At 40.2% G+C, this 107,637-nt stretch overlaps 2 protein-coding genes across 2 annotated transcripts; both read right to left on the bottom strand.

Annotated features, from left to right (window-relative positions):
• Positions 1–7,658: 7,658 nt before the first annotated feature.
• CER1 (cerberus 1, DAN family BMP antagonist) lies at positions 7,659–9,890 on the bottom strand. Its single transcript, XM_037372733.1, has 2 exons — positions 9,363–9,890; positions 7,659–7,952 (listed from the first exon to the last, which is right to left on the bottom strand). The coding sequence occupies exons 1-2, from the start codon at positions 9,888–9,890 to the stop codon at positions 7,659–7,661; spliced, it is 822 nt and encodes a 273-aa protein (XP_037228630.1).
• Positions 9,891–14,845: 4,955 nt separating this feature from the next.
• FREM1 (FRAS1 related extracellular matrix 1) lies at positions 14,846–89,526 on the bottom strand. The gene is made up of 37 exons (XM_037374317.1): positions 89,330–89,526; positions 77,392–77,895; positions 72,476–72,570; positions 71,620–71,921; positions 70,910–71,106; positions 69,928–70,251; positions 68,717–68,825; positions 67,605–67,736; positions 64,604–64,948; positions 63,785–63,927; positions 63,021–63,217; positions 61,737–61,827; positions 60,516–60,683; positions 59,768–59,976; positions 58,846–58,939; positions 58,117–58,369; positions 56,089–56,286; positions 54,696–54,881; positions 53,547–53,743; positions 52,537–52,765; positions 50,799–50,943; positions 47,350–47,491; positions 45,772–45,967; positions 44,750–45,014; positions 39,114–39,528; positions 37,627–37,828; positions 37,037–37,181; positions 34,687–34,816; positions 33,917–33,989; positions 30,774–30,923; positions 29,330–29,568; positions 28,590–28,637; positions 28,146–28,328; positions 27,752–27,877; positions 27,208–27,323; positions 20,538–20,623; positions 14,846–19,167 (listed from the first exon to the last, which is right to left on the bottom strand). The coding sequence occupies exons 2-37, from the start codon at positions 77,620–77,622 to the stop codon at positions 18,968–18,970; spliced, it is 6,561 nt and encodes a 2,186-aa protein (XP_037230214.1). The 5' UTR covers positions 77,623–77,895; positions 89,330–89,526; the 3' UTR covers positions 14,846–18,967.
• Positions 89,527–107,637: the final 18,111 nt, after the last annotated feature.

Below are 107,637 nucleotides of genomic sequence, written 5' to 3'. Positions count from 1 at the left end.
GCCTCTGCGCAGGCGGGGGGCGCCACGCTGGAGGAGTTCCTGCCCGGCGGGCGGCTGTCGGGGCCCCGGTGGCCCGACCCGCCTTGAGGCGTGCAGCCGCTTCTGCCGTGCGAGAGGTCGCTGGCGCAAGCCCCGGCTGGGGCCCAGGCGGGGTGGGCCCTTCTCTCTCCTTTGTCTCTGCGGTGTCCCTTTGCAATTCCTGACAAAACGCAAACGCTGCAGAAGGCCGCTGCCTCGGTCTCCAGGCTCCTGTTAGGAGAATCTCATTCCCTAACTATCGGACCAGTTAGTCTTTACAGTATGAAATCGTATCAACCTTATTAGTGTAAAATGGTATTTGCTTTCTTAAGTCTTGATACTTACTTTACCTTGTATACTGCATAACCATGGTTAAGTCAGCATAACTGAAGGGCTCCACGTCACTGCAGGGAGGAGGAGAAGAACCTTTTGTTTCTTGGCATCTTAAAGCCATCCATAAGGAAAGGATACCCTTGCACTACCACGGTAATGCCAGCATCCCAACCTCTCCCAACACCTCTGTGGAAACCCTCCCATTATCTGTCACCATCGATAAGTAATTGTAGAAAGACCAGCACCAGGGACACCTAGATCAAGAAAGAAGCATCAGGTGGATGGTAGCACCATGAAATTATAGTTGCTTTCCAAAATAGCAGTTATGTGTGTGTTAAGTAGCAAGTGGTCAGAACACTTGAAAGACATGAGAACCATGTGTAAAACATCATTTGGTACGCCCCAATTCGAATGGGACACCTCATGCACATGAATAAAGGAATACTGTCATAACTCTATACTTTGCACCCTAGCCTCTCCTCTTTGTCAGCACGGGCCAGTTGTGACATTTCTGTGACACTCAGGTCCCCTGCTGTGCTATGCCCCTTGCTCACAAAGGGCCCTTGCACTGCCGCAAAAGCCAATCTTTGTTTTTAAAAGATAATTCTGGCAGATAATCTTGTGAGGGATTAGCAGTGGCTAAGAGCCACAGACAGCTTGTAACGGACAGCATTTTCAGTGTTCCCAGCTGGGAATCGTGCCTTGAGCACCCATTGCTGATGCACATACATGATCTTTTGGCTACCTAATGGTATCCCCATCTGTCTGAGTGGCATGGTTCCCACTGTAAATTGATGGGCTCTTGCCCTGGAGCATTTTTCCTACATAATGATGGATGAAATGAGTGAAGAGTAATATGGTGATCACCACCAATACAGAAAACTCTTCCTTATTACTGGTAACATTCTTCCTAAAACTTGATCATAATATGATTATTCTAAAAAGAGAAGACCCAAAATTTCAGTTCAGACTTTAGGTGAATTTCAAGGTCGGTTGAGACTTTTGGAGCTTGTCCTGATTTATTTTTTGGTATCTACAGTCCTTTGTTATCCAGGGCAATTCTTAACATTTCAAGCTAAAGTTACTTTGACCTGAAAATACATATTCTTAGCAGGAACTGGAGGAGAATGAAGCCTGGAAGGAGAATGAAGCATATTCCAGGTAAGCCAGAAGACAGCACTTCCTCAAGAACAACATACATGTGCTGTTAGGAACAGGTAATGCTGAAAATAATAGACATATTAATCAAACTATTAAAAATCATGGGGAAAAGAATCACTGGAAAGGTTGTTGCAATAAAAAACAACCTCTGCCTCTATTCCATGAGAAATTTCACATATGAATTTATGCCTATATGTAAAAGACCTAATCAGCTGTGAAAACTTTTCACTGATTTGAAGAATAACAACAAATAAACAGATCAAACAAAAAAAAAACAAAACAAAACACAGCCAAGGAGTGGAAAGGAAACCAAGGACCTGGGAAATGAAAGATAAACAGAGGGATAGTAGGATCAGTGGAGGTGTCTCATGGAATTAAAAAGAATCAGTTAATAATGTCATCTTCTAGTCAAATACCAGGTGTTTGTGTTTCTATAGTAGTACACTGGTAATGGCCAGTCATTAGATCTTGTCAGACAGATTGTATTTTACTCTTTTCTGCTCATGGAAGTTCAGAGTAAACACAGGTTGTGAAACAAGGGCGGTAGTCTATTCTGGCTCAGTCGTCAGCACAGCAGTTCCCATTTGTTAATATTTCTTTTGAGAAGCACAATGCAGGAAGAAAAGCAGGAAATCATATGCTGGACTTCCCAACTGGACTTGCAAAGGCTCAGACTTTAGAAATTATGCAGCAATTTTGCCAGAGTATCATATCCAGATAGACAATGAGTCTTTGCGATGAACTCCATTCTGAAGGAAAAAAAAAAACCCAGGTGAACTACTAACTTTGCATAACACAGACCTTACTTAAAGCACAATATGAATTTATTACACAAAGATTATTAAAAGTCTGCAAAATTATAAAAATACCGGCATTCTTTAGTGCTGAATATTGCACAATAGCGTAGAATTCCTCTTGGAGTTTCTGATGTCTCTATTGTGGTGTTGTTGCTGTTTATAAATTACCACAGGAGCCACCAGCTGTCATCATATAAATTTTATTGGCACTCTGTAAATATTAAATCAGCATGCTAAAATCAAGCCATGTGCAGTAACAGCTGATGCTCTGTTATGGAGCGCACATGCAAGAGAGAGGTACGCACTGTGACTCCCCTGATTCTTACTGCTTACAAGACCCTTGCTTCATTAGACTGTTTTCAGGATTCATTCTGAGCCCAGTTATGCCCCTTGATTGATGTGCAGAAGGGATGCTGCCCCCAGTTGAGAAACCAACCTTCTCACAGTACTCATCTTCCTGGGTCTGTCTAAATTGTGCAGTTACTGCCATTTCTCTTCTGCAGCACCATTGCATTGCGCCTTTGCTTGTAAATTTTGCCAATACATAGGAGACACTTTTTAACTCTAGAATGGGAGGAAAGTCCTTCATGTTATGGAGATCTGTATCATGAAGACGGAAGTCTATGTTAGTGACATACTGTGCTGAAACAAAACTTGTCACCCGGAAGTTTTGTCAGTCATGATGTCACATACTCGGGATGAGACAATAAGATGGTGAAGGAAAATGTCTCTGCTTTCACTCTGACCTAATCACTAGAAGAATCAATGGCAACAATGTTTTCCAGTCTGTCTGCCTCAGTAGCTTAGTAAGGCATGGTGAAATCTACTGATCCCCCAGACCAGGCAAGTTACATGGGGACCGAGTGAGACCAGGCAGTAGTCCAATAGGGAGTTGATTTTCATCCAAGGCACTTCAATGGTGTGAGGAGCTCTCCTCAGATAATGTCCAGCTGCAGATGTCCTAGCATTAGCTCTTCTAACACTTCTCTTGCTCCAGGAGTTGCTCTCTCAAGTCCAGGCAGGCCAACAGACTGTTCAGTGCTTCCATGCCTGTTGCATGGTGAGGTGAACATGAACCAGCCTCAGCAGAGGGTTGAGCTGAGCCTTGTTCAGAAAGGAACTTGGGTACATGCCTTCTCTGTTTGAACACTGACTGCAGGCTACAGCCACCAGCAGAGTATCAGACTAAATGGCTGGTAATAGCAGTACCCTACATCAGCAAAACAAAAATGCCTCAAAAAAAGCCTTAGAGAAACATAAGGCTAGCCCTGCCTGATTATTGTTGTTGTTACTAGCTTTTGATCCATTTTTTGGGTTTTTTTAGGTTGAAGTTTACTGGTGCCATAGAGCATGAGGCACTGTAAAAAGGTCAACTTTGTTCTTAGTGTGGACAATTAACATTCTTATAATTGCTCTTGCAGCAGACCAACTACAGGGTCTTCTCATTCCCATTCTTTCTCATCTGAGCAGTGAGAGTGTGCACAAGTTGTCAGAGAGAGATTTCAGGGGAGCTGAAGTTGGTGGCTTCATAGTGGATATTCAAGGAGTTAGATTTAGCAAAACAGCAAATGCAAAATATTTATAATTCATCATCAGTGTTTCCAGTTTCCACTGGCAAGCTGCCTGATGAAGGACCTGGAGTAACCTCAACACCTCTTCAAATGCATCACCCTGCACAGCACATGCTGCCAGATGTCTCCCAGACGTGATGTGATTATGCAGCTGTACAGACTAGCAGGGAGCTTCTGTCTTGAGTAGGGAATCTCTTCATCTTGCTACTGCAACAAGGAGCTAGTGCGTTTAGGAGAAAGTAGCACAAGAGATTTCACCACCTGTCAGTAAAAGAGGCTTGTTAGCTGGCAGCCATGAGGTTAGCTGTGAATATTTCATAAATGGTGAACAAAGTACCAAGCACAGCATGGTGTACTGAGTGCAACTTCAGAGCCTTTTCCCTGGAATATATCATTGCGCGGAATTTGATAAGAGCTTGATGTAACTCTAGTGTTTGATGTAATTACAGGCATTGAAGCCAGTTACATACAACTCTTATTTAAGAGAATAGCCTGTACTGAAGATTTATTTTGCTTAAGCAATTAGAATAAACAGCACTTCAATTATTTTCAAGCTGAACCATACCCATTTGAAAAAGAGGCAGTAGGTCAAATAAGTACCTAGTGCAAACTCCACTCAGGATTGAGCTGGATTTTCAGAGGTCTCCAACTACGAGTTAATCTTGTTCTGTAAGATTGGCTTGCACAAGGAGTGCTCTGAAATAAAAGAGATCACATTAACATTTACATTGTAAGCATAGTTACACTGGAAAAGCTTTCATTACAGAAACACACAACCTCTGAGGGAACACAGGTAAATGGAAGTTATGCAGGTTTGCTGCTATAATGGCATTACAACTGGAAGCATCCCTATCATGATATGGACCTCACCTTTCTGACCCACATCATTATTCTAGTAGAGGCCATCATAGCTGTAGTCAGAAAACAAAATCCTGTTGGTCCCTGGGTACAACACATTCCTAATACAGAATTTTTAAAGGCTGAGAAATTTGATCCAATTAACACATTCTTGATTTTGCAGAATACTGTGCTAATTACATGCAACCAGTCATTGCTGGGTTAATTAAACATTCATCTAAAAAACCTGCAGCACTAATCTAATTAGCAATTACTACAGCTGTCATTACCTCTTTTCACCTACTTTTAAGCTGGGCAAATTCACACTAAGAATCTGGTCCTGCAGGCTCCTTATATGAACAGCTCTCTCTGACTGCAATAATGCTTCAGCACACAGAAGGAGCTTTAAAAAAAGTAGTCTGACTACTTCACGGTCCTCAACATAGTCTCAGTTCTGCCATCCTTATGTGCAAAAGTCACAGTTCAGCAGTCAGTCATGTCAAAATTACAAGAGCGGAAAACTTTTTTTAATCAACTTGTGATCTTACTGGGAATTAATGTAGGTCCTACTTTCAAGTGGCTCCATGTGAGTATCAAACTTAAACATGCTTGCATTTCAGAAAAAAAAAATGCAGACAAACATTCTTATGTATTCACACAGCTTTCAAATGTCAGTAGTTAGATGCCTCAGAATTAGTTTTTTTTCAGACTAAAAAATGAAGTTGGGAATAGTGAGGAAAAAGGTTGGGAACTTTGATGCTTTGTGTGCTTTTCTTCCTTGGGCTTGGTTAAAAATGAACACTAATAATGACACACAGTAATTCACAAAGGTTTGATAAGGTGCTGAGGTTTGAACCTTATGGTAAGGCAGGGAGGTGTTTCATAGGTTTTCCACTTGCACACAGCATACTTTAACAAAGGACCAGTTGTTAGGGCTGACTGTGCAACTAGACATGCCCAGTGAGGAGGAATCTCTTCTGGAAAAAAACGTACGTCATAAAGAGTTGCTTTCTTCCCTGAAACTATGGTTGCTAGTGAAGTGCTATTTTGCCTGTTTGAAAAGTTTGGTTTTTTGTTTTTTTTTTGTCATAACCTAAGCCCATTAATGCTCAATGCAACCTAACATTTGAAGGGAAATTTCTGAATTTGGGTAGTAGTTCTTTGCACTAGTATCCTGAGAATATTAATCAGCATCATAAAGCTAGAATAAAGATGAAGTTAAAATAAGTATTTCTTTTATTGCATTCAATACAGGGATGGTAAGACCTTGACAGCTTGTTACTTGGAATGATATCATATATCATGCCATAGCACATGAACAGCCATTCACAGTTTGCACATCTGTCCTTAGCATAAAAGGATAGAGAGAAGACTTTGTTCAGTTTTGGGATACAATTTTTATTATTTAAAAACAGGTTTATATATAGTGAAGAATAACTGTGTATTGATCTTCAGTTCAGTCACTGCAAGTGACCTGCAGAAGCAAACATCTATTGCAGCAGTTCCGATCCCATATGAGAATATAATTCGGATGCAATTTCCAGTAAATATTAAACATGTGCCTTGCACACCAAAGCCACACTGAACATAAGTTTTTCACAGGATATTAAAACACTTCTGATCACAGTGTGTTTCAAATACAAGGAATCATCTACTCAACCCCTGAATTGGCCAGCTATATCAATACTGATTGCCAATGTCTCTAAAAAGAGCTGTGGATAGTTTAACAACAGGAGCCCAGGTGTGAGAGTTTGGCAGTAGCAGTGGAGCAGATTCCTAGGGGACTGAAGGAGCTGGGTTAGAAATAGGCTGAAGGCTAGTTGCTGGAAGCTGATCACTGTCTGGTGTGCCAGGTCTGTAAGACAAATCCAGGAAGATGCAGCCAGAAAGAGCAGAGAAACCAGCAATTCGGTTAACAGTCACTAGTGCTGTGTTGGCTGGCACTAGAATCAGACCTCTCCTAGCAGAGAGTTTTCTTGGCTGTTACTATAAAGCTCTACAGGTATTGCTATGCAGATGAAATCCTTCTGCAGATTTTCTATCACACAAATGCCTTTTCTGCTTTAGTTTAGGTGTTGAGAACTTTTCTTAAACTTTACCTTGGAGTCACTGACAGCACTAAAATTCGTCAGACTGGAAAACATGCATTGTCTTTCCACAGTGAATTTAAATAATAATAATAACAATACACTCATTTATGATGTTTTTGGTGGGAGTATACATTTTTTTAAATATTTTTTTTCTCCTGCTATGTAACACTTTTCAGTTTAAAAAAAGTGCAGAGCAAATTCAGACATGTACAAGGAGAGTAAGTGGTTTTTATGGCAAAATATCCTTTGCACCCACTATCTTAGGTGTGTAAATTGTGAGGTATATAAATTTTCCCCGGGAACTGGACTCCAGCGGGGAGCAGTCAGACTGGCCTTAACCAGTCACAGCTTTCTATCTGACTTATGTCCATTTATATTTCACACTCTCCAGCCACTACCTTAATGTAAAAGTAGACCTGTTTTTGCAAGGAAGAGACTAAAGCCTCATCTGTCTTGCCAATACAGCTACATTGGCAACCCCTGCAAGCAAAGGCAATGTAAACCAGCCAATACATTAGGTTTTTGCACATGTAAATCACACTACTTCTTCAGCAATTGTTTACTAGCATTCTAGAAAAAGTGATAGGAGGGGTAGAAAAAGTTTTAAAGGTTTCCCTTGTTAAAGTAAGCACTCAATATATAAACGCAGTCAACTCATCTGCATTTCTTTAACAGCTTCAAGGAAATATCTGTTACATTATAGGTAAAGTTATTGTTGAAGCAAAGCAGTTCAAGCAGGAAGTCTGTGTCTTTAATAGTTTTGTGTACCAGTGTGATGAAAGCTTTAATTTCAGGGGGTTTTTTCATTTGCAGATTCTTATGATCAAGGATTAAGAGGTACTTTGCACAGGTTAATTGTGCTCGTGTACATTTGCATGTATGTCTGATAGTAGAGATCCAGTCGCAGGGTCTTTAATCTTCTGGGTCTCACATTTACACTCTTCTACAATCATGACTTCTTTGACCACTGGGACAGAACTGGTACAGTTGAGATCCAGGCGCTTCATGGAGAACTTGCTGGGCAAGCAATGAGAACAAAAGGTATAAAGATGATCTTCTGGACCAGGAACGTGAAAGGAGCTACATTTTCCAAAACACAGATTATTCTGTACCATTACCTTCTCACAGCTGTCGTGACTAATGCCCTGAAACAGAAAGCACTTTGAAGTTTCTGGTACATGAATGACTCATGGAATTTGCTAGAAGGCCTGAAGGCGACACCCCCACCCCCACCCAAATACTGTATTTTCTCAGAACATTTACTTAAAGTATGTTTATTTTCTATGTCAAATAAGCAATAAAATATAAGAAATTTTAAAATAAAAATTTAGTGCTCCTATAGACAATTCTTAGAATGAACAACAAAGGTAAAATTTGCTTCAGTCAGAGCCTTTGCGATCTGATGGGGAAAAATACAGTAGGTGGGTTTGTCATATTTACTTTTTAATGGCTCTTTGAGTAACCATTTCTGACATGGTTAAAGCAGTCTTAACTACTCAGCAGGACCTAAAGCATCATTCTGACCCAATGTTCTTGTATATAAACCTCAAACTAGACTCAACTGTAATCTTGAAGATTTGTGTCTATGTGGAAGAGACATAATGTTCTTTAGCAGGTATTTTTAATGAAAATCTCAAAAGTACAATGGAAGTTCTGTAATCTCTTGGTTTGCTAGAGTAACAACTACCTGTATTAAGAAAGCCTAAGTCAGCTCCCAAGCCATAAAAAGCTAGACTGAAGTTAGCACTTTTATATTGGCATAACTGCAACCATCCTGGAGAAAGCTTGCCATATTACATGGCACAAATAGTGAAACAGTACAAGTTTCTAGGCCGTATCTATTCACCTGTGTCTGCCAATGAAATTAATTTATTGAGGGATGTGAAATAACATGTTCCTTGATGGACTGTGATTGTAGAAACACTGAGAACACATGTTGCCTTATGAGGAATACAGCACTTTTATCTATACTGTCTGCTTGTCTTGATGTTACAATATTACAGAACGGCTTCATCTGTGCATGGGACAATTTACCAGTTCTCCAACATTCTTAGCACAGAATTAGATATACGCATCAGTTTTCCAATTAATACAGCAGAAAGGAATCCTTGCTTAGCTGCAAGAAAACATCCAGCTTCTCCTGTAAATACTTGCCCCATGACTCTGTATATACACATATGTGAATATGTATGTCTATACATATACATAGGTAATTCATGTATACAAACTGTTTAGATGTATATTCCTTGGCTAGATAATTACTTGCCGCTGCCCTGCTTGCTCAGGCAAGGTCAGAACATTGTTTGCATAAAAAAGAATAAATAACTCCCTGAAAATGAAATGTGTGACTTTCCAGTAGTATAGTTTAGCATTTTGCCTCATCACCTAAGGCATTTTCAGCCATTTTCACCAGTGTTTTTCAGCAGCTTATCACATGAGGGTGTTCTGAAGTAGCCCTGTGACTTTGCAAACAAAATAACCTGTGTGTCTTTAGTTGGTGATTGCCGGAGGCAGGGGAAAGGACACACTTACTGATCTTTGACACCTGTTCTTACCTGGGAAAAAGGCAGGGTTCTACAGTTTTCTTGGTGCATTTCATTGCTCTTGATTGGCAGGACAACCTCTTCAGAAGCTGAATTTTTCTTTAACATGAAGTGGTCCCAAAATTTCTTGGCATCTTTTCTATAGGGAGGTTCAGCTTCTCTCTTGCTTGAATAGTGGGATGGAGAGACGTTTTCCACAGGAGAGCTCTCTCTGGGTGCTGCCTGGATTCTCAGGTTTTGGTCTGCATGGAGTTGTGCATTGGGAAGGATGAATCTGGACATTTTTTTCTCCTCTTGCTTCCCACTTTCAGATGCCATCTGGGGAATTGCTACAAAAAAGCTTGGCTCTCCCAGGGTTTCCTCAACACCTCCCGGGTTTTGCCCTACCAGCTCACGGAAGCTCTGATTTTCATGCAGATTTTTGTCCAGGTAGAAGAGGTGCTGAAATGGCCTTCCTCTTTTCCTTTGCAATGAATCTCCCTGTGGCTCTGTGGCTCCAAGACATGAGAGCACCAACAGCTGAAGGAGAAACAACAACATGATCATGTGAAGTGCAACCCTGTAGACTTGCTGCTATTGCAGTGTATGTATGTGCCAGCTTTATATCAGAGCCTGTTGTCAGCTTATGGCTGCTGCCTGTGTGCAGAGGAGGGGAGGGCTCATGGGAGACCCTGGTGTGTTTAATTGCATTCATTTACTGTAGATTACAATTATGATAGGGGGGTTTGTGCTAATGAAACTCTGCCTTCAATCTTGATTATGTGTATTAGAAGTTCCTATCTAAAATCTAGTAACCCAGGATGATGTGGGGGTCAGAAGGAGTCAACAGGAGGAAGTGTTTGGATAAGCTGTCTAGGTTAGGCCTAGGAATTAAGGAAACATTTGCGGTTGTGTATTAGCATGTTCAATGTGGGCTTCATTGTTTATTGTGACTTTCCATTTCACAAAGCCACAGACTGTCAAAACAGGGAGTGTTATTTCATCACTACAGGCAAAGGCAAGCTGATTAAAGTTTGTAAAAACATGAAACTGGATCTGGAGACATTGAATCAACCCATGTTTTCAAAAGTTGCATCTAATTTTGATCTTTCAGATTTGGGATATGACATGAGGCCTGCAGCAGCACCACTGCAAACTGGCAGACTGGTGCTCACACACCTCCTTCATAGCAGGTTTGCAGCTGCTGGAGTGCAGACATGCCACTAGCCCAGAATAAAAGTTCCCACCCTGCCCTCCAGATTCTCAAATATTAACTAACACTGCTATATCCTGTTCAGACACCAAAGCCACTACAGGCATCCTAAAAAGTTGGTAAGCAAAATGAGGATTTAAACAAAACATGTTAGAACTGACGTATTTTATGATTCTAGACATCAGTGTCTCATCTAAATAAAGACTACTAGACCCTAAACTGGAGGCGTCTTTTACAAAATGATCATATTATACAACATCTAAAAAAAACCCCAAACCTCTGGTAGAACAGACAGAGGAAAGTTTTGGGAGAAGGAGAAGGTATTTTCAATAAACATTACAAACACTGATCCCGATCTGAAAATACTGAAAGGAAATTCTGCTTCAGATAATTTGCCATCTAGGTACTCTAATCTCTACACACTCCTTTCTACCAGAAAGATTCTGTCAATAGACTCTTAAGTTTGTAGCTTATCTGTTAATTGTTCTTGAAAATTTAGGTGGTCTGTAGTATAGATATGGAGTTATTTGACTTTCCAGGGAATTAGTTTATTGCCTGATAATTGTAGTAAACTAATTGCCTAGCAACGTCCTTGTAACGCACTGACTTATAAATTTAGGACAAAGTTAGTGAAGATCTAGAGCTTTTCTGTAATGCATAATTCACTTGAGTTAATTTTTTTTCTAATCTTCTGGTCCGTCCTGAGACAGAGGTGCATGGAGGTTCAGCAAGAACTGGGTTTACACTCCAACACTAGAGAGTATTTGTGCCTTGACCTCAGTGGGGTGATCTCATTAAGGAAAGCACAGCTGTCAAGAAAAAAGCTTTATTGCCAATTTCAGCCAAAAGCAAATTAATTCTGCCACTGGTTTGGTGTCTTCCTGAAGTTTCAACTGTGCCCTGGGAGGGCAGATTCTCCCACAACTACCAGGAGTGAAATCATAGAAAGTACTGACATCTGCAACAATACTGGCTGTGAGGTGTACATGCAAAAAGTCCTTGCATCACATTTACAGAAGCATGTGTAGCATTAGGGTGGAGCAACGAGTCAAGAGGATTAATTAGATGGAAGACAATTAAGTAGCCTAGAAGTGCAACTTGTATCTTCACATCCTGTCTTTGTTGGCCAACAAAATGAACGAAAGCAGTTGACCTTTGGAACTAAAATTCCATGTATCTGGTGCATGTTGGTAGTAGTTGTTCAAAATTATTCAGCAAAGATAAGGACATTACATGTTGATTTTTCCTTCTTCTTTTCGTCTCTATTTTAGTTGCTCCGAGTTACAAGACTGCACTGATACTCAGACCTATGTATTATATTGTATCATCTTGACTCAGAAGGGTCTGACACCTGTGGAAATGTCTATCAAACACAAGTGAAGCAACTTATACTTTTGCAGCTCTTTGCTTCAGTATTTAGAAATGCAAAGCTAACTAAAACAATTTAAGGATGATTTTGTCTTGATTGTAGCAACACAATGGAATTGTTCCTTCTATTTACTTTTATGTCTTTCAGCTACTTTTCACTTCCTTTGCCAGGAAGTGCCTTTTCTCTTAAGTCTAGACCAGTGGTATACTAGCTCTTACTATTTAGAAGTTCCAGCTGTGATCTTGATCCTATAATGTCTGTATTTAACTTTGTCCATATAAGCAAATTTGCATTCGATTACTCACATATATGTTTACAGAATTGAAAACTAAGTGCCTGAAAGGTCTAATTTACCTTGCTTCAAAGCCTGATTTAAAAAATCCCACCACCTTCAAGGTGAAAGAAAACAGGCTTTTAAGCCTCAGTTAAATTTTACCCCAGTCTACTGTGAAAGAAAAAAAACATATTTGTATGTGTGCAGGTGTATTCTGCCCTTCTTATCTGTTGTGGCTGAGGTGTGGTTTGGTACCCATGTAGTATCTTAGTTTCTGTCGGAGGGTTCTCTTCTTTGTAGCAAGAATATGAGCAAAATCACTTTATTACTGCTGTTTACAAAGGGTTCTTTCTGCAGTTCTTCACAAACAATAAATCATGTTGGAAGTTTCAAATGATTTAAGGATGCCTCTGTCAATGCATAGATAAAAAGTAATGGTAGTATTGGAATGATTGGTCTGCCTAGACTAAACTAAACTGGTCGGGCGGATTGGTGCAGTGCAAATATTAACAAAATGCATAAAAACCTCAGTACTGGCATATATGTATAGATGTTAAACTGCTAGTGGTATATTTGCAGTGCAATGGCACTGGAAAAAACCTGTTCAAGATCAGAATCCATTCATGGTATGTACCATTCTATGCTGTATCATACAGCAAGAAAGAAAAAAGGCCTGCCTTAGAGGGCTTCATATGTAAAAGCACAAAATACTCTTTACTGAAGGCTATGAAAGAAGGCTGAAGCAAATCGGTGTCAGCAAGGCACTCCACAACCCAAAGGCAGAAAACAGAGCTCTCTTCTCTAGGTCAAGCCTGTTCTACTTCCTGGGTTTTCCTGGATGGTTTTACCTAAGACCTGCTGAGACCCAAAAGCAGCATGCCATCTCTGATTCTACCAGGTCAGTCTAACACTGTTGCTTCATGCCCATGTAAGCCGTGGTTGCTTTCCAAGTGATAAAATTTGTAAGGAATGGGACCTGTTGACATATTGTCTGAATCTGTTTTGGAGTCAGCTGCCTGTAGAACTGTGCACAGCTAGCAGATCTATCCTCAGCCTCTCAGCTCAGCCAGGAGCCTGCCTGCATTACAGTAAGGCATCCCAGCTCAGACTCCAAACTCAGCAAGTTTGGAGAATTGTTCTGAAGTTAAAAATAGTAAGTATTTTTAAGTCTTTTTGTGGTGACATCAACAGCATAGACTAATAATTGGCAACAGAGATTGGACTGGGCACATAATCATTATGTTCCAAATACAGCTAATCTCAGATTCCTACAAAAAGCAATGCTGCATCTTTTATAAAAACTTGTTTTCCTGCCTAATTACCCTTTCATATAAGCATAGCACTTGTTTTCACTGTGTTTTGGTTGTTAAATCTTGTGGCTGAATGCAGCGGTGTCTTTCAAGCAGGCTTTGATTTGCCTTCATAGTAGCCATTTATTCAGGACATTCTCTTTTCACTAGAAATAGTTACCATGAATGTTTGCCCACCTTTTAAAACTGTCAGGTCTATAGATGACAAGTGCTGTGCAAATGCAAAGTAGTATTATTTATTTGTTTCAGAGCCAGAGTTTATTCAGTCATTATGGACATAAACTGAATAATTAGTTACACTGCCAGTTGATGCCTAAAAATAATTCTTAGGCAGTGCTTGAATTACTTGCCTTCTGTTGAGCTAAATAGTCTCATCATAGCATGATTGATTAAATCATTAAAATGGATTTCATATATTACAGCCCAATTCAATATCCTATCATTTTAAAAACACATCCTATGTAGACAAACTTGAATCCAGATATATCTTTTACAGAACCCATATGAAAACCTCAGAACTAATGAATTTGCACCGTGCAGTTTATTCTCTAATTATTGTACTCATTTATCAAAGAAAGCCATCTGTGGTCTTTGTTTTACTGAGTTTCAGGAAAACAGATTACATACAGGCCTCATGGGAAAGTTATAATTATGATACCAAAAGGCTTTTTACAAGGTATGATATGAAAGAACAGACAATAAACCTCTTTGGTTTTGTACCTTCAGCCTTAGATACATGAGTTCCCCCCTTTGCTATTCAGTTTCAAGTCCTCTGTTGCATTCTTTCTTCACTCCTTTACACCTTCCTGTTCACATTTCTCTGTTTCTTTTCTCTGTGCTGTAGCAACAGAAATGAGAACAGTATTGAGTTTCAGACTGCTGCCAAAATGTAGATGCTCACACTTGAAAATGCTCGCATGTGTGTCCAGCAGGGCTAGGGTAAGTGTCCTTTCATGTGTGTTGGCCCATGTTCTCATGGCTGTAGGTATGCACACATGATGCAAGGGATGGTTTTCTCTCTATTATAATTCTCACACTGGTGGATTTTGGACAAGTGTCTGCCTCCTGAAGCACCTCCTGAATGGTACTGGCACATATGTACTGTTTAACTGAGAGTGTACCCAATTCTAAACCCAGTGTGAGGAGCTATGTTAGGAATTTGTTTGATTGCTTCAGTTGTTAAGCTGTGGGACAGTGAGACAGGGGAGAAAGAGTCTGGGCAAAGAGACATTTCAGGCTTCAGGAAGTCACATCTACCTTAGATTACCGTGAATAATTTGAGAACAGTGGCGATTCACTGAAGTTTGACAACACCAAGGAAATGTTTGTAACATAATCCAAGAAAGATGATGCAGATAAGGTTTCTTTTATTAAAGTAAAAATATATTTAGACTTATCTGAAAATTTCATCTGTATGAATAAAATTGTATTCTTTGGCTTACCGTGCTTATATCCAGTACTTATATACCGTATACCTAATCATTAGGACTACTTCTGACTGAAAACAATACATTATCTCAATGCTATAAAAATAAACAAACCAACCCTATTGTGTTCGTGTCTTCTAACCTTATACAGTTTGTGTAGAGGATAGTAGTTAAGCAATGGAGTTGGAGTAGCAGAGTTCTCCATGTTACAAGCAGCATAGCTTTTTAAAGGGTAATGAGAAGAGAACTAACATCTGCATCTCTTCCATGAAGATGAGTGAGGTTACTGAGGGAAAATGACCTCATTTTCATGTTCTTCTTTAAATCAAGAATCATATTAAAATGCAATTTTATGGACTAACAGTCTTCCTTTAATCATCTTGCATTATTTGCTTGCAGATCTGTAATTTTTCTTAAATTTAACTTCCAACATAAACAGCATTTTTTCTTTTAAAAAAGGTGTGCTCATCACACAAATGCCCTTATAGTATTAACTCAGTAACAGGCTCATACAGGAGAAACAAAATTCAGAAACCGCACAGAGTAAACAGTAGGTATATTATGCTTAACTATAAGTGCATTTCTACTACACCCAACACTATAGTTTTTATCACTAGGAAAAAAGCTTTTACGAGATTATGAAACTGAAGAAGTACCTATTCACCAAAATATGTTTCAGTTTTGTATTAACACACATTACAAAATTAAACAGCACAATAAATATAGTGTTCTGAATACAAGAATTCTAACAGCACCAGTCTTGTGATGTAAATAATGTAGAGTCACAGTATTCACTGAATTGTATATATCATTCTCTCAAAGCTAGTTTTATAATTGTAGAATGAGTGAATAAAGACTTGAAGGCATTCAGTAAATTCCGGAGTGTACAAAAGAGATCTGGAAAAGTTTTATAATATTTTTCAGATTAAAAATTCTGTGAGGTTAATAATAACACAAATTTTTTTAAGAGTATTTTGGTTTGGAAGAAGTGCTCATGTGGCCAGTTGCCTATCCATTTTTTTCGTAACCATTGCCTTTGAGTCAACTGCTTCTCTGTCAAATTTGTTTGAAATTGGCCAACAGATTTAAAAGGTACTTGACAGGGAGAGAAGGTGGTTTAAAGTGACAGGCACACAAAGGACTCATGTTGCCCATCCGTTTATAGAAATATAGGCTAACCACTGGTTTCTTTTCAGTAAGCTGTTGTGTCTTGGTTCTGTTGCTCCTAAAAGTTCTGGTGAAATAAATCCTTTGTTTAACCAGAAAGTGTGGCGTCTGTGGGCGGACACCTGAATTTACATGCTCCTTGTGCTTACTTTCAGCATCTTGAAATTCGCCTGCTGATGCTCATCCTCAGAATACTGATTTTCCCCTGAGTTTACTCAGAGTGTATTCAAAAGTAGTGAAGATTGGAAAAATTCCCAATAACTTCCCAGGATTTTAGGCTCTTCCTTGACTAAACCTCTTAGAGACAACAACTTCCTATGGCAACAGAAAAACTGATTTATTTGTGCTTTCCCTGACTTGAGTATGTTGTATTCTTTGAACTCAAATATTCTAATAAAAGCTGTAGAAATCTGTGAAAAATACTTGGTTTTTAAGGACAGAAAATGGAAGATTTATGAATAAGTGTTTGGAACAGTTCATTGTATTGCAAAACAATTCAGCAGTCTTTCAGGGCAGAAATATCCTTGCACTGCAATATAAGAATTTTAGCTTCATTAGTGTATTGTATTAGATCTAATGAAACCAGTAAACACGTACAGTTTGCACAACTAGCAGTCTGTTGTGTACTGAGATCCTCATAGTTTTCACTCACTTTAAAGCAGTTAAAACAAAATGTAGAAAAGGGAAGATCTCCTTTCTCACAAAAGAAAACCTCTGAGATCACTGTTGTCTCAGACTAGACACGAGTCATTTATTAGTTACTGGTCAAGTAACAAGCACCTTGGTCAAAATTCCCTCTCTGTTGATGGCATTCATTTACTAAATAATTAGGAGAGGTATTTAAATAGTCTCAACAGGCTTTATCAAGGTAGCACAAATAAACTCAGCAGTTTTTATAAAAAGAAGGCCCTAAAGAAATAAAAGTTTATGTCTAAGTAAGCTCTCTTCGTCAACTTTCCCTGGAATTCCAGAACGTAACAGCAGGAGATCCCAAGAGTGCTTTTTTAGATGCTAATTCTTTTTGCAGTGAAAAATACTGGTTTGGGGAATTCTTGAAAAAATTAGCCTATCTGTGTTGATCTAGAAAACTCCTTAAGCAAAACTGTTAGTGTCTAGCAGAGTGTCTATAAGCTCAGGGCAAAAAAAAGAAATCTTAAAACTGTTTTTGTCTATGTCTGTTGACACCAACAATAAGGGTGAGAAGGTTCTGTCCACAGTATTTTTTTCCTCTACAATTCTACAATTCACTGATGCTTATCTGCAACAGTCCTTTCAGAAAGCTACACGCATGCATGTTCATTTAACGTGCTACAGGCAAGGAGGAAGGCTAAATAACCCACGCATGCCAAAGGCAAGGAAGAGGGATAATTAATCCTTAAGACAAGTGTCCCTCAGCCCAGAGAGGAGAGATGTTTCTGCTGCACCTGTCCCTCTCACGGCTGAGAAATTGCTGTGAGGAACCCCAGAAGGCGAGTTTGGTCCTCTGGTGCAAACACTGTACAGATGCAATTGATCCAGAGGCTGGCCGAATAGTCAAGCTGATAGGAGGGAGGCAAGGGGAGAATCAGCTGCTGGTGGCAGGCAGGCAGATTGAGAGGGATAAGAGTTCATAAAATACAGGGCAAATTCACCCTACTCAGTGCCACACCAACTGTGACACACTCATCGTGGGCAGAGGGAGGGCTTGAGAGGAGCTGTAATTTTATTTTAGTTTTTTTAGGAAGCTTATGACTTTTTTAAAGGCTGGCAGTAAGAATGTCCTAAAGGATGATTTTTGACAGGTTGAATATAAATTTGCTGTAATGTTATGAAATGGTAATATTGCAACTGCATACATTTAAAATAAGTAAAAATTAAGTTACAGGCAGCTGGTTTTCGCTATTAAATGCTGGTTTTTAAGCATTTCTCAGAACTAAGTCTGGATTTTTAATTATTATTTTTAAAAACCTCAAATGCCTAATAAAGACTTACATTAATACTTTTCAAAAGCCATATCTGCTTTAGTAAAAAATATGTCTCACAATTACATTGGTTTATAGACACATATAAATCCTATTGATGTTCATGTATCACTGAATATGCCAAGATAATATTAGATTTACAGAGGTGCCGTTACTTAATTACACTAAAAATTACAGCACCATCCTGCAACTCCAAAAAAAATTGAATTATTTTGGCTAGGAATGTGAAACAATATGTAGCTCTGTGTGAGCAGATCCATTAGGATCTGAGGCTGGCCTTGGGAGGTAGAAAAAGAAAGGCTTTGCTCCTGTTGGTGCTCTGTCACTAAGTTCTCATTGTTATTTTCATAAGATGTTATACCAGGGCAACCACTGAAAAAGCCCCAGTCTCCTGACATCATATGTTCCCCCCCTTCATCTACCAAGAGGACCTGTTTTTAGCCAGCAGAGTCTGCTCTTACTTCCACTCCAAGCAGTCTTCCTTTTTTTTGTGACTGCAGGGTAGAACTGCAGTTTTAATTACAAACAAATTAAAGCAACAGCCAATGCACAACCCCTCCCTAAGAACAAAGCAAATCAACTGATGCGCTACTTTCTTTTTTTTAAAAAAAAAAAAAGAAAAAGTATTTTTACATAGAAATGTGATGAAAGCCTTCAGGCCTAGGTTTTTGGTTTAAAAATACATAGGACTAAGTGACAGATCGAAGTCTTTGGGGAGAGTTAACCTGGACTTAATCTTTGCAACTGACCTCTATTCCTTGATTAAAGTTCAATGCATCTGCACCTCTGGCAGCATGTAAAATAAACCTTGCTGACAATTAGGACAGTTTTCTAACTGCACACCCTTACGTGTCTACAGATAAATAGAACTGAAACAACATGAATGTCCGCATGCTTTCACAGGGATCCTCCTCTCTTTACAGTCTTCTTGAACATATATAGCTGTTCCGTTTGACCTTCCCACAGTCGGTTGCTTGCCATTTTCCTCGCTTCTGCACCAATACACAATTTCTTCCTCTCTTTGGAAAGTGGTAGGACCCTCTTCTCCAGTTGATGTAGGTTACAGGTTCTCCTCCATTCCACTCCCAATGTCCAGGATTGACTTGGTCATTCAAGCCTGTGTGAAATCAGTAAGACCAAATCAGTGATGTTTATTTTTTATTGTTCCTGGAGCCTGATGCCAACAGAAGCATGCTGTTCTGTCCCTTTGTTGAAAAATGCATACAATATTGTGCTAAAAGAAAAAAAAAAACATCTGGAAGAATACAAGTAAATGTAATTTAATATTTCATAAGGCCATCTGAATCACAAGTAGTACCATCTGAATTAGGGAAAATACACTTTTCTGCATTATTGCCTATCTAAAATGTTTTCTCTCTTTCCATCTGTTGCATGTCTATCATCTCCCAGGTTTCTCTTTTGATGCTTAAGATGCCAAGCAGAATATCGTATTCAAGTCTGGGCAGCCTTAGATGCCTTCAGATTCCTTCTGAAAATAAAATCCTGAGATCTTTGTAGACCTTGTTTACACTGTTGAAATTAGCAGTTGTAAAATTAGATTATGTTCATTAATACAACCTAAAACACGTCTTTTCACTTAGCCTCTGAGTTACTAAGACCAGCGTGGGTGGCGTATTTTCAGACATGACCTGTCTTCTTAGCTAGAAGAGACCAAGATCAGAAAATTGACACAACGGTCTTGTAGTCTTTATTCTTATCACAGGAGTTTCCCTCAGGTTTACAGAATCATTATACCATTAAACATGATCCCAAACTAACTGTAATTTTTAAAGTTAATTTAGTATAACTAATAAATCCATCTCAAAATATTACTAAGAGCTGAAAATTGCAGTTCACAATTGGAAAAACCTAAAACATGGACAATGTAGCAGAAACAAGAAGGGTTAGAAGAAAGCAATAACACTAGTCCATGAGCTAAGGCCATCATTCACAGAAAGGGATCAGGAGCTACAGAGAAGGTCCATCTGAGTTCTTTCCATTTCTCATTTAATGTAAGGTGCATAATAAGAAATAGCTAAATCTGAAATAATGTTATGAACCATTCTTTAGCTGATCATCTAATTAATTCACAAGATTTCTGATACAAGAAGACATCATTAAATTAGCAGTAATATAAATATTTGTTTAATGTAAAGTTGAAAAAAGATAAATCAGAGATAAATAAAGTCACAGTAAAAAGAACGATGAGGGAGCTCCACCAGGACTTATTTTACCAGCCAGTGTTAAAATAAGAAACAATCCAGCAATAGGCAACACGATGAACTCCTCTTTTTGATAAAGACTTATAAAATTAGCCAGGTAAATTACAGCATTCAGTTTATGCCTTGCTCTGGAGTAATAAAAGCAGCAGAAAGTTGAGGCCAATGCAATGTTTGGAAACTGTGCTGAGCTGCTGCAGCAGTCTCTGCTTTCCAAGGTGCGCAGGAACTGTAATACGCAGAGAGGACAGGCAGCTGAGATACTTGCCTATCCAAAAGGGCTTCCTCCCACTGAAGTCCCATAGCCACTGCATGTGTTGTTCATTAGCCACGCTTGCTAGACTCCCCAGGTATCTAGGCTCAAGGAGAGAGGACAGAGTGATTAGCATTCCACAGAGTGACAGACAGCTCCCATCGACTTATCAACAAGGGGCACAGATCCTAGTATGAAGCATATAAATAACATTTCACAGGAAGACCACTACTTATTGGCATGAAAGAATAATTACATGAAGATAAACTCTTAAAATTCTGGATTACTTGGACAGGAACCTAGTCTGATTTTTTAACCAAAAAATTAAATCAGCTGGGCAACTGAAAGAACTGTGTACAGGAAATGCGTACTTAATACTCACAAACTGTGTTTTAAACTGTTGACACAATCATGGATAGGTTCTTTTCTTTAAAATAGTAATCTGCCCACAATAGAATCTAAGCCACTGAAAGATACAGCTTCACCCATTTGGTAGTAGAGCTGGCTATGTATTTTTAAAATTGTTTTGTGACAAAACTAAAACTTTGAATAACACAGTTAAGACCTGGGCCATGCTTCAAAACAGAACCAAGTGCATGTAATTTAGAGGTCTGGCTTAGAGTGGTAGCGTGGTTCTAAGAGGTGGTGTTGGGTTGTCTGCAATGAATGTGCATTTAGTTCAGATGGAGAGCAGTTGCAGTGTGTATTAACCAACTATTTCAGACTGAAGCCAGTGCATAAGCTCTGCTCTGTGTTTGTATTTAAAGTATGCCATCCCCAGAGGAAGACATTCGAACCCTAGCCACTGAGCAGCCTTGACACTGTGAAGTCTTCCAACTAGTACTAAGCATGCAAGCATGAGCAGGCTGCTCTTAAGCCATTTAGAAATCTGATGAGGCTAAATCTTGAAGTCTTAAGATACAAATGACGTCCTTCACATTTGCCAGGAGCCGCCAGCCATCAGTGGTTCCACTTCCTTTTTTATCCATCTTTTTGCCTGCCTTGATATCACATCTCCTTTTTACATGCCACGTCTGCTGTTGTCTTCCATTCAATACTGAGCCTCTGTTGTCCCATGTTTCTGACTGCCAGTCAATCTAACAATGATGCCAACCCCTTCAGCCTCCCAGAATATCCTGGGTGATGCTTGATAGGGCCCAGGCAAACAACACTGCTCATCACGACGTTTTAAGTGAGTTTAAAACTTTTCTGGCAGCAGAATAAGTCAGTGGCATTGTTTTGCAAATTTTATGATTGTTGCCAGATAACAGAGGCAGAAGGTCAGTATTTCTCCAAAGGAGGTACAGACTGTCTTCTTTAAGAGCTGGGACCACAACCAGACCCCAAGAGTGGTATGCCAGACTTGAGTCCACTATGGAGACCATGAACAGATCTTGAAGTGCAAGTCCACCACCAAGCCTGCTGCCCAGTTAGAAACCCATGCCTGGAGCTCTGTAACTGCCTTGTATCTCTTTTAACACTGACCCCGTGGATGTCATAAAACACCACACAAAACAGGGAAGCAGTCAACTTTTACATCAGGAGGAATTCAAGGTAGTCCCTACTGGAGAAAATCTGGACTGTTCCTTAATCTGGGCACGCCGCGGTATGATATGGAGCAAATTCATTGTAATGCTGATGTGATTGCTCCTGCTGCAAAGACCTCCCCCATTATCCCTGCAGTCAAGCAAAGCAGCAGGGGATTTGCCCTCTGCTCTTCTTTGCATGGTGGGTCTGCCAAGGCCTGCAGGACAGCTGAGTATTAGCTCACACAGTCTGTGTAATCGTGGCTGCCCTAGACCAAGCACCGCAAAGCAACACGGGTCCCATCAAGGGCCCCCTAAGTTCAGGGGCTGCCAGAGAACAAAATGTAAGGGATCTCGCTGACATCTGTGCTCAGTTAGTTGTGCAGCAGGATGGCCTCAGAAACATTGATCATGACTTCACAAACAGCAGACCATCCCAGCACAAAGTAGTTAGCAACTGTCTGGTAACGGTCAGGATTGTGCACCTCCGTATGGTACAGGCTCCTAAAACTTCACCCCGAGAAGCTCCCAGCAAAGGCTTTGACTTGTGCTTCTCACCGTGGCAAAGTTTTGTGGACAATTTCACCTGCATGTCCCAAGGGTGACATGCTTCCGCACTTCTGGGCCCGTCTACCAGGCACCGAATCTGCAGCGAACCAAGAACTGTTACACTGACAGAAGCTCTTGGGAAGTTTTGTACTCCATCTTCTTCCTCAGACAAAAAGGTCCAGGAAAGCAGGCTCAGTTAATTCAGGGTGACTTCCCAGAGTAACTGATGCAGCAGCAGGATGCCATTCCCCTCACAGTGGCTGTGGCTGGCCACTGCCCAAACTTGGGGGCTAAGGAGAGGTTTGGCCAGAAGTCTCTGTGGTATCACTACTGCCTGAGCCAGAACTGAAATAGGGCATTTTATCTGGCTTCTGCTTAAGGAAAAACAAAGCCATGGAGCTAAGTCACTTAAGCAAGCATAGCTTACTTCTGATGTTTCAATTGTTTTAAAAAATGTGAAAACAAAAAGCATCAGTATTAGTAATGGCTGTATCGCTTATGACATACAGGGGTGGTCTGAGAAGTAACAGTTTCAGACTTCCACCTCAATCCAAGTACCAGGGAGAGACTTCAGCAGTGTTAGAGGAAAGCACTGCAATAATTATAACATTATCTAATCTTTTCTCCATAGGAGTGCTTTCTAAATACAGCCTGAGAAACACACATGACTGAAGAGAGAACGACTATTCTGTTATACCTAGCCAGGGGTTTTGATGTAATGTAGGGAAATAAGAACAGTCCTGAAGGAACATACCACTTAAGATAATATTACTAACTGTACCTCTAGGCAGAGTGCCAGACACAGGAAATAACCAGATAATGTTATGGAGTTATGTAAATCTAACACTTCCTAACTTAAATGACTCTAAAGGAGGGGTCATAAGGTCAAGAGCATCCATCATCTTAGACCAGTTGCCCAAATTAAGGAAAGGTTTAAGTAGACATTGATCTTGAAGTATTATATGCAAAACACTTATCACAAAGACTGTTGATTTTACATTTAATTATTAAATACATTTGAAGGAGGTTTGCACCATTCTGATAAATTTCACTTCAGCAAAAGCACATTTGACTAACTAGGAAAGTTTCTGTAGCACAGGAAGACATTTAATTTGAACTGCTGTAGTAAATCCACATACTATATTGATGATGAAGTGGGCAAGAGTGACTGAGAGGCTCTGCTTATCCCAGGCTTTTGTTTGACCGCCTAGGGAGTAATCCTGTGCCTTGAAATAGGTGTCTAGTGTTGTTTACAACACCTTGTGGTATTCAAAACATTCAGATGAGGCTGACAGACATGATGCAGAGCTTACAGGAGCCCTGTGCCTCCAGAATGGCAGTTGCAAATCAGACGAGCTGCACTGGGCCTTTAAAATGTCTCTAGGTACCAGAATCCCTGTGCTGGAGTCACTAGCAATAATGTAAGTTAAACCAGTCACTTACAGAACTAGCACAGCATTAGGAGAGGAGGGCAGCAAGGTCCAGCCTGCTTTGCACTAGGCAACAATGAGCCATCGTGAAGGATCTAACCTATAATTTTAGAGGGGGTTCTGCCCATGATTCCCAGGGACTGAGATCACATGTACGAACACTAAACAAAATAATAGACCCTGCCTCACAAAGCTGGAAGTGAAGAATCTGAAATCTGACCATATTTAAGCTCTAACTAAATGTTGATGAAAGTATAATCTGACTGACAAAGCAAAAGAGGCAACTGTGGGTTCTGTCTATCCAGTGGAGTCCCTTCGGTGGCAGCAGTGAAACCATCTCACATGTGAGTGAGCCCTGCTGCACTGACCCTTGGGGAGGACATTTTCCTATGGGATAAACAAGAACTGGAACATAAATCACCAAAATTGCTGCTAAATCAGGCTGCTGTGGGGTCACTCAGCCGTAATATCCCCCAGATGCTTCTCTTCATGTTGCCAAGGGCCTCTTCATGCATACTAAACAAAGCCAGAGAAATGAGTTCTTAAACCACCTTTCTTTCAATGTTTTGGAGAAGGGTTAGAAATGGTGCAAGACTTTCACAGCAATTAGCTGAGATTTTTTCCACCCGTACTATCACCATGGCATACAGCAACTTCTCTCAAGAGGAGCACGTTTTTGTGTCTGTTTCTATTGCTACACATGGAAATTGAAGAAAAGGTTGATATGCCACCTGTGACAAATGGATGCAATGTATGTCAAAGCTCATTAGCAGCCCAAACAGGTTTGCATAAGCCCATGTACATACAGTAATGTCCAGACAACAGTTGCTTCCACAATAAGTTGATAGCATTGCTTTGATGGAATAGAACCATATAGTCATAGAATACCAGGTTGGAAGGTACCTCAAGGATCATCTGGTCCAACCTTTCCTGCAAAAGCAGAGTCTAGACAAGATGGCCCAGCACCCTGTCCAGCCAAATCTTAAATGTCCAATGTTGGGGAATCCACCACTTCCCTGGGGAGATCATTTCAACGGCTGATTGTTTTCACTGCAAAAAATTTTCCTCTTGTGTCCAATTGGAATCTCCCCAGGAATAATTGCTGCCCGTTACCCCTCATCTTTTCCATGTGACTCCTTGTAAAAAGGGAGTTGCCATCTTCTTTGTGGCCACCCTTTAAATACTGGAACATGGTGATAAGGGCTCCCCTAAGCCTTCTTTTCTCAAGGCTGGACAAACCCAGTTCTCTTGGCCTTTCCTCGTATGCCAGGGTTCCTAGTCCTTTGATCATGTTTTTGGCCCTTCTCTGGACCCTCACCAGCCTGTCCACATCTTTTTTTGTATAGCTTGGTCTCAAGTCCATCATCTCAGGATAACTGTTTTCTCTACAAGGTTAGGAGGTTGGTTAGTTGGAGATTGTTACTGAAACAACTTTAACAATGCTTGTGCTTTTTTTCCTGTTCTTTATAATAGAAAAAGTCTAGAAAGAAAATTATTTAAGATAATGCCATTTTTGTAATAATAAAAATCATTCTTATTTCTCAGTGAAATTGCCTGATTTACTGCAAGTCAATTCTAATCTTTTCATTTAACGTCTAATGTTTGTTTGATATATTTAAAAACTGCAGATTGACATCCATACTGATTTTATTTCCTTGTTGAAAATATCAGCTATTTAAATGCCAACTTGTGATTAATAGAATGATTAATAACTTGCCAGGGATGAGCTGGGCAAAAGCACAAAATAAAACTCATTGTTATCTTCTTGTACCACATCTAAGTGTGTGCCTGTGGTTGTACTTCTGTAATCAGTTCCAGATGGAGGTCAGCAGAACTCCATTTACTAGGATAAAGCTTCTTCAGTCTGTGGCAGTCTGACATTAATTGAATCATCACTGCCCTAGGATTCATTTGGTTTTGGATTCAGTGACGTACCTTGTTTTTTGTGTAGGTCTTTAACACTGTCATTAATTTACTGTTACACAGCTTACAGTTATTCAATTTAACATCTATATTGCACTTTACAGCTTTGGCAAGAAGTTGCTGCCTACAAATAATACAGGTCAGCAGGGGCACACTTCTAGGAAATTGAGAACACCTCCCAGCAGAGTGATATGTGCTCCCAAGGGATCAACTGAATGTTGAAGCCTTCAGAAAGAAAATATTAGAATATTCAGAACTTAGAGCTTTGTTTGGATAAGTAACAAAATAAAAACAGGTGATAGAAAACCATTTCAGGACCTGAAATTCTGAATAAACAAATTAACAATGTGAAATTTGTAGTGATCTCACAAAAGAAGGTAGCATCTACATTTTAATGAATAACTTCCATCAGCAGGGAGGTATTAGAATGAAGACTTTCCTTTTGTGTGTTACCAAGACAACATAATCTGGCATAACTGAGTGGAAGAAATCAAGGTTTGTTATGCCCGCTTGTCCATGTTTCCTGCATGTCCTTCAACCACTAAGCATGGTTGTATTAATGTAATGGAGTGTATTCTGTTTCGTTCATCTCCAGTTCTTCCCTGTTTCAAATTTAATTTCATGGAGTAATGGAAAGGCCTGTTAAAGCCCCTCCTGTTGTTCAGCTTGGTCTTCAACCCAGTGCTCACAGCTCAACACAAGGTACAGAATATGCATGCTCCCAGGGCAAACTCCATGTTACCATGGCCTGCATTTCTTCCAGTCCTAAGCTACCACTCCTAAGACCAAAACCACAAAGCAGGCCTCCAAAGAGCAAGACTGGCAGATTTTCAATTTCTCTCCTACTTTGATACAACTGTTATTATGGTGAGGCATGCAGGAGCTGGCAACATTTTGCTGTTGCTATATCAAGTGAAGGTAGAGCAAAGGAAGTGGTGGGTCAGAAAGGATGAAATACTGAGTCTTTGCTCTCTATTTCCTTTCTCCCAAACTATTCTCCCATTAGAAAAGCATCCTCACTACACGTGGACAGCTTTGGGAATTCATGTTGTGAACAGGGTAGCATCGCTACCGTTACGACACTAATAATATCTATCTGCCACTGGGTCTGAATCCCAGGTCTTGTTCTGGTTTTTTGGGGAGGTGTGCATCACAACCAAAATGGAGCTTATGTGCATAAACTCTGCCTTGACAGCAGCATTCAGCTGAGGGCAACAGCAGTCACAGCAAACACATTGGGTCTGAGAAGTCTCTTACTGTTCTCTGCAAGCACGAGCAGCAGTGTTCCAGGTGACCTTGTGATTCACCACCAGGAAGTAGCAGCTGCCCTCATGATGACTCCATCCAGAGGGACATTTCTTCAGGCTTACCTCCTAAAATAAAAGACAAAACAGACTCCTGCCCACAGTGAACTACGTCAGTGTGTTAATAATCAGGCTGAAGGCTGGAGGTGCTGCTTATGGCTTATGACCTCGCCAGAATTAAATTGAACATGAATTTTGGTATGTAACAATGAAGTTATAGCATTGCTTAAAAAATATAAAGAAATAAATGCCTGCTAGAGGAGCCCACATGAGTAGGCTTTAAATGTGACACATATGAGTAGCTTTAAAGGTGGCACCAGGTTTCAGTTCCAAAAATCCTCTTACAAGATCACATTACTTTGGACACCGTTTTCTGTCTCCTGTGGTCTGTGTGCAACAAGTCAGTAGTTGTGACAGGAAGGTCCTTTGCTTGAGATTCTCGCTCATTCTAGACCTCATGCTCTGATTTAGATGCATACTTATGGTGACATTTTTACCTTGCCTTGGGAATTCCAGAATTTCCATATTATCCCATCACACTGAAATAACTTTTGAGTGCTTTCTTCATAATGCAAGAGCCCCTTTAAATCTGGTGTACAGGCCTTTGGAAAAACATAAAAGTCCTGGAAAGTGAAATGTCATTTAAACATTTGAAGGAAAATAATTACACAAAACAAAGCAGCTACATGAAACTTTAAATAGGCCTTATATTAAAACTTTATGCCATGAAAACTCTTTAAGGGCTGTTGTTAATTTATCTGTGTATTGGTTACACTCAGCTTTGGAGTAGGAAGGGTTAGGCTTTAGATCTCAGAGGTGTTAAATCATTTTGGAAAACAGCATGACTGAAAACAGATGGTGAAAACGCCTATGAGACAAAAGGTTTCATACCTGATGTCTTGAGTTTGGTTCAGATGCCGGTTCTACCTTATCAGCTTGTGGGACTTCCGTCTTCCTAGAGGAGACGACATTTATCTGTGGCTGTGCTTGGTTAATTACTGACACTTGAGCTTTCTTGTTTGCTTTAGCTGATGAGGTGTCATCCTCTATTTTGAGTGATATCATACTGTGATACTTTGTTTTATAGCGTTAGACACACAAGGACAACAGGAGAGGGAAAAGAGAGGGTTAGCACATACAAGCAACTCTTAAATAAACTCAAGAAAATAAAAAAAATACAAAGTGTTGCAAATCAAGGGAAAGTGACACCAAAGAAAGATACTTAGAAAAATGAAATATTGATCATAATGAATTATTAAGAGTGATAAAGCCTGGAAAGAACAGAATCAGAAAGAAATCATACAAATGTCTGAGCATTACTCATAATACTCTTACTTGGAAAACCACATCAGTTCCATTTCTGAATACAGATGAAGGATGAACCTGAAAAAGGTAGAATAGCAGAATAAGGTGGGCATATTCATGAATTATAGAAACAAAAACACTTTATGCAAGATTTACTATGAGATCTAGATTACAAAACTTGTAGAACATATCTTGGGTTTAGTTCTTTCAGAATGGAAAATGATCACCTCTGAAAACAACCATTAAAATTCACATTACAAGTGTGTTTATAAACAGATTCCATTAATTTTTAAGATCACAGTAGCAGACTGTTACTAAACCACCTAGCTAAACCAGTATAGCTTAAGCAGGAAAATCAATGGGCAAATTTTAAGTAACTGTTCCATGTTTAAGCTAACGGTATTTTCAGCTTTAAAACTTCGGCACCAGATGCACAGATTGTATATATTTGCCTGGCTCCAGTGACTTCTTTCTTCCAGCTGACCCATAATTTAGACAAGATTAGAAGCTGCATAATTGCTGAAGTTGCTTGATGCATGTTTCCTCCCCCAGCTCTACTTTTCTTCCTCTCCTGCACATATGGATCTTCAGAATCTGGACTTTATTTTTTTTTTCCTTGCAATATTTTTAAATAGTTCTCAAACCTGACTCAAAGCAAACTCAGGTAATTTATGGTTATTGCATGATCAAGTAGAATCACTACAGAAATATGATAACTAAATAAAGATATCACATCCCAATAAATTCACTGCACCACAGAAGCGTCTTACTATTCTGCCATTTCCAGTAACTCTCAGCCTGGTCCTGGACCAATTCGCCAAGCTGTGTCCCTGCCACAGGTCCCCTCCATGCTCTTTCATCCCTTTGGAGGGAGACGGTGGGATCCCTTCCAAGGGAGCATTGCCAGGCCTGGAAGGTGATGAGGAGCCTGAGGAAAGTGGAAACAGCATGCCTCTCCTCCAGAAGTCGTGCTTGCTTTGGCCAGAAGAATGGGAATAGCTGCACTGACCTGAAAGCATAAAAAATGGCAGATGGTCAGTTCTAACTGCATGAGCAGAAAACTGGTCACGCTGACATGGGCATATAAACAGCTTGTCATTAAGTTGGATGATTCTTTCACTTGATGTGGTTGATTTGCTGTTCGTTCAGTCATTCTCATTTGTGGGGTTTGCTGTGACTATGACTGCAGCTACTACCTGTACATCTTATGTTTTTATACATAAGTTTTTCATATGCACCTGTCTACCCACAGATCAGAATTTCAGCAAAAATGTCTGCCAAAAATACCTGTTTTCATGTATAGACTGGGGTTTGGAGTGCTGGTTTTGGTCATGGATAGACAGGTATCTTTAACTAACATTGGCAATACTTCCATCACGCCCAGACAATTTTCTCTTCAGAAATCCAGGACACTATTGTTTCTACAAACACTTTATGTCAATTTACTGCTGATTTACATATTGAATGTTAAAGGGAAAACAGATGTGCAATTTTAAAAGGATTTTTTTGTAAAATGAAGCCTAATTCATATAATTTAAATACAAGTATTTAAAATATTGTTTCATTAAGCACCAGAAGTAAAAAAAACCCACTCTTCTGCTTTCAGAGGACACAGCTGGTTTGCTAGTTATTTCTGTTTTTCTACAGTTGCTTCTTTTTTGGTGTGATTTTAGGCACACCCCATCTGATCACTGAAAAACACAATAATAATGCAGACGTAAAAGCCTCAACACTGTAATGATCACTGCTGCCTGCTGTAATGCTGTGGACTCTGTCAAGCATTAGAAGATGTATTGCTAAGAGCTGGATTTAGTTGTTAGGTTTCTATCTTGAGCGGAAAATAAATCTTTTTCAGTGATGTATAACAACTGTTAAACAATAACTGGGGAAAAAATGCTAATGGACCTAAACCCATTTTTTTTCCTACTTTAATAAACAAGAACTGAACTAGTGCTGTTATGAAAAGTGGTTTATTTCCTTGAAACCTTCTTATTTTGTACTTGTTGCTTTCTCCATGCTGTGTTTCCTAAGAGGATGCATATGGTTGTGTGAGAGAATAAAGGGTCTGCAACAGACAAGCCCGTTTTCTCTGAAGTGAAATTAAGCATTTTGATCTGAAGATGAGTGTTAGGAACAACTTGTGGTTGAAAATAAGTAGCTACTCAGCCAAGATTGTCCCACCTTCTTAATGATGCAGATCAAAAGAGAAAATACCTCCTTTTGAGTCCAAAATTTTCACTACAGTTTTTGTCCGGGTGCCAAGAATAGCATTCACAGGGGAGTTCAGAATTACTTCAAAGACTTCATCATCTTCCTCTAATCCGTCATAGGTAATTGCTATATTCCATGTCTTGGTTGACATTCCTAACAGAAATAAACATTTTAATTACTCTTTAAGTGCTATTTCAATCAATCAGGGTGTCAAAGAAATATATTAATTAACATGTCTGCCACTAGAATGGAGTAGCTGGTGTATGCTATTGTACTCCTACCAACTGACTAGACTCCTGCTGTTCTCCCAAATAACATCATGTTTGAATCTGTTCCTAGGCAGTGATTCAGTTCAAGTGCACACACTGTAACAAAAAGCTGCTGTAGATGTGCAAGATGACACTACAAAATACATGGATTTAGGACTTCCATTGCAATTTTCAAGAGAAAATGTATCATACGCTTTTTATCTTGAAAACTTAATTTTAGAGATGGACCAGTTACTTAAAATACCTGCAAATGGATCAAAGACTATGTTAGATTGAAGTACAATCTTTTAGGCAAATTTTATACTTGATTACAAAATTTTTTACTTGGTTGCTTGTCTTTACTGGATAAGTTCAGGCTTGCATTATGGGAATGAGAAACGATCATTCCAGGATAAAGGACTGGGCTCATTATTACCTGAAAGACTATAAAATTTGTTCAGGAAAAGTCAGAGGCAGCAGGGCAGAAGCAGATCTCAACATACACATTGCTGTCAACAAAACATCTTGGGAGCTGTTTCTGCATCATGAAGTCGGTGTAAATATCCAAAATAAGTATTAAAGGGACATGTGCAACAACGTCAGAAAAAATCTCTACATCCTTATGACACTGCATTTTCTCCATTTTCTTTGCTCTATTTTCTATTTTCTTGCTCCTTTCCAGTACGAATCCTCTAGCTAAGAGAAGCTGTCAGTACAAACAGACCCAAAACTTGAATAGGGTCATCTTCTGCTCCTTTCCATTATAATTTTTGGATTGCAGCCTAAGGTACTAATCAGTCCAGTCAATTAGCATAGCTGAGGTTTGTTTTTAAAACAGACCTATCAGCCTTACTAAATAATTAATAAATACTTCTAATTAATAAATACCAAATGTCTTGAATTAAAAACTAAGAAGCTGGTGCCTTGAATGTAATAGTTCAGGGGGTCCTTCTCTAAGACTAAGCCTAACCAAAGGCCTTTTGAAGAGAGCCACCCAAAAAAGACTGTGTGAAGGAGCTCAGCTGGCTTAACTGAGAAGCTGCCCAGAAAAGGGGAACAGTGTGCATGTCTCCTATCTACGTTCACAGTTAATTTGCCTGTGACTTTACACCACATTCAGAAAGACAACAACAGCAACTCCAAACTGTCCCATGCTTGAAAAATCTCCATGGACCAGCAGAAAAGGAAAATTATATCAAAGGTCCTTGCACTAAAAATGTCTTTACAGTGATCTTCAGCTATTTCACTCCAGAGGCTGATAAGCTTGACTGTATGGTACATTAGAGGAAAGAGAGCTGGAATCCTGGGTCAGCACAGTATGAAGGGCTTTTTACACTGATCCCTCAGATCTTCCATCTTCTAATTTCAAACTAAAAACCCCACCGCTATTGCTAGTTAAAGGGTCTCAGAGAGTGGATCATTGGTTTCAGATGTTTCATAAACATGTGTTCTGAAATGTATGTTCCAGAAACACTGGAAATTAAGGTGAATTTCCACCTTTCTGCCCAGGTGGGTTTTTTTACTGCTGTCTGCTGGATGTCCTCCTTCACCCACCTCTGAAAATTAACCAGCAGTTGCTGATTCCACACCTTCACACAAAATTTGCCTTTCTCAAGGTGGACTGTAGTGGCAAATTTCCCAAATAATCAGATTTGTAACTCTGAACTTAAAGCTACAATTTTTCCTATGGGACAGCCAAGCAAAGCTGATGTATATATGAATCCATCCATAGGATGCAGTGTTACAAAATCTCTGTGGCATACAATGCCTTTTTTTCAAAGTAAAAAGCTTAAGTCCTAAAGTAAAAATCTCCAGGCTTTGGCTGGAACTGACGTTGTATTCCCCATATCTGTTTTTCAAACACATTTTTACCATCAAATACATACTATTTATTTCAGCCACTCACAGATAATGTATTTTGTATCCTCTGTAGTCACCGTGACTTTCTGCCATTGAAACCTTACTGGTGACAGTCTTGGGATAACCTCTGCCAGTGTTGCAGGTGACATCCTGGGAGGCCTGTGTGGACCTCCATTTTCTAAACTCAAATATGTTCTGGCCTATGCCAACAGGATGTGTTCCAAAAAAACTTGGTCTTGCATATTCAAAGGAAGTGATTATGATAGCAAATGGGTTTTCATTCCCAGATGAAATTCCCCTTTTATCTGAGTAAAAGCAAGTTTTTCAGGTGAAGCTGAATTTCTGAATGGTAAATTGTGAAACTCTGACCTGGACTGAAACTCTCTAAACCCAGGTAGAAAACCAAAGCATAACAATAATAAATTGTGCAGAACAGAGGAAGCTTACTTTCAGCATCTTCACATTTGTATTCATTTTTACTATTGATTCTCCTCCAGCAAAAAAAGTCAAGCTACTTTTGATAATACAGTTACCATTTCTTGCTATTTACAGCCTCAGCCAAGGTCAGGCTGCTGTTATGGTTACAGTGCAAACGGAGATGAGGTTTGACAATTTTCAGGTTCTTTTGCACCCTTCTTGTCTCGGATATCTTGCATAACTTAAGCTGTACTCAGTTATGCCTAAATTTGACCACCATCCTGGGCTTTAAATATTATGCCTGAGATCTTTAAAGCATCTCACAGCTCAGGATGAGTCCTTCTCAGCCTAGGTGCAGGGAGATTAGGAGAAATCATTTCAGCACCTCTGATATTTTAACTGATGTAAAGGGACCGTATTCCATCTCATCCATTAGTATCTCAAGGATATTAATTCACAAAGGAAGTCCACTGTGCTTCTAGAAAATAAGCCCAAATGTCTTTAATCCTATTCAGCTCCTATAGCTACAGATACGTAATAGGTTTCACTCTCCAAAATGAAAGTTTAAACTTTCAAAATCGGTGAGTTAATTTTAAAATTATTCGGTGTGCTGGTTCATACCTGGATCAAACTGAACAAGCTTGGAGGGATTCACTGTAAAGTCTTTTCCCACCACAGCAGATACTCCATTGACCTGAGAAGAAATCAAACAGTAAATGCCAAGCTGTGACCTGTTTCATCAAACCACTGCATTCTGCTGTGTGCTAAAGCTACTGTGTGCCTCTCCATGGAGCTTCAAAAAAGACATGCCAACCCTTACAAGGAAGGCTAAAATTTGTGAAGGCAAATTGTACAAAACCTGTTTTAAAAAATTAGAACGATACATTTTTATGTAAGACAGAGGCCATTACTGAAGATATAGAGGGTTCCTTTTGGCTTTTTTCTGGGTTGATGGCAGTGCAGAGAGAAATGAGGGAAGCTGCCATGACTGTGGAGTTGAAGCTTCCATAGCTCCTGGGCTTTTCCAGCCTGAGTAGGGAGAGAAGTCTCAAGGCCCCAGGTTGCCAAAAGCCTGGATTTCAAAGTGGCAAATTCCGGAAACTCACTTCTGAGCATAGCACCAGAGGAAACTGCCTGCTCTGTCACAGAAGGTCATCAAAACTGAAATACTACTCCAAAATATTCCAGGTTTGGTTCATCAGCATTTCTACTTAAAACTCTGAAAGTCTTGCCAGCAATTTTTCAACCATCTGTACTAGCAAGGACAGTGTCCTGGCGAGTCTGGTTTGAATTGTATGGCCTTTTTGCTGATTACTGAAATGCCTTTAAAGTCTGAGGCAGAAATTAATGGGCTCCAAGTTTCCAGTTAGGAGCTTGGCTTTTAGCTTTACCTCCACAGCTATAAAGGCAGACTCTGCAGAATGTCCCGCTCTGGTGATTTTCAGAGACACCACTCCCACACTCTCACACACTTCATATTCAGTCTGTTGCATTTCAATCCGAGACCATCGCAGCTCCAGCCTGTGTGGGGGAGAGGAAGGAAAGCCCGTGTGAAGCAAAGCCACTTCCCCTGCTACCCCCAGCCCATGCTGTTCCGGGGTTCAGTGAGGAGCTATCTTTCCCCTGCCTGCTGATTTAGCCAATACACATACCAAGTCTGTGTTTCCAGATCAACACTTTGGTGTGATTTGGCTGATTAGGAAGAGGGGGAGGTGGTTAATAAATCTTCCAGTCAAGCCCTGGTCTAACCCAAACCAAGCCTGAACCTTGTTGCAGAACCAGAGGGGGTCTGCAGCAGCTTTGAGATTTGAGATGAGCAGGATTTGTCCATAACACCAAACAGGCCGAGACAAGCTATCACTGTTTCTTCCTTGTTCTCTTTAATGCTACAGTTTTATTTTAACTTTCACTCCCCAGTATTTTTCTGCAATATCCTCCTTTTCTCCCACCTTCTTTCATCTGCCCTCTAACCCTCCTCCTACAGTGCGTAGGACACACTCAGGACTTCTCTGTCTCTATGCGAGTGCCCTCCCCATTCCCCTTACTTTAATACTCTGTATTTCACTCTTCAGCCATAGAAGTGGCTGAGTCTGAGTGTCTCGTACACTGGATTTTAGAATTGTTTATAAGGGGTGTGAATGAACCCTGGAGGACTGCACAGAGTAGCCAATAAAGATCTCACCCTTTTAAAAGCTGTGATAAAAATTAGTGAAAGTCAGAGAGGAATGAAAGAGAGCAGAAAGAAGGAAAATGAGCTGTGCTGCCTACAAAACAATGTGAATGCTTCTAAAACAAACTTGTAAACCTATCAGGGCTGACTAGCTCAAACACCAGTGGAAGTTTCTTCCTGTCCTCCTATATCATGTAACAATGACTTTGTGGGCAACCCATTTAGATTTGCTTTATTTTTGCTTAAGAGGATGCATGTGCCAGATGTAGTCCAGCAGCATTCAGGTAAAAGCTGGGATTCAATTTTAATAATATCAACATGCAAATCAGACTCGTACTTTGAACCAGTGACCATTAGGTGATACACTGTTTTTTAAAAAAATAATGTCTCACAGGCTGTTAAATGCAATATTAAAAGAATTATTTTTTCCTTAAAAGCCAAGTCCCACTTCATTCTGAGGTTCAGTGCGAGTAACAGACAATTTCTACTCCCTAGAAACTCCCATTTTCCATAGAAAAAGTGCCTTCTCTTTGTTCTCTTCATACAGCTATGTTACACATTGCTATTTATATACAAGAAGCCACACTTCCCCACGAGGAGTGGTGGCTTTATAATGGTGCTTTTAATATCTGTGCATCTGTGAGCTGGCCCAGTGCAGCTGGGAATTGCTCGGGCTGGCTGTATTCAGGTGTGTTTGTGTATGGGGACATCTTTTGGCACAGCGCATAACTGCTGAAACGCTGTCTCCAGCTCCGCTGTGTCCCCATCCCCTCTCCCCTGTGCAGGGACGCCCTCCCCCGCCATCAGTCCCGGTTTGTGAGTAGCCAGTTTAGCACAGGAAAATAGCCTAAATAGCCTTAGTTATTTTTCTCAGTTGCTTCTGATTGAATAAATTGGTTGAACATTCAGTCTTATTTTCAGATACAAAGAAAAACATTGCCCTTGCTATAGAGCTGCTCCCACTTTTGGCCTTTATTGTTAAAGCAGTTTGAAGGATACGCCAGCCTCTAATTTTTGTGTGTGAGGCTTATCATATTTCACAAGGAAATTTTGATAATATGCCTAATACAAATTTTGGATGACAGAGAAGATGCTGTGTGCCCTTCAGCTTCTTTCAGTGCTCTTTCCTGGAAGTATGGCTCTCATAGCTTTTACTCCTTGAGAGTATCTCTTCCATCGTGATCTCAAGCTTGTGAAAAAAGTGTTGCTGTCAGTACACGGCACGAATGACCTCCAGGTGCAGAACTACGTACATGAAGCAAGTCCTGTCCCTCAGCACTCAGCTATCTCAGATCTCAAAATGTCCAGCTGCCATTTAGAGTGAACTCCATTATACTGTCCTGCAAGACCCCCAAGGCCCTTGAGAACTGAGCCTCAGCCTAACCTGGAGCTAGCCCTTTGTATTTCACCTCCGTGAGCGGAAGAAACCTTCTCTACTCTTCAACAAAGGAAAAGGCAGTTTGAGTCATAGCTATATTTGCGTATACACAGCTTCAAGCCTGGCACATGTTCCTTCGCCCAGGGGGTGGGGGGAGTGGCGCACCCAGTGCACCACCCAGGGTCGGAACTACCTCTGGGGCACCGCGGAGTTTCCACTGGCATCTGTGACTTGAAACTCCAAGCTGTCTGAATTCACTTCCTGTGATGTATTGATGACATAAAGTATGATTTTGCTGTTTAAATCCTTTTGGCTAAACCTTTCCTGAATAAGACCACCTGAGGAAGAAAAGAAACATTCAGGTCAATTAAAAGCCTGTTAATAAAAGCCATGTAGCTCAAACAGTCTGTTTTCAACTTTTCTTTTTGTTGAACACTTAGAAAATTTGAACTTTCAGAAACCTGATTTTATAGCTAAACAGCTACGTCCCAGCTCGTTATAAGCCCCAGCTGATTTCTCCCCATGTGATTTGTTCATCAAAAGGCTAAGTTCAATATTAATCTATATTTTCTTGACACAAACAAAAAATAGTTTCTCAACAGAAGCTCTTGACTATAGTCTCAAACTCTTTGAGGATTCATGATGAATTTGAAACTCAGATTTCATTTCAAAAGCTTTCTTGCTACATTAAAACCTTGCCCAGTTTGCTAAGAAATTTTGATTTCCTTTATCAAGCAAACGTTAATGTATGTCCCAAAATACAGAGATTATAGAAGACAGCACCTGTTGTTACATTTTCCAGGTAGCCATAATAAGGACCTTGTAAAATCTTAAAAATTATTTTGTCATCTTCTGTATTGGGGTCAGATGCCTTCAGGGACCTGGCAGTAATATAGATCCCGTAATTGCCATTCTTCAGCATTTCCACATCAGAAAAGCAATGGAGATGAATAATTTTTGGTGCCATTTTGTCCAAATGATCCACCTAAATGAAAGTTAGACAAATGTATATTCATTTTACAGCATCAAATTATTCTCTGTCTTATTTTTGCTAAAAGCACAGCAGCCTGCTCAGGGTAGCAATAGCTACTTTGACTCACAGCCTGCTCCAGAAGAAGTCTGATCTCCAGCTACCTACTCTTCCCATGCAAGGTTTCCAAGCCCAGATTGCCCAGTCACTTGCTGCATGCGGTGGGATAAAGCATGTGCTGGGGAGGGCAACACAAATTCTGTGTACTTCTGCCGTGATGTCCCACACTCCCCGTAGTCCTCCTTTTTGATGTAAATTTCTTCATAGCAAATGAAAACTCCAGCAAAGGTTTCTTACCTCTGTTTTACAATAACAATCATGGACACCCAAGGATTATCATAAATACAATCATAGACCTGGCCAATATGTCTCCACAAATCTGTGGTACTTTTCACAACTTTGATGAATATTCTAGCACTCCACAATATTTGGTGCTGTTTCCGTGTCTTGTCTTCTGCTAAAATGGCACTCCTCGCTCATCATATAACTTCAGACTTTGTCATCAGAAGTTAGGAGCCTCTTCATTAGTATCAGTGTTTTGAAACATACAGAATTTTGACATATAGTGCAACCAGGCCTGCTTTATATACTGAAACATGCCAGATAAATACGTACAAGAAGTCATAGCAAAGACACCTGAGCCTATGTCACAGTGGGAAGAACTTGAAAATGAGGGAAATGGGAAGTGAACCGAAACATCCTAGTAAAGGAAGTAAAAATCAGAGCAGGCATCTTAGAAAGACTCCCAGAAGGAAGACAGACTGTCCTGTTGTGGAAGCAAGGTGGCTGTAATTCAAGATTCCCATGGCTTAAAGATCTACAGTCACCCTAGTATCCCTCTAATGCAAATCAGTGGGTCAGGTACCAAGTGGGAAAGCAGAGCAGGAGGAATTTCATTCCTCTTCATAGCTGGGCTCAACTTTAGGGTTGAGATTTCTGTGTAAAATAGTTTAGCAGGTATATGCTTGCTTATATTTATATAAACAGGATGTCTTTCTTCTCTTAAATACCATCTATCTCTTTGCACTCTATAAAATTCTCTGAGTAATGCATTGTGGCAAGTACTTAATTCTCCAGGTTAATTATTCATGGAACACAGAAAGCAAACATTTTAGCTGATAAATGCCTCAGTTAAACTACAGACTGCATCAAGTTCTTATCAAATTTACTACATTTCCCACCTTATATCTGCATATATGTGCTATATATCTCTTTTAAGTAGGCCTGTGTTCATACTCACCTGAATGGTGAATGCCACTGGCTCACTCTGCACCCTCCCATTCACGATGAAGCCTTGATTAGTTTTATCTGTTGCAACAAACGTAAATCTGTCAATCTGAGATTGCCCACCTCGGTGCCTGTATGCAACATCCCCGTTGTCCACATCTTGCTGGGTGAAGTTGTACTCCAGTAGCACAGCCCCTCGATAGTAGAGATGACCATACTGGGGGAGCTGAGCCAAAAGGAAGGTAAGGTTTTCTTTGGCAGTGTCTGGGTCTGAAAGCTGCAGGACATCGGGAGAAAGGAGTGCCACAGTGCCTTCCACTAATCTTAACCCCATGTTCCTAGACAGTGTGGGCAAAGCTTGGTCGGCTGCCTCCAGGGAGATCATGAATGTCCCATGCTTAGTCCTCAGTCCGTTGCTGATGACGAATCTAGCAAAGAGAGGCAAGGTAGTCTTCAGCATGTGTTCTTGATTCACCATGTACTGAAATGAAATGATAATACACACCTTTACTACAGGACTTGCCTGTGTTGATACTGCAAAAGTAGTAGAGCTGGTCCGAGCTTAGACCCAGACTGTGGGTAAGGTGGATGAAAAACATGAAAGCTGATGGCCAGGTATATGGCAAGAGTTGTAGTGCTTCTGCAGGAATCTGGGTAGGTGCCAGAGGAATGGCTTTGAGGATGTATCCATCAGTCTCAGCAGTAATAACAGAGCTGATCTAACCTTTTAGCTCAGATACAGATGGAGATCTAAAATGGTGGGCTGGCTGGGGGCATTACTGCACCCTCTGGCATGCATACATACATACATAAATACATTATCTTCACTTGGTTACGTGGCAGTGGCAACTGCCAGTGAAAATGCTGGCCTTGCCCATAACTTACAGAAAGAGATGTGTGAAGTGCATGATCTTCCTGGACAATACTTTTTTTTCTGTTCACTGTTACAAGCCTTTTGTAGCCAATAGCCCCAAAACTGAAGAAACAAGCTGGAAAAAGATCCATCCTCATTTCACTTTACATGTTTTTTAGGCACTAACTGTGTCTGTAAATTTCTGTGTACTCAGGGGAACTGGCTCATGTTTCTCAAGTAAAGTTTCACTGAAATACTAAGATTCTGTGGGAGATATTGGGCAGAACTATACAAGTTGCTAGGGTAATTTCTGAAATGTAGATGTATGTACCCTGTATTTATCAAAAGCTCAGACCTGCAAAGTTCTTATTCCATGCTGGGAATTCGTATATACTAGCAGCATAGTTTCTTATATTCCTCTCTCAGACAGTAACGTTTCTTTAAATATACTCATGATAAATATAATCATGATTTGATTATGCTCTATAGTTAATTTTCCTTTCCTAAACAAGAGAAAGAAAAGGGTGCCCATGGCTGAAGAGAAAATCTGTTGGAAGCTGTGCTGGTTGTGGCTGGGGTAGAGTTAATTTTCTTCACAGTAGCTAGTATGAGGCTATGCTTTGGATTTGTGCTGAAAACAGCGCTGACAATGCAGAGATGTTGCCACTGTCACTGAGCAGGGCTTACCCAGTGCCCAGGCCTTTACCGCACCCCACCAGTGAGGAGGCTGGGGGGCACAAGGAGCTGGGAGGGGACACAGCCAGGACAGCTGGCCCCCACTGACCAAAGGGACATTCCATACTGTACTGTGCCATGCTCAGCATATAAATCTGGGGGAAGAAGAAGGAAGGGGGAGATGTTCAGAGTTACAGTGTTTGTCTTCCCAAGTAACCATTACGCGTGATGGAGCCCGGCTTTCCTGGCATGGCTGAGCACCTGCCTGCCCATGGGGAGTGTGAATGAATTCCTCGTTTTGCTTTGCCAGTATGCACAGCTTTTACTTTACATATTAAACTGTCTTTATCTCAGCCCATGAGTTTTCTTACTTGTATTCTTCTGATTCTCTCCCCATCCCACTGGGGAGGAGTAAGCAAGTGAAGGAGTGGTGCTTAGCTGCTGGCTAGGGTTAAACCATAACAGAACCCTGCCAGCTGAGTATGGGCCTTTGCCATACGAGTGACAGTATGGTCTGCAGAAATTTATTATCAGATAGAGAAAACCAATCTTTTAGTCTTCAAAATTCATTCTACTTTCATTGTCAAGATTATTACTTCAGTATTTTTTCTGAAAGCTCTTACATCGCACATTATGCCTGTAACAAAGACTTTTGAGAGTATATCAAAGTAAAAATTCCTTTGAAAACGTCTCTTGAGCCTTTATGTCCCATCACCATACAGTACTCAGGAGTTACCTCTCTTTCTAAGGAAGTTTCTGTGGTTATGCTGCATAGTACATTCAAAAGCATCTTCAAGGGTGGTTTCCACCCAGGTTTGTTCTGCCTGAGTCAGAACAGGGTCTGCTTTGCAAAGAAATTTGCTTGTGGTAGACTGTTCACATTCCCTGACTTTCCTTTTTCCCCCACCCTCCAAATCCCAGCACTTTAGATGTACATACAGTTACAGTTATTTAGTTGATTTTGTATGGAACAGTATCATGGGTCAGTTGTTTCAGACAATATGAGGGCCAGCCTAGCTGGCTGCTTTCCATCTAGCATGCTGCTGCCACGCATAAGTGAAATGGGACTGGTTGACATTTAGATTTCCTGTCTCCTTTCGCTCTCTTGACTGCAGACCTCAAAGAAGTATTTAAATAATTACAGTGTCAGGACCTGGCATACCGTTGTGTGCCTGGAATATGAGTGACCTTCAGTAGGTCATGGAGTAGTTTACTGTGTCACACAGACTGCCCATCCAAAGCTCCTCACTGCCTTCACCAGTGCTGGATGATTAGGGCTTGATCAACTTGTAAACTGGCAGTATGCCATGAAACAGATGGGAATGAGTGTAGGCAAACCAGGGACTATATAGCTGTTAAAAATATGTTTACTGAGGATGGTATTCCCAGCTGGGAACCTAGAGACATCTGTCTGCACTGACCTAATGCTATTGTACCAATGGTAAAAGAGTTGTGCTATTAGTAATCTAGCTGAAATCAAATACAGAACTAGAATAATGATGATCAATACTATGCTAAGGAAAAAAAGGGCAAAAGATGTTCAGGCAAGACCTTAACCATCTCAAAATGTGTGGAGGATTGCAGTGGAAGTGAGTTTCCTCTGGTTCTTTTGATGGCTGTAAAATCATTTGGATGATGTCTCAAACAATATTTAAGTGAAAGTATTAGATAATTCAGTTCATAAACTGAAGATTCATTCAGTCTTTACAGAATACCAGATAGGAGCAAACCTCGTGGTTATTTACATCAGACTGAAATTTACAATGCAAATGTGGTATGCCACTTGATTTCACAGGTGATGAAGCTGCCTGTGTCCAACATGTCCTTTTTTCTGCACCTTGGGAGATTTTGGTTGTTTGTTTCTGGTTTATGGCTGCTTCATCTTTTCCTCAGAAATGGAGAACAGCCAGTATTCTCCTCACTCTGATGAAATTTAGGGGACAACTCTCAGGCACAGTTAGGAGGACATGTTGCATGGTTTGATTTCACCATTACCAACATTTCATGCTTTCTGCAGTTTGATGGCAACAGAGTTGGCTGTAGGACCTACCATCTGTCATGGCATTTAAAAGATAAAAATGGAATCATAAATAGTGCCAGCTCATTACAAAATCGAGCCAGCGTGTCAAAATGGAGGACATTAGCATGTTCTTTTAGTATCCTGCTGCCAGCATCTGATGTCAGGTTGCTAATCACTTGAAGTCATCTGTCCAAATAAGCACTGCCAAATCTTTCTTCCAGGCCAGCAGCACCAAACAATACAGGCAAATTTATGTCTGAAGGAAGTACTTCAGTGGAAAGTAAAAATCTGATCAGTTAACTCCCCCCATAATTACCCATATAATTAATGTAACCATTCCTTGTTTTAATAAGAATAATATCCTGCCACAATATTTATATGCCTAAACAAAATAAAATTCTTTTCCAAATGATAACATCAAGGAACGTCAATTATTGTGACTAAAATAGTTATTGAATATCAGTATTTATTAAAGCATCGTAACCTTACTTTTATAAGGCTGACTTCCTAGTTTGGTTCTTAGCCATTGGTCTAAACAGAAGATATTGGGTTTATCTACATGTACAGTTTCCTCAGAATTGTTTGGCCTGCTTTAATTAGCGTGGGACAGAAATCATAGTGATGCAAGCCACTCCTACGCTGCCTGACCTAGGGCTGGCATTACTGCAACATTACTTGTCTAAGCTAATTCTAGTTTTGGTCATATTGTTTCACAATCAAGAAACACAAAGCCAGAGATTATTTGTTCACTTTTTCTGCTATGACCAGAAGTGGATTAGAGAAATCTCCTAACTAGAATTTCCACCACATTTAGTTTATTGGAAGGAATAGTTTAAAATGTTTCAACTGAGGAAAGTCACAAAATTACTTTTGCCTTAAGTCTAGATAATGTCACCTGAGCTGCCCTGGTGTTACAGGGAAGTTTATTGGATGTCTTCATGCCCCACTTGCTTGACTTCCCTGCAAAAAAGCTCTCAAACTGGATGACACAACATGTTCTTGAATCTTCATCATGCATCATGGAAAATGCCATTCAGATCAGGAATCTATTCAAAAAAGAGTGTAAAAAGGAGTCTTTTCTGAATGGCAACTCTTAGGAGATGAATCTTTCATTTTTCTTAATCACAAATGAAAAAAACAATATGTTTTTAATTTTGTGTGGAAGATTTGAATTTTATAGAAAGTCCGTTTTGTGTCAAAAACTGTTTTCAGGGGGGTTTGCCAATGCTAGCAAGAAGTAAGCATTCCTCCTTTAGAAACTTCTTATTTCTGAGCTTTTTTTTTCCCCTGAATTTGATCTTTTACAAAAATGTCCCCGAGACTTGAACAATAAAACCTCTACTCTGACTTTACCTGATTATAGCTCATTACATCATTCCACTCTGTAACTAAGGAAGGTTCATTTAAGAACAAAACAAGGAAATACTCGCTTTAGGAGTGCAGCTAGTCTAAGCTGGTGTAAGGGGAAGGTGCAGAAACAGATGAAACTAAACCTAGTGATATTTATCACTAGGCTGCTGAACTGGGCTTATAGGTAACCAGGTCTACCCCAAAAATCTAATTGTCTACATGAATTTCTGAGCCATTGTGATGCCAGAATAGATAAGTGGAATGGTTTTCAGTATGTTGAAGAACTACTTATGGATTCAAAAAGCCTGGAATCGAATGAATATGATAAATAAGAATAAAAAAGAAAGCAGTTATTTAATACCTGTATGGGCCACTTTTACCACATCCAGTTGCAGCAAGAAACCACAGGAAAATTCCATAAAGCATGTTCTCAGTCCTTCTCCCCCTCTTAAATCTTAACAGCTGTGTATATTTGGGTGCTATAATAATATTGAAGCTAGTGTTATTGAGTGAATGTGGTTCTGGCTACAGTTTCAGCATCCATTAGAAAATGCATTTTTTACCAAAGCAGTCACAACTATGTGTAGAAATATCTTTGCTATATAAATATTGAGAATACCCACAGAGCTTTCACCTCTTTTTAATAATTTGTCTGGGTTTCAGTTTTGTTTCTGTTGTATTGTGGGTTTTTTTAAATATCAAAAAGAACATTCAAGGGGAAAAGTTTAGGGAGTGGGGTGTTATGCCTTACCTGAATGTATCTTCAGAAACAGCTGCCTTTGTGTTGTGAACATAGCAGACTATCTGTCTTGCTACATCCATTTGACTGAAGCTTGTAATGGGGATACCCGGATAGCTGATGTATTCTATTTGTCCATACTGGGGTGGGGAAGTTATCACACAGAGGAGCTCCTCTGGTTTGTCAGTACCATCCAGTGCAAGGAGGACATCAGTTGTAATGTAGCCCCGATCCCCTTTTGGCACTCTAAGAGGTTTTAAGAAAACAGCAATGTCTCCTGCAGGGTAGATAAAACAACACTGAAATAGTCATGGTGAATTGTAAATTGATCTCTTATGCATTATTTAGCCACACACAAGCCATCACCAGTAGAGAAATCATAGGACTGTAGGATTACAGGGAAATTCAGGCTGGAAGGGACTTCAGGATATCTCTAGTCCAACCTTCTGCTCAAAGCAGGGTGAATCATGAGATCAGCCATAACCAGATCGCTCAGGGCTTTATCCAATCAGGGAATACTGTCAAGGATGGAGACAGCACAACTCTCTGACCCTTGCTTCTATCTTAGCAGTGTAGGTTAACTTGGTATAATTTCGGTTTCTGGTAGGGATGCAATAAAAGGAGAGAGATAGTGAGACTAAGAGCATAAACCTGGGAGACAGAGCTGTTCTTGAACAATATTTTGCCTACCTTATTGCATCCTTGATGTTTTTCTGTGCTTTGATTTAGTCAGACATAAAACTAGTTTAAGAAGGATATTTGCAACTCCATTTGGAAGTAGCTGGGAGTCCTGGGAGGCAAGGTGCAAGGCATTGCTGCAGGCAGAGCCTTTTAAAATCCCAGGACCCCTTCTTCACCAATGGGAATATCAGGGCTCTGGTCAGCAGTGAAATCCAAGCAGACAGACTTTTGGGATCTGCGAGGAGACTTGCCAAGGGCTTATGTAGTTCTCAGGGAAGGATCAGGACATGCACTCAGATCATCTTTATTTCAGAAACTGACACTGTAAAACATCAGGTCTGGCAGATCTTTACCCTTTTCCGTGTCCTTGATATTTATGTAGAAGTCCACAGCTGGGGATCTGTTGTACCCATCCCACAGATAAAACTTGAAGCTGTCTTGGTTCTTGGACCCTGTAGCTCCTGTATGGACATATCTCACAAGGTTCATATCCAGTTCTTCCTGAGTGCACTTCATTCCAGTTTGGAGAGTCATCCATCCTTGGTCTAACTGGAAAGAGCAGGCATGCTTCATTAAACAGATAGTCTCCCATGAATCCTCCCGTTAACTGTGTTTCTTAGCAGGTTATGCAGACTGTTAGTGGCAGCTACCTGACTTCCCTTCTGAGCTATAGACCCTTTCCTTCATGTTTTGAAGGGAAGAAAATAGCTGGAGTTGTTTCCAAACAGCTCTAAGGGTGGAGAAGATACAGTGATCATAAATAAAATGGAGTAAGTGGAATGTAGCCATTTTTACTCCAGGAAATAAATTTCTGCACACTTCTCAATGAGACACCAACAAGGTGAAAATTAGATAGTTCCTGACCCAGATTATGTTTTCTACTTCTTAATTTCACAAAGCTGCTCTTGGTTCTAACAAAAAAAAAAATACCTAAAGGGATATCAGGAATGAACCCACAGGGAATTTCAGGGAAGCTCAGAAATTTAAAGCCCCAGAAGTCCTCTCATGCAAGATGTGAATTGCCCAATATAATTTCCTGCTTTTCTGAAGATAACATAGTACTCTGTATTGGAGATCTGTGTGTTTGACATTTAGCCTGCAGTAACAGTGTCAGTAGCTTTGGAGCAAAGGTTATCAAGAACAGAGAGCTCAAATACATGCAGGCACCCTACATGTTCAAACAACTCCAGACTCCAACACTTCCTCACCCCGGTGTGTGAGACACCTTTAATTCACAAGTCCCCTCGGGTGATCCACAGATCCTTGGAGGGATCCCACATCAAAATACTTTCCAGACTCACATGTCTCAGAAACTGGATTTTTTTTCTGTTATATATGCATGCCATTAAAAAGAGGCATTTTTTCTATGCTTGTTCCTGTGGCTTACCTTTGGTTAACAGATGGCCATCTTTCCTTCCATTCCTAATCTTATTTCTGCCTTTCCTTTTGCTATGTCCTTTACATGTTCTTCCTTTTTTCCCTTCCTTCCCCACATAATTTTCTTCTAACTAATGATTTATTGCTCACTTTTTCACACTCTCTCCATTCCTTCTGAACCCTGAAATAATTGCAATGGCTCACTAGTCACTTTTTTTGATTAAGGACCTTCCCCCCAACCCATCCCAGCTTCAACACTTGGCTGTCCCCCTGCATGGGCTGACTCTCTGAGCATATCTCTCCATTATCACCTGAGGTATCTGCCATGCTTCTCACCCTCCCTCTCCTCCATCTGAGGATCTGGCCTTTACTGTCAAAGTCTCTAGGACAGCATCATTGTTTGGTTCAAACGTTCTTCCAACAATCGAACTGGCCACAGCTGTCTACTTCAAAACATGACAGACATTTGGGAGAAAAGGAAGATGAACTTCATTCTACCCTAAAATAACAGAGTTCTTTGCATGCCTGCTTTTTGTTGAAGTACAAAGACTAACCTTGAGCTGAAGCTGACCGTTTTCTGGAAGTGTTTCAAATAAGTAGTAAATTCTTTCCCTAGGGGTATCTTTATCTTCTGCTGACAGAACAGCACCAGAAATTATTCGAGTTTCACCCATGTTCACGTCTATATCATCCTTCCTGCAAAAATTAGAGTCATGTATTTATGCAATAAAAGAAAAGTAACCTTTCCAACATGTAATTACTCTGCCAGGAATATGGATTACCCAGATGCTGACAGAAATTACAACTGCAGAAAGAATGAAAGGAGAGTGCCTATTTCAGTTCAAAAGACCAAAAAAAAAAAAAAAAAGCAAACAGGGTAGGCCAGCTTCTTCTTACAATGGTGAAAAACAACAAAGTAGATACCTACAACCTGAGATTTACCACATCTGCCTTCTTTCCCTGGGCCCTATTCCACTTACCCTCATACAATTTATAAGAGGACAATGTAAACAAACAGGCTGTATTGTATGTTACTACTACTATAAACCATAGCGTAGCAATACTGGCTCTAATGAATTCATTGTTTATTAGAGAAAAGACAGTCTCTCAAATAGTCTGTCCCTGCTCACTTTGATCTTTAAGAGACACTACAAAGACCTATCTGACTTCTCTGTGCTCCCCACTGCAGAATTCTCCTGGGTTCTTGATTCAAAAAGTAGGTTAAAGCCACCTATTCTTTGGCAGAAATGGCATCACTAGCAAGAAATAAAATTTGCTGCAGCTCTTAGGGAAAAAATCCCACATAGTCTGAAATTCATGCAGTTTTTCTCCAGGATGATTCTTGGATCATACCTGCTCTGTTTCTGTTCTCAGCGAGCAGCCATCCTCCAGTTTGCTTCTGCACCCTGCTTTATTGTTTTGCTATTGGCTATTTTACATTTTTGCAATGTAGCACCCTAACAGTATTATTAGACTATACAAAAGGTTCAAGGAGGTTGGAGGGGATTCAGCATATTCAGTCACCACAGGGATGGGACCTCCTCAAGCTAATCTGCCCAGGGGCCATGGGGCAGGTTGGAGAAGGACAGACTCCTTAGGCATTTGGGCAGCTAAGCTCTGGCTGGACACAACTAAGCATGTGCAAGCCGTGCTATTTCAAAGGCCAAATAAAGATCAATTTTCACAAGAATTCTAAAGACACATTCTTCATATAACTGCTCCTTCCTTTGCCAAGCTGCAACTGGCTGCTCCAAAGCAGAGTGGCAGCTGAGGTTTCCAGAGAAGGAGTTGTCAGAGTTACTTAGTGATTTTGGAATACATTTATTATTCTCAGAAAGAGCAGAGGGTTTTTTGCTGAAGATTCATATTCAAACTGATGTGGATATGAGGCATAGAAATGTCCTGTTTGGCAAAATGAGAAGCAACGAAAATGGACTGATATGACAAAGTATATGAAGTCATATTAATGAAGATCAAGCAGCTTTAATGATTTGTTCATACCAGCAATAAACATGCTGGGACTATGCAAACAGAAAGACCAGGTGTCTGACCCAAAGACTGTATGAGCGAGGAAGAGAAGATTAAAAAAAAAAAAGTGAAGATAAACATGTTTAGCTACACCCTGAATGCTGTCTAATCCCAACTCATTTTTCTGCATAGCAGTTAGTTGATTAAGTCCTTGTAGCACTCACAAGTCTCATCTTGAGAAGAAGCTTTCAAGGGGAATGTAGTACCCCCTGGAAGTACCCTCATGAGGCCTACATTCCCCTAGGGCACCCCTTGCTACAGGATGCAATCCAAGAGGTGACAGATTGAGGTTTTGGCAATCACTGTGAATAAAAGCCACTGTTTGCCAGCCAAAAATGTCCCATCCCAGATTCATCAGTCTGTTGACCATAGCTAACAGAGATGAGAGCTGAAATTCCCTGGGGTGGAAAGGTGCCCCTAGATCAAAAGATGAGAAAAAGCTTACAGGTATTGTCAAATGTTCATCTGTAAAACACCACAGTATCATAAAGGAGTTCCTACTCCACAGCAAAGATGTGGTGACTGTGGCAGCTAAACCACTTCAATGCCAAACAGAACATGTTTCCTTAGAGCACCACTGCTTAACCACTGGGAGCATACTGCATGTCAGTGGAAGAGTAGCAGGCAAGAAGGAGTAACTTCTTACAATGAAACAGCTGTTTTGCAAGTAGATGCCTCACTATGTGCTACCGTTCACCACAGGAATGGCAAATGCTGAGATCTAACATCACCAGACAAAGCAGCAAGTTTCTGGACAGAGCTGGGCAAAGCTAAAAACACTTGGCTTCTTGAAGTCCATCACTTTTCTTCACAAAGAAAGGGTGGAAAACAACATATCAATCTTTACCATGTGAGGAAAAAAAAGGTAATTATCAGTACATGATATGAATACAAACACTATAACCTTTATTCTAGCAAGATATGGACTTTCTTGTTAGCATTATGTGGTCCTCGATAAACTTTCAACTATTAAAACTAACATTTATTAATGCAGGAAGCTCTATATGGTATAAAAAACATTCAGCATTCTTCGCCATGGGAAATGGAGGTCTGATCAGAAGGCAGGCCAAATATCCCAAGGGATCAGAAATTCACACTTTAGTGGCAGCCTGCTTAACAGGCTGCAAGTCATTTCTGAAATGCCAGCTTTAGAGGTTCAGAGCTATACCCCCAAAGCCTTCAGGTCCTGAGCTCCCCATCTGCCTGTCCAGGGCTGGAAAGCAGCCAGGAGGACAGAAGCCCTGGTAATCCATGTGGCAGGTCATCAGCTAAAAAACGGGGATCCCAAGGGATCAGCCCTTTGTTAAAATGTCCCAGAGGTTTGGCTCTCTTGCAGCCAGCTAGCTATCTGCAAATGGTCAGCCAGCCAATTTCTGACCCTTTAATTCATTTATGAGTCCTAGTTTTGAACTGGAAAGGAAGTTATCATGTACCTTTTTAGAAGCTGAATTATGGGTGAAAAATAGAGTTTTGTAATAGAAAAGAAGAGAATCATTAAACTGACAGGCTTTCCCTCATGGTGCAAGGAGGCATCAGCTTTGTGGATTCTCTTATGCCAAAATTCAGAGCTGCTTTCAGAGACATGTTTAGACAGGCGGTTGCCCCAGGGAAGGGGAAAGTTGAGTAGCTGCAGTCCATACCATCATGGTCAGTGGCCAGCAGAGATGTGCAAAGATCAGGACTCTCTGGCAAACATCTTAAAGTTAGTTGCAAAAGACAAAACAAGCATGCTACCCTGCTTTTTTTTTTTTTCCTCTATTCTTTTAATATTGAGCAGTATTAAAGTATGTCCTTCTTTCACTAAATTCTTTATTCGTTAAACTGGCTGATAGAGACCCACATGGAAACATCTGCATTGACAGTCTGTGACTAGTTATGGCATCATCCCCATCAGTCACTGACTTACTGTTTTATCACTTTTGTATCATTTTGTCTGAACTCATCCCTCTGTCAGAGACAGGAACATGTGTCTTACTTGCTCAGCACTGGTTTCTCATCATTAACCGGGATGACCTTTACTGAAATGGTTCTGAGGACTTCATGTTTCCCATCTGATAGCTGGATTTTAAAGCTGTCAGTGAGGTTTTCCGAATTGTCATGCAAGTACATCAGCTTCATTCCTATGCAGGGTGAGCAGGGAGAAGAGGAAGAGAGAGAGGGAGGGAGGGAGGAAGACAAATGGAAAGAACAAATAAATCTGACTCCTGCAAAAATCTCTCACATCGTTTCACTCTGCTTCCACCACCCTCCTTCCTTAACCCCTCTACATATGCCCTGGTCACAGCATACCAGAAGATGAGCTTGGCAAGCCACTGCTGTTCATTAATCTAACAACATACTATTGACTCAAAGACACCAGACTGGCCTGATTAAGTCACTTCACAAAAGAGTTTCTCAGCCTGAAAAAGCCACTTTGTTTCTCCTCCCCTCATTCCAATCCATTTTAACAGGGACCACAGAAAGGGTGAGACTATCAGGCAACACTCTTCTGTGTCTTAAATAATCCTCAGGGAGCTTTAAACAAGCCCTGGGGAGAGTAGCTGGCCTTGTGACTGTGACAATGGACAATCGGAAGATCTGGGCTGTAGGTGGCTTGGTCACCATTGTTGACAGGAAAAGAGAAAAGCCAAACAATTGCAAAAGAGTCAAAAATAAGACTTGGGAAGGCTCAGGAATTTGGGGTGGGGACATTTCTGAATATTTCTGTGATATTTCTGAAGGTTTGTATTAGACAGGCAGAGAGAAGAAATCTTTCCTCAGGTTTTGAGGGCTGAACTGTAACCTGAGTGGAAGGATTAAATACGTGTCCCTCTTTATAATGATACATCCCATGTTTCATTAAATGGCCACAGTCTGAAAGAATCCACCATATTCTTTGCACTGTTAAATACACTTTTTGATTACAGATACTTGGAAGAGCTTTGTTGTTTCAAAGCTAGTTAACTGGTCATGCTAAGCTATATAGCCCCAGTTCATACCTTTACCTCTAGGTATGTGGAGTTATGACGAAGGTATATACTGCAGCCTTTCAATATATAAAGGAGCCTTATAGGAAAGATAGAGAGAGACTTTTTACCAAAGCCTGTAGTGACAGTAAGAGGGGCAAGGGTTTTAAACTGAGAGGGGGTAGGTTTAGACTGGACATAAGGAAAATATGTTTTATAACAAGGGTGGTGAGACACAGAGAAGCTGTGGATGCCTCATCCCTGGAAGTGTTCAAGGCCAGGTTGGATGGGGCTTTGAGCAACCTGATGTAGAGAAAGGTGCCCCTGCCCATGGCAGGAGGGTTGGACTAGATGATCCAACCCAAACTGTTCTATAATTCTATGATTCTGTAATCATTTAGAGCAATATTTAATCCCGTGATCAGTTAATGTGTTTTTAAATCACTCTGTCTCTGTTCTAGGTGCTGTCAAACATTTTGAGACCTGTTTGCTGATAAGTCATAATATTTCCTTTATTTCTTCAGGGCAGATGGCCTCCCTAGTCATATTACTACACTTTCTAACATGTAGGACTCTCACGGTGATTTTATTGACAGTTCCTAAAATCAACAGACAACATTAGCATTAATTAGGTTAACTTCTGTTCCTAAACACTGTCTTGGAAATACATACAAGGCAGGTGAATAAATAAGTGGTGAAGATTCCTTACTGTGCCACCTTGCCCCTTCAAAGGAAAGAAAGACCAGTGTCAGAAGAATGCGCACATACCGTTCTTCAGTAGCTCCATGGAAAAGTCATGAACAAGCAACACATGGCTGTGGTGGTCATGGTTAATTAACTGTTTATAGTGCAGAATATCATTGCCATGAACTCCATTAATAAGGAACCCATACAAGGGCCTCTGCACAACCTCAAATACCAAACGGTCTTGAGGAACATCCAGATCAACCGCATTGATAACGGAGAGATCCAACTCTTTCATATCCCCCTCTCGGACCTGAACATGAAAGAAAAGATGTCCAATTCTTTTACATAAAAATAAGATACAAAATTTTAACATGATTTCTTAAGTAGGTACTTTTGTGTATTAGTTTATCTCTTTGTTTGCTCCACCCCCCTCCTAGTAGGTATTGAACCAGCTACTGATTTCAAACAGTTTAAGAGACAGAGTAGTAAATGGTTACAGTGATGAAATGAGAAGGTGAGATAAGGGGTTCATACCTGCCCTAATTAATAGAAAAGCTGTTGGGTAAGTAAACTTCTTAGTAAGTATGAGGGAATGCACAGAGCAGAAAGCCTTTAAATACATAAATATATATAAAAATCTGATGTATATAGATTTTTACACTTATATGCACTTTACGGTAAGATTAGCTTACACTGCCCTAGCATGGTGGTCACAGAATTATTGTCTACGTTAAAAGCAGTCTTCAGAGAGGGGAGAGGCTATGCCAGAAACATAAGAAAACTCTACAAAAAATTATAAAAGCTTTTGATTGTTATCTTGAAAGCATAAAGATCCTTCTACTTTCTAGATTACTTTTTTCTTTTTTACTTAACTGCAAGTTACCAGAGCTGTGCACTGCACTGGTCCAGCTGAAGCTCTGCCTTACAGGTTTACATGGATTTTAACTTGGCTGTTTCCTGAACTAGGCTGGACTAATAAAGTAAGGGAAAGGTGCAGAGGAACAGGTGACAGAACAATGTTCTTGTTCATATTAAAAAGTGTTTTCTGATATAAAATAATTCTATGACAGGCATTTTGATTCTCTCCTTACGGTAATATTCCTTGCTATGAAATCTGGGACTTCATCGTTGGTTGGGTTGATCCACACGAAAAATGGAGTCTCTGCTGAGTGATGCAGCCCATCAGTGACATAAAGTACAAAGTGGTCTGCTGTTGGCTCCATTCGCATGTGCCTGGCTTGTACATAGTTTATGTTCAGAGCTTTCAGGTGCTTCAGCTGAAACGAAGCTGGAGATTTTAAAGAGATGATGAGTTAGCACAATCTTTTCCTGCTTTCTTGTCTTATGTATCATTTAAAAAATCTGAAACTGTGTCTTTCTTCAAAGAACAAATAACTTGGATTTTAAAAGTTCTCAGTCATTTTTTGGCTGAAAGATTTACACTGCATATGTTACCACAGGACACATGCCCTTCCCCTGAAACAAAAATACATCCTTCTGCTTCTTGCAGGACTGTGCAACTTCATACTTTTCATTTCAGTTTGCAGAACAGAGCCCAAATAAAAAGGTGCAAAGAACAAGTAGGAAAAGATCTGAGATCTAAATAACTACATGGTTTGTTATTTGACTGACAGGCCAGGAAAATGGAGACCAAAATGCTCAGTGATTCCAGGTGTCCAGCTGGAGACACTGGTAAAAAAAGCTGGTAGCATTACAGAGCAGGCCACAATCTGTTCTGCTAAGGATAAAGCTGCTTTACAGTGTTTGAAGGTGGACAAGGGAAGAGACCCAAGTCAACCACCTCCTCCATCACTTTTGCAACTTTGCCTTAGAAACTAACATGGGACCCAGGCTTTTCAGATTCACAGCTACCACATTTAATTGACAGAAGTTTAGTTAAGCAAAGTGCAGGAGCCTTGCATGGGGGAGTGAAGGAGGAGGCAGAGAGAGCAGATTAATGTCTCGTATTAGCGCTTCTAATAGATTGCAGCTGGAATGCATAAAACAAGGATTGGCTTGTTTACTCCAAGTGCTTCAATTCTTCACATTTGCAGAGCTGCAGTCTCCCTTTGAACTCCTCCCACACAGTCCCACTGCTCTTAATTTGCCAGCATCTGCCTTCCTCAGTAAGTCCATATTAATGCACACACCTGCAGCTGTTTCACCAGAGCCCGCCACACAGCCCTCAACAAGCCCTCTGTATTTCATCTGTTTGATTACCATACATCATTAAAACTTACCTATACTTATACCAGTGTTGCTCTTCTCAAACCCAGGAGAAGGCAGTATGTTTTCAATGTAACCAAACTGGGGAGGGGAAACCAAGACAAACTCTAAGTCATCTGCAGTGGTGTCAGGGTCAATGGCAAACAAATGGTTGGTGGTAAGGGCTGCTGAGGAGCCCTCCTCCACCACAAACCTTGCACCTGCGCACAAACAATATGATAAGCATTAGTGCTTATTTACCTCATTCTACTATTGTTTTTGTTAACCAGAATGGGAAAGATAGCTATGGGGGAAAACCAACAAATACTGCATTACTGAGGAGGTTCTGGTTCAGGCTTTTTTTCTCTGCTCGTGCTATCAGCTCTACTTTTGCCATCATGTAAGTAGAGAAGAATGAGATCATGAAATTATTTTACTGCTAAGTTATTAGGTATAGTTTATGTCCTGCTTAAAATCAGTTTGTTACTTCTGTTTGTCAGAGCATTGATTATATGAGAGGTGTTACGAATTGCTCGTAATGAACAATTCTTCATGCATCTGTGCTTAATTTCCCTGCTGGGACAATGCTTCGTTTCTAGAACGTTACTTGGGTAAAAGCCTGCAAATTACAAAACTACTTATACATATGCTTAAATATTCTCTGAGATAAGTAACTTATATGTGATGCTTACAAACAAATGACATTCAAAAAGATGAGCATAAAGAAAGCATACCTTTTAATATGAATACTATATACTTCATCAAAAGGGCAGGAGGTCCATGGAATGGGCGGTTATTGGACTAAATATACAATACCAACATTATTTCCATTTTAACTGTTTTACATCCTGAAGAGTATTAGTGAAAACATGGCTTCACATCTCTTAATTTGATCTGTTATATATATCGCCTAGATTTGTCTTTATTCACTAACAGAATTAAATATAGGTAATAAAAGATTCTCTCCCTTCATGTGAGGACCAGAATCTAGATTTCTGTAGTATATTTTACATGCAAAGGTAGATGGATATTTATGTTTATGTTTTTGCATTGTATAAACCTGACAATTGTCCGGACCTCAGTTCTCTTCAGGGACAAGATATCAATCACTTTTACTCAGCCATAGTTTACATATGCAGCAATGGGCATGGAGGAGAGCAGATCTGAGCGCTTTCATCTCTAAGCACATGATTCAAACATGCAACTTAAGAGCCACAAGCAGTTACTCATATTTGCACCTGCAGCTGAATTTGGTGATTGCACTAAACTAGGGAAAGAAAAAACAAATATTGATAGAAATTCTGATCCAAAACTTTTGTATGCTCATCTCAGCTGACTTTTTCGGATGCTAACAAAAACCCTGAGTCTTTAGCTATTGCAGTACTTCATAGCCCACATTATAATGCTATAGTGCAAGGAAGCTTTCACCAGTTGCAATTGATGGAGGCTGGTTGTCTACTGGAAGTACAGTGACGTTGAGGTCATATACTGGAAATGCATCATGACGCGGCACTGGAGAAGGAAGAGGTCCATTGTAACAGCAGTCTTTCACATCTAGGCCAGCCACAACATCAGAGACAGCAAAGGTTAAGATCTCAATGCGAGGAGTCAGGCCAATCTCCCCACCTGGAAAAAATGTTGCAATTCAGAAGAAATGTTTTACCAAAACTTCATGAAGAATGATTTTGTATCCTGCAAGGGCAGTCTGCAGTATTCAAAGTCGAAGAAAACGGCAGCAAAATTACTAGTTTTCTTAATTCTGGCTGGTGGGGGTGCTATTTGGTTAGGGATTTTGTTTGCTGTTTATAATTAATTTTAACCTACTTCTAGAGCAAAAGAGTGTAGAAAAGTGTATAACTAAGTTAGTATTACTAATTATTTAAATAATAATATTGCAACATTATAATATTATATTGAAATTGTAATAAAATTGCTAGTAGACCTCATGATTCTTTCTGCAGTAAGGCATGTTCAAAATGTACATTTGTGCAGGAACAGAGGTTTTTCTTATACTCAGAGAATGTAGGAAAAGATCTTTCTTTATGTATATACTCTCTTTATGACAAGTGGTAATATCCATGCTCTTCCAGAAGAAAACATTTTTGCATACCTACCAACAAATGCGTGTACTTCTATGTGCCTCTTATCCCTACAAAATGGACTATCACAAAGACTGTGCTTTGTAACTGTACTGTATATTATGCCTATATGTAATCATGTTCAAAATGTAGGCTGATACAGCACGGGACTGGGAACTGTCACCCCTTGCAAGAAGCATCTGTAGCTGAGTGCATTCCAGTTCTCAGCACTTCTGGCAGCCTGTGTCTTGTATTGCTGCGAGATATTACTAATAAGCTGTCTGCAAGAGAAAGGCAACAACTCCCACCCTTTCTTGCAGTATCAACTGGCAGCACATTTGACATGGAGAAATCTGGGAATGAAAAACACTGGCACTGCATGCATCCTTGAAGGTCTGCCCTTCACTGCCTTTGCAAAACAATGCCATTGAAATAATGTTCCTGATATCTTAAGTATGCTGAAGAAAAGTTTGTTATGGGTGGCCATAGTCAAGTACTTCCTTCTCTTCTCAAATACCAGCTGTTCATTTTAGACAGTGCCAAGCCTGAAAATATCATGTATATGCTCCATGCTAGCACAAAATTACAGACTAATTACACAGAAAAACAGAGCCTTTGAGAAAAAAAATAGACTAAAGCTGTCATCAGAGACGTAGAAAAGAGAATCCTTTTAATGCTAATGAAAAGAAGAAATTAAGTAGGAAAGGGAGTTAACCATCCCTTGATTTATGTGGGTAATTTAAAAAAAAAAAAAAGTATTTTTGGATTTTAATGACAAAACCACAAAAGGACATATTTTTAGCACTGTGGTTCTCTTGAAGAAAATCCAAACATCACTTATCTTGTGGTACAGAAAGACTATAAACTGTCCAAAAGTTGATATCGATCTAGATTGGAGTGGCAAGTAAAAAGTACCTGAAGTTGTTAAATAGTTTTCTATTAAAACTCTGCACATTCATCTACAGCATTACACTATTTTATCTAAAAACAACTATGGGAAAAGGTTGAAGTTTTTTTTAATGTCATGAAACAAATAAACCCCCCCAATTTTATACCTAATTTAAGAATGATTTTTCCAAAAGAGCCCAAGATATTTTGTCAGCAACAGTAAAATCCTCCAGGATTATGATGCTTTCATGTGCTTGTTCTAATAAAATTTTCAGTTCAGGCAGGGATTTGGAGAACACATTAAAACACTTGGTAGTTGTGTATTATCAGCCCTCTTTGGAAGCCAGCTTACTTTTTCCCCTAGTCACAACACATGTGGCGTCTCAGCAATTCCTGCTGAGCTTCTGCAAAGATTACAAGGATGCAGGTTAAGATTTTTTTGCCAAAAACTCTCTGATTTCCAGTCTAATGCTGTCCTTAACTCACTTACTAGTGTGCTTATATGTGATTAAACCAGAGATGACATCAGCTTGGGAGAAACGATCCACGGCAATGCCAGCTTTCCTCACTACCCCATGGTAGGGCTGGTGAGCCAGCATAAACATCAGTTTCATGTCATCGCTGTCTGCATCTGTGGCATAAATGTACTCTGAGGAGAGGACCACTTCTTCACCCTCCAGGCAGTGGAGCACAGGAACAAGGTCTGTTTGCATAACAGGTAACTCGTCATTCACAGGCGATACCTAACCAGAAAAATAATTTAGCGTCTTTTATTTTCCATTTCAGTGGAAACCTGTTGTTTTAATACATTGATTTCTAGCCCAAACCAGCAGTATGATGTCAGTGTCAGAGGACATTGAGGTTTCTCTATGAACAAAATGAAACCAGCTGAATTAAGGTCACTCTTCAAATACAAAGACAAAATAAACCAAACTAGATAATTATAACTTGAGAAAGAAAACTCACTCCCCATATTTAAGTACAGAGAGAATAATTCCAGACAGAAGAACCCAAGCTAGAGCAAGCACAAACACCTTTCAGCTAATACAACCCAAATCTCCTCTCAGATTTGCCACATAAACCTGAAAGCTGAGGTTAAAATGGAAGCCTAGCATATCCGTTATTTTCTAATTTCCAAGGGAATGTGAAGGCTTTCACAAGTCAAGCTTTGCATTCTTCTACAAAGGCAAGTGCTCTCAGAAATATGCAATATACTGACCTTGACTTGCAGGATGAAGTCTACAAAATGAATGCCATCTGTGGCTACAAAGAGGATATCATCAGTGAGAGTCTCAGAGCCATCATGCCGATACCTGTGGGGGGAAAAAAAGGCTATGCAGATTTCACACAAAGAAGCTGCACTTTCTGGTCATGCCAGACAATGTGGATCCCTCCCAATGTAAAAAGCTAATCGCTGTGCAAGGGTGTCCATCTAAGACTGCTTATTCTGAATCAATGTCTTTAGGGGGTTTGTGGGGTCTCCTACAAGAAGAAAACCCTCAAAATATACCAGACATCAGCTGGGAAAAAGGCTTCACTGAGGCTCTGTCATCTGTGTCCTGGCTGCTTATAAGGAGGAGTCTACCAAACATGTACGTCCTCTCTGTGGTAGGTGCCTTCTTTAACTAGCAGATGGAAACAGAGACAGGGACCTCTAATTCTGCATGCATGTAGAAAGCTGAGTCTTGTTCTTGTCACAAACACAGCAGAAAGAATTTCATCTGTAGGTTAATTGGTGCTAATACAAATTTTCTTGTAAACTAACCAAGTTTAATAAATATACAACTTCTTTAAAAGAAAAAAGCTGGCAACCATTGCTTTCTTCACAGGAATGGCATGGCTGAATATAGAATTTGCCTCCTCATCTGCCTGGGGCAGTGCTTTATAGAGAAACCTTCTACATCAGACATGGTCACTAGCTCCTGCTTCCTGGTCACACAGCAGCTCAGTTTGCACAGGGACTGTTGCGGCCCCAAGGCTCAGCCAGCAATCTTGGCCTTGAGCAGCTCTGCCAGGTCTGTGCTATGGCAAGCATGGCTAGCTGTACCCTCTGCACCTCACCCCACTTCGCTGCAGGGCTTTCACTCATCTGACTGAGAGACACAGCCACCGCCAGAGGAAAAGATGACCACTCTTCCAACCTGACTGCCAGTGTATGCAGGTCCCCACAGGAAAGCCTGTCTCCTTCATTCATGGAAATGCCATCCAGCTCCACCACCCCATGCTGAGGCTGCCTCTGCAGGAAGAGAAGGAGATGGTCCCGTTTTGTGTCCACATCAGAGATGAGAATGTGTTCCTCTGTGACAGGGCTCAGGCCACCCTCTTCCACTCTCAAATGGCTTGTAAAAACCTGCATGGAGGAGAAAGGCTGAACTCTCTTTTCTACTGCACCTCCAAACACACACCAAATAGAGCAATTTCAGTTTGCTCTGGTATAAGGACCTGTGACACCTTAAAAACGAAAATGCCAAAGGCTGTACTCTTTCATGCTGTGTTAGGAAAACCTAACGAATTTACTAACAGTAGGCCCTGATAGTGCAACCCAATCCTGATCCCATTCACTGATGGTCCTGGCCTTCACAGGCAAAAGGCAACACAAAGAGAAGGGATGCAGTTTGGGTAACCAGGATGTGATATATGTGTTTTCATACAGCCACTCAGATGCTGAAGGTAGCCTTCAGTTTATTTAGCACAAAAAATCACCTTGCACACTTACTGGACTTTACCTTCCACTTCAGTCCCAATGCAGGCTACATGCAAGAAGCTGAAACCCTGATCCCATGGAAGTTTTATTTTTTATTTCAGTCAGATCAAGACATCTCTCTGCACTTCTGTTTCTACTCAAAGCCATTTCCAAGTCCTTTCCTTTCACCTTCACCACCACCCTACCTCTGGAGCTTGATTGTCCACGGGAAGAATCGTAATATTGAAGCAGATCCCATGCAAAGTGCCACCATGCTGATTGCTGACAGAAAAAATAAACTGGGCTTGCTGAGGTTCAGGCCCAATATCCTGCAGCGGTGGCATATAGGCAACTTTCATATAGTTTACAGCATGCTGCAAAAGGAGAAGAGAGGTGCATGTAAGAAGAGATAATGGGAGCAGCCATAATTCAGGACAATAGGGATCTTTCTCATCCCCTGATTAGATGTTATCCAAACTGTCAAAAATAATTCCCAGAAACTTTACACTTACTCTTTAGCCACTGGCAATGCCTGGATTAAATGCATGTTTAGCTACAAATCAGGTGAGTACAGGTTCAAATACTCAAACCTGTAGCAAAAAGTACAAACACAGTTTCTAAGTGATAACAGAGGCAATGGACCTATCTCCTTGATGGAGCCCTTTAAGAATGCTGGTCCCAGGGCCTTTACTAACTGTGACTTTAAAATAAACAATTCATCAACACATAACTTTTAATGTAATGTCGCCCATAGCAGCTGAATTTGCCCTCACCAGTATGAATGAAATGTGCATCCTGTCTCCTCAGGTGAGGGCAGGCCAGTGAAAAAGGCTAAAATAATCACCAAAGGCTTGCATCCAGACACACATATTAGGCACTTGATCAAGGACTTGTAGCCTCAGAGCTTTCATTATAGTACTGCAATAATCACTGTTATGCAATCTTAACCATACAGCAGGATATAAACCAGGGTACTTCACTGGTATTTGTAAAATATATATCACAACACAGAAGCATGAAAACTGAACAAAAAAATCCTGAAAAAAGACCTGTTCCAGCCTGTATTGTATCTATCAGTGGAAAAACTGAGAAGAAGCAGGAAACTGTCAAGGCCTTATTTCCACGTTTTGTGTATTTTTTCCTTCCTCTTAATGTCATGCTGAAGCCAAATTCAGGCTGCTCTAGGCAACTGCAGCCCCTGCTGGTTTCAGAAGAATACTGTTTATGTATTGCAGGACTGAAGCATGATGGAAATTTGTTTTAAAAGCTGGAATTGAATTAGCAAAGTTTTGAGCTTCTTAAGCAGAGCTTGTAATAGTACTGCTCCTCACTCTTCACCTCTTGTTTTCCCGTCAAAAAGAAGCTGTACACTTGTAACTTTTTATATTTGTTTAGAACTGGTTGTGGTATCAGGTATCATAACAAACCTGAGTAAATGACTGCAGTGCAAGAGCAGCAGGATCCTTGACCAGCCTGGGGATGGTGTCCACCATAAACAGCTTCCCAGCATCTGAATGGCTGCACAAAAATATGTATGTCACATCCTGGTTAGCAATACTGAAGAATGGCAAAAACAACAGTCACGTAGCTCAATCTTGCATTTATTAACATCCCACACCCAACTGGATTGAGATGAAAAGCATTTTTCTCTCTTCTATCCTTGTTATTAATGCAAACATTATCACAGCAAACTGAACGCAAGAAATATTTTTCAGGATGGTCATGAAAAATCATTGCATACCTTTTAAGCAAACTCAGCTTGCTACAAGTGTGTCTCTGCACAAGCCAGATACCATTTACACCATGTGCAAGTCTAGTCCGTCACAATCTGATTACTTACACACCCTATTTATCTTTATGTAGAAACATAAATTATTTCTGGGGTTTGTGCATCTTATAAACTTGTGAAACGAACCAGTTCCCAGCAAGTCAGCTTCCCAACAGCAGTAACCAGTGAACTGGATTTGACTGAATAGGGGAACAGCCTAAACATCCCTCTGCCCCAGCTGCATAATGATTCCCTGTTGTTTACGGTTAAAACTCAGAGTGTGGCTCTTCAAACAACTTGGCAAATTGTTGCTGGTGCTCTCACAAATTTACCAAATGGTGAAACAGTATCAGTGACATGTAAACTGCTACCACACCCATCTATCCCATATCCCCATTGCCCCCATAACTTGTTCTGCCTGCATCCTGCTCCACATGTTCCTGGTCCTGGATCAGGAGTCCTTCACAGTGCCACAGTGATAATACATAACCTAGAAGAAGCTGGAGCACCTCATCTTAGCCTGGGGCAGGCCCAGTTCAGCTCCACTTTGTTAGCAGAGGTGCTGTGACTTAAGTTCAAGGCTTTACAGGATCCCACAGGCCAGTGTAAAATGCAAGCCCAACAAAAGGAAAGCAAAGATTTCAGGTGCTTTCCTCCTTATTTTTTGCTAGATTATACTTTCTTTCCTTTGGGGTTGGGTTGGGTTTGTTGTTTGGGTTTTTTTGGTTGGTTGTTTTTTGTTACTCTGTGTATTACTCTGTTGCTTTCAGCTCTAGCTCACCCTTACTCATCAACAGTAGAGCTGCACCTAGCTGTTGGCACCTGTGCTTTAAGCAAACAGATGAAGAACCTGAGACACAAGCATGCTAGTGCCACTGAGACTGCTCCTCTTACATGGGTCATTGCCCTGTCCCACCTGAAAGGTATGGCAGATCACACCTACCCAGGCATGCAAGAGAAAAATGGGGAAGTGGTTATGGTGTATGTGAGTTCCCTGTCTTGCTCTTCCACATCCATGAAGTGGAGATGTTTCTTTGTTAGGTGAGCAATCTCAGTCTCCTTAACAACCAGGTGACGGGTTGTTCCTGGGGCTTCTCTGGGTAGCTGATCGTCCACAGGGACAATGTGTACCATCATCACCTGAAATCAGGAAGACAGTAAAATCAGCAGCTGTTCCACTCAGTAAGAGAGTGTCCAGACAGCTGCTTACAAACATGCACACACAGAACTAAGTGGATGACTGGAATATGAGATGCAGGATGTGGCTGTCATGACATATCATGAATACATAAGTAATGGAGATATAAAACAATTCAATACAAAGCCTATGAATGTTAGAAGTTTCCTTTTAAATTAAAAACAAAGTCAAATTCAGTATGTTGGACTCCTGGGTGAAAGAAGTAGCCTTTTCTCAGCTGACTTCAGGAGGGCTGTTTAGTTTGTTTATACCATCTCCAAATCTAATTTGTTTTCAACATTTCATTTTACGATGTGGTAAAAAGTCTTTGCAATGGACTCAACTCTCTGCAGCCAGGCAGAGAGAATTGCCCCATGAAAAGCAAGAACAAGAGATAGATCTGGATAACATTACTTGTGATAGTGATTGTGGTGATGGTAAACAGAAAAGATCTATATCAGAATCTGTAAAATCATCAGCCTTTTGAAGGAAAAATGCTGTACTCTGTCAAAGATGCTTCAGTTTCATACCTGTGGCTCTGAGAGATTGGGAGGGTCATGGCTATCACACAGCACAAACTCAAGGGAATCTTCAAATACTTCTCCTCCCAAATGGCGATAATAAATTATTCCATTAAATAGATCCCTCTGAAGAAAACTGCTGACAGAGTACCCTGTTGAATTGAAAAATATATCTTCTATTGAACAGTGCATAATTTTAATAATTCATAAAAATTATCCATTACCTTTGCAAGTAACCAGTGAAGCATAATGTCCTTTCTTTCACCCTAACTAGAATAAACCCTTTGAAATGTTATCTCATTGTCTTCCATGTTTCCTGAAGATCATCAAATTCTTTTTTATGTCCCTTAAAGATCATTCAAAAAATGAAGCAACACAGCAAATGGGCCTAAAACCCTGTTAGGGGGCAAAAGAATCTGCAGGACTAGCAGTGTCTGCAGCTTAGCACAGGAGTTTTTGAGTTCAGTTACATGGAAGGAGAGCTTTTTTCCTCTTTTAGCACCATTAGTGTCACCTGATAGCTTTGAACTTGCCAGGGATCCTTGTGGATAAAGTTAACTGACCAGCCCAACTTTTCTGGAGGAGAAAAACACAGTAGGGAAATAGTCTCAGAATGGAAGAATTATAGGATAAATTGTGTTCACAGGCATAGTTATGCTGGTGCAGAAATCAACAGTAATTAATGGTGGGGATTTACACTATAATGAAAAAAGTCCAAATTTGCCATGATTTGTCCTGAGGCAAGATAAGTTCCCTAATTGTAACATTTGATGTGGTTTAAAAGGAGAGGACAAAGAATAGCTTGCTATTGTGGACATGTTTTATTACCTGTCAAGTTTGGTCCTGGTTTCTTCATGATTTCTCCAGCCCGTGGTGGATTGGTAATATTGAATAGTATGTAATCATCACTGGAATCCATGTCAGAAGCATGAAGCATGGAGCCCTGAATCAGAATCGTCTGTCCCTCGTGAACTTCAACGACCACATTGCTGATAAGAAATGGAGGGCTGTCATCTTTAGGGAGGATATTGATTGGAAATTTATGGCGAATACTGTGGTGGCCATCAAAAATCCTAAACACCACAAAGTCCTTAGTAGAATCACTGTCATCATGATGGTAGTGAACAACTCCAGCCTGAATGTCAGAGACTGTGAACATGAATCCTTTCCCTCCTGTCAAAACAGTGGAAGAAAATGCATCAAAAACATGCAGTTCAGCCCAGAGAATCCTTCCACCAATATGAATGTTATTAAGGGAGAAAGAAGGAGAATGCATTTTTAGAAAAATCAAACAAAACTTCACCTACTGGAAGCAAGTTTGTAGAAGGTAGAATAGTTAATGCAGAATTTTCAACTGTGGTAGCAAAGAAAATGTCCATTGCAATTAAAATAACTGGCAATATCAAGGACTTGTAACTGTAATTGTTTCCACTTTTATTTCAACCTCTACTTTCTTATCAGAGCATTTTGTATGTATTTTAAGCATTGAAGAGAATATGCTTTTATAATTACTGCTCAGCATTTCATTGCAAGTAAAAAATAATGTTTCTGAGTCTTGTTTTTTCTGCATGGTGAAGTTAGTGTCTATACTAAGGCAATTTTACACCACTGCTTCACTAGACATGTTACGTACCCACACATGCAATATTCAGACAGGTTAAAGGTTTTGAGAACTGCAAACTGGTGCTGGAAGCAGGGCCTCCAAAGGTAACATTTTTTTGCCCTCCATGTTGTGTAATATCAGCAGAGACACCCACACACTCCTTTTGCCTCCTTACTTGAAAAGAATTATGGGTAAACTTTAGGATGGAGAAATAACTGCTTCATCACTGTACAAAAGTCTGTTAAAGGTGGCAGAAGACAGGCAACACCACCATACATACCTCTTTCTTTCAGGGGTTTCCTTCAGCTGGCATTACCAAACCTAACAACAGAGACTTCAAGACATTGGGCTGATTCACTGTTTTCCACAGTTAATGGGAATCCCTCCACTGATTCAGTGGGCGGTGGCTCAGACCATTTGCCAGCAGCATTATAGTGCAGCTGGAGGACTAAACCTGAGCTTTGTTTCAAAGTTTGAACATCAGTTGGTGCTTGCTAGACAAAAAAGGCAATTGCCAAAAATTGTGGTGATGGTTTACTTTGCAGGTGCCTATGCAGACACATAAAAGAGAGTAAGGCACAGTCACTGGAGAAGAAATATCCACCCCTGGCTGGCCCATGGGAGGCTGAGAAACCCTGGGGGGTGTATGCAAAGATGAGACTATCACCATGAGATAGTCCCTGCAGGTGCAGCTGGTCTGCTGCTCTACAGCCTGCAGCCCGCTCCCTGGCTGGCCGCACAGCCCGCCATGACAGCATATCTGGGGCTTAGCCTATCTAACAATTCTGACACCACAGAGTTTCTGTTTGTGGCATTACAGGAGGATGGTTATGCAGACACTGAACTCCTTGGCAATAATTTCCTGAGATGAAACATACTTCTGAATAGTTTATCTTTCCACTAAATTCCAAATATCACCTTTTCTTTTTCTTTAAATACTTGCTTTTTATGTCTTCAGGCTATGCATTTTAATGAATATGTTTAACTACCAAAAAATCCAGCACTGACAGTGGCAGCATCTTTCCACCCTGCCAACAGCAGAGTAACTTTTTTTATGCAACCATTTTCCCCGAGAGAGCAGAGCAGCACTGTGCTGACTCATGAGACTGCAAAGCAAAATTATCAACATTGACATTGCAGAAGGCTAACAAATTATAAGTCTAATTTAATTGCCACTTTTCGAAATAAATCTTAAAGCTGCCAGTAAATAGCAACCATATCCAAGTACTGTCTGTATTTGCCAGCAAGTCAAGATCACTTGGCATTCCTCAGCACCTTCAAGCAAAAATGTAAGAGTGAAAATATAGTCACTGCATTTTGCCTAGGTTGTGCCTGCGTGATGAAAGCATAGCTGATTCCTTTAAAATTTCAGCTTTGGGATGTAGATGTATGTTAAGAAAATAACTTATAAATACTGAATTTTTCAACACTTTTGTTTTAGTCCCTGTGTCTAGTGTGGTTGTAGCAAGCAAAGCCAAACAGCAGAGAGAGCAGCCTCCCAGTGCACCACCAGCATGTCTACTTGCCTTTGGCTGGGGAAGCCAGGGCAGGATGGCAGAGCCAGACTGGCCAGCAGCAGCTTCCCACTAGTGTGTGGCTGTGCCCACCTCTCTCCATGCGGGTCTTGCCTTTTGCTCCAGAGGGGAAACCTGCATACAATGTGTTCTCATGCCCTGGGTTTTCTTGTTTCATGTGAGAAACACTAAGCCATGAATGCGTATGCTAGTGTTTCTCTTGTTGTGCAGTGGCATCACAGCACTCTCTCCTGGGGAGTTACCCATCCTTATTTCGCCTTGGTGGGACAGGGCCACACCAGACCTGCTGCATGCTGCTACTAGCTACATTAGCTCACTTGGGCTGGATTCACCTCAAGTGAAGAAACTAAGAACCAGTTTCAGTTTCAAACGGAAGTGATGTGTAGGCAAAATGCCAGACTTAAAGTATCTCAAATTTAAGGATGTGGATAGCATAAATACACTATTTGCAAATGCGTCAAAGCTATGCAACTGACTTGCTGTATGAGCTTGTGAATTTTTGAATCTCTTACTCTGCATCCAGATATTTCCATCCTCACCCTCATTCTCTTGTAAATCCTGCTCATGCTGGCAGCCCTCAGCAGGGAGGGAAATACGACAGGCTCTATCCATGTCTTACTGACCGCCACATTATCATAGTGAGTTGTCACTAGAGAACATGTTTCCAGGCCCTCAAGTGGAAGTGATTTACCTCTCACCGTGAGCCGACCGTGCTGTAAGCCATCAACTGTGACCAAGCAAACATTTTGGATGTCATCGTTGTCCACAATTTGGAAGTGTTTCCATGTAATAGGCCGGGATTGCCCTTCCAAGAGGCTGAGGCCTGCGAAGAGAGGACTGTTAATTCACCAAAGTGTCTGCAACTTTAAAAGCTGTCAGCATCTAACCTTTCTAAAGTTTTTTGCAGTCAAGAAAAAAAGATGTTACTTGCCTTAGTCAACTGTCTTTAAAGACTTTTTTACAGAGAAATAATATATTCTGGTTCCAAATTACCTGATAGACTAGCTAGGCAGATTTCTGGACTTGTGCACAAACTGAAGCATTGCACTTGAAATATCACAACATCTGAAACTGGGTACTCAGCTTCCTTATTGAGTCTGCATTTAAAAATGTATGTTGATCTTCATGGTGGAGGACAGTATCTCTTCTTTTTATTCTGAGAGTCATTTTGGGTGAAGTTTCTCTGGGAGACATAAAAGCCTGTTCCTCTCAGCTCCTTCCCTTCTCTACTGTGAAGAGACTGCACTTTCCCTGGCGTTAACTTAAAGACTTGCTTGACCTTACACCTTTGCCTTCTGTTGATTAAATATCAATGCACATTTCACTCTAGATGGGAGGGCCTGCCCCATCTCCAATGTAGGCATTATAAATCTGTTTGAATAAGCCTTAACCCTGGAAGGTTTCCAGGCTTGAAATGACTGGTGGTATGTCATGCCTTTTTTTTCTACCTGTTCATTTTTGCAGACTTCCACTTTAACAATACCAACGAGCCTTGGTCTTTACTATTTATACTCTCTTACGTTCAGCTCGTTCTTGAAGAACATGCTATATACAGGAATCCTGGTTTTCCTGTAAGGCCTTTTTTTCTTTATTTTCCATTCCAGTTAAAACTTAAGATTTTTTCAAGTTGTAGCAATTTGTGTCCCCCAAGATGGATAAAGGAAAAAAAAACAGATTTACACTCCCTTCATTTAATAATCCTTAAACTCCAGGTGTAAAACTAAATCTTAGAGATTTGTCAACTGTCTCTGTCAAAACATTATAAATTCTGTAGCAAAATAAACTGAAGAAAAGAGATTTCACCTGTATTCCATGAAACCCTAGGAGCATTCGTATCTGCTGTTCTGATAGAAAGATGCACAGTGATTGGTAAACTCCTTTCAAAGTAGAAATCATGAACCTCAAACTCCACCTGTTGTGAAAACAGACAAGCTATTTATTGGGAAAAAAAACCACCCTGAAAACCAGCTGTACCTCAAAACACATATAGTGTGTTTTTTCCTGAGAGATCTTAAAGGCTTCTGATAATACGTTAACAAATTAAACTTGACCTAGTTTCTGAAAAGAACTTTTGAGGTTCTGCATTAAATTACGTATCTTCCTTCTATGCATTTCACAGTGAATGCTGGAAAAGTTAGTTTGCAATGTGTTGAATTTAATGGGAAAGATAAGCATTTTCACTGATGTTTGGGGTACAATTAACTCAGTAATTAACTTAAGGCTTTTTAAATAGTAATAATTAAAGGTGGGAGGGGCTTTCCTACTCTTTTAACATATGTAGGACCAAAAAAAGTATGAAACAAAAGATACAGACCTGCACAGAAAAAACCCAAACAAAAACAAAACAAACAAACAAAAATTTCAGACTCCTGAATTATCAAATTCTTGAACCTGCAGTCAAGCAATGCTGAAAGCAGAACAGAGAAGAAGCCCTTAAGGAGCAGGAGATGTGGTAGACTGATCCTCATACTAAGGAAACAGAAAGGAGGTTCCTGTGACAGCCAAGGTTAAAAAAAGATGCATTGTCATCATCACGTGCCAAAGTTACTGTGTTCCTCTGCTTTCCAGTTCACCCTTTCTGCAGCTTACCTTGCTCTGATTTTCTGTTTCTTCAGTTTCATCACTTTAATACCAAACATTTTGTTTTGTTTAGTTTATTGCTTGTAACTGTCTTATTAGATAGTTATTTTATAACTCTCAGCATATTTAAATGCTCCTTTACCTCATTTATCTTCCTGTTACATCTCCTTTTTAAACCTGTTGTTTATTTCTCAGACTGCTGGCATGCTACTGAGTTACACAAAATACCTAGCAGCACTGGTTAATGAAAAAATAAAGCAACTCTGTACCCAAAGTAGGAGACATTCACCACCAGCAGCACTCTGTGGCAGATCTGGAGAGAGACATTTATTTTTTTTTCTGAAAAATATCCTGATGTATGAATGCATTTATTTACAGCTAACTGAATCCTAAGGATATGAAAAATAGCAAATGCTTATACATTTCACTGTTACCTCATAATTCCTTCTCTCTGTGTGGCTCCTATTTGGAGGCTGATAAGCAATGAGCATGTCACTGAGATCTTTCCACGTGAAGGAACCAACAGGTTTTGTGTGGTCAGATAGATGAGTGATGAAGCCCTGTGGAGGTGGCTTGGTAATGTTGAAGACAAGCAGGGACTTTGGAGTTTCGTTGTCTTCAGCATCAACAGTTGTGGTTGTAATGGGGGTTAAAATAAATTGATCTACTTCCAGGATGAACTTTGCCATCGGGGCAGCTTTGGGTATCTGATTGGGACTGGCACCTTTAATATGAACAGGGAGCCACGCATACTCAGTCTATAACAGGAAAAAAATAGGACAACTGAAAGACAAAGTGAAGCAAACAAAATAAATTCAATTTCCATCACCTTCACATAGCTAATTGAGGTACATGTCAAAACAATAATTATTTTGAAAAGAAAAATAGAAACATTTTAATGAGAAAATGCCTAAAGTAAATACTCAGACCTCATGAAAAGGTCTTCCAGGTTCACTAGTCTTATTTGTGTCCTTAATTTTGGACTGAAACAACTTGCTTAATTTGATCTAAGTTTAATGAATAACTTTACCTGACAGAAACCAGCACGAGCCATTAATTATTATTAACTGAATATGTTCACACAGCTCTTAACTTATTAATTACTACATATGTTGAAGCCAGTGCAGATCGTACTTTACCAAAAGGACAGAATCATGCCAGAATTCATTGTGCTGTCAGGCTAAACTACTTCTGTCTGCCAGTAAACAGCCAGGGGTGTTTCTCTGTAGCGATAATGGTCTAATCATAGAGGTATGGAGATAAAGCATTTCATTTGCCCAGTTGGCAATGTTGTAAAAATGTAACAAACTTCCAGGCTCACTCTCTCTCTTCAAAAGGGAAAAGAAGCAACAAATTTACATTTTCTTTAAAACCAGGAAGACAATCAAGATATTGTAAGGTTACATAACAATCTACCTTGTGCAGAGTTTTACTTCTGCTGTCTGTGAGATCCAACCTCACAGGAATATAATCGGTGTCAGGAGAGGGAGGATCAAGGTGCCGATATCGAATCCCCATCCTCAGAAATTCATCGCAGCTCATTTTTGTGCTGTGAATGACTCCCAGCCCCAGCATGCAGCTTCCATTTCTGCACTGCTGGCCCAGGGTGTGCTCTGTAACCCAACAAAAGCAATAGAAAGCAGTTACTGGAGCAGAAAACAGCATGGGAACCTGTTCATATAGCTAAACTAACCCTGATAAAAACAGTGTAATGAGAATTAGGACTCCTTTCCTGACTTTTAACTTCCCCTACAGGATTCTGTTTTCAACAGCCATCTTCCAGCTCCAGCCTCCCTTGGTCTCTCGGGTAGATGCTGCCTCCGCTGTCTGCCTGTGCTGTTTCTACTGAGTCTTGGCACTCCCAAAGCTGTCATATTGGTCCACATGTCTAGGAATCTAGGAGCCAAAACCAGATTCCAGTCAGGGGTTACTGACCCAGATCTGTGATCTGTGCTGTGCCCCACACCAGCTTCATGTCCCTTTCAGTTCCCATGATAGCTCAAGCTGTTCATTAAACTTCAAATGACCCACCCTTACGCAGCACATCTGAAGCAACCCACTGCTGCAGGTCTAATCTGCTGGGTCTCTTTGACCCTGCTAATACAAACAACTAAAGCACATCTTACTAGGGCCAGAGAAGAAGTGCTGTAGCTGGTCTCCACGAAGCTGCTCTTGCTGCACGTCCCTGGTGATGAGCTGTCCATGAGCAGGCAGGTGGGTTTCCGAAGAGGCTATGGAAATGGTGCAATCCAGATTTATCTTCCTGTCATAGTCAAAAGTGAGGACATTCTTGTCAATTGCTCTGGAGAGACCATAGTACTCAGGGACCTCCAGGGCACCGGGGCGCATTTTGATGATGTTGCAGTCTGGCTCAAGCAACTGCACATGGAGCGTGAATGTTTCAACAAATGTTTCAGTTTCTGTAAATCTGCAGTGATAGAAGACAAATTAGTTATGCTTCACCCTGTCTTTTGTCACTCTGTGGGTCTGGCTTTGGCCTCACCTTCTAAACTGAATTACCTGAACCCCTTTCTTTCATGTGCCCTCAAACCCCAGACCGACAGAGACCATGAGGTGCCAGCCCCTGCTGCCCACTGGCTCATACTTGTAAAGAGGGTATCTGTGCTAGGGAAGAGGTTACTTGCCATCTGTATGCAAGGATCTGTGTCCCTAACAGCATACAGTGCTCTGAAAGTACTGTTGTCACTTTCAATAATAAAAAGAAAAATCACTGGTTTCTATAATAAGCAAGTAATACATAATATGTATTAATACTGACAAACACTTTATTTGAGCATAGATGAAATACACTGTGAGAAATATGTCTGTAAACAGATGGTCATTTGTTGACTGCTGCTGGATCTAAGTAGTTATGACATGTACAGCAGAACATGCTTTTGCCATGAAAAATGGACTGTTTGCTCTTCCTGAGGGCAGCTGTGCTTCTGGTAACAATGAAGTATGACATCCCTCTGTCCTTACCTGTACAGCCTAAGCATGATTGTGTCTTCATCTAAAATCGGACAGCCATTGTGGGTATATTTTACTTCATTAGGAAGGAAGTGACAGTCAAAAACCTATGAAGGAGAAAGAATATACTAGTAGAGCTCTCAAAGATATTAATTTCATGGCTTCCCTTTCGCTTCTCTCTGGCAGGAATGCATTAGACTAAGGAAATACTTAATCTGTAGCTTACTTCTATGAATAGGTATTCACTTGTTCTGTGGTATTGCAGTGAGAATCAGAGCAACCGCTTCAATGTGGGGCTGCTGGTACTCTATAGTTAGAAAGGGAATGGGCATATAAATGTGATTGTTGCTGGTCGCCGAGTCCTTCCCTCAGTGCAACAAATAATTCTAGCGCACACTTCTCTACCACCAAAGCCTGTGGACTTACAGATCCAGTTGTATTCAGTGGGACAACTGCAGTGGATCTGAAAAGCAAGCAGTTCCTGCAGTATAATGTTAGATTTAATAGCTTTTAAAGTTTCTAGTGGCAGTAGCTTGATTATACAGTAAATCCTGCTTTATGGCCACTACCACTGGACTACAAAAACATGACCCAGTGAAACTTCTCTGCTGGAAACTTTGCTAGCTCAGATTTGTTACATAGTGGAATACTGATGTTGTACCAGCAGCCTTTTACCAGATCATGTATCATCTCTGTGCCATACCAACACCCAGCCCCAATGTCAGTGTAATCCCACAGCATAAAAGCAAGCAGAATTTCTATATTGTGTCCACCAACTAATTAAAAAAAACCCTAACTCTTATGACATACCTGATACAGGTCACATTTGCAAAGCTGGGTGGCCACAATTTAACCATCTAAGGCAGACATTGGTTTCAGACTGGTTGTATTATTCAATGATTTGTTGACTTGCAAAAGTAAGGCAATGAGGAAAAAATGCCTGACCGAAATGGAGAAAAGATGGCTTTGGAGAGTTCTGACACACCCATTCTTTAGAGAACGGATTGAATTCTTATGTCCTCGCTTAAGCCAGTTTGCAAGTCTGGCAAATTACAATTCCATGTAGCTATATTTCTTTATAGAGTTTAACAGCTAAAAGCCCCTAGTAAATAAAACCATGCCTATGTTATCCTTGTGATGACAGGGAACCTCTACACAGCCCAGGCACAGATGGAGGATACTCACGTTTCATAACTGCAGAGAGACAGGACATACTCTTGTCAGCAAGAAGGCAAAACCTACTCACTCCATTTCCTGAGTGTCTCACTGTGAGACTAAATGTGGGTTTGATTGAGTTTTTATGGGCAGTATTCATTCAAACATGATTCTATGGACTCCTACAGACTAAAGTAAAATCTGTTCAGCATTCACTAATAAACCTAATGAAGCCATAGTTAATCAGGATTAATATACATATACAGCTGATTGACAAACCACATCTTTTTGCAGAAAGGTCATTTCTTACTGCCAGTCATTTCTTAAAATACACCAAAAGATGAACTGGCTTGCTTGAATTACCTACATCTCTCCAACCCTTTTGGAGGACAGTGAAATGGAAAGGGGATTTTAGTGAGGCTCTTAAATGTTGACGGGAAATGCATTGCATAGAGAAAGTCTTTGGATACATTTTCAATGTAAAAATAAAGTAATACTTTAATTTCTAAATTACTTGTTAATGCATAGTTAACCAAAGTGCATCAAGACTACTTCATGTGTTTACAGTAAAGGATGTAAGAACTAGGTTTGTTTCTTTCTGACCATTACACAGAATTATATCTTGCATCTTTCTATACTGGAAAGAAAATTAGATTTTACCGGCTTTCATGATTACTGTCAGTGTCCACTTCCACTGAAGCTATTCTCAGATGCTCAAGCTATGTGATAATTGTTCTGTATTCCCGGTGATTTTAAAATGTGTTGTCTGCTTTTAACTTTCATCATGAAGCACATTGTACAAAGTCCTTTTTTACTTTTTTTAAGTGACGAGTTAGTTGATAATCAGATACATATACATGAATTTACCACTTTTCCTAAAATAATCTTGGAATAATCTGTAATATATGGTGCTATGGAAAGTACAATTTATTTTATTTGTTGGGACTGCTTAGAAAGGAAAAACAAGAACAGTTTGTGAAAAATGGAATTTCTCTTATATGATGGTTTTGACTGTGTTGTGGCTCTTCTGTTGTGTATTGTTCCCAAATGTCACAGTTCTATGTGATTTTTTATTTTTCAGTGTTTAGCAAAACAAAACAAGTGTCTTGTTTTTATTTAATGGCTTTTCTTTCTTAGTACAAGCTAACATAAAGGAAGATGATAGTTAAGTTATTAATTGGATAGTCCTAAGTGATATCCTACCAAAAACAAAAAAATCAAGGGCGGTAGTTAGACAGTGTGTTACCTTAAAGAAAAAAAAAAGAAGTATATTATATACAAAAGCCACTTATAGCTTCCAGTAGTTTAATGTTGTACACTGAAGATGAGATTTTTCACTGACGTAAATCATATAGAGCTGTCAAAGTCAGTAGGGGTTTTGGTCACATATAGACCTGGTGTGCACCTGATAATGAGATACTGCTTAGATGACGCATCCCTGTTCATATCAGAGGGGACTGCCCACACCAGAGGAGATGATTTATCATATCAAAGAATTAATTTATTTCTAAGACATCATTAGTTCCACCTTTTAGCTGACAACAATGGGACAGAAAATGAAGGACCTTTCCACAAAGGTCTTTACCACTGACTGACAGTCATTTTGTATGTATATAAGACACAATCTGCTTTGCAAAAAGAAACATCTGTTTTATGTTTCCTAATATGTTTTCCTTTTATATGAACAGGCAACTCTAATTGTCTATAAATTTGCTGGGTAAGATAAAGGAGATCTAAATCTTTTCCTAATTACTGTCGAGCTTTGGTTTTTTCCACTTCAACTGCTTTTCAATTACAATTTGTAATTAAATTGTCATACATTCCTAGGACATTACTCACTTTAATGGCAATAAAACAGATCAGACCAGAGACATTATCTGGCTGCAGAACTTCCTGGTAGAAAGAGTGTGAGTGGCACTGGGAGAGCCAGACTCTGGCACCTTTTTTCAGGAATGGTGGCAGCTCAAGCAGCACTTTTCAGTGTCTGGATGAGGATTTTGTCATTTAAAACAGAAGCCTTCAACTCACAAATGCCATCTAGTGCTCTCCGGGCAGAGAAATATGACTTGAGATAACCAGACTGCCTATCTCACTGGCAGTCACCCTGGGGGTCCCCGCAAGGTGGTAAGCCTCTGGCACTCCCACTTCTCTACTGAGGAGAGGAGGGGAAGGCACCTTTCCTAACATAACAGCACTCAGGCCAGGAGCCGTCCAGGGGAGGTATCCCAGGCTCTACCAGCAGGCACAGCCCCTCTCTGTCCTGGTACCCCAGGGCCTCCCACCCAGCTGACGCCCCCCCAGACAGGTGTGCCTGCAGCCTCCAAGGGCCAGGCCGCGCTGCCCGGGCTCTGTCCAGGCCCAGGAAGGACAGGCGCCTGACAGCAGTGGGGTTGGGAGTGCGGGAAGCCAAGGACACTAGGGGTTTTTGGAAAATAAGGTATGGTAAATACACATTGCCTGGCATCTCTGGAAAGCTGCTGCTGACCCTGTGCTTAAAGCATGTCAGGTTACAAAGGACAAAGTGGCTTTTTCAAAATACCGGGGTCCTACTGCATGGACTGCATGGACAAGGATAATGGAGGCTGAGACAGAAATTGAAAGCAAAGTCACTTCCTTGGCCAGCCAGCTTGCCTACAGAAGAGGTCTGCCAGCAATGAGACATTAATTCTCTCTTTTTTCTTCATGGGCCAAACTAGCCTGGGGAAGTGGAAAGGGTGGACTACAGTCAGAGCGCCTGTGCTGGCAGAGAGCAAGCCCTGTGGCAGTCTCAGCAGAGGCACTGCACTTGGGGACAGTCTCTAGAGAAGATCATACATTGCCCTGCTCATTGCCTCCTGTTTTCCCTGATGTGCCTCTGCTCCTTCCAAGTGCTGGTTCAGCTGAAATACTCATCAGGGGTCTGCAAAAATAATGGTGACGACCAAGCTAGAAGTTTTGAAAAATCACTGAGACTGGTGCTCCTGCATCAGCCTTTGCAGAGACCACCAGAAAATTCAGAGCAGATGTTTAAAACAATAGACATATACAAACAGATAGAAGTGTATGGTACAATAAACAAAAATTTTTGAAAACAGACAAAAACTGTTCGGTTGTGGTTCATTAAAACCATTCATCTTCTACCTCTACCATTACATCTTCATGTCAATTACTTTCAACTCCTTCCTATGGCTTAGGTGAGGAGATTTGTAAGGTGGATGAGTAGCAGAACAGTGATATGTGAAATACATTTCATTATTCCTACAAGCTTGAAATTTTAACAGAAAACATGATTTTTTTTAATGTATTTGCCATCTGCTAGCAATTTAGCTGTTGTAGAGCAGAGCAAACAATGGTGTACACAATGAGCTTATTGTATGTGATTTTTTTCTTAATTGCTCCTTAAGTAGTGGCTGCGTGACTAAAATACAAAATGCTCCAGAGGGCTATGCATTACCCGCGGGACGCTGATTACTGTCATGGTACAAAAGCAAACAGTTGAGAGACTGGAGGATATCTGCTTACCAAAATTTTTGACCTAGTCATTCTCTGCTTGTGAAAACAGACTGACTGAACTCACTTTTATGCACTCATGTTACTGAGCTCAGCTTTTGGATTTAAGGAGTGCAGTTATCTGTCAGCTGGCTACTTTTAGCAAAAGGCTGAATCTCACAGACTATTTGATTTCATGTGTTCCACTACTTCCCAAAAAAGAAATCAGTAAAGCAGCTATTTCTAGTTTCTCCCACATCTGCACGCACATGGACACACAGAGCAGCACAACGGAGCCCCATTACCTGTGGAGTTAGTTTCCCAACCCTCTGTGTTATTGGCTCATTAATCACAACTTCTACTTTGCAGTCATCCTTCTCTCCGGGGATGGAAAACTTGAGGTCATCTTCAGACAGGAAGACAGACTGTCCCTTCATCACTTTCACCCCAAGGTTGACACTAATAAAGGAGGAGCATACAACTCTTCGTACAACAAACAGCAGTAGAAACAACCAGCTTTTCTCAAAGGGCTTCATATTACAAGGGGGTGCCAGCTCTTCTCCACCAGTGAAAATCTTCTTAACATAAGAAGTCTTCTTTTTCTCTGCCAGCAGATTTTCACCGTATAATGAAGGACCAAAATGTTAGTCACAGGTAACAATGTACCACATGTTTTCTATTAAGATGCACTCCTTGACAGAAATTTGGACAGGGTCCTCTCAAAATATCCTTGGGTTTATATAAAATTCATTGGTCAAGCCTGACAAAATGACGAATGTGTTCCAGAGTACTTTTAGGGTTTGTTAATCCTGAAAATAAAGAAAGAAAATTGAGACAAGGCATTGATCAACCTGGGGGGTGGGGGTGCGGGGGATAACCACACAAAAACCTGCCTGTTTTTACAATTGCAGTTCATTTCAAGCAGCAGCTTTTCACCTTTGAATACTATGAAGTGCACAGATGCTCAGAAAATTAGCTCTGGACCAATGAGACTTCTCTCTCAGTGCATCAGCTCTCAATGTGGATTCCAGGCAACTTTGATCTGTGTGCATATACAAACACTTGCTCTGTAGGATCCATTGCTACTGGCCTTTTTTACTTCTGGACAGAGTAGATATCAATAAAAGGGCATATATGAGCATCCAAGTAATTTGAAAGTGCAGGAGTAGGCATTCATATAGATTAAATATACCTGGAAGGAGGATAAAGGTAGAGTGGCTTTTTGTTAAATCTGTTTTTTTGCCATCTCCCTCACATTGAATGGGGGGTGGGGTGTGGGGGGAGGGGGTGGAAAGTCAACCTTTAGTTGAAAACACTTTGCCAATGCCTCTCTGCTCTTCCTGCTGTAGTAACTATGCCAGGATGTCAACATAGAAACATGATATGTCATGACAAAGCTGATTTTTTTCTTTTTCACAGAAAGAAAGTAGTCATTCTGAGGCAAATTTAGTGGAAATAAGGAACAAAAGATAATATGGAGAAAAAAAAAACCTACACAAGTTCCTCATGCTCCCAGTTACAGTTAATCTTCATCTTTCATGTTTATAAACTCATAAGAAAAACATAGTTCTTCGATGTTGAACAAGAACTATTGAAATCCTTATAAAACCCTAATTTCTATAACCCTCCAAAGTAACTGAATCTATGGCCCAAAGTATAGGCAATGACATTAATGTAATTAAATTTGATAAGTTCATAACAATTTCAGGCTAGTAAAGCATCAGCATTCCTTCAGTTTCCTCTAAGTTTTTAGTGTCCTGACTACTTGTTTGCACAAGTCTAATTTAACCACAACCCTACCACCAACCATGAGCTTTCCTGAAAATGAATAAAAACCCAAATCCATGTATCTCTTTATTTTCTTCATTATTGTTAACAAGTAAGTAAATCTTCACTCTGCTGTTTCTGGCAGATTGACCTTCTGAACAGCTTATCATCATATGCACCTATTCACCTAGTTTTATGTTTCACTGAAAAACCATAAGCAGTTAAGAATTTATTTTAAATTATTTACTTCCCAAAGTAACACAAGACAGGTTCACTCACTTAAGCTGAGACTGAAGATTGAAGACATTGGGACTAACATTGATCAAAGTTAGATGTATGCTGATTATGTAGTCTGGTCCGCAAATCTTAACTACATTTTTCTAGACTTTTATCTTTCCATTTTAGTCTGAAATTATGCAGCCAGATCAGTCTAATCAAAAGCTGAGAGAAAATGCAGAATTCAAGCCAGACGAAAGGGAATTAAATCCATGGTCAAGTTTTTTTAACATGTTCCAGAAACAAATCAAAATCTCAATTAATTTTAAAAAAGTTTACTTAGATAGCTTTTACTAAAATCCAGATATGTAAATGTGTGCAAAGTACTTACTAATTTTTGTTTCTTTCTAAGTGGGATGGGTAGGCATAGCACTTAAATGCAATAAGCGCATCTGAGACAGCACTCCAGTTCCTAAAACCCACACAGTTTTGAAACATTGTCCACAGTTTTATAAAGCACAACTTTGAAAGAGGGGGAGGAAAACATATCAGCCTCCAAATAAGAAAGTATGGTTTGCAGCCAGTATACGCTTTTAACCTGAATATCTGACTGGCATTTATCACGTAGTGCATGGATTGTTAGCGTTTATCAGCTACCACCTTTTCTTCCTTAAAACACCAGCTGCAAAAAATGGAGAGATGTTCTGAGCGGAAACCTCTATTGCTGTGCCCTATTCCTACTTCCTACATCAAACCAAGTGAAGGTAGGGCTCAGGAAAGTGAAATAACTTCCTTGGCATATGTCTCAAGAAGATGCTCTGCCTAATGTCTCCTCTGACTTCAGGCATCCCAGGATCCTTGGCCAGCAGGAAGCTCCTGGCACAGGGAGTGCAATAGATTTTAAATCCTTTAACTCCAGCCTCTGATGAAGAAGCAATGCATGAGTGAGCCTCAGACAGTTTCCAGAGAAGACCCAGTTTCTTAAACCATAGAGGGGCTCAGATAAGAAGAAAATCATTAGGAACTTTATGCTCCAACTTGGACCTGGCAAAGTGTCAAGAGGCAGTTAATAATTCTGAAGCATAGACCCAGTGGTTCACACCTCACGATAATGCTAGTAACTTCATGCTCCATGGTACCAGGCCAGGGCACTGATTTACTGTGCAAAATGCCTTTATTCACAGGGCACTGGGTACCTTATGAGAAAAGCTAAAATTACAGCCTGGGGAGTTTTTTCTTTCTTCTCTCCCACCCAAATAGCTACCACAAAAACACGTTATAGCTCAGAGACAGCCTAATCACTGGCTCAGAAATAGCACTGGTCAGGAGTATACTGTTCTCTTTACACCTTACATTAGGTGCTTACAAGAAGGGAAAGCCAGCTGTCTCTCTCCAGTAGTCACTGACGGAGTCATTCACGAAGAGGTGTCTGCACCTCAGCTCTGATGAAGCCCAGGTCAACCTGTTTCTGGTGCCTGCTCCATAAACCCCAGCACCGGATGCAGGTATAAACCTCAGGCACAGGTGGTGGTGCCTCTGCTGCTTCTTCTTACCCTGCATCTTACCCAGCTGCAGGGCTGTCTCCATCTGTGGCCAAGTGAAGATCTTGAGAAGTATAAACTCACTTTCTCAATCACTTATCCAATGATACTGAAGTGAAATGACAAGAGATCCTTTCAGCACATAATGGCAATAAAATCAGAAAGTTTTGGACTGAATGCCATGAGACCAATATTCTCCCCTCTGTGTGAAGAAGGCCATTGCTTCAGCAGTCACCTGTGTGCTACACAGTACTTAATACTGATCTACAGTGACAGTACACTGCTCTCTGGCAGCTTTACAACTGCTGCTGATGCCATTGACATGTTTTGTGGCTGCCTGGAACTTCCTTAGTCTCCTTACTTCTCTGCCCTTAATATCACAGCTGAGCCCGATTCATCCCTGCAATCCCTTGGCATGTCACCTGTGTATCCAGAATGAATAAATGACCAAGGCTCTATTTAATTCCAAATGCACCACAATGTTTCAGATATACTTAGAGGATTAATGACATAATAGTGTTCATCAGGAGGATCACTATTTTTAAAATAAGCTGTTTCCTCGCTGACTTTCTAAGAGTCTGTCTATATGGTGAAACATCTCCAGGAGCACTCTGTGCCTACAAGCTCAATATCAGAAGTAAAACAGCCTTGTCAGTTCAGTGATACATCATATATCAGTTGTTACCCCTCAGTGGGGATGGAGAAACATGGTACATGACAAGAGGCTGAGAAAGCAGGGTCTGTTCAGCCTGAAGAGATGACTTATCGCTGGTTTTAGACATCTAACAGAAGAGTGCCGAGAACCTGGAGGTGCACAGGGAAGGGACAAGATGCAACCCACAAAATGCATAACAAGGGAAATTCACATTAGATATTTGAAAAAGAAAAGCCACAGTGAGCACAGTTGATGGAATGGCTTTCCCAGGGGAGCTGTGGAGTCCTCACCCTCAAAGATATTTTTAAAAAAAATTATCAAGGGCTGAGTAGCCTTATGTGATTTTGAAGCTGGACTTGCATAAAAGCTGGCTATGCTGAGATCAAGGAGTGGGAGCAGTTGCCTGCAGAGGTCTTTTACACCCTAAATCATGTGATGACTCTAACGTGAAATGACAGAACTCTCTGGCTCCCAGGACCCAAGTTAACTACCTGGTATATTTTTGCAAAACACTGCATTGTACCCTGCAAAGTGTCCAGTAATTCCCATGAAATCCAATACAAAACCATACTGGTATAAAAAATGTGGCAACAAAGAAAGAGACCTCCTTCTCGTAATTAGAGGTAGACTGGCCAAGCTGACACTAGGATTTGGGAGCTTGGAAAAGGAGTCTTGAAGACATGTCCAAGGCATTGTGCAAGGGACCCTTGCAACTTTGAGGAGCATTTTGTCTGCTGGCAGACCCCTGCCCCACTCTGCAGATGAAACCGGGGAGAAGGCAGAGGATAGAAGGGGCCTCTGAAGAGCTGGTGGATGTGGCTCTGTAGAGTTAACAGAGGGATAAATCAGACTGGGGACAATGTAGGGGAGGGTTACAGAGAACTTCAGATGTGGTTTTTTAAAAATTTCTTCCAAATGCCAGAAAAACTAGTTTTCCCTCCAGGCTGCTGGTGCACATGTGAGAAATGATGCAATGGCTAATTACAAACATCACCATTCTCACCAAATACAACTGGTTTTCAAGATTCCCAAAAGAAAAGAAAAAAAAAAGATGAAAGAAACACTGCAGAAAAGGAACTAAAAAAACTGCTGTAGAGTTATCATCACAAAATATCTGTCAAAACTTCCCAATTTGTCAAGTGGTCATTCGCTTCAGGAACCTGGAGAACTGTATGAAGTCCCTAAGAGCATCTGAGAGTTCTTGAAAGCTAGGTGTCCTTCCAACAGCAGACTCTGGAGAAAACTGCATATCTGTGTATGTATCTGTGCAGGACCCATCCAGAGGTATATGTAGAAATGCACAGTTGTGTGTCTCTGGATTTGTGTTAAGTAGATCTGTTATTTTAGATAATTTTTGGGAGAAAAAATAATTGTCATTACAACTCCTGCATGAATAAAGTTTACTTCAAAGAATGCAAATATTAATCATTGGTGGGAAGATTTCCAGCACTTCTTATTTATTTAGAAGTTATAAGTGTACAGATTCCTGAGTGATTCTGAGGAGGGATAATGTGATGTAAATAAAGACTAATCCCAATTATTTAGATAGCTATCTACTAGTGCAAAACAGCTGAAAATAAGATCAGAAACAGCACCAGTAACTCTCATTTGCAATACCTAAAACCTGATTAAAAAATCTATAATCACAGTGACTTTGAGCCAAGTCTCAATGACACCCAAAGTCTTCAACGGATTTGGATGAGAATTTAAGAGTTTCTCTGTACCTGACAAAATCTCTGGTTGCCTGGGAGATTTCACAGAACGATTGGATCCAAAATTGCCCTCTTCTTTTGCAAAGCTTGAAGGGGATTATAGAGGATGATTGTTGTTGGCTGGGAGCTGGACTGATTGTTTTAATGAACACCAGAAAAAGTTTACAAGAAACAGAAAGAACATAGGATTCTTTTTTTGGAGGATGGGATTAAAGAAAACAAATAGCAGCCTTGCGTGATTTCTAGGAAACATACAAGACACAGAAAGAACATAGGATTCTTTTTTTGGAGGATGGGATTGAAGAAAACAAATAGCAGCCTTGCATGATTTCTAGGAAACAGGACAAATATTATTACAGCAATTAAAACTTAGCCCCGGGCAATGAAAGTATCCTGAGCTTTTAAATTAGGGGGTTGTCGCTTCAGAATGTGCAATTAACACATGCATCCCTTAGACTGTTTACTATTTAATGTTTTTGTTCCATGCACTAGAAACAAGGATTATAGGTCACATAGAAACTAGGTATTCAGCAAGGTATTTGTTGAGTTAAGGAGCGGTAGATAACAGTTTCCTTCTTTGTTTTCCTTTCTCAGCTTTGGTCTGTGTACAGAAGTCCTGTACACTTTTTAGCAAAGTAAGGAAACAAGAAGTGTTTCATTACATGGTCAGTGAATAGACCTTTCTTCATCAAGGAAAAGAGATGAAGGATGTGAAGCACATCAGATGTATCCAGGTTATTAACATTTCTTTTTTTCTTTTGTTTCTTTGTTGTATTAAAGCAGAATACTGTAAGGTAGAAAAACATTGGTTTTGTTCATTTTACCCTCTTTCACATTACAGCTATTTTAACAGTGATTGTCAGATTAAGACCCAATACAGTTTCAATTTACAGAGATAATTTCTGACTTCAGTTTTCATTCTCAGCATAATATTGTCACTGTTGTACACTAAATTATGATCCATCCAAGCTTAGGCTATTAAGTAGTGGAATCTGAGTGTAGAACTATCCCGTATGCTGACAAGCCAACATAAGACTGAAAACATATTTGACGTTAGGCAAAGGTAGACAAGTAGCAGAGGAGAAAAATCTGAATATAACACCATAAACATTATTGCACTATTAATATCAAGTATTACAGCTTAATGCAAGGCTGAAAAATGAATTATTCTTTTCCACAGGACTACTCAGTATCCCTCCCTGAACCCCTTTATTTTCCAGTCTTTATGAGTCCCCCTTCTGCATCAACCAGAAGTTGTAAGGCCAGAGGGGTTTCTGTCTAAGCCATGCTCAGCTCTTTCCCATTAAACAGGGCTAAATTGTAAGGGGACAGGTGGTGGGGCTTAGACAGTGATGGACAAGAAAATAAAGAGAGAAAGCAACACTGAGAGGAACACATTCAATCAATCAATCTCAGGGATTCTTAACAGCTTATCCTTCAACCACTACACAACATACATTTGAAAAGGTAGAGAAGGTCAGAGTCCCAGACTGAGTCTAACAAAAAAAGAGCTATTGATTGTGGTGGCCCCCTTAAAGACTATCTTGAGGACAATGCATTGTTCCCTTTCAAGTGTTAAATAGATCTGATTATATTGTTAGAAGTACTTTACATTTTGAGATAGAGATCGAGATCTTATTGTTAACAGATGCCTATAGTACTGAAGACAACTGCAAAAGCAAATAAAATTAAGCCTTGGCTTTTGTTTTAATAAAGGTGAGAGACTAACAGCTAAATTACATTTTCTGAACAGGTAAATACTTTCTCCTCAAGGGACCAATGAAAAAGCCTTTGCCCTCTACTCTTTTAAGCCCAGAAAACTGTCTCACATAACAGAAGTTGAGAATATAGAGAAGAAGTGATTTTTTTTTTTTCTCTTAGCTGCCCCTTATGTGTTTTTAAGATCATTATGCAACTAAGAGCTGTCACCTGTTCTCCACCACACATGAACACTGAACTGGAACAGAGTGCAATGCAGAAATTACTCTGAAAAGGAAATAATTCCATCTTTTTGACAGCTGTCTGAGGAAGTCCATAAAACACTGCAGCTACCAGTGAGGTTGTTCCACTGATGCTATCCATAGGTTACTGTCCTGCACATGACCCTCATCCTCCTGGGTCTCAGTGCTCACTGATTTCCCATCTTTCCTTTGAGAATGTAAAGCTATAGGGTATAGCTGTTTGCAGGGAAGGTCAAACCAGCCTAGGAGAAACACAGACTGAACCAACCTCTTCGCCATTTCCAGGACTAGTTAAATTTTCAGAAGGTTTAAATATTTCCACTTCAAATTTTCTTTTGATGATTCAAATACAGAAATAGATTTGGGGGTTTGGCGATCAAAGGGAGCAGGCTACTTCTCAGTGTAAATGTTAATACAAACCACTGTGGTTTTTTACTGGTTTAATTGGTTTATAATATCATATTGGTACTCTTCTAAGGGCATGACACAATTGCAAAGATCAGGAACTCATTTAGTCCTTCTTTTCTGCTTTTTCTGTATAAGAAGGGAGAGAGGGATCCTGGAGATTCCCACTTATGGGGTGAGGAGGAATATAAACTAGGGGGAAACCACTGAAACCAGTAAAATAAAAGCACTAGTTAGCCATCCTTTTTATTTCTTGTTTAATCATATGCACTGCAGAGAGGGAATAAAACCTACTGATCTTAAAAGAAGAACAGTCTATAACAATGTGTGGGTAGTAGGATGCTTCCTTTAATCCACCCAGAGAATGACTCAAAAATAAAAATGAAAACTACCCCTAATAATGGAAAATGTGTGTGAGTAAAGGGAGTGTAGTGGATAGAATAAACATCCCAAGACCATTGACTTTGAAAAGACATTTCATTTCAGCACTTACCTAGCAATGAATAGAAAAGAAACTAGTGAAACCCAGCAAACAGCCTAGGATTAGGCAGTGACCTTTGTGCTTGTGTTACAAGGACAAAATTGTTAGCTTCACCTTGACCCATAACTTTGGTGAGCGAAGACAGAAATTACAGCATTACATTCAGTACCTAACGTGACAACACAAGGCTTCCAGCTCTGGAGCCCCAGGCTTTTTCATGACCTTTGCAAGCTGTGGTCAGATGTCATGCACAAGGTGCTAGATGAGCTTGACTTACATCAGAGCAGCTCTACCAGAGAGTGAACAGATCTCTGACCCATAGGTGTAAGGGTGTCAAAACCCGTAGGAAAGGAGCAGGAATAGCCTCCTGCATAAGGAATAACAAGGTGAGGAAGCAGGGACAAGGAATCTGTGACCATCGGTCCAACAATGGCATTGTTTCATTACACCATGAACAGCAAGGTCTGATACTTCAGTGAAACAATCATCAGACAGTGGTGGTAAAATGCAGTACCAATGACATATTGCACATCTCCATAGTGTTATGCAGTATGCACGTATTCAGTAAGTTGAATGAGATAACACCCAACCCTGCTCTACATGGAAGTAGAGAACAATGAAATGGCAGTGGACTTCCACCTCTGGCAGACTCCCTCTTACAGGTAGAAACTACCTGAAGCACAGCATCTGATTTTGGTGTTTTTAGAATAATTTCTTTATGCACTACCATTGTTTGGCTGGTTAACTGAGCAGGGGGGAGAGGCTGAGCTTTGAGTTGATGAGCCTTGAGGGTAATGGCAAAAGTTCTGAATTTTCAAGAAGGAAGACTCAGCAAATTGTTCTTCACAAAAACAAGCTCAGTGGCAGGTGTTCTGCATCTTGCAGTGCTAAACAAAAGAAGACTTGCAATCTGCTGCACATGCTACATGGAGGATTTTTTCGAATGCTTAAATTTTAACAGCTGGTAGATGGTAAGGTTTAAACTTTCCCACAAACACACTGGCTTGGTTCATTGCGTCTCAGATATGTGAAACTTAGATGCTAATTTGAGCTTTTTGCCAGGATTACTGCTATATTCTGGGAGAAAAAACTATGCCTCCAAAGAGCAATTCCTTCCTGTTTATATAGCTGTCTAAGGGAAAGAGGATAGATTTAGCCCAGACAAAAATTTAGGTTTCCAAAGGTATGTGAGGGGACTCCACTGGGAATTTGATATTCCCTACATACAAATCAAACTGATCTGAGGTCCTTCTGTGAAATCTGTAAGTTACTTAGATGTGTTATGGTTGTCTTCAGATGATGTTTGATAAACAAGTAGTATGCACTAGATCAGTTACACATCTCACCAAAATTAATCTAGAGGCACTAAAAAAGAACCCTGAAACCAAGTTCCTCTTTTGTTAACAATTTCCATTGATAAATATATATCTTTATGCATTCAGGATGCCTGCACAGTGCAGCTGCAACCTGTCAGCTCATGTAGTCACATCATGGTTTTAGACAACATTTGTCAGAAAATCAAACACAATCCAGCTACGGTTAGTTATTAGTGTTCTTTGAAATACTATTGTAGGCTTCACAATGGTAGCAACTACAGATGGAAATAGCACATTTCATTAGGCAGTGTTTAACAACTTCCCAGATGTAGTCTATTCAGGTTTATTTACTCAACTGCACAAAAGGCAGCTGAATCATCCTGAGGATCTCCTGTTGCAAGTCGATAGGATGAAGTTGTGCAGGGACACCCTAGCTACAGTAATTCTAGCCCACGCAGCCGTTAGTGTGGAATAAATTAATCTTGGTCTACAACTGACTGCCACAGAATCTCAAAAAATGAGAGAAGCAAAGTTTTGATGACAAATGACCTGCTCAGTTTCTCTTTATGCTCAACAGGTAGAGTCAAGTGAATTGTACTTTTAATGTATCATTATTTGGCTAACATGTGCTATTTTACCATGATGTTTTTACTACACATACTGTTGTTGTTGCCTAAATTCACCGTTAGATTGATGAAGTCAGAAATCATTTCTTTTCCCCATGAATAAGTTAATTCCTGTTGTACTGTAACTAATACTATAATAGACATGTATTATCAAGACCACTTGTACTGTAACTAATATTACCAAGACTACTACAAGGACTGCAGAAAATTAGAGGAATGAATAGGCAGAAGGTACTTTCATTTAACAACTCAAGTCATTGTCCAGGGACTTGTTTAATCCATTGTTCTTGTACTTGCCTAATTCTTCTCAGAGCAGGGATCCATGCTGGAAAAAAATTTCAAAATCTAAAGGTGCCCAATCCAGACCACCTTAGTCTCTAGGTCAAAACGATCTGCATGCAGTCATGTTGCATGCAAAATAAACCCTAGGGAAGAATCATGAAGAAAATGCTGGCAGGCCCACAGCAGTAACACCTGAGTTAAGAGAAAAGAGATGGGACAATTTCTGCAGGTGTGTGTGCTCTTATACGGTGAAAGCAACTGGTGATTTACAGTGCCAATGTCTCCCACAGACACCTTGGACACATGTCAACAGCAGAGATGCATTTCTCTCGAGGTAGTGTGCAGTCCTAAGTTAGCTGAGACAATGACCTAGCAGAATTCTCTAACTAGCAAAAACGTAACTTAAAAAATTCCCTTTTAGTAACTGTTTCAAGAAACGTTTTTTCCTGTTTCTACAGATTTTGTTGAAGTGTCTCAGCACAACACAGAGGGACAGCAACTAATCCCTACAAGGTGACGTTATAAGAGTTTGGAGCTAGATAAATGCATAGCAATCAACAGGAAATATAAAAACTGTGCAAGCATGTATGTGTGTGTTCAGAAACACACATAAACATTTACACATGCATATGACCAATGAACGTCTGTCTGACTCAGATGAATGAAGTCAGCTGTCTGAATGTACATGACATGAAAACTCTCACAGATCCCTACTGCAAAATAAAAGTCTACAATTTTACAACATGCATTTTTAAAAAAAGTTCTTCTAGCTGAATGAAATATATCCTTTAGAAAGACTTACTAATATTGAAAATTTTCATTATGTCTTCCAGTGCTTTTTATCACATTTGTCTCTCCCAGTGTGTCTTAGGAAAAAGACAATTTTAAGAAAAGAAATCTTGCTTAGTGCTTCTAAACCTTTATTAAAAAACAAAAAAAGAAAACAAAAAACACAAAAAACGCACAAAGTTTTATTAAAGCTGGTGGAAGAAAGTCAGCATAGTTGAGAAATCTGTATCAACTTGAACATTAGGATACACTAAGTTTCTTTGAATCCTTAACTTCCAAGTTAAATTCTTCTAAAATACTGGCAAGAACCAGTGCCTGTTTTCCCCCAGAGTTAGAATTGAGCTTTCATTCATCCTGAGTACAAAAATTACTGTCTGACTGCTTTGCTGCAACATTCAGCAGAAAACTGGATGTTTGAAGCTGTTAAATATTATTACAACCACAAACACAACAGCATTCAATGTATACAACAAACTTGAAGCAGATACTTACAGGTAGCAGTGTTTCTCCAGGAGGCTGAACACGAGATCATACTAGAATAAAAGAAATAATGAATGTCACTGACCCAGTAATCTCTGGTTTAAAAGACTGGCAGAGAAAGAAATCCAATGAGTGGGCGACAGAAAGAAAGACAGAGAGGGGGAGGGGATAAAGAGATAGATGAAATTCCAGTCTTTCTGGTCAGCTTGGCTGTGGTTCTCTTCCTACTAAAAATCCACAATAAACACTCTTTGCTTGCAGGACTGCTCCTGACTGCAGAGACCCAGCGTGCAAACACTTTCGGGCTCCCTACGATAAGGGCATTCTGAGATGCCTTGGAGTGTTTACACTCAGCAATGTTTCTCTGGCAGCCAGCCCCAGGTCTTCCTTTCCCCTTCTGCTAGTTAAGTCTGTTGAAACTAAAAACTGAGCTCCTGTTAATAAGGTTTGCTCATTTTTCTTCCCCACTTCTGCTAGTTTATTTAATTCAACACACACACACATATACACTCATTTATGTATTAAAGATTCATAGACAAAGAGGTGACCTAATCTTTTCAGATCATTTTTACCCCCACAAGAAGGCAGAGTCTTTATTGAAATACAGACATGACTAATTTGCCTTGTAAGTAATGGCAAAACAGGTTTGATCTTATTTCAGGGTGGCTGATGAAATTAAAACTAAGTATATTATCAATTTAATAGAAATGCATATTGCCTACTTATAAGTGTGATACTTTTTAAAAGCTGAAATTCTCAGTTAACCGCTGTTCAAAATCTTGTTGCATGTTAAAGTGTCCAAATTAACATATATTCATTTTACTGACCAATTGCAGTTGCAACCAAGGAAAATCCAGTATTCAAACATTATTTTTTTTCCTCCGTTCAGAAAAGCAGGAAAGCAGAAGCGCACAGGCCAAATCTCACCAATTATTTAATACCTCATAGAATTCAAGATAGGTCTCCAGCTTTCTGTCACAAGATTCACATAGATTTGCAGGTTTGACTAAGTGATGGAAGTCTAAGGAAAATTTGCTACACACAGTGTCTCGTTGGTGCATCCAGAGGAGTAAAATTGACAGCCCACATTTTCAGAGCACAGAGGCTGTATTGCAAAGTCACCATGCAGGGACAGAATTACCTGGGACACACCACCTTACGCCTGTCTTGGTACGGTGACTAAAAGCACTTCCAAGCATAGAGGGCAAACAGATTTTCAGCCCAGCCACAGGGCATTGTTACAAATGGAATAGGGACTGCATGGGGAAAAGCTACTAATTCTGAGTTCCCAGTGTAAGCAGGGGCCAAATCCAGCATGACTGTAACTCTGTAGCATGTTGCCTCCCTTTGCCCCTTTTTGAACAAGCAAGCTGACTTTGACCCTCATATGGGAACAAAACTGCACCACGAAAATGCAAAACTGAAGTCAATAGTATGGAAGAAAAGAACGAGCAGATGTTCCTGTGGCATGACTAAAAGGCAGATGAAGAAAACAGATGACTGTTAAAAATTAAAATTAACTCAAAGCTGCACCATGTGTAATGTGATACAATCTGGGCTATATTTCCTTATGGAAAAACACAAGGCAAAAAAAAAAAATATCCTCGAGGTACAACACTAGTATCAGAGTCGTATTTTGTTTTGGGTTTCAGATCTCTACTAATAGTCAGATTTTGTCAAGTTTCAGAAAAAATATGGAGTGAGAGTTTATCTCCTCTGAGTCATGTAGATGGCTGTGAGATAGCTTGTGTGCTTGTGTTTGTGCTTGCTGGAACGTAGCTTCTAATTCATCATGATTAATGGCCTGTTTGTATTGTACAGTGGTCTGGTTAGGATCAACAACACAACTGTATTTACAGGCTGATTTAAAAAGTGGTGGTTTATTTTAAAGTATAATGTCTCTGACCCATTGATCCATAACATAATTGCAGAAGCTCTTTTCAATTCAGTTTGATTGCCCCAGCAATGAACTTAGCATCTCATTTCTTACTGTACTCCTTAACTAAAATTAATTTTTTTGGTCTATCAAGGTCACATGATCTAAAGAATAGACTAAAATTACCAAAGACTTATTGAGAAATGCCAGAGAACTGAGTAGACATGTCTTTTGTACACATACTCTTTATTTCAACATTTGTCCGCACAGGGAAGAGAATAGTTCAGTTTCCTGTGAATGAAACAAGCATGGTATATATTCCTTCTAAATTACTAGCTAAAATCATGCAGTCCAGACTGTTGGTATGAAGGTAATCAGGCAACTGTTTTCTGTAAGCTTTCTTTAACAAGGTATAGTCATAATCAGTCCCTTTCTTTCTAGGATTTTATTTGGAAAAGAAAAAAGTGTACCTGAGGCACAAAACAGGCAAGAACACACACACACATGCACCCCATCTCTTCTATTTAATTTCAACTTGGATTCATAAGCAATGACTTAAAGCACATGGGATTTGCAGATTCAGTCAAGACTCCTGTAAGGAGGATGTTGTTCTCAGAGTAATGAAAGACTAGCGTTCATCCCAAATCTGAAGGCTGTACACCAGAAGGACCTGTTGAACTGAGGAGGAGGGGGGAAAGATACAATTATTTCCCAGGTATTTAATACATGGCAGGGATCTTATTCTGTGCGCAACTGTACCTGGCTTCAGCAGTCCACTCTTCAGTCTCTAATGCAGGTTAAGGAGAACAGGGTGAAAGGGCATGCCTAAAAGGGGAAGTATCATATCTACCGTCTTTTCCTTCCCCAGCCTATATACACTCTGTCCATAAAGATTCACTGTCCTCCTGGCTAGTGCAAATGTGGGAAGGCGCCTGAGTACACTAAGTTTTATTCTTCCTCAACATAAGCAAGCAAGACCAACAACACAAGGTCAAAGAATGAACAGGAAAATATGGGCAGATACCTTGACAGAGAGCTGATCCTGCACAGGCTCTTAATCCTCTAGGCTTGCATGGAGACTTGCCTAGTGGTTTCTCCAAAAAAGTTTATAAGAACATGATAATCACGTTCATGTCATCAGAAAACCAGCACACTTCCTGAAGAAGAAACAAGGATGATCTGGGACTACTGCATGCTTGTGGCTAGAGTCACTGGCTGGGGCTTCTTTGCAGCACTGTGCACTGCTGACACAACTAGGAGGGTAATGCTGCTGCTCCAGCCTGTCATCTTCAATCCACAATAACTCAGACTTTACAAGGAAGAAGTTACAGATTACTTTCATAATGAAACGGTCTGCTAGTTTCCTCCCTTTATCCAGAAGTACTTGAGCATTATCAAGCAAATACTATACAAGATATTCCTTTGAGTTCTGCCATAGGAGACTCAGGATCTGTTGGTTATCAGGTACGGTCAAGAAACATGCTCAATTTTCACAGTGCAGAGCCATTAGTGTATATAACACAATAGAGAAGGTCCTTGCTGCAGGGAGTACATCCATTTCCCCCTCCACTTCTGAGGCACTGAAAAGCCTCATCTGAGACCAAGACACCAGACAAAGCTCCTCTGCTTGGTTAAACCCTCACTCAGTCACTGAGCAGCAGTGTTGTTTTGGAAAGGTTGCTGCAGCAGCAAACTGAATAGAGGAAGATGCCTACGCAGAGACATTACAGCCTGCAGACTCCTTGTAACATGTCCTACATATCCTTATAGTTTGGAACACGGTCATGGCCAGTTTTGGTGACTTTCACAAAGAACTCTGTGGTTTGTGCTCTGGCAGTCAGGAGATCTGGGTTCAGATGGCACCTACCTCCTTTCAAGCACAGACATGTGATGATGCAGCCCTTTAGATATGGTAGCACAGCTGCATGAGTGAAGAGTGTTGGTTTTGGCTGTATTCCACAAAACCATTCTTGTCCTTGGGAAAGAAGACAACTGGAAATTACATTTTATCAGTGCTATTGAGTTTTATGTGACATAGGTTTAAGTCTCCCTGTAATCAACAATAGGAACCTCAAGTGACACTCCAAACAGCAAAGGTTTCTACACTAATGAGTCCAAAATGATAAAGCATCACACTGTTGACATTTCTTTCCTGATAAGTATCAGAAAACATTCTTTTCAAAGGACCAGTGTCAGAAACTTGCCAGCATATTAAAGAATCTCTCAGAGGCCTAACCTTTAGGGAGATATTTTCAGCTCCAGTGACAAACAATTGACCTCTTAATTTATGAACCATGACATTGCTGTGTTGTCTGAAAAAAAGAAGCTGTGACCTAGAGGGAGTTTTAACCTGCATACGTTTCCACTAAAGTGTTAGAAAGGCAAGCTGTTAATCTTCAGGGAATAAGGGACATTACCCAGATCCAGCCCACTGACAACAGCCAGTTACTGAATACAAGGAAGCCTGTATTTACCTTACCACAAAGCCTTAAACTAGCAGAAAAATCACTGTTATTTACTCCAGATTGCGTTTAGAGGTTTAGTTTGGGTTAAGTAGCAGGGAGAACCTCTCCACAAGCACAGCTGCCCTTCAAATTATTTCTAACAGGTAATGAGCATGACAGAGATGTGCCAGTGTGTCAAAATGCTTGGCAGATTGAGCATAACAACTGAAGCTAGAAATTCTGAATACTGGTTTCAGCTCAAAAGCTTTAGTCAGACTTCCTGGAAAGCTATTTGTTTCTCATTTTTCATATCAAGTGAAAACTCCACTCACTTCAGTCATGTTAAATGACCTGATCCATTGATGACCAAGTTGTATCAAAGCTATTTCAAGGCATGGTTGCTCTTAAGGAGTCGAGGTGTATGCTTATAAACCACACAGATTCTCAACTGGGACATATTACAGAGAGTAACAATGTTGTTTATTTCACATATCATGGAAAATGCTTTATTTACGTTTACTAAGATTGCACTTTAAAATAGTGTAGCCTTTTGATTAAAACAGTGTAGTCTTTTGGCAAAGAACAGAGGAGAGAAAAAGAGCCAAGGTGATATTTTTGTGTATGCCACAGAAAATAAAAGTAGGGGGGTTTATAAGGCTGGAAATTTAGATGAATCATTATTTGGGTAAAGTCAGCATTTATACAAAATCTGTCATACCTGCAAAGCCTTTTTACCCACACAGTCTATAGCTGTGTCCTTAATATCTGAGATTATTGCAGGAACCCTGGTACAGCATGTAATTCATCTTTACAGTAAGCCCTGCGTGATCAAATGGGGACACATCAGTTGCTTTTGTGGAGTTTCTTCCAAAATTATATGCCATATATCATGGCACAACTAACATTTCTCCTCATTTGGTGCAGATAGGCTCATTAGGAGCTCTTTCTGTGTTTGTTTAAAGTCACAGAATGGTTGTCATTGGAAGGGACCTTCAAAGATCATCTAGTCCAACCCAATATTCACTGCAATAATGTAAATGCTCATCAAGAGTGCTAAGTCTCATGGACAGTCACTGTAATAGCGTATACTACAGGTCACATCTCTTTTTTCAAATTCTGAACAATGCAGATCTGAAAACATTGCTGTGTGGTTCCCTTTCCTTCTCCAAAAGAAAAATGGAGCACAGCTCTATAACAGTGTCCTGCAGGCAAGAGGGCTGGGAATTGTGACCACTCATTAGGTATTCAGATACAATAGGAAAGGGCATGAGGAATAAAAACCAAGTGCATGCTGAACCCGTAGTCAGTAACTGACATAATTTTTTGAAATATTCTCTATTTTCAGTAATTGCAACTCAATATATACACTACATGTTTGTGAAAAAAAGTTGTCTGATATTTCAATTAAAAGCAAATAAAGCACTGTGTCACATATAATAAATAAAGGAAATAATTATTAACTGAGCCTCATGTAATGTCAAGCAACGTGTCTGAAAACAATCCACTTCAGGTTTGGATACAGCTTCAGGGAGTAAAGCCATATATTGCAATGCAACAAGTGTTAGCATTATAGTCTTTATTGATCTTACACAAACCTTTTGAAGAAATTACTGTAATGTATTACCGTCTTACGTGGAGCACAGCTGTCATGAGATCAAATGCACTGTGTCACTACCAGCTGCTTCATTGGAAAATACATGCAGAGTATGCATAATAGCAATGCCCTTGATCACAAAGACAAAATATTGAAGTTTTTGACAGCAGAAGAGGCACTAAACAAAGTTAAGAATGGCATTCTGCAAAATTAAACAAATACAAAGTCCTACAACTAGGCAGGCTCAAAAGAACTTCCTTCATCTCGAGCAGATCCAGAAATCAGAACATTGTCTGAAATGGAAGTTTGAGACAAAGGTGAGTAGCATTTTTATTAAAATGAGTAGCTTAATGGAAAAATCTATATTTAACACTATTCTATCTTTAAACAGCTTGGTTTTTCTCAGAATTCTTTGTATCTTTGGATAGACTCTCAGTTGTTGCAGAGGAACTGTGAATGGACATCTTTATGGATTTCAGCATGTTGACAGCCCCTGCAGTCCTTGTCCTGAATACATCTAGAACATATCACCACGTCTAGGGTTTCCTTCAAATTCTACAGCCATACGACAGGCATACATGCTGCAAACCATAAAAATACCTCTTCATAGTCATGGCTTTCTTTTCAGAGATGTGAGAGGGAATAAGCAGAGCTGGCCCCACAGCAGCAGAGCCCTCTCTCTGTGCCTTCCAGGGCAGCCTCACTACAGGGTGCATGGCCAGCAGGGTTGTGGGACCATGTGACCATCAGAGCTGGCCTGTCCCTCATAGGATCAGGATGGTAGAGATACATAACAGTGCAGCAGGAAGAGAAATTATGGCTAACACTATTCTTGCAGAACACTTTCTGCAACGTTAGAAGGCATGCTTGCATGTTTAAGATTCATCACAGAATTTCAATTCTAGAAATTGTAGTTATGAATATTTATACTTGTGCTTCCAGCATCTATAAAGGTATCAGTTCTTCCCATTTGCCTTCCAGGCTGCCGCCATACGCTGTTTATTTAGGGTAAAAAGATAGGGTGTTTCAAATCTTCAGGTAGCATAGTATGAAGTGGTTGGCAGCAGCTAAGATGACCATCAGCATTTTTGATTTTGAGAGCGGGGACAGTCTGGTCTGTCACACAGGTGTCACATGTGAAGCACAGGATGAACCATTTTCCATCCCTTCCTGAGGCAACCAGCATGTTCACAGAGGGCAGAGACAGGTCTTGAGCACCACAAAAGTAATGAATTTGGCACAGTTGGAGACAGGAACTCAATGAAGGCACTGGAAGAGCATCAATGTCCCCGTAATGGAGGAATTAATTAGATTCCAGCTTGTGAAGAGCTGGCCTAATCTTTAATACACCTAACAAGGGATAGAAAAAGCAATTTTTTTCATGTTAAGAAGTACAGGAGAGGAAGGGCAAAGACTACATCGGACACCACAGGTTAAAAAAAGAACAAACTACATGAAGGACTGTTGCATGCTGGCAGTCTACCAACTCCTTGTAACAATGCTCACAACTAGGCTTCAAAATGCATGTTCAAGATGCCCATGGTTTCCTTCCCTTTTTTTGAAGTCTGTTGCTCCTGCTCCAGTCATTCCACTAAAACCCCCAGACCACATGGCCCTGTCTGGCAGATAGGGAATTGTTCTCACAGTGAAGCTACTGCCCAATTTAATACAAACCAAATGGCTTTTAAGAATATTACTTCCACTAAAATAATATCAGTGCACTCAGGTTCCTTAGTTGTTTTACTTGAGATCAATCAAAGCAAACTTAACAAAGCTCTGAAGATTTCTACCCAGAGTTTTTGAAAACTGGGCCTTTTGGGGGTGGGGCCTTTTTTTTTTTTTTTTTTTGGCTTACATGGATTTAGGCCACAGCTGGCACAACTGGATTTTCATCTCAGTTAACGCTTCTAAAGTTTCACTGACTCTCCGTGTTTAGCTCTCACTGCCACTGGCTATGAAAGATCTGCAAAAACAAGTTTCCAAACACTATCACCCATATCATTTAATTTTCTTCAGAAAGTTGCAAGTTCTGCAAAGGCAGAATGCTTCTTGGAAGCATAATAAGGTAGGACTAACACATAACTGACACCACTCCTGACCAAGTAGCTCTGGTAAACCCATACATTTTAGAATATTGAAATCATCCTGTGCTTATCCTCGCATGTGCTACACACAGCACCCAGACTGAAAACCTTTGATCTTCATAAAGAATTTCACTTCCCTCTGAAGTCTATGTTTTTACTTACAGCAATGCTTTAATAAATGTGACAGCATATTCTGAAACCATTGCAATCCCTAACTGTTCAGAAGGTATGCTGAAGTCTTTAAGCACAGGATGGTGCTTTAATCTGCTATAATCCTCTAAAAAGATTATTTTTTCAAGAATTTTCATACCTTGGCACTCAGCCAAGGTATTATTAAGGTGAGAGTTTAATTAGAGAAAATGGAAGGAGCCTTCTGAGATACAGAAAGAAAAGAAATCCTACTTGGATGCACCTGGAGAGGTCTTGAAAAAATCTATGAAGGTATGTTATTTTTATTATAACAGTACCAGATCTGATCCTTGCTGGCTATGAATGAAATTATCAGCTGGAAAAGCGAAGTTCAGACTTCTCCAGGAAATCCCCACTGTACATGTGGGTATTCCTGCGATCTTTCTGACTTAACACCAAAGCCCAGCTGTGGCCCAAGCAGTATCCACTGATGTCTGGGCAGATAAAGACCTGTGGGTGGAAAGTACACAGGAAAGTAGGAAAAAATGGGCAACCTGGAAGGTTTGTAAGATAAAGCCAAAAAGAAAAGAAGTGCAGAACAAAGACTGCATTAGAAAAGGAGAATCTGAAACCCAGGCAGTAGGTATGGCCTAAAGCTCCATCTCATGCAGCCCAAGGCATACCATTTTTCTGCTGTTCTTACAGAATAACATGCTAGCATTAACCCATCATCTGTTGAGGCCAAAGAAACAATTCCTCAGCCTGACATAGATGTATAGGCAGATAAAACCCTGCTAGAATTTAGTAAGAAATTAGGCAAGTAATGCAGTCAAGTCAGGTCAGTGGAAGCAAGGAATGGTTTTTTCCCTCTTTTTTTATTTTTAGAATAGTTCTTAGCAAGACGGTAGATAATACAAGGAGAAGGAAAAAGTTCTCAAGAAAGAACTTCTGTATGACTGAGAAAGGGTCTGGAATAGCATTTTGAGTTGTCTTAACTTCATGATCTTCCATGTCTAGAAAGGGAAGTTGTAAATCACACATCGCAAAAGGCCTGAATAAGTTACCAAGAGCAAAGACTTTTCTAAAAATTCAGCATGTAGTCACATCTGCAGCTGGTAGCTTCTTTTTTTTTTTTTTTTAATAAAGCAAATTCTTCCTTCTCTTCCTCTTTCATTGCTTTTTTCAAGTCTTTAAATGACCAGATGTAGCTCCATTTCCATTTCTCCTGGAAGTGCCTAGGTTTTTATTCTCAGTGTCTCTTTCTTACTTGAGCATTCCTGGATTTTTACTTTGTAAACTGGTTAGATAATATCTTGGTTTCCTAAACCTCTGCACTAAAATATGGATGCTCAGATGTTTTCTCCTTGAATTGGATCAACATTTACTGCTAGTTCTGATTTCTTTTTTAGTTTCTCTTTTTCAAAATTTCAGCTAGACAAGGAAGCAAAGGTCATTCAGCCTCCTCCCTGCACTGGTCAGAGGGTGAACCCAGTAATAAAAAATGAAAGGAAATAAATCTCTTTCCATCTAAGGTTCTTTACAGAGTACTGGTGAATGATAGTGTGAGGTGTCTTTTCACTTGGAAATTTGTCCAAACAGAAACTGAAATTAGCCAGACTACGTCTGAGTAAAAAAGCACAGAGGAAGTACCTTGAGGGATGTGGTGTGCTGGCCAGAAACACTAGTGTTTCCAGACAGAGGTGACTGTTGTGGAAAAACAGAAATATGAATGAGTGAAAAAGAAAATTCTCCCATTTTCTGACCTTTCACAAGCCAAGGTTAGATTCAAACAAGAGCACGAGAGCATAGAAATTGAGCCAGCTGTGAAATTTCGAGGCCACCAACAAATGTCATGGAATCATAGAACCACAGAATGGTTTGGGTTGGAAGGGACCTTTAAAGATAACCTAGCCCACCCCCCCACACCATAGGCAGGGACATCTTTTACCAGATCAGGTTGCTCAGGGTCTCATCCAACCTCATCTTGGTATGGATTTCATAGGATAAGCTGGGCACATCTCAAGTGTCAGTCTTAGACTGAAATATCCTATTACTCTGTTCACCTATCCATCCAACCAGAGAGAAGAGGAAGCATCTCCCCCAAAGACTGGGCAGAGTGACTAGAGACCTATTCAGCCTTAACAGAAGTACAGCATGCAGGAACACAGCTATGAACATAAAGGATGCAGGCACCTAAGTTTTAATTGCCATGAGGGACTGAGACAAAAAGACTGAGAGCTTTTGCAAATGTTACTTTCCAGACTGAGTTTAGATTCAGACTGAATGATCTCAAGAAAATAACCTACCTAAAAAACCCAAGGCTAATCAGTTATTTGGGACCATCTGTGTCCACAAGCCCAAAGAAATCTTCACCTGCAGGGCACCACCATGCTGAGCAAATACTCCGTGGCTAGTGCTGAGTGAGATCACTTAGCACCTGCTGATGTGCAGCCATGTCAACATGGAGCTTTGCCCTGAAGGATATACCCTGCTTTAGGCAAAAATGACAAGCTGAGGCAGTACGCTAACACTCACTGAAAGCTGCAGTGGCATCTGTTTGTTCCCACCACTCAGCGGCTTGTGACCATCTTTGTCCAGAGGTCACGGGCTCTGAAGCAGGGTCAGAAGAGGAGGTGGCCTCAGCACTCCTCAGCAACTTCAGCACAAAAAAAGATAGTCACCAGCCTACTTTCAGGATGCAGCCGAAACAGCTAGAGGTTTAGAACTGAAAACTAGCAAGAATTGAGTTTTTATTCAAAGCAGGCAGCTCTACTTTAATCCACAAAAACAAGACACTGCTCTGACATTACTAAAATCTTCTCCCTATCCCCTCCAAAAAAACTTATCTTGTGAGCATATATAGAGTTTTCCAATGTCTGATTGTTGGTTCATTTGCAGAAAGATTTGTTCTTTAGGCATCCAGACCGAAGACAGTGCCTAGTGAGACAGAAGTTCTGCAAAACTGGACTCTTTCTTCATAGGTTTTGAGGAAAGAGCATCCTTTCCTCTGTGAATGTCAGAATTGACAACTCTTACTTCCTAACAGTTTAGCCTGTCATCACCTGTAGCAACATCACTGGATATCTGAGGAAGTTTCAAAAACTGGAAAAGACATTTTGTTAAATACCCTTTTAATTAAAGAAAGTAAGAAATAAAAAAAGGGGGGTTAATATCACAAATGTGTAGGCTGCACTTGAAATTACTTGGGAAGAGCAGAAATTTAAATATGCATCATAGGATCACTATTATAAAGTACACCAAACTCCTCCTCACCAACGTTCAGAGTTTGAACTAAGACAAGCCAAAAGCCTCACCAGTGGAATTTACTGAACTATTCAGTCTTGCAGCCAGTAGCTTTATTAAAACCAACCAATGCAGACAACAACAAAAACCCTATTAAGAGCCTAGCCAAAAACTGTAGTTTGATCCTTTTAAATCACAGGCTCAGGTCACATATGTAATTACACGGAAGGGAATTACACAGGCAGTATCAAAGGCCTCTTACCTGTGGTGATGGATATGATCTTGGCTCATGGTCTTTGTAACATACTGAATTTCACTACTTCGAGGCTCTTGTATTCTGCTAATTGCTCTTTCATCCTAAGAAAAGGTAGAAAGATTGGTTTCTAAAACAGTAATTGAGGTAAATGAGATTGAAAATATAACTCAAGAGAAGTCTGCCCTTTTTTCCTTTTTTTTACTTTTTTTCTTAAAAAACTGTTCTGTATTTCCACGCATGCAGTATAAGAGATTTGAACCTGGCTACTGTGTTGCAGAGGTGGGGAGATACGTTTGCGAGAGAGGAGACTCCCACATTGGAGCCATTTAAGTGGGAGCCAAGTTTCCAGGAAAGGCCATCCAAACATTGCTCAAGTATCCTTCTTTTACTGACTGTTTAGACCAAATGCATGCATCCATAGTGTATGTACCCCTAAAATCAAAATCAGAATGAAGTAGCACTGTTGGAAAACACTTTGTGTATTGCATATATCCTGGGAAAGGCTGAATTATGGCGCTATGGCAGCACTCCACTCACGTAAACAGCTTTGGACAGACCTGCTCTCCCTACATGTACTGTGTTGGCCCCCGACCGTGTGGCTATACAACACCACAGTGGGAGGTCCTGGACCTTGACTTGGGTGCATAAGGAGCTAAAGGCCAATGGTAAATATGAACATGGTGGGAGCTGAGTGGGACGTTGCGGGGCTCAAGGCTGAGGAGCAGGCTGCCAACAGGAATCCCAGCCCTAGCAGACGAGGCCCCTGTGAATGTCTGTGAGCAGCACACCTTTCTCAGGCATGACCTGGTCTGGTCCAGCTTCCCAGTAAGAGAGGAAAGCAGTGTCCTGTAAACTGATAGGTCTGACTAGGGCAAGAATGGAGAATAAGGAAACAGCTGACAGTGCGTATTTCTTGCCTTTTATCAAGCCGGCTCCCTTCATTCACAATCCTGCCATAGCACTTTCACAGAGAATTAAGGTGTCAGCTAAACCTCATCCTTCAAACACTTAGCTCAGATGTACAAGTAAGCATGTGATGTTTTGCTGGTGGCTGAGGAAGACAATGACTTACATATGCTGTTAGCTTGCTTGTGCATCTGGTCTGAAAAAAATAAGGTAAAAGTGTGTGGCATTTAGAACAAAAAAAAAAGAATCCCAAAACTATTGGAAGGAGATGAGGGCATTGGTATACATGAGGGAAACAATAATAGCCTTATATTTACTGTACTTTGGCAAATTTTGGAAGGTTTCAGTATTTTTAACAAAAACACATCCTTTACACCCTTGATGTCTCTCTATTGTATCTCCCCAACATAGCTGAGTTCACCCCCAAAAGGAAGTTTCCAGAAGCAGAGAGCTGCTTAGTCAAACTTTTCTAGCCTTCATGGAAGTACAGCCAATGACATTTATAAGCCTTATCTAAAGTTTAAGGGCAAGTTCTTAACCAGACCTTTGTGTTCAGTGGAAAGTAAATTTCAACTTCAGCATCCGTTATAAGCTAGAGTTGGCAATAAAATCACCCTCACTTACCCCACGTGCCTTTCCCTTTTTTCTCCAGCACTATGTGGGATACTGACCAACAAGATACCAGACAAAAGAAATTGTCTGTCTGAGTGAAAACACTGATTTCTTTGTCTCTAATACTGTGCCTTTGTTCCCAAAGCTGGCCTGGATTGTGTGCAAGACAGCTGAGACAATTAACAGGAATGTTATTAACAGGCATGCAGGCAAGTTACAAAACCATAAAATTCTGGTGGAAGACCATCTCCACTAAAGCCAGCGAGAGCTGTGATAACAATATCAGTGATTTTACCCTTTAGGACCAGCCTTTATCTCTTAGGATTCACAGATTTCAACTGAATACAGAGGAAATAATCACAGCAAATAGATGAAAGACCATTTAGCTTAACCCCTGTTTTTTTAAAATCTACGTATAAGCCAACAGTGTCAGCCAAAACACATTTCATACTTCTGTTTCCAGGGTTTATATGTTGAGTCGCCCAAACAGGTTATACTAAGAGCAGCATGTTATGGTGTTTCAAGCAAAAAAGAGAGGTGGAAGGTCTCACTGAAGTTGTAATAAAATATTCCTAACCCAAACTGATATCCTGTCCCTTCTGTGTTACCATGTTCGGCCCACGCTTTCTCATTCCCCGTCTTCACACACGTCACAGATAGAATCCTCTGGAGTGCCATTTTTGTCAGTACTGAACCCACCTCCTGACATTTTTAGCACCTTCCTCTTCACAGGAGTCTCACGCAGTGAGCCCCCCTCACCCTTCCCGGTGCCGAACAAGGCCCTGAAACTCCCATGTACATGGCAGCTCATGGTCCTGAATTTGGATGTCAACATGAGATACTCTGATCTGCAGAGGTGCTGAGTGTCTAGCACCTCCAGACTGCTGGCACCAGGTGTTAAGGGTTTCAGGTGACAATGTCACACCAACAGAGACTTGACAACAAGGTCAGTCAGTATTTTAACAGACTGTATATTTCAAACTGTTTACTGGCAACGTGCAATAAAACAAAAATATTCTGTTTAGAAAACTCAGGTTACCTTCATTTTGAATGCTAGTCAAACAGCTGCCTATCCTGTGGGCCAAGCATCCAACCTGTAGTCCTGCAATAAATTATTATTGTCCAGTGGATCTTTGCACTTGAATGGAACCGCACCGAAATAAATGTAGTCCTGCCCATTCAGAGTTTATCATGGGATCCAAGCCTCATCATTTTTTGATAATTCAATAGAAATATTAGGAGCACCTTGTTCTGCAAGCAAAGCAGAAATCCTGCCAGTGCCACAACCCCTGCCAAATGGATTGTTAATTGCATTTAAAAATTAGGTGCAAGGGCACAGACTGTCAAACAGAAATGCCTACTTTCATTTTGCACTGCATGTTCAGGGATCCCCCCTACACTATCTTGCATTCAGAGAGGACCCAGCAACAGAACAGAGTTTCTAATGCACTCTCATTTTGATAGGCTGAGCTCAGGCAGGCAAGAATTAGAAATCCAGAGGTCATCCCATTCTGAGTCTGTTTTACGACAGATGGTTACAATCAGCTTTTACCGGTAAGCATAAATGAACAGTGATGTTTAAATTCTTAGCATCCTCTGGATAACATCTCATGTAAACACAAGTAAATTGCCTATACTAAATGTCTTTACATGTATTTAAAGGGACCACCTCTATTTCAGCACTCCTCTCTCTAATGGAGAGCATGACTTCTTGAATATCCATAGCTCAAGGGGCCCCAAGTTTGCATCCTGCTGGATTAACCAGATCAGTTCTTGCTAAGAGCACTGCCAAATGCTGGAGATGGCTGGATATGAGCATGTATAATACCCTCCATAAACAAAGTAATTGCCAGAATAAGTATACTTGCTGGCTTTGCACAATGTATTTTCATTCTGTAATGGGAACAATCTCTCTTGACTCCCTGTAGTAAATATGTTCATAAGATCAGGAGGCCTGGGTTACCATTCATATGACTAATTAGCATGTCATTCTCAGCCTTGGTAAGAGTATACTTAAAAGCATATTTCTGAAAGATGGGGGGCGGGATTTAGAGAAGTTCTCTACAAAACCAAAATGCTAATAACTGCAAGTGTCAACAGACTTGGCACCTGTTGTATCATTGACAGTTTAACAGCAAAAGATATTGTTTAGGAAATTAAGAACTTAACACTATTTAGTGCAAAGAAACACTTCTTTTGCTAATGCTGCTCCATAACCATTAGCTGGTTACACTGCTGAAGCATTTGCTTACTTTGGAAGAAATTTACCCCTTCCCCATGAGGAAAGTGTTCCCGTAATTTTTGCCATGAGCAAAGGAAACTTTGGGGTCAGGGGCTAGCCCAGAATATTTTTTTTAGGAATGCCAAAGTATGTTTGTTAGCTTGCAGTCTTTATTTTCCCTGCAATTCGTTCCCATCCTTCCACACCCATTTCCTTTAGGGGGATGTGGAGAAAAGAAAAAAAAAAAAAGAATAGGAAATTCACATTTTTTTATTTCCTTTAAAGAATTCTGAAAAGATGCAAGCGTGCAAGTGAGAGACAAACTGGGAATGAAAGAGGTCTTACTGCAGCAGAAACTTTTCTAGTCAAGAAACAAGAGTGTCAGGTCTTGGCTGCTACAAATTGTTTTAAGGTTTATCAGGAACTAGAAAAATAATTATCCCACTAGCCTCAAGAAACTGAAAACTGAGGCAAAAGAGATGTTAAAAACAGACTTTTGGGGACTTTTCAGCTTATTTTTAAGCTTTTGTGAACAGCTTTTTATCCTGATTTGTAATAATGATTTAGCTAACACTTTGAAATGTCTTCTTGTCAATCAAAGAATTCATGCTGACAACACAGGTGAGTTTTTTTGTGGGCCAGGAAATCCTTCACTAAAACAAGCACAGAGCAGAGCAACTGCTTCTGATGCTTCTTGGGAAAGAAAACAACCAGAGAGACTCTTCTTAAAAACACAGAGGTAGGCTGAGGAGATGAGGTCAGCTCTTTTTAAAAGCCAGGCATGAAAAATAGATTAAAAAGCTGATTTGAAAGCTCTTTTATGGGTTATATTTCAGTCCACCACAAAATAATGGAATAAAGATAGTATCAAAGCTTTTGTTTCCTATGCAAAATAATTAAATGTTTACTACTCATATTTCACTTCATAAACTCCTTTAGTGCATGGCTGCTCATGAACACACAAAACCTCACTTGACTGGAAGATGTTTGTTTTGGAGCAAGAAGAATGTAGGTTGATAAAGTGACATGTTGATAACATGACATGATAAATTAAACATGTTTATAGCCTTCCTTTGTGCTCCTGAACAGTGGATGGATCTTTTCTCCCACGGAATAGGAAAGACAGTTCTGTTAATTCAACACAGATGCATAGTATCCTCTTGCAGAAAAAGAACTTGTTAACAGGATATCCAGTTTAAGGTTTGCATGGACTAATCATCCCAACTATATTCTGCCTTTAAAAAACATTCAGCAAAGTACCTTCATGGGTTTGTCTCTTTTTTCCAAAATCACAAGTAGACTTTTTTTTTTTTTCCCCCCAATGTTGAAGGAGTCATCAGATTCAGATCATTATTTCTATAGCAGCCCTGGAAGTTAGAGCAAAATAAGCAGGGAGACAAACCTAAACGTGGGCCAAAAAGCACATACATTTCACTTGCAGCAATGCTATTAATCTAATTGTGTTGTATGACTTACCTTGCCAGAAGATCAAACTGTGAAAAGTCACATTATCTAGCCTGAGCTAACGAAACTACTCTGTGATTAGCACAGCGAGACAGCTAGATTTACACAAACTGCACTGAGACCTCCTCTCACCACAGACAGCTAATGAAGTATAATTATAGTGTGTCCCAGACCATTCTGAATTCACAGATAACCATGAAATACCAGACATGTCTTCCTCAGATCATATCTTAATGTACTTTAATTGTTTTACGGAAAACTAGCAGTTTTCTCAGGGTGACCAACCATGCAAGTTCAGAAAGCATCCAGTGTATGATTTTCCTCCACCATTTTCATCACTGCTCATTCACGATTTTCTTGAGAAGTAGATGCAAAGGCGTGTGTTTGGTAACAGTGACAAAGAAACAGTGTTAAGACCTCTGGTGTAACTCTCAGCATACAATGGCTTAGGAGAGTTCTGATAGATGCTTAAGTCCCCAAAATAGCCAGAAAACGTATCAAGTGAAGGTTCCATTAATCATTTCTGGTGCATTGCACTTTACTAACAAAAGCTTTGCCCTGGACAAGCATTTAAGTGCTGCAAAAAATTTCACTTTCTGTAAGGCTTAACAATGTTTATTCTGAGCTTTGTGTACAGAATAAAATTAAAGTAAGATCCAACAGGTACTACAGTAAACCACATTCTGTGCTCTCAGCTAGTCATTAAGCAGGCAGCGTTAGCTTGATCTTTAATCCTACATTAATGAAATACTGAAAGGAAGAACAAGCCAACAGTGATTGAAATAACTAGAAGTAAATATTTGGCAGACGTACAGAATGCAATTAGGGACACATGTGTGTTAATACAGAACACATACCTATGTAAACTGTTATTTATTAAAAGTAAGCCATGGCTAACAGAGAGACAAAACTACACCCTTAGAGTTGCCAGAAGCTGCTGTTAAATAGGTACTAAATGCCAATGCACGTGCTATTCAATACACAGTGCGATCATATCGGTGCTTAGACAGTCTCAGCAAGAAGATCCTTAGAGTCCATCAGCTTACATGGACAATTGCGTCTCTTGCCAAACCTCTCTCACAGTTAAACAGGACTCTGGTATAATGGCTAGTGGGTTTTGTGCTAAATCCACTCCCATTTCACTTCTGAAACTTTAGCATTTTTAGCAGGCAAGCATGAGGACTATTTTTGTAGTCTTAGGACATTGCTTCCAAGGAAATAGCAGTGGCTTCTAGCAATCACAGGTCCAAGCCACTGGATCTAAGTCTGGGCTTGGAGAAATGCAGAGCTCCTTGAGAAATGCAAAGTTCCTGGGGTTCTCTCCCAAGCAGTCTGTGATTTATAGGGCACAGCTTTACAAAGGTGGCAGAACAGGGAATTAATTGTCTGCTCATCTCTCCTTGGGAGCTTCATATCAATTCCAGAAGCAACAGCTGCTTTCCTTGCCCATGGTTAAATCCATTCACATGCAAAGATTTGCTTTTCACCTTC

The sequence above is a fragment of the Falco rusticolus genome, chromosome Z (assembly GCF_015220075.1).
Source record: "Falco rusticolus isolate bFalRus1 chromosome Z, bFalRus1.pri, whole genome shotgun sequence".
Classification (NCBI taxonomy): domain Eukaryota; kingdom Metazoa; phylum Chordata; class Aves; order Falconiformes; family Falconidae; genus Falco; species Falco rusticolus.
This window is presented reverse-complemented; position numbering and strand designations above follow the sequence as displayed.

What these genes read in the sequence shown, in the direction of transcription:
- CER1 (XM_037372733.1), bottom strand. Translation starts at nt 9,890, where the DNA reads ATGTTGTTGTTTCTCCTTCAGCTGTTGGTGCTCTCATGTCTTGGAGCC. An exon ending in GAACCCTGCCTTTTTCCCAG is followed by an intron (nt 7,953 to 9,362) that starts GTAAGAACAGGT and finishes TTTCTGTTTCAG; the next exon opens with GGCATTAGTCACGACAGCTG.
- FREM1 (XM_037374317.1), bottom strand. Translation starts at nt 77,622, where the DNA reads ATGAAGCCCTTTGAGAAAAGCTGGTTGTTTCTACTGCTGTTTGTTGTA. An exon ending in TTGGGAAACTAACTCCACAG is followed by an intron (nt 72,571 to 77,391) that starts GTAATGGGGCTC and finishes TCTCCTTCATAG; the next exon opens with GTTTTTGACTGTCACTTCCT. An exon ending in TAGGGTTTCATGGAATACAG is followed by an intron (nt 67,737 to 68,716) that starts GTGAAATCTCTT and finishes CTCTCTTCGCAG; the next exon opens with GCCTCAGCCTCTTGGAAGGG.